Genomic DNA, 144,179 nt, shown 5'->3' on the forward strand with positions numbered 1-144,179 from the left:
CACTATCGAATTTAAATTTAGAAATGTCATTAAAATTTCAATAAGCACCATCCACTAAAACATATAAAGAAGCACTAATACCCGGTCGGGTTTTTTTAATATCCGGTGCAGGTTTTTCCCAACCCGATGCATACCCGAACCCTACCCGATGAATACCCGAACCCGGAAATAGGGTATTATAATACCCGGGTTTTATAAAACCCGACCTGAACCCTACCCGAACCCGGGTATATAGGGTATACATTTTTGGTAGAAAACCCGGACCCGACCCGGTTTTTAAAAAAACCCGATTTTGTAAAACCCGTTCCTACCCGAACCCGGTTCCATACCCGGAACCGGTTTAAAAAAAAAAACCCGATTTGTGCATCACTAGATGGAATGGAATAAGGGTAATAAAAAAAAGTGTTTGGTTGACCATGTGAAAGGAATAACCATTACATGCTTCATTCCATTCCTTCTAAAATCGCGCTGAAATCTATTCCAGGCTTACCCCCTGTTTTTTTTTTTCATTCCGTTCCACAACAAAAGTTCGTTTCTCTATTTTGCCCTCCTCCTACTGATTATCCCTCCCCTTCCTTTAGGGATGAGCAAAATGGACCCGGTACCGGTACCGGTACCGAATTTACCGAACCGGGTATCTTTTCGGTACCGACTTTTGACATTTCGGGTACCGGTCCGTTACGGTACCGGTACCCACTTTTGAGGATTTTCGGTACCGGTACTTTCGGTTCCGGTACCGGTTCGGTATCGAGCTCATCCCTACCTTCCATCCATATATGATTTTCACATCCTCTAAACAAGGAATGGATTTTGATTTTGATTTTGATTATATATACCGCCCCTCAATTCACCCAGTTCGTTCGTTCTGATTTTTGTCATCAAACAAGAATCGGTAGTATCACTGGTTCTTAAGCCCAAGATTTGTCATTTATGGTTATCTATCGTATGCAAGAAACTAAAGTCTCATATTTTTTTTCGTAAAAAATGAATCTTTTGTTTTTATATTAATTTTGCAGATTAAAGTTGTGTTATCACTTGTGGTTGCAGGTGTTGGACCTTTACCATAAAATGTATGTTCTTTGTTGTAATCCTTTGTTTCTTTGGTTGCTCGTTTACACTTTACACCCTTAACGAGAGCATAACCAAGTGTGTAGAAACAATCATAAGTGACTTCATGTAATAGCCTTCTCAGTTCTCATCACAAATCAGCAACAAATTTAAATCAAGGTTATGTACAAGTGAAAGTAATTGAAGTCCATATTCTATTGATATTTTTAACAGAAACAAAATATAGTTAAATCTAATTGTCTATTGACATGAAGTCAGGTTTACCTTAATCTAATTTGGTAAGGGGTAGGCTAAATATACCCCCCTTATTACTTTTTATACCCCTTTCTATAAAATCACACTAAAACTTTTAATATTTACCCCCATACAAATCATCATTTTAAAAACTATTCTTTTTGTTACAAAACAAATTCAAAAGTGTAAAAAAAGATTACTGACATTTTTTTAAATATTTATTTTTTAATTTTTATTTAAATCATAGTTTTTAAAAGTTTTCATATATTGTTTCTAAGACACTTTCTCAAATAGTATTTTGATTATGTTTTTTATTGAACATCTTTACAAATAAATAATAACATTTTTCTTATAAAAATAATAAAAAAGGTTTTGAACTTTCTTTTTGAAAAAAAGTCTATATTATGTTTTTTCCTCGTCTAGTTTGTATTCATTCTAAAGGTCTTACTTTTATATTTTTTAATACTTTTGACGTGTTTATAAATAATTAAAACCCATTTAAGACTTGGATCGAAGTGAACACTTTTCTAAAGGAAAACAAATGGATATGGTTGATTCACAAATATTTTTTTTTTCTTATTCATTTAAAAAATATATCAAACTGGTTAATTTCAAAAATATATGTGGATTTTCTTGTAATCAAAAGTAGGTCATTCGAAACCAAAAGTCACGTAAAAGCATAACCTTAATTACGAATAATCATCGGTTTTCGACCACGCATCAGATACCCACTTCAAGTCATTCCAAAATAAAATAAAAACATTTTAAAATATTAAAAATAATAAATATAAGACATTTAAAATACAAACTAGACGAGGAAAAAATATAATGTAGACTTTTTCAAAAAGAAAATTCAAAACTTTTTTTGTTATTGTTTTTATATGAAAAACGTTATTAGAAATTTCTAAAGATGTTCAATAAAAGAAAACATAATCAAAATACTATTTGAGAAAGTGTAAAAAATATCTGAAAACCTTTTAAAAAAATATGGTTTTTTAAATAAACATAAAAATAAACATTTTTTTTAAAAACGTCTATAATATATTTTTACACTTTTGAATTTGTTTTGTAACAAAAAAGAATACTTTAAAAAAATATGACTTGTTTAGGGGGTAAACATGACAAGTGTAAATGTGATTTTATGGAAAGGAGGTATAAAAAGTAACAAGTGGGGGTACGTTTAGTAGCCCCCTTTGGTAATGTATAGCTTTTATATTAAAACCAATTAAGTGTGGGATGGATGACTTACAGAATCCATTGGTTGAGTTGTTAACTTATTGAACGGTTCCTACTAATTTGGTAATGTATAGCCTTTATATAGCTTCTCGTTCTGCAGCCAATTCCTTCCCCTTTGACCCATAACCAACTAAGTAGTTAGCCACTAAGTCCATCGAATTGAATTGTGTCAACCATTCTTGTATAGCATTTGAATGTTCTATTATTTATATAACATTTGTTTGTTGTGTGAAAATATGGAATCACAACTTGATTCTGAATGGGGTCCAGGAAAAAATAAAAGAAAATGGAATGAAGATGAAGATGAGAAGCTTGTTGCAGCCATGCTTGATGTACTCAATTCAGGTTCTAATTACAAATCTGACAATGGGTTTAAACCTGACTTCTTTAGTGCAGTGGAATAACAACTAGCAATATCTGTGGTGAGGGCATTAAGGGGCTAAGAGCATTCACAATTTGTCCCCAAATTCTGTGAGAGTTTTTTGTGTTATAAAAAATGAATGTAGGTGGTTGGAAGTAATTGTGAGTAGAAGAAAAAGAAAATGTTTATTTGTAAATTTGAGAGAACATTTCCACCCTCTAAAATTTTTTAATATATTTTGAAAGTGGTTGTGAGTGGAGGAGAGAGAAAAGTTAATGATAATAAAAGTATAAAAAATATTATTCATTTGAAAAAAAAGAGAAAATATAGTTGTTTTTAGTAAAACTATAGAGTAAAAATAATAGAAGAGATGTGAATGCTCTAAAATCCAAATGGGAAGATGGAGAGGGCGTTAAAAGAATGGTGATGGGATAGGGGTAATCCACAACATGTGCTTTAATAATAAAAGTGATTTAGTATGTTGCAGTTACTAGCGCATTAATCATCAAATTTTGGATTAAAGCATGCATGCAAAGAAATTGGGAACATCTAGTCAAATTTGGCCTAATACTTGATTTGGGTGATTAGTCAACTAATGGTGTTTTTGTTAATTAAACCATGTTATAATGCATCCATAAATGTTAGAATATGTTTATAGTGTGACTAGGATGATAAAAGTTGGGTTTGGAGATAAAAAATAAAAATAAAAACTGTAATTTAGACATGTCCAAGGTTTTACGTATACCATGTAACATAGGTTTGTATGACACATATATCTTAGCGGCCAATTTACGATTTTTAAGAATCAATCAACAGGGTCATTCATGCATATGGTGAGACTCGTATTGTCACACCCCAACCGATGGCGGAATCATCGGGGCGCAGCACTGAGCGAAACAGATTGTTCAGAAGTTTCCATAACAACTATTTATATAATCCAGTTAAAGATACGTCCCATACCGTATCCCGAATAAACAAACATGTCATTACAGATAATCATCCAAACAAGAAATTCTGTTCCGACAACTCAGATTCAATTATTATTATAGACAATTGTTTATTATTTCTAGACTCCCTAGCCTCGATTTCATCACCACGTACCTAAGCATCCTAGCATCTTAAGCACCTGTCACATACGTTAAAATAAAGTCAATACATAAATGTAAAGGTGAGCATACAAGTTTGATAATAGCATATAGAGTTCAAATAGTTTACGCATAACCAGCACGTACACAGAGGAAAACGAAGCATGTTAATTATCGACATGGACCTATCGATACCAATGACTGCGGGTTAACCGTCCGAGACGGTTCGCAATACATGATTACCACCGTAATCCATGCAAGTAATTGTCCTCAACAACCCCCGTGTGAACGGGTGCTGAGTCCAAACTATAGTACTACGTCGTTAAGGCAGGTAGACAGCATTCCATGTGTAAACACAATCAACAAGCATTCATTAAGTCACGTAATACATGCATATTGGTTAGCGTTCAATAGTTTGAGTAGTGTGATCGTTTGTGTTTGATATAAGCAACGTATGTAACACCCAAAAGTGCTAAAAGCAAAAAGGGATCGAGTATACTCACAGTGATTGTTTGTGGATTGAAGGGAGCGCTGAGAGTAGGATTAGCCTGAATAGTTCGATAGCACAACAATGAGTAACGTGGAAGATAAGGCAAGTGTGAATGGATCGAATAGGCTGGTCGATCGAACGGCAGGTTCGATCGAACGGGCTGTTCGGTCGGCTGGTATGTCCGGTTGGACAGTCCTGTTCGATCGGCCGGTAGGCTCGATCGGCTGGGCCATTCGAGTGGATTGTTTCTTCCTCTGGTGTGTTTGTGTTTGAGGATTTGAACTTTTAAAGTTTTCGTTGTAGTATATGAGAACACAAAAATGTCCTTACCTTTCAGGTCGATCGATCGAACGGTCCGTTCGATCGGCCGGCTTAATCGATCGGCTGGGAACCTTAGAGTGATGCTCAACAGGATGTCGTTCGATCGAACGGATTGTTCGATAGGCTGGCATTCCATACTACGAACGAGTTGTAAAACCGATTAAGTGTTGAAGCATAGTATCTCATGATCCGAAGAGTAATGTTTACCAATCGAGTAGCGTATTCGATCGAACATCACTTCGTCAATAGTATACTTCATAAAAATTGAAAGTGTGGGACCATGTGCTAGCCGATTGGTTGGCCCGGTCGATCGGCTGGCATGACTGATCGGCTGGGCTGTTCGAACAGCCTAGCCGTTCGGCCAACATTTCTGACCTGGTCGGCCTTTCGTCTAACACTTGGCTGTTTGATCACTTGTTGTCATATCGAGGTAGTTTGATAACGAGTTGAACTATGATATCCTTCGTCCCTACTCGCTTCTTTGGCTTGGACAGGAATCACCCAAGTCCGGCCGGTGAACGGTTCGGAACGTCGGTTTAGAGTTTAACCCGAAATCGGTGAACCTTGTTAATAGAACCCGAATCTTGAACCTCTTAACTGTTAGAATGATTAGTTAGCCGGTTCAAGCTCCGTTTCTACCGATTTTAAGGCTTCGAGTGTAAAAGGTTGAAGAAAGTTGGAATTTATTCATATGATGTTAAGATTTGTAAGAATCTTAGTTTGTTTATGTGGAAATCGGTCAGATCTAAGCTATTCATGGTTGATTGAGGCCAAAGTTTGGTGTTCTTCAAGAACACCATGATGACATCACTCAAGAACACTTAGATCTTGGTGATTTCACGGTTAGAAATCAAGTTTTGAAAGATAGAAAGGTGTAGAATCATGCAATTGTCAAAATCGTACAAGAATTAGAGTGAAAACTTACCGGAGTTGAGAGAAATCTGAGAAAAGGTGAAGAAGAAGGCTGGTTCGGTCAGAGCTTTCCAAAAATGGAAAGTGTGACAATGACAGCCCTATTTATAGGCTCCAAAAGGGGAAAGTGGCAGCCGATCGGCCAGGAGCTCCGATCGAATGGGCTGCTCGATCGGCTAGGAAGATGCTAGCCGATCGGCTAGCCTGTTCGATCAGGATGTCTCCTGTTCGATCCGCGACACACTTTGAGTATTTCGTGACGATTTTCGATGTTTCGATTTCGATGGACGATGATACGAATACGATAGTGTTCCTAGTCAAATTACTTTCAGTCCCAACTACTATATCTAACATACAATCTTCTGTAAGTCACGTTTCGATGTCGGTTTCGATTGAGTTCGATTGCTTTTCGAGTTTCAATTTGATTTTCTATTGATTCACTTGAATACCACACCAAACATATAAATAAACACGCACAAGTAACACGTAAGGCACACACACACGTATAATAACACCAGAGTTCGCATAATTCGAGTCTTGAGTTTGATTGATGAATTGATTAGTTTGATTATTGATTGATTAACTTTATCGCATTGTTACTTCCTACTATTCACAGTCGTAAATCGGTCGTATTGATTAAATGTTGATCATTTCATTTATACAACACTTACTCCACATAATACAAAAGTAAAAAGAACATTAACAGTCAAAGAAGTCAAAGTTGACTTGGACTTTGACTTTGACTTTGACATTCGAAAAGACGGGGTGTTACAGCCTCCCCTTGTTTAGGGAATTTCGTCCCGAAATTAGGTCGAAGGCTACACAACGCCGTGATTTACCAATTTGATGCTTCAGATCTATTTATTTAAACAACTGCGGGTACTTGGCCTTCATGTCGCTTTCGAGTTCCCAAGTGAACTCCGCGCCTCGTTTGCCTTCCCACCGGACCTTCACGATCGGGATGCGAGAACGCCTGAGTTGCTTAGTTTGGCGATCCATGATTTCGACAGGCGTTTCCACGAAGTGTAGCGTTTCATTGACCTGAAGATCGTCGAGTGGTACGATTAGATCATGATCAGCAAGGCATTTTCGGAGGTTAGAGACGTGGAAAGTCGGGTTGACGTTACTGAGTTCCTCTGGTAGTTCGAGCCTGTAGGCGACTTTTCCGATTCTTTCCAGAATCCTAAAAGGTCCAACATATCGAGGCGCGAGTTTCCCTTTCTTGCCGAATCGGACTACACCCTTCCAAGGTGATATCTTTAGGAGTACGTAGTCACCAACTTCAAATTCAAGGGGCTTGCGTCTTTTATCGGCGTAACTTTTCTGTCTGTTCCGAGCTTTTACCAAATTGTCTCGAATCTGGTGGATTTTGTCAGTCGTTTCTTGTAGAATCTCGGGACCGGTTAGTTGCGAGTGACCGATCTCGTGCCACACAATAGGCGATCGACATCTCCTACCATACAAAGCCTCGAAAGGTGCCATTTGAATGCTGGCATGATAGCTGTTATTGTACGAGAATTCCACCAATGGCAGGTGTTTGTTCCAACTACCACCAAAATCTATGACACACGCTCGGAGCATGTCCTCAAGAGTATGGATCGTTCTTTCAGTCTGTCCGTCGGTTTGAGGATGGAATGCAGTACTCAGATTAAGCGACGTACCAAGGGCCGCTTGAAACGTTTCCCACAATCGCGAAGTGAACCGAGCGTCATGATCTGAAATGATGTCACGAGGCGTACCATGATTACGAATGATCTCGTCGGTGTAGATTTGGGCTAGTCGTTCCACCTTGTAGTCTTCCCGTATCGGCAAAAAGTGGGCTGATTTCGTTAGACGATCGACTATGACCCAAATACTGTCGTGACCTGATGGCGTGGGCGGGAGCTTTGTTATGAAATCCATAGCTATACTCTCCCACTTCCATATAGGTATCGGCGGTTGTTCGAGTAAGCCAGAAGGTCTTTGATGTTCAGCCTTGACTCTTGCACATGTTAAGCAACTTTCAACGTATAGGGCAATATCTCGTTTCATGCCCGGCCACCAGTACTTATAGCGTAGGTCCTGGTACATCTTGTCGGCGCCGGGATGAATGGAGTATCGGGATTTATGGGCTTTGTTCATGATAATCTTTCGCAAATCGGCCCGTTTAGGGATCCAAATTCGGTCCAGATAATAGAATATCCCATCGGATTTGCTTACCAACTGTGCTCCATCGTGATAGATTCTCTCTTTCTTCAATGTATGCTCGTTAAAGCAAGCATGTTGAGCTTCACGAATAAGGGTCTCGAGGTTGTGCTGGGCTTGGATGTTTCGGGTACTGAGCACGTAACTCTTTCTGCTGAGCGCGTCGGCAACCACATTCGCCTTGCCTGGGTGGTAACGGATCTCACAGTCGTAATCGTTGAGAAGTTCTACCCATCGGCGTTGACGCATATTAAGCTCTCCCTGATTAAAGATGTGTTGTAAACTCCTGTGATCAGTGTAGATTGTACACCTAGTGCCATACAGGTAGTGTCGCCAAATCTTCAATGCAAAGACAACCGCGCCTAGCTCGAGGTCAAGGGTTGTATAGTTCTTCTCGTGGATCTTGAGCTGACGAGATGTGTAGGCTATAACTTTGTCTCGCTGCATGAGGACACAGCCGAGACCAAGGTTAGAAGCATCACAGTAGACAATGAAGTTGTCGCTTCCGTCGGGCAGCGTAAGAATCGGAGCGTTGCACAGCATATGCTTGAGGGTTTGAAAGGCAGTCTCTTGTGCGTTTCCCCACAAAAAGGCTTGTCCTTATGAGTAAGAGCGGTAAGTGGCACAGCGATCTTGGAGAATCCTTCAATGAATCGTTGATAATAGCCCGCTATTCCGAGAAAAAAATGAACTTCTGACGGGTTCTTAGGTGTAATCCAGCTTTTGACAACTTCAATCTTCGCAGGATCGACATGGATACCCTGACTATTCACGATGTGACCCAGAAACTGAACCTCCTCCAACCAGAATTCGCACTTAGAGAACTTGGCATAGAGTTGGTTCCCCTGGAGTAACTCGAGAACCAAACGTAGATGTTGCGCGTGTTCGGCTTTCGATTTAGAATAAATCAAGACATCGTCGATGAACATGATGACGAAACGGTCAAGATAAGGCTTACACACGCGATTCATCAGGTCCATAAAAACCGCGGGTGCATTGGTTAGGCCAAAGGGCATAACAACAAATTCGTAATGGCCATAACGGGTTCGAAAAGCGGTTTTAGGAATGTCTTCCTCTTGAATCCGTAGCTGATGATATCCTGAACGCAGATCGATCTTAGAGAAGCATGCTGCACCTTGTAGCTGATCAAACAAATCGTCGATTCGGGGCAAGGGGTATCGGTTCTTGATGGTTAGCTTATTCAATTCCCGATAGTCGATGCACATCCGGAATGACCCGTCCTTCTTTTTGACGAAAAGGACTGGCGCGCCCCAAGGAGAGGTGCTTGGGCGAATAAAGCCTTTTTCGAGTAATTCCTGGAGTTGGTTCGAGAGTTCACGCATTTCGGATGGAGCGAGTCGATAAGGGGCTTTGGCAACGAAGTTAGCTCCAGGAATGAGATCGATGCGGAAGTCGATATCACGACTTGGTGGTAGTCCGGGAAGATCGTCAGGGAACACCTGAGGAAATTCACGAACCACTGGAACGTCTTTGACTTCAACTTTCTTTTTCTTTCCCTTCTCCGCTACTACAATGTTGGCCAAGAAGGCTCGGTATTCCTTGCGGAGATACTTGCTGGCTTGAATACATGACATAAGCTTGAGACCTTTCGACGTTGTTTCACCGTACACACACAATAGATCACCATTCGCGAGCGAGAATCGAATCATCTTTTCGAAGCACACAACTTCAGCATGGTTTTCACGAAGAAAGTCCATGCCTATTATGACGTCAAAGCTTCCGAGTTGCATTGGGATAAGGTCGATTGGGAAAATATGATGGTTGAGTTAGAGAGTACAATCACGGAGTACTGAATTAACGGCAATAGTTCTTCCCGTAGCGACTTCGACTTCGAATGATGAGGACAGATAAGAGCGCTTACGACTAAGGAGCTTCTCGAATTCAAACGACACAAAGCAGTTATCGGCTCCAGTATCAAACAAACATGATGCATAAATACCATTCACAAGGAACGTACCATTAACCACGTTGTTATCCGCTTGAGCCTGACGGGCGTTGATGTTGAAGGTTCGGGCATGGGCTGCTTGCTGCTGTTGCTGTTGCTGAGGCTGCTGTTGTGGTTGTTGCTGCTGGGGCTCTTGCTTAACCACCCTGTTCGGGCACCTGTTTGCAAAGTGGTTAGGGTCACCACATGCAAAGCAGACTCGAGGATTGACTGCAGGTGCTTGAGCTGCTTGTTGGCCTTGAGGGGCGGGGAGTAGAGCTTGGTTGACAGTAGCTTGAACTGGGCTTGACGGGGACCATAGCGGCAGTTCGCAGTGAAATGACCGTAAAGGTTGCAGTGAGCGCAAAAACGACAGGCTAGACCCACTGGATGATGGTACGAGCATGTCGGGCAGAGTGGGTGAGGGCCTGTGTATGCACGCTTTCCTGGCGGTGCATTGATCACTGGAGCTGAGCGAGGGTGTTGTTGCTGCTGAGCTGGTACAGCTTGTAGAGGAGTGGCGGTTGTCGCGGCAGCACAGTTCTTGTTGCTGGAGCTGTTGTTGTTATGCTTCTTCTTTCTTCTTGATGACTTGGAGGATTGAGCAGATGAGTCGGTGGGTGCTGCAGTGGCTTGGTGCAGAGACTTGGTTTGCTTATCCCAGAAACCAGACTTTACCCGCTTGTCATTAATCTCAGCAGCGAGTAGGTAGGTTTCTTCGATCGTTGCTGGCTTGGCGGCGTGAACGAAGTCGGCTACACAGTCGGGTAGAGCTCGAATGTACTTCTTGATGGCTTGATCTGAGGTCTTGACTTGATCGGGACATATGATGCTAAGCTGCTTGAAGCGAGCGGTGAGAGCAGCGTTGTCTCCATCCTTCTGCTTGATTACCCAGAACTCGTCCTCCAGCTTTTGGCGTTCATGAGGAGGGCAAAATTCGTCGATCATAATTGCCTTCAACTCCTCCCATGTTAGCTCGTAAGCTGCATCATTTCCGCGCTTGTTTCGTTCGGCCGTCCACCAGTCTAGAGCACGGGACTGGAAGACGCCTGTAGCATTGAGAGTGCGGAGATGTTTAGGACATCCACTCTGGCGCAGAGTGACTTCGACTAAGTCGAACCAGTGAAACATGGTTGTAGGACCATCTTCGCCAGTGAACTCTTTTGGTCCGCATGCTTTGAACTGCTTGAAGCTGAAAGCAGCCTTACTTGAATCCTTAGGGTTTTCAGCTCAGGATTCTTCCGACGTTTTGCTGCCATTTTCATACACCTCACTCACGGCTTTCGCCACTTGCTTGGAGATGATAGCAGCGAGGTGTCGGTCTCTCTTTTCTTGGCGAGTAAGTGGGGTTCGGTGTTCGGACGACGACATGGTCTGCATTAGACATCGTCACGAGACTCAACACAACGAAATCGAATCTCACCTCACACGTCTACTATTATCTAAAGCTTAGAATCATGTCGAAACACATATCACGTAAACACTTAAGCACATAACCACAAATGCACGTAAGCACAGAAGCACATAGGCACTGAGTCACATAAACCCAAAAGCACGTAAACAAGTAGAGCACAGAAGCACATAGTCATGAAAGGCACATACGCATTCAATCACAGAGGTAGTCAGAAAACAGAAACCTATTCTTCAGAGCTCGCGTGTCGTTCGAATAGCATGTCGAATAGCATCGTATTAGCCTAACTTAGTCGTATAGCATAACATAGTATGCTATCGTCTAGAGTTGCGACAACTGAATGTCGAATTGAAATAGAACAGCAATTGCGAGTCGTGTGTGTCGATTGAAATGATAGCAAAATCGAATAACATCCCAAATATAAACTCAAACAGAGAAAGCACACATAAACATATAAAAATCAACGAGTCATCAGAGTACACGGTTGCGGTTCTCAGAATCGAAACACATAAAATCGAGAGATAGATTGTCTGCGGCTACTAGACATCGACTACCCAAGGCAACTCGACTATTCACAGTAGACTTGTCATCATTTTCGACTCTAGAGGTCGTGTTTCTGCCTCGATTCTTGGGCATTCCACACGTGTTCCCTAGGTCATACTTGTGAGTTCAGGTCGTTGGAGTCCGTCGAGTACTTTTGGTGAGATATAGTTCGGAACAAATTGTCAAGGTTCGGGTTTCACCCCTGACATAACGACCTTTGTTCCTGAGCTTTTAATAAAATAAAGGGGATTATTCATCAAAATATGGATTTCACTCCTAATTTGGTATAATCTCCCGCGTTTGTTGGTGAAAATAATGAGATAAGCATGAATAAACGAATAAAATCAACATAAGTCAGGCAATTTGGTCAGGAGTTTGCGGGTTTCACACCTATTCCCAACCAAATCGCTGAACTTTAATTGGAAATTCGGGTGCAGTGATAGTGAAGAATGGCAGGATAAAGCACATAAACTGGGTCTGTTGGTTCCTAACTATAGTCTAGGTCTCTAAGACAGCGACCCGGACTAGGTCGTGTCTAACCTAATTCCCTATAGTTATGGCTCTGATACCAATCTGTCACACCCCAACCGATGGCGGAATCATCGGGGCGCGACACTGAGCGAAACAGATTGTTCAGAAGTTTCCATAACAACTATTTATATAATCCAGTTAAAGATACGTCCCATACCGTATCCCGAATAAACAAACATGTCATTACAGAAAATCATCCAAACAAGAAATTCTGTTCTGACAACTCAGATTCAATTATTATTACAGACAATTGTTTATTATTTATAGACTCCCTAGCCTCGATTTCATCACCACGTACCTAAGCATCCTAGCATCTTAAGCACCTGTCACATACGTTAAAATAAAGTCAATACATAAATGTAAAGGTGAGCATACAAGTTTGATAATAGCATATAGAGTTCGAATAGTTTACGCATAACCAGCACGTACACAGAGGAAAACGAAGCATGTTAATTATCGACATGGACCTATCGATACCAATGACTGCGGGTTAACCGTCTGAGACGGTTCGCAATACATGATTACCACCGTAATCCATGCAAGTAATTGTCCTTAACAACCCCCGTGAGAACGGGTGCTGAGTCCAAACTATAGTACTACGTCGTTAAGGCAGGTAGACAGCATTCCATGTGTAAACACAATCAACAAGTATTCATTAAGTCACGTAATACATGCATATTGGTTAGCGTTCAATAGTTTGAGTAGTGTGATCGTTTGTGTTTGATATAAGCAACGTATGTAACACCCAAAAGTGCTAAAAGCAAAAAGGGATCGAGTATACTCACAGTGATTGTTTGTGGATTGAAGGGAGCGCTGAGAGTAGGATTAGCCTGAATAGTTCGATAGCACAACAATGAGTAACGTGGAAGATAAGGCAAGTGTGAATGGATCGAATAGGCTGGTCGATCGAACGGCAGGTTCGATCGAACGGGCTGTTCGGTCGGCTGGTATGTCCGGTTGGACAGTCCTGTTCGATCGGCCGGTAGGCTCGATCGGCTGGGCCATTCGAGTGGATTGTTTCTTCCTCTGGTGTGTTTGTGTTTGAGGATTTGAACTTTTAAAGTTTTCTTTGTAGTATATGAGAACACAAAAATGTCCTTACCTTTCAGGTCGATCGATCGAACGGTCCGTTCGATCGGCCGGATTAATCGATCGGCTGGGAACCTTAGAGTGATGCTCTACAGGATGTCGTTCGATCGAACGGATTGTTCGATCGGCTGGCATTCCATACTACGAACGAGTTGTAAAAACGATTAAGTGTTGAAGCATAGTATCTCATGATCCGAAGAGTAATGTTTACCAATCGAGTAGCGTATTCGATCGAACATCACTTCGTCAATAGTATACTTCATAAAAATTGAAAGTGTGGGACCATGTGCTAGCCGATCGGCTGGCCCGGTCGATCGGCTGGCATGTCCGATCGGCTGGGCTGTTCGAACAGCCTAGCCGTTCGGCCAACATTTCTGACCTGGTCGGCCTTTCGTCTAACACTTGGCTGTTTGATCACTTGTTGTCATATCGAGGTAGTTTGATATCGAGTTGAACTATGATATCCTTCGTCCCTACTCGCTTCTTTGGCTTGGACAGGAATCACCCAAGTCCGGCCGGTGAACGGTTCGGAACGTCGGTTTAGAGTTTAACCCGAAATCGGTGAACCTTGTTAATAGAACCCGAATCTTGAACCTCTTAACTGTTAGAATGATTAGTTAGCCGGTTCAAGCTCCGTTTCTACCGATTTTAAGGCTTCGAGTGTAAAAGGTTGAAGAAAGTTGGAATTTATTCATATGATGTTAAGATTTGTAAGAATCTTAGTTTGTTTATGTGGAAATCGGTCAGATCTAAGCTATTCATGGTTGATTGAGGCCAAAGTTTGGTGTTCTTCAAGAACACCATGATGACATCACTCAAGAACACTTAGATCTTGGTGATTTCACGGTTAGAAATCAAGTTTTGAAAGATAGAAAGGTGTAGAATCATGCAATGATCAAAATCGTACAAGAATTAGAGTGAAAACTTACCGGAGTTGAGAAAAATCTGAGAAAAGGTGAAGAAGAAGGCTGGTTCGGTCAGAGCTTTCCAAAAATGGAAAGTGTGACAATGACAGCCCTATTTATAGGCTCCAAAAGGGGAAAGTGGCAGCCGATCGGCCAGGAGCTCCGATCGAATGGGCTGCTCGATCGGCTAGGAAGATGCTAGCCGATCGGCTGGCCTGTTCGATCGGGATGTCTCCTGTTCGATCCGCGACACACTTTGAGTATTTCGTGACGCATGTTTCGATTTGGATGGACGATGATACGAATACGATAGTGTTCTTAGTCAAATTACTTTCAGTCCCAACTACTATATCTAACATACAATCTTCTATAAGTCACGTTTCGATGTCGGTTTCGATTGAGTTCGATTGCTTTTCGAGTTTCGATTTGATTTTCGATTGATTCACTTGAATACCACACCAAACACATAAATAAACACGCACAAGTAACACGTAAGGCACACACACACGTATAATAACACCAGAGTTCGCATAATTCGAGTCTTGAGTTTGATTGATGAATCGATTAGTTTGATTATTGATTGATTAACTTTATCGCATTGTTACTTCCTACTATTCACAGTCGTAAATCGGTCGTATTGATTAAATATTCGATCATTTCATTTATACAACACTTACTCCACATAATACAAAAGTAAAAAGAACATTAATAGTCAAAGAAGTCAAAGTTGACGTGGACTTTGACTTTGACTTTGACATTCGAAAACACGGGGTGTTACACGTATGACCAAGAATTGTTCATGTATACATTTTTTCAAACGTTAATTGTTCATGTGTACATGAACCAAATTTATATATAAAAAAGGTGACATAAAGATTCGAAACCAAAATGATGATTATTGAATATGTAAACATTTATACATGGATACCTCAAACCTTTATCATCATATCTATTATAACATTTGTTTTTAGTCGTTATTCCAAATAATAAAACGTTTATTTCATCGAGCATAATAACAAACGTGTGTACATGATGTAAGTCCCTAGGGGTCATGATATTCACTAATTTATACATATTATAGTCCCCCATTTTATCCCCATTTTATGCGTTTTCGGCCGTAAAACCGTCATTCGGATACTTAATCATGTATACTTTTGTTTACAGGCCTAAAACAGCATGCCAGACAAGATGATAGTGAAAACGAGAACTTTCCGGGCAAATTGGCTGAACTGCGAACATTCTGTGAAAAATTCTGACCTGGGCAAGTTGCACCCCCGTGCGACTGGTGGCACCCCTGTGCGGATGCGACAACAAGGCTCAGCTCGGCGTTGCACACCTGGTGTGATCAGGAGTGCAACGAAATCCCGGGAACGCACCCCCGTGCGGTTGGTGGCACCCCCGTGCGGATGCGACAACAAGGCTCAGCTCGGCGTTGCACACCCAGTGCGACCAGGAGTGCAACGAAATCCCGGGAACGCACCCCCGTGCGTTTGGTGGCACCCCCGTGCGGATGCGACAACAAGGCTCAGCTCGGCGTTGCACACCCAGTGCGATCAGGAGTGCAACGAAATCTCGGGAACGCACCCCCGTGCGAATGGTGGCACCCCCGTGCGGATGCGATGACCAGCACCAGCCCGGATATGCACTACCAGTGCAGCTGCTCGTTCCACCCCAACCCCGGAGACGCACGCCCGTGCAACGATTGGCACCCCCGTGCGAGATCCAAGACCAGTCAACTCTGCTGATGTCATAAAAGTATGGTGCAACGTAATGAAAAAGTGAACGGTCGTGCACTTTATTGGCACGACCGTGCGATCGTTAAATGATATAAAAAACTTGCAGAAACATTCTGCTCGTAACTCTGGACATTTTGGGAGCGATTCTGGCGATTTTCAGGCTCCGGAGGCGTTAGCTTTCACCCGGATTCAAGCCACATTGTGCCGATTAGCTTCGTTATCGTCCAGATTCTTAATCTAGTGCTTGTTTATGGTTTCGTTTTCTAATCTTTCCAGAATTTTGTTAATCTTTCAAGCATTTAGATTAATATTTATGTATTATTGTAGCCTTTGGGCAAAACACAACAATCCCTTGCTTGATTATAGCCATTAGTATGTTAATCTTTGTTTGTAATGACATTTGGAAGTATTTTCTATGTTAATCTTTGATGATTAGTTTGCAACCTTGTTATTGATATTGATTTCTTGATTATAAGTAATTGTGTTGGATGATTGGTACTTGGTTAGTTGAGATAGTTGAAAAATGAAGCTTAATTAATCATGTATTAGTAAACTTTAAACTTGGTTAACTAGTTTAGCTTGGTTAAAATGTGGGCACCATGATACTAGAAATGGTTAGTGGTTTAATAAAATGTAATTATTGTTAATCAAGAAAGCTTGCCGTCACGTAAGGACCTTAACGGGTTAAATGGTGTTGTTATGAATTCTTGCCATGATTTGTTAGCTTAAGTTAGTAGTTTAGGCCAAAATTGCTATCTTGGTGAATTTATGTGCAAGATTTGTAAAATGAATTCGGTTGTGATTTAATCTAGTTTATGCTTGTCTCGGTGGTTGCATTGTGTTTATCGGTGTCGCTTTCCTTGTTTAAGTGAGGTTAGAAAACTCCTAACGGATGACTAACTTATTTTTAAGAGATTTTCATAGACATTTATCAATTGCACGTTAAAGAACAATTTTAGGTGGTTAAAATGTGTTTATCGTTTTAGCTTTCTGAATGATTGTCATGTTAGGATTCCCGAAAGGGATACTAATTGTCTTAAAAATGGAAAATTGACCGAATGCTTCTCGTGCCAAAACCGACTTAGTTGACATGCTTTGGTTGTGTATTAAGCAAGGCTATTTATCTATTTTAGTATTTGAAATCTACTATGTTTTATAAGTATTTGTTTATGCTTACTTTAGTTTATTAAAAATTAAACAACTTATGCTTTTACCGGTAGTTTAGTGACAAAGGTCTAGTATTATTTCTCCGCCCATTTCCTTGGATCGATACTTGGTTCTTACCAATACTTTACTATATATATGACGGGGTACACTTGCCTCTTTCGTGTGTGTTTTGATGTAAAAGTAATAATCACTTTTATAAATTTAAAACCAAATCGTGTGTAATTTCATTGTAAAAATATGTATAGTCGCGCACACGTCAGGTCAAGTTAGACAAAGCAAGATCAATCTTCAACATTTCATAAAAAAACGAAACCATATGTTCATACGCAACCCGTTACTTAACGTTTTATCGAGAAATATTAATCGGCATAAAGTGTTCTACTAAAAATATAGTTGAATTTAAAAAAAAATGTTAAATAAAACCAGAATTATTACATAAAGTTGAATGAAACATGGATTTAAAACACAATAACAATAAACTAGAATTACAAATTGTGCCAGAAAATAAATCAACTCCAGTACAACACATGGTGTCAATAATTTGAAGATTCTCTATTTCTTGCTGTACCTTGCAATCTTCACATTTTGGCACCCTGAATTAATTTAAACAATAAAGTAACTTTATATTTAATTATAATTATAATACGGGTAAAAACACTTGAAAGTTACTGAATACACTTAAATTGAAGGAAGTTGACCGGCTTGAGATTTATACAGTTTGGTTCACGCAGGTTGGTGGTTTAATGGTTGGGCTGACGGTTTCGAATTTGGAACCAATGGTATCAAACAAACCAACTGTTCAATATGGGGTTATGTACACATATTATATTCATAAACAATCTATATTATTAAAAAAATGTATACAAACTATAGATTTCGAAAATAAAAAAAAAAGTTCCATTCAAAGCGCTAACAGTAACACTAGACTCAAAACGGTTTGGTTATGTCAATTTTTAGGGGGACTCTCTACGTTAGCTAAAAGGGAAACAAGTCAAATTGCTCGAAAGCCTTCAAAGTCTATATCTAATGCATACAACTTTCTAAATCATTTTACTTAAAGATTAGATTATAATTGTACTAATATTGTTTTTGTAATCACACTTAACACATTTAGCGTTTAAAAAACCGATAAAAAGTGTTAGCAAGACAGCCCAAACCCGTTTTGACCGTATAATTCCAACCATATTCATAGATATTTGAGCTTGCTACTGTATGTATACGTATACTATACGTGAGACGATAAGAGAGATACATACCATGGAGATAGATTGTGGTAAATCAAGCATTAATGGCTGCTTGAATCTGTTCCAAAGTTCTTCCTTTTGTTTCAGGAACCATCACGATAATAAACAGAATACCGGCTAAGTTTATAGCCGCATATACGAGGAAAGTGCCTGAAACAGCATGTATGAGACGCGCTAATTCATTTAACGTTAAGAATACCCGAGTTTCGGAAGTTATAATTACCATAAGAACTCCAGCTTAAGAGAAAATTGAAAGTGAATGATATAAGCCATGCACCAAACCAGTTTGTAAGTGTTGCTAGGCTTCCAGCTGCCCCCTTGATGTTGATAGGGAATATCTACATATAGTAATGTCAAAATGGCTCATTTTTGGTCATGATTAATTGTTGAGTGGTCAATTGCTAAAACATTAAGATAAAACAGGAACGGTCCAAACCGAAGCAGGTCGGCCGGTTATGATTCATTAGCTTCGGTTTGCTATCTAAAGCTCTGGTTTAGAATTTGGAACCAACTGTGCATGCCGAATCGGCTGTTTAGCCTTTTTATTTATTTAAATATTCATTTTTGGAATATGTCATTATGTATGTGTTATATACAAGGACCATTTTTATCATTTTAAAAATTTTCGAATGAAGAAAATAAAATCATCTAAAACCTCCTGAACAAAACCATCAGACCCTTAAAACTGGACAGTCCGGTCCACCCCCAACCCGGTCGGTTTGGTTTGTTGTTTCCTAAAACAGTAGTTCGTGGTTGGTTCGGCCTAGAAATTTCATCAAAACTGGCCACACCCAACCGTGAACACCCCTAAAGTCAAGTGTTTCCATAACCATAGCCTTTTGCCCTGAGCCCGTTTTGACCCGTCATTCTACAATCAGGGGCGGTTCTTAGAAGGGCTATGGCAGGGCCACGGCCCAGGCAAGTTTTTCGGCCGTAGTGCATTTCGATCGAAATTTTTTATATATACTATGTTTGGCCCGGGCTTTTTTTAGTGCCCGTGTCTTTCGGCCCTGGCACGTTCAACGGGCAAGATCCGCCACTGCCTACAATATGACAGGTACCTAAATAGAAAATTGTATTGATGATAATGTATGTACCTCGGACATTATAATCCATGGAACTGCTCCCATGCCTGCAGAGAATGAAGCTATATACAACTGCATTCACGAAAATTTAAATGAGTATTATATTAATTCATAGGTCGTTTTTGTAAACGATGTATATTTACCAGTATTCCAGTTACAGCTAGTGCGGGTGCTGCCTCTAGTCCTATTTTATAAGTCTGGTGCACAAAATGACCGTTAGACAACGAACATTATAAGTGATCAAAGCCAACAAAATACTCATCCATCCGAAAACTAATGCAAAATATCAATTAAGATGGGTAACGGGTCAAAACAAGTAATTTTGTATAGTACGAACGGGTCGTGTCAGGTTGTGTTGAACCAAAACACCTTTTATTTATTTTCAAAAACGCAAACTTTTTTTTAATAAATATTTAGTGTGTCAAATAAGATAAAAAAACATTATGCTATTTCAATAATAATCCAATTTTTTTAATAAAACTATTTATAAGGTTTTATGCGTTAAAAATACGCTTTAGGAGACTTTCGACCCACTTTATATCAAATCTAATTTGTCTTGATTTTACTCGTTTGACCCGATAGAGATAAAATATCACCCAAATCGACCAATTTACAACCATTAGTAATCAATACAAAGTTACAAACTACTAGTGGCATTTATATTAGTTCACAAGATTTATTTTTTATCATCATTCCTGTAAACTACGTGTTGAATCAAAAATTAAGTTTGTTTTGGGATGGTTTTCAAGTCTTAAGATTACCTTCAAGTAGAATGAAATTGCTGTTAATAAACAACCGATGACCAATCCGGCTCCTGAAACCTTGAAAATAAATTTGTATTTAAAACGAAGGCCATGAATCAATAAAAAAACCACAAAAAGATTATAATGTATTGTTGGCAATGCTGTTTGTATATATTGTAGCAGTCTATTAGTTTATGGCCCGATGGCCCGCTATAGGCCGTTTTCCTTGGATTTCTTCCTGTATATATTGAGCGTTCCCCTATTTTTGTAATATATTCATATATTTTCGCATTTACTTTTACAGAAAAGAACACTAAACTTTACCAGTAATAATGGCTTTCGACCGGCTTTGTCTACAAAGAGTGCATTTAAGGCAGTAATGATGACCTGCAAAAAATAAAATAAAAATGAAAAGCATAGCTAAACACTTCATAACGCGTAATTTGCGTAGATAGATGGTTCGAGATTGAAAACAATTTTAATAGAACTTCAGTATAACCTGAAGAACAGCGTAGATTATTGTTCCAATATCAGCAGGAAATCCTGAACAGGTCAAATGGTTCAAAACTTATTAGCATTCATAAAAAAGGACATAAACATGTATACACTTATCATTCTAACCCAACCCAACCCAACCCGTTTTGACTTTTGCTAAACCCGTTTGACCCATGACCCAACCTTTCCGACCCGCCCAATTTTGCCACCTCTACTCCATACAGTAAATTTATAATCTAAACCTGCAGACTCAAAGATACTGCTTGTATAGAAACAGATTCCGTTGATTCCTCCAAATTGTTGACAGACCATTAGTCCAACTCCAATCTTCACAATATAAATGCAAAAAAAAAAAAAAAAAAAAAAAAAAATTACACTAGAATCATGAAAATGCCAGAATCATCATCTAAACGACATGATCAACAAGATTTATAAGATAAGCTTACAGTGACCGATCGCAAATATCTTCTTTGAAACAAGTCGAATAGTTTGGCTTTAGGAAGCTTTTGTAGCGTTTCTATATAATCCTATAAACAGTTGCAACACACCATCAATACCCACAAATTTTTATGTAATTTTTTGCAGTGAATATTTTTTTTTTAAAAAAAAATGTGAACCTGGATTTCGTATGCCTCCTCGGATATATCGGCATCCTTTCCTCTAAGTTTTCTCAGGGCAGCTTCAAACTCCTTATGTTTTCCTATCTTAGCCTGCATGCATACCAAAATATAACTTCTAGAAGCTTTTTATAAAAATAACTAACATCATAGTACTTCATTTTTTTTTTTTTTTTACAAAACCTTACCAGCCATCTAGGAGATTCTGGAACAAAAAACAGCCCCACTAGTAGAACCGCACAAGGTATCAAACCTGCAACAAATTCACCGGAATTTGTCACATAACAAGATTTATTCATATTTTCTTTTTGTTAATAATAATGAAATTAGTTGGCAAGAAAATCCCTAGTATGCCCTTGGTTAAAAAAAAGCGTGAGGTACTACGAGGCATTTAGGTCCCAAAAGCTGGGGCGTGAGGCGCATTACATCCACGAGACGTTTCTCTAAACCAACTAAGCTTTATTTACAACATGAAACCGCGTCTATCTCATCTGTCTTACTTATCAACTATTTTTAAGGAAAATTAGATTTAGATAGTCCCAACTATTAACTTTGGCCGGCAACAATCCCATCTAATCAAATGTTTTATGACAGTCCCAACTTTTAACCTATTTTCTACCAACTAACTACGGGTTAACCCAGTTAGTTTGTGTTGATGTGGACTGCCACATCAGCAGTCCACACCAACAAAACCTCACCACATAAGCAGTCTACATCATCAATAGTTTGACTTTTTTCCTCACAAGCAATCCATGTCATAAACCTTTAACTTTTTTGCCACATAAGCATTGGCGAAGCTTGAGATTTCCGACCGGGGGAGGGGGGGGGAGGTCGAAAACGTATATACCCAAAAATTTCTATAGAACTGGGGGGTCGAAACCGTATATACCCAAAAATTTCTATACGAAAGCTACATACATAACACTACTAAGCGACCCCCCCCCCCCCCCCGCCCCGCGACCCCTTCTACCCTACGCCCCTGCACTGCACATAAGACTGTGGGGTATGGGGCGTGGGTTGGCTGAAAACGCCCAAGCCACCACCCCGGGTGGGCTTGGGTTTGGGTGTGGCCCAAGGGGCGGGAGTTTAAGACCGGTCATTGGGCATGCCTAGCGGTCCTACGTGGCCGGTTCCTATTCGCTTGTTGGCTAGGTCATAGCGGGCTACATTTAAAATTCAAATTATAACCGTTTGGCCAAGCCAAGCGGTTCACCCACCCAACTGTCCACATCGCTATATATATAACCCCCAACCCCACCGGCTGTCCACCGCTACCCCAATCCAAACACACTTGATCCAACCCGTTACCCACACACACTTGATCGATGGCCTCTTGGACACACGAGGAAGAGCTAGCTCTTGTCACGAGCGTCGTTGACGCAATGAAGGGCCGCCAACCCGGTGAGACCCGTTACTGGCCGGAAGCTTTTGCTAGCTACCGGCATAACGTGGGAAACGACCGGCACAATTTAAACGCGTGCCAACACAAATGGAGCGAGCTACGACCGAAGCTCGATCATTTTAAAGCCTACTACGACAGCGTCCCAGGCGGTGAGATAAGTCACGAAGACCGGGTGGCGGTGGCCAACATCAAGTTCCGGGGAAAGGAGCGGAAGCCGTTCGACAAGCTCGCCCTTTTCGAAATCTACCTAACACTCTAGGTTTTTTTTTTTTTTTTTTTTTTTTTTTGTAATCCTTTTTTTTTTGTAGAATTTTGTAATTTTTAGGAATTTAATAAAATTTTAGGCTTTTTTTTTTTAAATGTTGTGTGTATTTTTTAATTTTTGTTTTTTTTTTATTTTAATAAACCTGCCAAGCCACGCGGGCTAGCCACGGCCCGCCATACCCCATGGACACGTCACTCACTAGCGGAAGGGCTCGAATTCCACGTGTCAACCCATGCCCCAAACCCCCGCCCCACCATACCCCACGGTCTAAGCAGTCCACATCAACAATAGTTTGACTTTTTGCCACACACACAAGCAATCCACGTCATAAAACCTTTTAACTTTTTTGCCACATAAGCAGTCTACTTTAGCAAATAACTGGGTTAGACCTTAGATAAAAAAAGCTCGTTGGCAGAAATTAGGTTAAAAGTTGGGACAGTTGTCGGCCAATAGGTAAGAGTTGGGATTATTTATATCCGATTTTCCTTTTTTTAATCGAGTAAACCTTTCATAAAAATCCTTTTTTTTTTATCCCTTTTGGTTGATTTTACATATTAGTCTCCTACAAACTCTACATTTAACCAATTTTGACCCCGAGGTACATAAGGTTCCGCTCAAGCCTCTAAGATGCTTTCCAAGTCGCCTCATGTATCATGCACGCCTTTTAAAAGAAGTAGTAAACAAACATGGGTTAGATTATTTGTTTAAACCTGTCAAAGCCAAGATCCGCCACGTCAGCACCGTTCCTATAATAAACGCAACCGACACTCCTGTACATATCATAAGCTGCAAAATAGAGAATAGCTTAGAGACATCTCAAATATTTCTTATACCAACTTCTTAAATGCACAAATTTCATAATATAATGTGACTGAAACCTGATTTGCCGCTGTTAATGCACCTCTTAAACTCTTTGGCGCTATTTCAGCTATGAACACAGGTACCTTACATATCAAAACATTACATATACGTATCAGCAGGGGCGGACCGAGCATAGGGGGACGCGTGTCAGACTAACGTACCACATAGGAAAACACACCCATCCCAAATCCTGTTGCTAGTCTTCCAACGTCCAAAGGCAGAGGCCCCTATATATAACAAAAAAAAAAGTTATTTGATCATATAAATTCAACTTTAAGTACGTTTCCTTGATTAAATATTTTACCAAAAAGTTATGTACCTGAGCAAAGTAGATTGCTAGCCACCCTACGGTACAGAAAGCGGTTGATATTCTCAATGCCTGTTTGCATTGTCAAGTTGTTATTGTGTGACAAAGGTTATGGTGAATTGGTGATGATGTGGAAAATGTTATTAACTAACCCCTTTGCGACCGAAGAAATCGGCCATGGGTCCACTTGCAACCGCGCCAATCATTGCCCCGAATGTTAGTATTGATCCAAACAAGGAGTACTAGTAAGAAAGACAATAGAGGTCCTCAAATCATTGCACAAAATTCTTGTAATGAGCCAAAAAAGACAACAAAGGTTTATATATTACAGTTTTAATTTAATTAGTGGTCCTATATCTAATTGTGATGACTTGAATTCAGATTTTAACTCGCGAAGTTGGGGTGTTTATCAGTTCAGTTTATCCGGTTTGAAGATTCTTTCGGTTGAAACCAAACCGAATTCAGGTAGCTCAAAAGTAAACCAAAAGCAGAATTCGAATTCGGTCTTGTTTTGACTGAATAACCAAATAACTTTTTTCTAGTTTTTTTATTTTTGAGTTAAATGCCATTTTAGTCCCTGTGGTTTGAGTCATTTTGCCAGTTTAGTCCAAATGTTTCATTTTTCGCATGTTGGTCCAAAAAGGTTTCACCGTTGCCATTTTAGTCCACTGAGTTTACTTCATCCATTTTTTTGTCAACGAGAAGGGCAATTCGGTCATTTTATATGCAATTCTGTTAACTAGAAGGGTAATTCGGCCATATAAAATGACCGAACTACCCTTTTCGTTAGCAGAAAAAATGGATGAAGTTAGACCAGTGGACTAAAATTGCAACGGTGAACCTTTTTGGACCCACAGGCGAAAAATGAAACCTTTGGACTAAATTGGCAAAATAGCCCAAACCACAAGGACTAAATGGCATTTAACTCTTTATTTTCTTTTTACCATTATATGTTAGTGGATTGAGTTGGGCTAAATAAGATTGGGACAAAGTGTAATTGGATCAGGCTAAATGCAAAACTTAAATAACCTTTATTTTGATTATTCGGTTTATTTGGATTATTCATTTATTCGAGTTGAACAGAATTCAAATTTTGTGAAACCGAAAACCAAATTACCAATTCGGTTTCGGTTTAAAAAACCAAATTTGTAATTCAGTTTGGTTTTCAGAGTAACTGGATTCAAACCGAATAATGAACACCCCTATTCCGTTTGGTTTTGTTTTGTTATTAGTTCCTATCATCATTAATGATCATAACAACACTAATTTTCATTTACTTGTTTTTTTTCTTAATTCATGTTGTTTGATCTGAAATCTTCAAAATTGTGTTTGTTTTGCGGCTATGCAACCGAAAATCATGTCAAACATATACAAAAACCTGCAGGATTATGTGCCCGTCGCTTAAACTAACCTCTGCAAGCGACAGATTTAAATCTTCTCTGATAGCAGACTGCGTAGGAGACGAGTAACCAGCCTGCAATGTCAAAGTTGCGCAATCATATTATGGTTAGCATCAAGAAACCGTCATGATCCGAACACAGTTCTTCATAATATACTATTTGAAAAAGATGATCTGTAATCATTATTACTTACACATGATCCAAAAGCAAAGGAACCACAAACTGCAACAAATGTACTTAAGTAAACCATGAAATTATCCTCTTTGCTCTTACCATCTTGAGCTATCAGTGGAGCTCCTATCTCATCAACAGTGGTTTCTGTTTGCTCCATATCCTTTTCAGTGGCCATAATAAAAGAAACTACAAACAGAATTATAAATTAAAAAGATGATGATCATAAAGCTACGTAAACGGAAGGGTTTGCCCGAAACATTCAGGATGGGTTAGAGGCGTCTCTGATAATTCACATACCATGTTCGAGCTTGAAAAAAATGTGCCATTCCGTAATGTTTTATTATTATTTAAAAAAAATCAAATTAGTATTGGGCGCAATAAACCTAATGTCAAGTGGGTTAAATTCTAAACCATAAAAAATGATTTGTAAATGGACTTTATAGGAATTGGTATGTGTTTATTATTTAAAATAAATAACATATATATATCGGATTTTTTTAAATCGCGTGCCCCTCGAAATCACGGGCCTTGTGTAGAGGTCCTCCTCGCACACCATCAAAGCTGCCACTGGGATGGGTACTCGGGTATTGTATTAGGTGATACCCAGCTGATTACCAGAAACAAACATACCCGTTTACTTGAACCATACCCTTAAACTTTTTATTTTTTATTGAGTAAACTGCCAAAATGGTCCCTGAGATTTGGTCACTATTGCCATTTTAGTCCAAAACTCAAACATTTTAAATCTTGGTCCATGTTGTTTCAATTTTGTTGCCATTTTCATCCAAAATCAAAATCTGGTCGGATTTTTCAGTTACTATCTAGTTTGTTTTTTTTTTTTTTTTGTCTTTCCCCCCTTTTAATGAAGGGCAAAATGGTCTTTTTACGTTTTATTATAACAAATTAAAAAATTTGATCATTTCGCCCTTCATTAAAAAGGCAATGAAGGAAAAAGACAAAAAAGTTGGATGTTAACTAAAAATCTGACCATATATATTTTGATTTTGGATGAAAATGACAACAAAATTGAAACTACACAGACCCATGTTTAAAAAGTTTGAGCTTTGGATTAAAGTGACAAAAGTGAACAAACCTCAAGGACCATTTTGACAGTTTACTTTTTTTTTTTTTTTTTTTTGTCCTTGGCAACAGCATAGTTTACAAATTCACTAATTTTTAGTGTTTGTATTTCTAAGCTTCTTAGGTAATAATGTTATATATTATATAATAATTAATATAGTAAGAAATGTTTTTGGAAATCCCAACAGATAATTTCTAACAAACTAACAAATATACCCAATACTCAACGGGTATTGAAACATGCATGGGACATGGTTTTACAATCAGACATGGGACTAGGATTAGATGTCCACAAAAAAACCAGTTCGGGAACCAAAACCAGTATTGAAATTTGAAAACAGTTTGACAAGAACCGGTTAGGAACCAAACCGATCCTTTTCCACTTGGATACCGGTTTGGACAAAAACCTGCTTTGACTTCCGTTGACCAAAACTGGGAAACCAACCTCTAACAGGAATTACCAAATATCTTCAACTATCCTTGCTGTTTCCAAGCAATTTCACCAATCAACTCCACTAGTCCTGAATAGTCAACGTTGACCTCAATGATAGTTTCTCATAGTTGTACTGGCTGGCTGATCCATAAAAAAACAGTAAAATTTCACAATTCAGCAGAGATTTCATTCATTCAACAAGCTATAAATCTCAATTTTCAAGTGAAAGAAATGAATTCAAATGCAAAAACAAAACTGCAGATTATGCGTAACGTTGAACGGCCGTTTGAGGTTGATCACACGGCCGTTTTCAGTACTTTACGTTAAATCATAGCCCTCTGAATTTATTTCAAATGGCAGTTTGCGTATAAAACGGCCGTTTGCAGGTTTGTATGTTACCTGAATTTCCCGTGGAGTGGATTGAAACGGGAATCTTTGTGGATTGAAGCCAGTATAGTATAGTATGAACAACGGTGGTATTGAAGTAAATAGCATGTGTAGTCTGTGCATTGCAACTGGCACTAATGGTGATTGATTGATGATGAATTCAAGACGGCTTATTATTGCAACTTGTCCTAGATTTTTTCTTGTACTATTTAAAAAATATTCCAGAGGGAGATGTTTATTTTTTGTCTTATTATTCTATTTTATATATAAGCTAGTCGGATTTCGTGTGTGAGAAGTGGTGGGAATTCGGTTAAATTGTTACGGTATCAGCATTTGTTATAGAAATTGAAAGAATAATAATAAAAAAAAGGTAGTGATATGCACAAAAGGATATTGATATGTATTTTATGTCGACTGCAAATTGTTTATGCCGATATTGGTATCGATGTTGTTTGATCGGAATCGGTTCGGTTCGTCACTGTACAAGTAGGTACCAGCACTCATTATCGTTTACGGTAACATAAAAACACTATGTTATAAATACATGCACAGCTCTGTTTTCAATAAACCTTATAGTGGAATGTCGAGAAAAAAATTTATATGCAGTTGTGTGTTCAGCTTTATTAGAAAAAGGTTAATGAAGACAAGTTATTACTAGAGAAAAATAAAATAAAATAAAAATTAAATTGGTTAACAATTTATATATTTATAGTATAAAAAATAAAGTTAAAATTAAAAAAAGAAAAATCTAACCTTCATCTTTAATTTTTGTTTTATATTTTTTTATATAGTTGTTCATATAAAATTATAACTAAAGCATGCTACGTCTGTTAGGTTTATATCACCATCTCTAAATTGTATTTCATAATAAAAGAAGAAATTTATTTTAGTCTTATCTTGATATTTTTTTCGTCAAATTTTGCAGCTACAACATTATAAAGCTGGCATCATTAATGAACATGTAAAACAAGCTCTTGCATCATTAATGAACATGTACAGATTTACCCTCAGGATTTCTACTATGCCTTCAAGTTCAAGGTCATGTTGTTTAAGCATGTAAATTTATATGTATATTTTTTAAACCAAACCAAAATATTAGGATTAGAATTCGCAAAGATTCAAAGATACTGGTGGATGAAAGTTGTGTGGGTGATTTTGTTGTTTTCAATCTATTTTTCTTTTGGGATATTGGATTTGGATAACCCAAACTTTCACTATTTGGCCGATTACACTCTTAATTACGAATTTACCATGTCATTTCCAACTTTCAACTTATTTTTCTCTGGCATTTTTAAACTAACTGAACCCTAACCCAGTTAGCTAACATCAGATGCCACATCAGATGTCACACAATCAAAAAAAAGGCCACATCATCTGCCACATCAGCAAAAGAAGTGCCATGTCTGCCATGTCAGCAAAAATACCATGTCAGCAAAAGACTAACTGAGTTCAGCGTTCAATTAGTTTGAGAGTGACAGAGGAAAATAAGTAGAAAGTTGGGAGTGATATGGTAAAATTCGTAAGTTAGAAGTGTTATCAGCCAATTGATAAAAGTTTGAGTTATTAAAATCCAATATCTCTTTTATTTTTAATGTAGCTTGATCTGCAAAAAAAAAAATAATAATAATAAAAAAAATAATAATAAAAAAAAAATAATAATAATAATAATAAACTAAATACACGTTAACGCATAATAAGCTTCATAGGTGAATTAGGTAAGGTTTCAACTCAATAACACCTTCTCACACGACTTGTTATGACCTTATGACCTAAAATGATTTAATGTAAGCTAATGTAATATATTAATACTAGGTTAGTAACCTGTGTATTACACGGGTTGAATAATTACAATGATACAAATCATAAATCTAATCATAGTTCTTATGATTAAAATTACATATTATGTATAATAATGAACTGTTATAATTCTAAACTAAGGTAGGTTTTCTATAGCTTTTGTTTATCCAAAAGTAAATTCACCCAAAGTTCATCAATTCATCAACGTCTTCATTCCCGTTTATCAAGTTTCAATCAGGTTTCACTCATTCCCTTTTCAGCCGATTTTACCCGTATAGTAAGAAATATAACCCAAATTGACAAATTTATTTGGGTCGAAACTGCCACATCTAGTTATCGACACAATTATAATCAGGATTAGAGGTGACAAAATGGACGGGTTAGATTGGGTTGGTAGTCAGGTTAGATGGATTTGGGTTAGTATAGGTTAGATAAGGATGAGTAGGTTAAAAAATGATCAGGATGGGGTAAAAATAAAAATTAAATCAATTATTAATAATAAAGAATAAAATGAAAATAAAAGAAAGAAAAAAAATAAAAATAAAAAATAAAATGAAAATAAAAGAAAGAAAAATAAACGATAAATAAAATGAAAATAAAAGAAAGAAAAATAAACAATAAATAAAAATGAAGATGAAGATGAAACATGAAAAATAAAACAAAAATAATAAGTAGCAAAACATAGGCTAAATTAGGAATACAAATGATCCAAACATATGGATTCAAATAATTCACAAATCAATCAAATACTAATCAATCAAACATCCTAACCTTGTATACAATAGAGAAAGTAATTTAAAAGTGTTTAACCTAACACATAATCTTGACCCAAAATCCATATGTCTTAAGCAATATAGGACATTCCATTTTTTATAACTTTATCGGTTCCCAAAGCCATCCAGTAGACAACAAAGAAGTGATGTAACAGCCCATCTAACCAAAGTATTCCAATTTAGTGTTCTGCCATAAATAAAAGTTGCGAATTTTATAAACAAAGAAGGAAAGATATCTAAGAAATACAATACTGTTCGGCTTCGCGATCATAGCATAATCCTTTTTACTTTGAAAGCAATATATAATAAAAAACATCATCGCAATGACAACTAACAGGATGATAGTATCCCTACATTTCTTCCTTCTAATAGAGCCCGCAAACCGAATTTATTCAATAGATTTAGCAAATTTTATTTGCAATGTAAACAAAATAAAAAAGTAAAAGAGTGATACTGATTAGGCCACAAATGATAGAGAACTTGTCACTCAGTCGTTTCCCTTAAACATCACCAAACATGGCCCTATGAGAGCCCAAGGTTGCTATAGTTGTTTTTTGACCTTTCCGTGTGTCGTCCCATATGGCTTTTTTAGACATTATGAAAAAGAAAACAAATGTGGCTATACATAGTACTACAAGCATTTAAAGAATAACTAGTATTAAGTACCCCGCGTTTCGGTGGGTGCGAGCACTAATGTCACACTACTGTCAGCGACCACCGACACTGAAGTTGCGGTGTTAATGCGAAGAAATTAAAACGAAACGTAAAATATAGAATAAAATAACTAAGTTGATCTAGGACTCGCGGGTTACGATGAACCAGCATCTATTTTTTCCTGTTTGACAGGTTCATCGTAATATATATCTATATATAATATATATCATTACCACTATACAAACCATAATGCATACATTACAACAACCATTGTCTCAATATGTTGCAAATTATATTTATACAAGATTTTGGCTAAATTAATTAAATTATTATAAATAATAATAATTTACAAATAAAACAACACAACTTTGAATGAATCAAAACGATTGAATATAATAAGATAATGAAACCATTATTTGATTAGGTTACAACCACTTAAGCACAATTTACAACCATATATGCATACAAAACAAATTCGATTTGGTAAGGTAATGAAACCATTATTATTTGATTAACGTACAACCACTTAAGCACAACTTACAACCTATATTTGATTAATGTACAACCATTTAAGCACAACTTATAACCAAAGATGCACACAAATATTTCAAATTAATAGTATATAAATTAATAGTATACAAATGGCATGACTAAGAACCCATTGTATATAGCATCCCATACTATGCTAAATACCATTGTACAACTTTGAAAGCAAACAATACAACAACTGATGCATAAGATTGTTAAAAATTGATACTATATAAATGTGGAATTTAAATAAAAACTTACATGTGCTATGCTTCCATGGATGGCAACTCGCTCCTTAGCTAAGCAGTTAAAGCGGTCCAAAATCAAATAGCGGTCAAGGTCCGCTATATGATATATAGGTTATAGCGGTGGTATAGCGGTGATTTAGCGGTAATTTTTATACCATTCATAATTTATGTATTTTTATATATATTACTAGGTTATTACCCGGGATTGCTTCCCAGGCTCAGGAAACTTAGTTATATTAATTATTATTTGTTATTAATACGACCTCATTACATCAAGCATCTCATTGGATTCAACAACAATGTCTTCAAATCACCGGATTAGATCATGAACCCATATTAGAGGTCAAACAAAAGCACAACAGGACCACATGAATAACATAATTTCCACTTTTACTTCAATGCACTTACATGATCGGGTGATTTGAGATTTTGTAAAAATGTTTGTTCTTGTACTTCTTTACAAAATTACATAGAATTCAAGAAAACGAAACAACGAATTAAACAGATGTTGAGTTATTTAAAGTTCTGTTGAATACTAAATTAGATGTTGACCAAAATTCAAACAGATGTTGACCAAAAGTCAAACAGATGTTGACCTTAAACAGATGTTTGGTTTAAGGCCAAACATCTGTTTATGGCCAAACATCTGTTTAAGGTCAAACATTTGTTTAAGTCCAAATATCTGATATAGAAGGCCAAACATCTGTTTAAGGCAAAACATCTGTTTAAGGTCAAACATCTGTTTAAGGTTAAACAACTGTTTAAGTCCAAACATCTGATATAGAAGGAAAGTTATTAAAAGTCAGAGACAAAGTGCTATTAAAAGTTTCACATTGGAAAGGAGTTGTCAGATTTGTTAAGAAAGGAAAGTTAAGCCTAAGGTACGTTGGACCTTTTGAAGTTATCAAACGGATAGGACCGGTAGCTTATCAGCTACAGTTACCTGAAGAAATGACAGGAGTACATGATGTATTTTATGTATGTAACCTAAAGAAATGTTTAGCCGGCGAATCATTGATAGTACCACTTCAAGACATAGAGGTAAATGAGAAAATGAAATTTATGGAAAAGCCTATACAAATTGAAGATAGAAAGATTAAAAATCTCAAGCACAAGAGATTAATTCTAGTCAAAGTAAAATGTGATTCAAAAAAAGGACCAGAATACACATGGGAACTAGAATCAGAAATGAAACGAAAGTATCCTTACTTATTCCAGTGAATCTCGAGGACGAGATTTAAAACAAGGTAGGGAGGATGTAACAACTCCCAAAACACCTTATAAGGACTCCTGATCGAAACCACGAAGTTGTACGGCGCGACCCAGTACGAAAAACAAAGAAACTAGTAACTTGACTCCCAGGAGGTACGTGGGGGATACCCCTAAATCTTCCGCGACATGCGGGGGAGTAATAGGACACGTGTTACCCGAACGCGACGTGTGGCAAGGCTATACGTGAAACGAAGCCTGTCTAGGGCTACTAGGTCTACCAGGCGACACACGGGGGTGTCCCCCTAGCCTGTCGCGACGCGCGGGGGGGGGGGGGGGGTCCAAGTGGACCTATAAATGCAGCAACCTGGACTTAAGCTTCTGCACATTTATGTTTGAATTTTCACGTACTTTGCTCTCTCGTTCTACGTTTCTTTGCATTATACCCCTAAACCTGCGAAACTCTGCCCCGTTGTAAATGTTTTAACCCTGATCACTGATTCGATACCCTGTCCAATCGATCTGAAACCCAGCAACGGATGCCAAAGTGCTGCCTGAATAAGGCTATACTTTGTTAACTACATTGGGGTTTTGATCTCGTGATGTATTTTGTAAGTTTGAGTTGGGTTGTTACACTGACACGTGTTGCTTTGTATTTTTATTAGGAACTCGGGATTAGCACCAGGAAGCTTTAATCTAAAACCCTAAATCTACAAAGTGAGTCATTCTTTCTTTTTACCAAATGCTTTGCAAAACCTTAAATGTTTTCAGTTATACTTACAGTGATTAAGTTTTTGTATTCTGAAATTACTGCCGGTATGTGGGGTTTTGTATACATTACTTGATAATTTTCACTATTGGACGAAAGTTAGCCATATTTGAAGACAAATATATACAAATGAAATGAACATACTTATACAAGTGAATGAGGTTCACCATTCTTAAATATATTAGAAGAATATATATCCAACTCATAACGACAAAACACCTGTGCAAGACACAGAGACGCTTATGGGCTAGGCCCACTCACACCGTACGAGACACATAGATGCATATGGGCTAGGCCTATTCCTACTCGTGCGAGGCACGAAGACACATATGGGCTAGGCCAACTTACACTCATGCTAGGCACGAAGACTCATGAAGGGCGAGGCCCATTCATACACGACAAGGATACAAAGATATATATATATATATATATATATATATATATATATATATATATATATAGGATAAGGATCATGTGAGAAGTGATAGGCTAGTTGAGAAACTTGAGAAGCATTCTGGACCACACATTTTTCTAAGCCTTTCGTAATATACACATATGTATAGTTTAAAATTGACTATATACATATATGTATATTGAGTTATACACATATGTTATAGTCAATTTTAAACTATACATATGTGTATATTACGAAAGGCTTAGAAAAATGTGTGGTCCAGAATGCTTCTCAAGTTTCTCATATAGGGTGGACTTCTCTTAGGATCCCTACCCTATATATATATATATATATATATATATATATATATATATATATATATATATAGGGTTCATGCGAGAACCACCCTTATTGCGAGAATCGCGAGAACCAATGTGAACACGGGGCAATTTTGTAAATACCAAACAACTTTAAAAAACCCACTTACCTGCTTCCATTTATTATCGGACTTCAAACAAAACTTAAATTACATTTAATACAATCTTCACGTCCACTATCATCTGAACTATGATTACATCCAAATATCTCAACATTTCTCAACCTGATTCTCTCAACAATTCATCAATTACAATCGATTTCATCATCGTCTGGAATACATCATCACTTCAGCATCATCAGTTCACCATATTGAAGCATCTGGTTTGAGATTGTATCCCAGATTTGAGATTTTACCAGCAGATATTTCATATTTCGTTATATAATCGAGGTTAGTTCCCAAAATTCGTCCAGTGATAGTGTGTCACTAAGACGGTATCGCCGGAATTAATCACCGTCGAAATCGCCGCCGCCAACGAAATCGTTGACGGATTGGTAATATAGATATTGTCATATTAATCGAGACACCGTTTGCAAGTTTATACAATTCGTTTATATTGTTATATGATAGATAATTTATCGTTTGTACTTTTATATGATAGATAATTTGTCGATTCAAGCTTCGTTTTGTATTGTGTGATATATAGCTATGCACATGTGCATATTTTGACATCATAGGTTTAGCAGAATTGGCTATTAAGGTAATTCTTGTGTAATATGTGGTTATGCACATGTGCATAGATTGTAATAATAAGTCAATATGCACATGTGCATAATGTGCAATAACATGTGAATAAGGTAGTTAATGTTGATGCAGATGACATTAAATAAGGTATTTAGTTGTATTTTGGTGTGATGTATAGTTATGCACATTTGTATTTAATGTTAGATTATGTTAATAAGGTAGTGTTATGCGATATATAGATATGCACATGTGCATAGCTTGACAAAATATATTAATATGCACATGTGCATAATTTGTCATAATAGGTTAGTAAGGTATTTAACTTTTATCCACATGTTCATCGTAGATCATCAATGGAAAAAAAATCGAAAAAAGTAACATTTGTATTAAAGTCAAGGGATGAAGGGTCATTAAGAATGCCGAACGCAACGGACGCAAAGGAAGACGAATATGTGAATGTTAAACAAAAAGGTTAGAAGCTGTTGATTATTTAGTATTATTATAATTTTTTTGTAATTAAATCTGAGTTTATGCACATGTGCAACATTGTATTACTTTTTTTTTTGTTAATACTATAAGTTGTGTAAACACATTAAGTTTATAAATGTAGGTGTGCAGTAGTATGTATGAACATTGTATAACATGTTTTATTTTCTTTGCACATGTGCATCATTGTGTGGAATGCAAAAATGCGGTAGGTTTGTAGGTTTGGTAAATTATATGATTTTTTTATTATTGTAGATCAACGATGGAAAAAACGAAAAAGGGTTCCATTTATTATAAAATAAAGGGAGTAAGGATCGAAAAGAATGTGAGATGCTACGGAGGACGAGGACGGATGTAATATTGAAACAAAAAGTTAGAATATGTTGCTTAATATTTAATGTTTCAATTGGGAGAGATGCACATGTGCATTATTTTTTAGTTTTTAAGTTAAATGATCTTGTCATTCATTTAAACACATATATTATACCATATACAGATGTAGATATAGGAAAATACATACAAAGGACAAGTAAATATGCAAATATAAATATAGGAAAATACATACATTGTTACATTAATAACGACACTACTTATTATTTCTGTAAATGCTTAAGTTGTACATAAGTTCTAGTTTTAAAACGCACACAGGAGATTATTCTTTTTCCAATTGGGTGTTAACTGATTAAATGTTGCAGGTGACACCTAACCTGTATGGAAACCTAGTTGCAAACGTTGCTGCTGGTATTGCTCTGGTATTGCTGGCGGTACAGGGGTCATGCCAGGAGGTACACAGTCATAAACCATATATTTAAATCCCTAAACCCTTTTTGTAACGATGATTTTGTAGTAATAAAGTTTTTGCAATCATATTTACAGGTAACATTGGCACGGAGTACGCGATCTTTGAACAAGGTGCATCAGCCGGGAATGTTGGGAAACCATCAATGGTTGAGAAAAAGAGAGCAAACCCAGTGGCTCTGCTTCTTTCATCAGCCATGATGATGAGATATCTTCAGCTTCCTAATTATGCAGATCGTTTATAAACTGCAGTGAAACGCATTATTTACGTTTATAAACTGCAGTGAAACGCATTATTTACGAGGGTAAATAAATACCGAACAAAAGATATTGGTGGAAGTATCACAACACAAGAGGTTACTGATGCAGTCATATCTGCACTTACATGACTTGAATCATAATCTGATATTGTAATTATTCTTTGTTACAACCGACAATTTTGCCAAACATTGTAACTAGGTTTTGGTTACATATGTGGTCCAACAGAAACCCACAAATTATTGTTGAACCTATATCTTGAATAAAGTTTAAATCAATGACATGATATTTCGTAGATGAAATGTGACTCCAATATTATCACACTGAAAAGTAGGTGGAACAAAAAGAGTCAAAGTGTGTAATTTGAAAAGGTATACATATTGGTAATATCTTTATACATTTGGTATGGTAAGGAGGTTTTTGTATGCACATGTGCATAATCTGAAATTGGTAAACATGTTAGTAATATATCCACGGATGGTAATGTAGATGGAAATGAACTCTGTATAGGTTATGTTAAAGTGATATGTCATATGCACATATGCATTATTTAGAATAATAATACATGTCAGGATATGTAGTTTACAATGTTGTATGGTGTATGGTGTATGGTATAATATATGTTGGAAATGCCCAGGCACATATTGATGTGATATAATGTGTGGCATAAATTATGTTGGCAATGCACATGTGCATAACGTAAAGGTAGTAATGTTTAATGTTGTTTGACATAGTATATAGTGGCAATGCACATGTGCATAATGTATACGTTGCAATGTATAATAGGTGGATTGAAAATGGAGTACATGCACTTAAAACACAATGACATTAGAAACAGTGAATCGACAAGTTTAGATGCTACGGTTTCAATGTTGAAAATGCATGCGTTGGGTAATGCACATGTGCATGTGTTGAAACAGTGGACATATTGGTAAATTATGTTAAATGGACATGAATAAAATAATGAATATTACACCGTTAAGTAGATAAACAATAAGTATAAACAATGAATGTAAAAAAACAAGTGATAATCAATATATAAGTAGTTGCGTGTGGAAAATCCAGTTGTTGTATCATAAGTGTTGTACATCATCACAATGTCCTCCTAGTGATTAAACGTTCTATTTAGAGTAGGGAATTCAGCATCAACATCAGTGCCAACCCAACCCATCTTGACCCGTCTTCACTCTGGTGTTTCTCAGCACGCCATAAGATGCATAAACTCCACCATGCCTCCCCGGTTGTCGGCTTGTTCTTCCGTTTCTTTTTGTAGTTGCCCGCCACCCAAGACCCTTTGTTTAATGCCATTATGTACATAATTGGATAGTCATCCATAAGGCACCTGTTCAGAATCCATACATAAATAGAATCCATACATCAACGATATACGAGGAGGTTCATCGGATATACGAGGATCGACACGAAGACGCCATATGCAACTGTAAACATCGTGCCGACTGCAACCGCCATGAAGTACATGAACACGACTATCTATATGCCATGAAAACCACCGTACACGGCTCTCCGCCGCCGTGAACCGCCGTGAATGCCTCTTGGCCGAGTGAGAAGACCATGAACTGGTGCTGGTGAACTACCGAAACCCCAAAGTGGAGATAATATATGTGCATATAATATTGAGTAACCATAATGTACAACATAAAACATGATGCAATTGACACAATGCACATATGCATATAATATTGAGTAACCATAATGTACAACATAAAACATGATGTAATTGACACAATGCACATGTGCATATAATATTGAGTAATCATATTTTACATCATAAAACAATTGTGAACATGCTGCAAAGGAGTATATCATTGAACGAGTCACAATTTACATAAAATGGATATAAAATACCATCTATTGACAAATTAAAGATTTATATATAAACCTTTTACCTGAGAAGATACCACTTGGCTGAAAATTACCATCACTTCTGACCTGCAACTACCACCAAACACCAAACAAGAATGCCTAATTTATTTGGGATTCGAATAGAATAAAACCTGCTGGAGTATGCTATATGTAAAATTGAATTACTTACAGCAGCCATCGTCCTGTCATTGCAACTTGTTTCGATTCCAGAACAACCAAATAATCTTTCAAAACGAGATTCGAATCAAGGGCAAATCATAAATTGAAATCATAGCATAAACATCTGAATTGGATTCGAAAACTAAAACCTGCAGATTATGAAGAAAATCGAACAAATCAGTGAATAATGAAGATAATCGAAGCAGAATCCAAAATCGGATGAAAATTAGGTATTACTACGTTTGAAGGCTATCATATAAATCCAAAACCGATTGTAGAACTGTGTGAGGATTGGAGAAAGATAGAAACAGGAAAACTCAATTGAAGATTATGCTATTATTAGGATATCAGTCGCCGTTGTAAGATCGCCGTAGTTGATGGATGCAAGATCTCTGATGAAACCCTAGATTGTGAAAGACTGTCGTGAACATGGGGTGGAAATAAGGAGAGCGTGTTTTTTTATTAAATGTCACTTAATTACAAATTTGCCATGTGTTCACACTGGTTCTCGCGGTTCTCGCAATAAAGGGTGGTTCCTAACGGATCTTTATCCTATATATATATATATATATAGGATAAAGATCCGTTAGGAACCACCCTTTATTGCGAGAACCGCGAGAACCAGTGTGAACACATGGCAATTTTGTAATTATAATATGTTTTTAATATAAAACACGCTCATTCCTTTTTTTGTCACTGTTCTCCATTTTAGGGTTTCAAGGGGTTTCATCAGTTCACAGTTTTCACAAGTGGCAGAGACGCATTCACGGTGGTTTCACGACGGAGTAGAGACGTTCATGGTGGTTTTCACGGCGGCGTTCACATATTTCACGGTGGTGGCAGTCGGCACAATGTTTACGGTGGCATATAGCGTCTTCTGATTCATCAGGTATCGATCTTCATACATCTATTGATCCTCCTCATACTTTGTTCCTCCTGTAACCCTAATCGTGTCATTCCTCCTACCATTGTTCCTCCTGGAACCCTAATTGTGCCACACTCCTCGATAATTCTGATCGTGTTTCCCTAATTACGAATGGAATACTCGATTACGAATGGATTGGGCTAAAATATTAATACTTAGGTTGGTAGTTCATTGTCTTGGTAAATATAAACGAACCATTTTGACAAAAGCAATGGCCTTGGTGCACCTGTGGTCAACATAGTAATTTGCTAATTCTTGTGATACTAGATTTGGTTAATTAATAAGTACCTTTCGTAAGAACAATGATAAGGGAGATAAACACCCCTGTAGACATCTACTTCTGTAATTAGAAGTCTTAGTTAGGTTGAGTGATTGGATCAACTTGATGCAAGACTATATTACTGGTTAATTGGTGTCAAATTACCAGATTTGAAGCAATGGTAAGTAGTTTTTTGTACCAGCAATGATTAGGGAAATAAATATGTTTGATTCTCCAAGGTAATCGTGTATGAACACTTCTGTAAATGTCTACTGCTGCAATTAAAAGTATTAGTTAGTTTAGGTGATTGGATAATTATGTTGCTCAAAGTTAGACACCCCTATAGACAATTTTTGCCCATGTTACCCTCCATTAATGATGGTATCTCATTTTGTTTTACCTTTAAACTTAGGAGATACTTGTGATATTCTTTATTTTTCTTAAGTATCTTTTTTTTTGATCACCTAGACATATGCACCAAATTATCCAGATCTGATGACCGATGCTGTGTACATTGGCTTAGTAGTTCCATAGGGTATTCTATCAGCTACTCTTCATTAGATAAAAATAACCTTTTAAAGTTTATGTAACACTAATAAATAATAAAATGTTTGTGTTAAGCCACCCGCAAAATTCGCGGGTTCTTAGACTAGTATATGATATATGATTATGTTCTTATTGCAATAATACCAATTATAATACGAATTTTGGAGCACTACCCTCAATTATATGACGAAATTGAAATGTTTGATGGTAAAATCGATATGACGAACGGTTTATGGTGTATCGTTATCGCTACTGATGTAATCGAGACGAAGACGACGAAGACGAAATACAGAGAACTACTAATGCTTGAGAACTGAGAACTACTAATGTAACTCGAGTGTCAGACGTGATTCTTGTATAAATACACCATCCTGCACATGTGCAGCACTTTACCATTACCCTATAACCATCACCAATAATCTACATCCTGCACATGTGCAGCACGTTACCATTATCCTATAATCATCACCAATAATCTGTTTATCATTTATACAACATTCTTACACATAACATTTACCTTATTAAATATCACTTTTTACCATTTCTTTATTCACTTTTTAACATTCTTTCTATATTTTCAGGAACATTCATACACAATGAAGCTGCTACCATTGCTGCTGGAATTCCGTACCCCCCCAACGATGAAACCAATTCTTATTCCGATGATGATAATGATACTAATGAAGATACATATGATGATTCTGAATACCCTTCACATACAAATGTACATGAACAGCTCCTTAGACGTTTATCCAGACGTCATAATGCACCCAACCATCAAAAATTTGATTAAGTTCGTCGTCAAAATATTGATCATTTTGTTTTATTATTCGTTTTACATTTAATCTAAACTGTTTACATTCAAGTTGCTCACCTACGTTGAACTGTTGTTTACACTTAATTTGAAACGTCTGCGTTCATTTTGATTTTACGTTGAACTACTCGGTTAAACATCATTTAAACTATGTATTCCGATATTATGATTACAAATTCCGATGTTAATGATTGCACTTGCACGGGTGATACTTTTTTTTATCACTCACATTGTTATTGTTCCTACCAATGCACATGTGCATACATGAATATTTTACCTACATATAACCCGTTTCCTTTACATATACATCAACATATGTAATGTGGTACCCCATACATAATAGGGTACCACATATGTAATATCATATGAACAAATATACAATATCTTAAAAAATACATATATTCATTACTACCATGTTTATTGTTTTTTTATTAATACACAGGTGCATTACCAACATTAACACACTATCACACAACTTTTGTATAACAACAAGTAAATATAACACCCTTATCATAAGGAATCACATAATCCGAAGAACAATCGTCATTACACATATGCATCACCAGCATATACTATACTAAACAAAATATGACATCCTAAATTAACAAATGTTACCATTCGTAATACATTATACAATACCAATATGTATGTTATATCAAACTTTGCACATGTGCAATACCAACATTACATCTACCAAACAACATAATACATCATATATTAAAGACATGATCATCCGTATTGCATGTCCACAAACTACCTACACATAACATTCGCTTTAGTTCACAACCTCACACCTTCTGCTCTTCTTTCCAATTTCTATGCATCTTCCAACACTCCTCATGTTTCAATGCATCTTCGTCTATCGTTTTCCGATAATTTTTCATCCGTCAACCTATTAATAAAATACATCCTTGTTGTCAATCCATGAGCAGTTTCGAATATTTTTTTTCCTGCATACATTACATCAATTATTTCATGTATGCACATGTGCAGTAATCATATTACATACAATATGTACAATGCTTATGTTTTAAGGTAATAATGCACGTTTGCATATGTCGTAATACATTCATATTAACTTAATCTGACAAAATATGCACATGTGCATAACTATGCACATGTGCATTAACATGACTGACCTTATCAACAGGTTTGTTTAAAAAAATTAACCCTTACCAAATCAAAATTCGTATTACCACCAATCATATTTAACATCAATTAGTAACAAAACTATTATGACAAACTATGCACATGTGCATAACTTTTTTTTAATGCAAATGTTATTCATGGAAGCTAACCTCCAAAATAGAGGCGGTCGAACCAACCACTACAGCAAATCGAAAAACAACAACTCGACACAAGAACCTAAAGACCAAAAAAGAGCAGCTACCTTATATCGAACCTACACCATTTTTCCCAACTCACGGACCTATTTTTGGACCGATTCTTATACCATAAAAACCGACGGACTTAATATTACGGATAATATCTCCAGGAACCTTTTATTGTTCCTGGCTAACCATATACACCAATTTGTCACGAACATAATGCCACATAAAGCTTCTTTCACTTCTCTATCCAGATGGTAAAACTCAGAGGCAATTACGATATCTTTAGCTGAAAACAGAATAAAAGGACTCACCTTGCACCACTGACTGATGTGATACCAGACAGTTTACGCTACCCTGCACGAACAAAGAAGGTGTTCAGCTGTTCCATCGCCATCTTCACACAGACAACATTTCACGTCTCCGCCCCAACAGTTCCTATCCCAGAGTGAAGTCAGCGTGGAATACGATCTAAAACCTCCCTCCAAACAAAAATATTGCATTTTTGGGACCCATTTCGATACAACGTGCCTGCTGCTGAAATCGGAGCCGCTATACAGGAAGTTCTTGACAACACTGACTGAAAAATCAGAGTCATTACCTCCCAACCATTCCCAACCATCTTTGCCATCGGACAAAGTGACATTATCGAGGAGCCCGATCAACTCGTGCCATTACAGTAATTATTCGGCAGAGCTTGGGTCTCTTGACAAATTCCAAACCCCCATAAAGTTTATATTATCCTGATTGTACTGGTCCGCCACCAGTCGTCGTTTCTCTTGTTCCATTCTAAATATATTTGGGAAACGGGTTTTGTGCATAATTATGCACATGTGCATTAACATGACTGGCCTTGTTAGCATATTATGACAAACTATGCACATGTACATCAACATGAATGACCTTATTAACCTATTCTATCAAATTATGCACATGTGCATAACTGTATATCACCCAATGCTACCTTATTATCATATTCAACCATGAGTTACAGGTTCATATAACTTCATAATATTATTGATTACATAATAATATAACTACATAACTGTATGTCATAACAAAAAAACAACACCAAAATAACAATACATACAAATAATATATCATTTATGAATAAATAATTGAGATTAGTATTCAAATTAATGTGCATATTAACAAACAATGACAATTTATGCATACGTGCATAACTATATAAAACACAAAATCACCTTATTATATTGATTTATTAAGTGAATCCTATTCAAATTTTTGTACACGTTAACATACTATTACGTTTTATGCACATGTGCATAACTATGTATCACACACCTCATTGTCTTATTCAGTGTAATCGTAATTTGTCAAACTTTGCACATGTGCATAACTGTATAGAACATAAAATTAGTTTATTCATGTTCCGTATAAACCTATTATGTATAAGCCTGTTATGTCGTGTTAATGCACATGTGCATTAACTGTGTATATCATAAAATTATCTTATTATCATGTTTCATATAAGCCTATTCTGCCTTTTCTGTATAAGCCTATTCTGTCGTGTTAATGCACATGTGCATTAACACCACATAACTTGTCGACAGTCATAATTCATTACTAAAACCCTATCACTTACCAAATCAACTTCCGTGTTGCCAATCATATCCAACATTATGCATATAACATCATTATTTAATAAAAAAATACATAAAACAACACATCAGAATCACATTACACATAGTTCATCACAACATTAGCCCTTCTGTTCACTCAAAAATCTGCATCAACTGTATATATATCATAAAATTATCTTATTATCCTGTTTCGTATAAGCCTATTCTGCCTTTTCTGTATAAGCCTATTCTGTCGTGTTAATGCACATGTGCATTAACACGACATAACTTGTCGACAGTCATAATTCAGTACTAAAACCCTATCAGTTACCAAACCAATTTCCGTGTTGCCAATCATGTCCAACATTACGCATATAACAGCATTCTTTAATAAAAAAAAATACAGAAAACAACACATCAGAATCACATTACACATAGTTCATCACAACATTAGCCCTTCTGTTCACTCAAAAATCATATATATACCACGATTTTCAATAATTCATTTATAAAACAACTGTTTAAATGTAATAACCACATAATAACATGTCTAAATAGACTGTTGATAGTTGTTTTGTCATATATGAGTACAAAACAAGGTGTATGAACTTACAATTTCACGGAACGGTGCAACAGAGGATCGATAGTCCGTTGGATGACTTGTGTTCTTCCGATTATCCCTATCTGTGCATTACGATCGTTTTGCCCTAATTTAGACTGGAATACAAATGTGCAATCGGTGATTATACTAATTTTGATGACGAACATGATGAATTATAAGATCGAGATGATGAATTTTGGGGGATTTGGAGTGTGACGTGAACTGAGCTGATGAATTGTGTAGAGATTGGATCTGAGATGATGAATGGATGTGAACTGAATATAAATGATGGTTTAATCTGATGTTTGAAGTCCAGGAGGAGGAGAGGCAGCTGATTTAATTTTTATTATGTATTTACAATAATGCCATGTGTTCACATTGGTTCTCGCGGTTCTCGCAATAAAGGTGGTTCTCGCATGAACCCTACCCTATATATATATATATAGAGGGTCAGGATTTAGAGAAAACGGTGAAAAGTGTGAGAACAGTGAGAACGGTTATGGATCGCCCGATCAAAACAATCTACGGACTAGATTGGCGCGGTGGCGTTTTCATAAACAACACCAATTGTATTAAGTGGGTGCGCTTCATTAAGGGTAAAAGGGTCTTTAGACTTCTCTACCCAAAACGCCAAATTTATGAATAAAACGCCATTACGCACCAAAAACATCCAATATAAACATCTTAGACCTTCCATTAAACATACCGAACCCAAAACACCATATTTTACTATATACCATTCATCTTAGAAACGCCAAAAAACCCAAACATCAAACACACCAAACCCAAAAACGCCATATTTTACTATATACCAATCATCTTAGAAAATGCCAAAAAACTCAAACATCAAAGATTCCAATCGACGTTTCTTTTAGATACACTATTTTCTACCCTCAAGAGACCACACCGCTACCTAATTCCGATTCAAGTTTATGAGGTTAAAAGATAATTATCTACCCTTTTATATGAAAAACCATTATGTAATTCCGATTAAATTTATAATTGATAAAGGATGATGTTTCGAGCTTCGACATGCTTTTACTTATGTTAACTTAGCGGGCATACCACACACGAGTCACCATTCCAATGGTTAATGCCATAAGTTTCACATATTTATCCTTTTTATCTAACTCCACCTAGAGGGTATGAACTATGCACCACCCGAGTCACCATCCCAATGGCAATACCATAGGCTTCGTTATTACACATCTAGCTCAGATAAATGGATGGATGGAATTTTTTTTTTGGGCGCCACCTAATTTCGGATTTATTTTCATAAAAAGAAACATATGTGTCATTTAACCTGAATACTTATAGGTTTTTTTTTATTATAATAGTACCCTTAGAATGTACCCCGTAGGAAGAGAGAGGTTGCTTCTAGTGAGACCTCCGGCTCAATAGTAGTTTTGCATCAAGCCTTGGACATAAGGCACGTAACACTCAGCAATTGAGACAAAGGCCAATTAATTCATGTACGTCCTTGTCTTTCGGCTATCAACGCCACCACATGATGCATGATTAACCACCACCCTCTTTTAAGGTTATTTTCACGAACTTAGTAAATAACGTTAAAATTAGTGCATTTCACTATTGCCCCCAGAACACCCACACATATATAGATTATATGTGCATACCGTAAGGGCATTCATAATGAAAGAGATGATATTGTTATTTTTAAACAAAAGGTACATTCAGCAGTTATATTTGTATAGAGATGGGAAATTTCCTCCTGTTTGCTTATAACTGAATCAATTTGGATTGTTGTTGTTCAACCTCAAATGGGTCATTCTGAAAGATGTTAGCTAAAAAGGGATAATGGCAAATGAGTTGGAAGTTTCTTATAGCCGAATAATTCATACAACCTCCTAAATTGTTTTGTTCAATGATTTTGATACTGTTTCTAAATCAAAATTGACATATTAATTATTTTCTTTTATAAATGCAAAAAAAATGTTTACTAGTCAACTTAAAGTCTCAAACAGATCCAGACTGGTTCAACCTGTACTGAAAATTGACCCATATTAACCATAACCTGACCCGCCCATAAGCTAAGCTTCCATAAGCACTCCTCGAACCAATATATTTTCTTGTTTGATATGAATTTTTATTTGAGGGAACAAATTCTTTGGAAATGTGAGTTTAATTGGGTCCCAATTTAGGTGTTGCACTCATCACCAAAAGACCACTCAGGCCATCACATTTAGAACAAACGGAAAAAAAGTTCCAAGTTTTATTAACTCCGTCGCAATTCGTGGGTTCTAATTAAATCTAACATATTTTATTTAAAATATAGATTAAAAATTGTATGATTTTCAATGGTTCCACGCCGGACCAGTTATTATTAAAAATTAGTGATGTATTGAAGTTTAATGACTTTATATTAATTGCAGGACAATGTACCATAAAATTTGAAACTTATCGTTTAAAAAGAAACTTATCACATCCTTCTACTTTTTTTTTAAATAAAACTTCATTAGGACAACCTCTGACCCAAACGTGCAAAAGACCAAACAAAACAACACCCCCGACCTAAACGGGCAAAGGGCCAAAACTTACAACATATACATAGAATATTCACACCACTCCTTCTATCAACACATCTCCGTTGAAGACTAGTTATTTCGGTCACTCTCGCCATTACTCCAGTTATTTTACACAGCCCCACACCATCTGTTGATGCGACTTGTGATTCCATTAATTCACATCTTCTTTGTAACTGATGCATAGAGGGTACGCATTGAAGTGGAAGGAGTTAGAAGCCAAAGGGATGCATAGGGGTATATCTGCTAAGTTGGTCTTCTGCAACAACGCATAAATACGCTGAAGCGTGATGCTTCAGTAGGAGGAGCTTTGAGCACTCGTTGTAGTTTTTCAACAACATCGCTCATCTTTGGCCTCTTTTTAGGATCATTGTGCAAACACGAGGATGCACTTTCACCGTCTGTCAGTACGCAAACACTTACTTAGACATAACTAGAGAAAGGCCAGTTATATATTAATACACAAAACTATGGAAGACACACCTTCATAACTGCGGTGAGATGGTATTCTCCTTCTAGTTTAGGGTCAACACACCGTTTGAACTTTCTGCTACGAAGAAATGGTTTCGCCTGAAATTAAAGTAAAACATTCACAAACGTTTAGATTAAAAAGAAACCATATATCTTAAAAGGGCATGATGCTACTAATTAAGGAGCATACCCAAGTGACTAGACTTTGTTCCTCTTCCGGACAATTATAGTCAAAAGGCTTTCGACCAGTCAAGAGTTCCAAGAGAACAACTCCAAAGCTGTAAACATCACTCCTTGAATCCAGCCGTCCAGTCAAGGCATATCTGATATGAATGGAAAGTTTTCAAAAGCAAGTCAGTAACCCATACACATGGCCGGACCTAGCCCCTAGGTGCGGCATGGGGGGGTGCCCGCACCCCATGGATATTTATATTTCTTTTGGTATATATGCGATTTATCCCGCACAAGAATTTTGACACCAACATACATGAAATTTTAAAACTGACCTCCATGAAATTTCGACACCGACCTGAACAAATCTTTGGCTAACCAGAGTACCTAATGAAAACGTGTTTTGTATTTTGGACAACAATTGTATTTGTTATATTGAAAGAAAGGTGCCCGGTAATGTTTCTGTAGATGAGGTAATGGCTAGGTTTTAGAATGTGAAAACTGTAAAGTTTAACCGTTGTATTTGTATTATACATTTCTATTGACAGTTGAGGTACTTATATTATGTACTTGATATTTAATTATGTTTCTAAACTTTTTTTTTATTAGATAGTGTATATATTCAGATTATTGTAATCAATAGAAATCACGGGAATACCAATCTTACATGGTATCAGCCTATTCACGATCCATACCCTAACCCTACCTCCCTTCTGCAACTTCTCCTCTCTCCTACAGCCTCTCATCTTCACTCCGATCACCTGTTTTCACCCTATCCTCTATCATGGACAGCAAACTTCATCCAGCCATGACAGTGTCCAACATCAAAAACGTTGTGCCTATAACCCTCGAAGTTGAAACTGCCCATTACACAACCTGGGCAGAACTTTTTCAGAATTCTTGCAAGGCTTACCAGGTTCACGATCATCTGGAACCCAGAAAAACGGCAACGGCAACTACCTCCTCTGGTTCTTACAAGGACAAGGTCACTGCTCCTCCCTCCAATGATGAAGCTCTTTGGTCTCGTCTAGATGCCATTGTCAAACAATGGATATATGGCACCATCTCGCCAGATCTCCTTCATACCATACTTACTCCGGGTCAGACTGCTTATGACGCCTGGACTACTTTGGCCAACCTCTTCCGGGACAACAAAAACACCATATTTGTCTTTCTTCAGCAAGAGTTCTCCAATATTCGTTTGGAAAACTTTCCAAACATATCAGCCTACTGTCAATAGGTTAAACTCCTGTTCGACCAACTTGCTAGTGTGGGGTCCCCCGTTGACAATCAAAGACTGGTACTTCAGCTTTTAACCGGTCTTACCGAACAATACGATGGGATTTCAACGATCCTACAGCATCGGGACCCTTTGCCTGATTTTCATGAGGCCCGATCAAGTCTCACAATGGAGGAAAGCAAAAAGAAACACCATGTTGCTCAGGCTGCCCATTCCTCTGCCACTGCACTTGCGGCTGTCTCAGCCAGCCCCTCTAAGTCTGACAGCACCAACACACCGCATTCTGAAAGTAACCGTGGACGAGGAAGGAACCGCGGACGTGGCAGAGGGCGCGGAAACAATGGTCGCGAGGGCCGGTCTTACAATGCTCAGAATACCCGGCACCCATACATTGTTTTTCCACAATCTTGGACAAACAATCAGTGGGCTGGTCTCATGAATCAGCAGGCCCAACAATGGCCAGCAGCAACCACGAGCCCACCCTGCCCGTACCCATCAGTGCCCAGACCCAATACAGGTGCGGGTTTACTTGGGCATGCCCTCGCTCAGGCCTACACTGCTGGTCCAGTTCCAACCGACATCGCTCAGGCCCTCTACACCTTATCTCTAAATCAGCAAGACCCGCTCGGCTACATGGATACCGGAGCGACAGACCACATGAATAACCAACAAGGTAACTTTTCCCCGTCTGTTTTTAATGCTTGCACTTCCAAAAATATTATAGTCGGAAATGGCATGTCCATTCCCGTCCTTGGACAGGGCAACCATACCTTACCACCCCCGTTCCCTCCACTTAAACTTAATAATGTCCTTTACGCTCCTCAATTAATTAAGAACCTTATATCTGTTCGTCGTCTTACCACTGATAATTTAATATCTATTGAATTTGACCCTTTCGGTTTTCTCGTGAAGGACCTCAAGACCAAGGCCCCTATCCTTCCGGCTACTGTGTTTATCTAGGGGACAATCTTATTTCCTGGTCTTCCAAACGTCAGTCTACCATCTCCCGCTCAAGTGAAGAAGCTGAATACCGAGGTGTCGCTAATGTCGTAGCTTAAATTTGTTGGCTTCGAAACCTGCTCCTTGAGTTGCACCGTCCGCTCTCACGTGCAACCTTAATCTATTGCGACAATGTTAGTGCAATTTACTTATCTGGAAATCCGGTTCATCATCAGCGTACAAAACATATTGAACTGGATATTCACTTTGTTCGGGAACAGGTTCAGCGCGGTAATGTTCGTATCCTCCATGTGCCATCTCGTTACCAGATCGCTGATATCTTCACCAAAGGACTCCGGCGGATCTTACTTGAAGACTTTCGGTCCAGTCTCAGCATCCGCTCTCCTCCCGCTTCGACTGCGGGGGTGTATTAGATAGTGTATATATTCAGATTATTGTAATCTATAAATGATATGAAAGTGAAATCTGAATTTGTATTTATGAAAGTGTAATTAAAACATGAGAAGGAACCCTCTATATATAGGGAGAAAGAGGGACCAAAAAGAAATAACTATTTACATAAGGGTATACCTATAATTGCATGCAAGGACACCTACAATTGCATGCAAGGACACCTAGAATTGTATGTAGGGACCTCTAGAATTGTATTTAGGTCCTTCAACTATTTACAACTAACACTCCTCCTCAAGTTGGAGCATAGATGTTAATCATGCCCAACTTGTTACATATGAAATCTATTTGTGTCTTTCGGAGTGGTTTTGTGAAGATATCTGCTAGTTGGAATTCCGTCTTAACATGGATTGGCTGAATTGATGGAGGATCCTTTTGAGTACCGACTATCCGATCTCTGATTAGGTGACAATCAACCTCAATGTGTTTAGTTCTCTCATGGAATACTTGATTTTTGGCTATATGTATAGCTGATTGATTATCACAGTATAATCGCATCAAGTCTTCAGAGATAACCCCAAGTTCTCTGAGAAGACGACGAACCCATATCATCTCTGATGTAACATCTGCCATAGCTCTGTACTCTGATTCGGCACTTGATCTAGATACGGTGTGTTGTTTCTTACTCTTCCAGGAAACAAGATTTCCTCCAACGAAAACACAGTACCCAGTGGTGGATCGACGGGAAATAGGACAGTCTGCCCAATCTGCGTCTGATATACGTCCATCTCCATCTTCTGTGAAAGCACCCACACGACAATGACCCTGATCGGAATATAAGATCCCTAGGCCTGGTGTGCTCTTGAGATATCTTAAGACACGGAGAGCAGCATCCCAGTGTCCTGTGTATGGAGTGGCCATGAATTGACTTAGGACACTGACGGCAAAGGATATATCTGGTCGGGTGACAGTTAAGTAGTTAAGTTTTCCGACCAATCGTCTGTATCGCTTAGGATCTTTCATTGGACTTCCATCCTCTGGAAGGAGCTTCCTTGTAGGAAGCATAGGACTGTCAACCGGTTTGCAACCTAGTAAGCCATACTCAGTTAGCATATCAAGGACATACTTTCGTTGACAGAGAAGTATTCCTTGTGGAGAACGAGATACTTCTATGCCAAGGAAGTATCGACGTCGACCCAAGTCGCTAATCTGAAACTGAGATTGAAGGAACTGTTTGAGCTTGATAATCCCTTCTTCATCATCCCCTGTAACTATGATATCATCCACATAAACAACTAAGATGATCCTTCGTCCTTGATAATGTCTGAAGAATACAGAGTGATCATATGTACTACGAAACATTCCAAATTCTCCCATAACACTAGAAAACCGACCAAACCATGCTCTGGGAGATTGTTTAAGGCCATACAGAGAACGACGTAGTTTACATATTTTGGATGCCTCCTCCTTAACAATGAACCCTGGTGGCTGCTCCATATAAACCTCCTCCTCAAGAACACCATTAAGAAAGGCGTTCTTGGCATCAAGCTGGTGGAGCGGCCAATGATGAATGGCAGCAAGAGTAATACAAATACGCACAGAGGGCATCTTGGCAACTGGGGAGAAAGTATCATCATAATCAATACCATAAGCCTGGGAGTAACCCTTGGCGACCAAACGAGCTTTCAGACGATGCAGAGAACCATCAGGGTTAAGTTTAACTGTGAAAACCCAACGACAAACAACCACACGCTTACCAGGAGGAAGTGGTTCAAGATCCCATGTATGATTACTCCGTAAAGCCCCAATTTCTTCTTCCATAGCTTGACGTCATCCTGGGTGAGCAAGAGCTGTCATCACATTTTTGGGGATCGGATAGGAATCAAGGGAAGTGGTGAAGGCATGAGATTCTGTAGAGAGGTGAGCGTAAGCGACATAGTCCTAGATGGGATAACAGGTGGCGTGTCTAGGTTCTTTTCAGAGGGCAATAGGTATATCAGGATATGGTGCACCTGGAGGATCATAGGTAGCGGTTTCTGGTAATGGAGAGATGGGTTCAGTGTCAGGTGGTGGAACTGTGGACGTATCAGATGTAGAGGCAGGTTCTGAATCAAGATTCTCTGACGTCGAATGCTTACGTCGCCGAGCATATGTGAAGAGTAATGATGGAGGATCTGTCGGTAAGCCCGAAGCTGCAGGAGTTGGAACCATGGCGTCTGAGACCGGAGGGGTAGACGAAGCAGTAGACGCAGGAATGATAGGGATGATGGGGGATTCAGATAGATCGGGTTCTGGAAACGGATCAGACACAGGTGTAGAGGATGTAGAAAAGAAGGGACATTACTCATGGAAAGTAACGTCGGAACTGGTAAAGTAACGATGAAGAGAAGGACTATAACACCGATAACCTTTCTGGACACGTGAGTAACCCACAAAGATACAACGAATGGCTCTGGCATCAAGTTTAGGGGTCCCGGGACGATGATCATGAACATATGCAACACATCCAAATATTTTGGATGGAAGTGGAAACATAGTTCCTTTGGGAAAAAGGATGGAAAACGGGGTTTGACCATGAATGACGGGTGACGGCATACGGTTAATAAGGTAAGCGGCAGTAAGGACCGCGTCTCCCCAGAAATGATGAGGAACGCGAGAATGAATCATGAGAGTGCGAGTGATGTCTAATAAATGTCGGTTCTTGCGTTCAGCAACACCATTTTGTTGTGGTGTATAAACGCAAGATGACTCGTGAATGATGCCATTAGATTTTAAGTAAGAAGAAAAATCAGTCGACAGATATTCTTTTGCATTGTCTGTATGCAAGGTTTTAATTGAGGTTTGCAATTGAGTTTTGACGTAAGCATGGAATTCACGAAATATTGAATATACTTCAGCACGAGATTTCAATAGATAAACCCAAGTAGAACGAGAATAATCATCAATAAAGGTAATAAAATATTCAAAACCCAAAGTTGATTTCGTAGGACATGGGCCCCAGATATCAGAATGTAAAAGTTCAAACAATGTACTGACTCGATTAGACACTTTAGGGGGATAGGGACGCCTGGTATGTTTACCAAGTTGACATGACTCGCAATGGAAATCAAAAGAAGATGGAAAATCCGGTCTCATTTGCCTTATAACCGCTGCAAAAGGGTGGCCTAGCCGGCAGTGAGCCTCCCTAATACTGGAATCACATATGTTGGCTTGAGGGTGTGACGAATCACATATGTTGGCTTGAGGGTATGACGGTAAAGACATACGGTAGAGGCCTCCTGATTCAAAACTTGTGCCAATCAGCCGGTTCGTCCCTAGTTCCTGAATTGACCAAGCTGGCTTGTGGGCTAGGGACAGGCGAATGTGAGGCCAACAGTTGTTGAAGTCTACTGAGATCCTCCTTGCTCAATGTGTAAGAAGGAGCAGTATCAGTAGTTGGGTCAGAAGACTCACCAGTAGAAGCTAGTCGGGCTTTTGGCTGAGATCCAGGAGCACGGTTTGGGCAATTGTGCTTTGTATGCCCTGGCAGCTTGCAATAATGGCAGTTGTTTGGGCAGTTGTACCTTGCATGTCCAGGTTCATGACATAAGTGCCATACAAGATTACTACCATGTCCCCCAGTGCCTCGTCCAGTGCCTTTCTTCATATAAGAACTTTGACTTGTACCCTTACTGACCAAGGCAGACATATCAGTTGGAGATGCGTCCGGACCATACATTTCTCGCAAGAGATGATATGTAGACGCCACAGATGAAATAGCGGTAGAGTTACTTAGCAATAATGGACGTGCACTTGCATACTTAGGTGATAAACCCGCAATAAACATCATGACATCCATTTTGGTGTTACGCTCCTCCTGAACTTTTAAATCAGCAGTAGGTGGAAAAAGAGCTCGTAACTCATCTTGAAGCTTTGAGAAACGAGTAAAGTAATCAGTGAAGGTGGAGTCACCTTGTTCAGCCCGAGTGAAGGCCTGAACAACAGAATAGGCATGGGACAAAGATTCCTTAGCTGAGAAGGATGAAGACAGGTGGTCCCACATTGCCTTTACCGTAGGGAAATTTTGAGCGATTATGAGAATTTGTGGCTCCATGGAATTCCATAGAGCCATTTGTATCCCACTATCGTCAATACGCCATTCCCAGGGAGTCGGATCAGGGGGTGGTTTTGTTAGATGGTCTTCTTTGTCCACACTTGCAAGACCTTTTTGGACAAAGAGGCTCCATGAACTCCAGTTGCTCGAGTCCAGTTTAACGGGGATGCGTAAAACCGAGGCATAGTTGATAATGCCGGGGGCAATTTGGTTTTCTACAGTATTTTTCTTGTCTTCCTTATCTCCCATTGAAACAAGATATTCAAACAGAAATTGAAAAACTAAACTGGAATACGAACTCGCTTACCGAGGCAGAAAACAAAAAAATGTTCAGATCGAAAAACCGATTGCACGGAAATGATCGGAAACAAATTCCGAAGAGGCTGGAAAAAGGGCGACGACCGGAGGTGGCGGGTTGTGATGGTTTTGGGTGTTTGTGTTCCAAGAAAACCTGTTTCTGATGTGGACGATCAGACTAAGCTGCAACCACAGAGCATACTACGAACTTTCTAAACCGGGTTTCAGGAGTGGAAGGTGAAGGTTATACGGGACAGGTGGTGACCGGAAATTTAGCTGGGAATGGTCACCCGGAAAGATGCTCGTGAGCTAAGAAACCTTTAGCTCTGATACCATGTAAATGATATGAAAGTGAAATCTGAATTTGTATTTATGAAAGTGTAATTAAAACATGAGAAGGAACCCTCTATATATAGGGAGAAAGACCAAAAAGAAATAACTATTTACATAAGGGTATACCTATAATTGCATGCAAGGACACCTACACTTGCATGCAAGGACACCTAGAATTGTATGTAGGGACCTCTAGAATTGTATTTAGGTCCTTCAACTATTTACAACTAACATAATCAATAGAAATCACGGGAATACCAATCTTACATTTTTTTAACTTAACCTGACACTGGATAGATTGAAAGCTTTAATATGTAACTATAGACTGGCCTCAAAAAATTCCGACACAATGGAAAAAATTACTGGGTGTGCCACTACCCACACATATGAAGATCAAAACAACACCTTGGGCATCGTAGGATATAACAAATCAAAACAACACCTTGGGCATCGTAGGATGTAACAAATCCTGGTGACAATAGCTTTGAAAGAGAGAGAAGCTTGCTTACTCTGGTGCATTAGAACCAAAGTTAAAACCTTGGGTAGAATGAGAACGTTCTGACGGTGACATGTCGGTTTGGTGTGATAAATCAAAATCCCCAATCTTAGCAACATAGTCGTCGAAAACCAGAACATTACTAGACTTTATATCACGATGGATAATCTCCATTCCATGCAAGTATTCAAGCCCTTTTGCAGCCCCAATAGCAATTTTAACTCTTTCGGACCATGCTAATATAACATGTGTTCCACGTGCTGCATCCACAAACAATGTCGCACAGACAATCAAGATCAATCGCAGGAAACCTTTTGGACACCTACCATTCATGCTAAATGAGTCTCTTCGAATGTTACTACATACAGTTAAAGATTTGTCCTCTTATTACTACCTTTTCTTTTTGTTTTTTTTTATATCGATTTAGTATGGTTAAGTATTTAAGTAAACTACTGATATGGTCAAGTATTTAAATAAACTACCAAGAAAAGTGCTTGAATCGTCCCTGTTGTTTGTCCAGATTTCACCTATAGTCCCTAAACTTCTAAAATTACAGCTATAGACCCCAAATTGTGTACATTCGTTCTCGAGTAGTCCCTAGTGTGGATGTGGGTTAGTTTTTAGTGTTAAGTGGGTGTGAAATTACAAAAATACCCTTACTATAAAAATATAACAATTGAAACATTTAAAGCATACATGTGGGCCCACCTACTCACCCCACCTCTTCTCCCCTTTTCACCCTTTCTTCTTCTCTGCAAGCTCACCACCACAAGAACTCCACACCTGATAAACTCAACCATTCAAACCCCTCACCGGTGACACTCCTATTTAACCCCGTCAATTCCCTTTATCAACCTCAACCCTAATCAACACCCCTTCATCTCCCAATTCAATTCACACAATTGTCGTCGTGTTAGGGATGAAACCCAGGATCAACAAGTTGCAGACATCTCGTTATTATATATTTTGTAATTATATTTTGTAAAAAGTGAACCTAGTTCCTACAAACTTAAAACAGATTTCCGTGAGATTGTTGCTACAATCTTAAAACCTTATTTATAAGGATTTTGGGTTCATAAAAGGATTTATAATAAAAAATATATATTTTTAAAGATTATGATCTTACAAATATTTTCTTTTGGGAAATATGTATGTAGTACAACTTGTTTTGTTTGGATTTCTTGAGACTGAGATACAATCTTAAATCTTATACCCTGGTACAAAACGAATAGTTTTGGTTCAACCGTTTGGTTTTTTAAACGATTTCGAGAATCGTTAATTTTTCTAACTTTTGTGTTAGATCGCGTTTATTAGTGTGAACCATACGTTTTTTGTAAACGTTAAATTCTCTAACATATGTGTTAGACTAGAATTATTGGTGTAAACCATACATTTTTTGTAAACGTTAAACTTTCTTAAGTAGAGTTTTTTATGTCTTTAAATAAGAGTTTTATATTACTTGATTAGAGTTTTATGTCTCTAATTAAGTCTTTATTTAAAGTAGACTTTTCATCCACCCATGGATTGATATGAACAAATAAGTCTTATAATGATTTTCGTAATCATTTGTCTTCTAACATGTGTGTTAGAAACGTTCATGAAAAGAGTTAGTTTGGAAGCATTTTTTTAATTGTTTAGTTTCTAACGTGTGTATTAGAAATGACTTATTTATTTGAACCATATATGTGCTTTTAGCAAGTCGAATTAACATTTTGTGAAAATGTTAATATTTATGACGTGCGCGTTAGAATTTCTTTCATTTTAACATGATTGTTAAACATGGTTAAAATACAAATGCTTTGAAATGTTTCATGTAAACATTTTATATAAGTAACTTGTTGTAGCATTGATTTTAATGCTTTGTATGATTTAGAAATAAAAGGTCATACATTGAAGTTGATGTTTGATTGGCTTCAAGAATTAAATCACCAAAAAGTGATGGTGTAATTGTGTGGGATTTATCACCAACTTTAATTTGTGATTTCTAAATCCATTTGAGTGAAATTTTATGTGGTGAAACTCTTGAGTAGAGTTTTAATGATAACATTTGATGAGTTTTATTAGAGTTTAAGTCTATAATTATTGACACTCTTAGGGTGGGCGGGGTACCCACCGAAACCCACGCGGGGACCCCTTTTGCCGAGCGGGACAAGCACCGCCAACATAGCGGTGAGGTAGAGAGAGGGAGTGAAACCGGTGAGGCTTCACCGAAGAGAGGGGGAGGAGAGAGGGAGGAGAGAGGATGAGTGGACCAATCAAAACTTTTCTTTTTTTTTTTTTTTAATAAAAACCAAGTCACCTAAGAGGGGAGTGCCGCCATCAATTTAGGGTGTTAGGGGAGTTTAAGAGGGGAGTTGACGTGGCACACGAGGATTGGTTGGGCGTAAGAGAGGGGACTCACCTCTTAGGTGAGCACCCCTTACACCCTTAACTCTTCATATGGTGAAACTCTTGAGTAAAGTTTTAATGATGACATTTGATGAGTTTTATTGATGACATTAATGCTTTAATTTGGTCATGTTTTGTATATATAAAATGACTTAAATTTTCTAACACGTGTGTTAGAAAATGTGTATCACGAATACGAGGTTAGAGATTGTTCATAATGAACAGAAATGTTTTATGTAAACATTTAATTGCCTCTGTGTGCATTAAAAATGATGAGAAATGGTTTATTTTATAAACTATATCTTTGGAAAACGTTTTATGTAAACGTTTGATTCTATAATGTGCTTGTTATAACATTTTTTTTTCTAACATGCGTGTTAGAAAATGTTTAGTACATGTGTAGTAAGACTAAACAATATAAAACCATTTGGTATTTTGGGTTTGATCTATGTTTTCATAACCCTAATTGATATTAATATTGTATATTGCAAAACTAAGAAACTGTTTTGAATTATTTTTAAAACAAAGTTTTGCATGACATTGATAATTCAAATGGTTCGCTGCTCTTGCTAGAAGTAGCATATGGTGAACAAAGTAACAGTCTGGTGGATGTTATTTGGTGAAAAACAACTTGGTGTTGTTGTGAACAAATTTAATTGTTCAAGTTTACTACTTAAATATAGTATTTGTAACAACTTGGTGTTGTTTTGAGCATAATTGTTCAAGTTTAAAGTTTCAAGATGAAATGATAAACATGTACTTACAAGTGCATGGAATCTTATTGAGGGAGTACCTCAAGACATGCCATGGGACAATATTGTTGAGAAGATTTCGGTCAGATTATAAAGTGTTGAAGATAAAAGCACTTTGCTATTTGATGTCTACATATTGTCTATGCTTCCGTTTAAATTTCAAAAGTGATTGGCACTTATGATTTAGTTTCTAGTGTATTTTATTGTTTTGTGTTCAATATCTTCGGATAACACATTCAATTTTTTACTAAGAAATAAATCACTAATGGCTGTGACCTATAAATTATTTTTGTGGAAAAAAATTATAACGTCGGTTATACATTGTTTAAAAGAATATGGTTTTAAACGGATAGTACATGAAAATACTTGGACATAAACAACTTGAGAGTTGTTACATTGACTAAAAGTTAAAGACGAAACATCAAATGTATAACCAAATCATGAGTGAGTAAGGAAAGAACGTAGTGAGTGTATTGAGATGAAATACACTAACGATATTCATGTTGACATACTTCATTAGAAGTCATTGGAAAATTCACAAGTGTGATTTCTAACATATGAAAGTAAAAGTACTATATGTTATTGTATACCTTTAATAAATCTTGCGAGATTTATAAGTAGATGCATCTACCACTTGATTATTGTTGGATCTATATGGAGATTTTACCTTCATTTGGGAGAGCATCCTGAATATACATATCTCCGAATGAATAACAATAGATGTGTGCAAATCACTTATGGCAACATTATGAATGCCATGTTGTTGAGTGTCGATCTAGTTGACTCTATCTCACACATAATAGTGATTGTAGATGAGAAACATTCATCTTGTTGGTGATAAATGTGTTCACCAAGTGACTTGGATTAAGACTTATGTTTAAGCTTGGTTTTAAAAAGCGGAAAGCGCACTAAAGCGACAAGGTCTAAAACCGAAGCGCAAAAGCGCAGGGCTTTTCGTACGTAAAGCGCAAAGTATTAATATAATATTTTTTTATAAATTACATATAATATTAGCTATAATGTTAGGTTTTTTACCCCTAAAATTTAGATAAATAAAAGATATATATAGTTTAAATTTATTTATGACTTTTTTATACAACATAAAAAGCTAAATGTCAACTATTATGATACACTTAGAAAACAAATAAACATATTAGGAGAAGTTTTAAGATTAAATCTGATAAAGACTTAAACATTAAGGGTGAAAAGTGTAACTTAGTAAAAAGAAAAAGATACAAATACGTATGTTGTAAGTTTGTAACCCTACTTCTATCTCCATCACATTCTTTCTTTCTACCCTAAAACCCTGCCGCCATCCAAAATTATTTCCATCTGCTCATCTTTTATCTATCGCCACTATCTGCTCATCTATATGGCACATCTTCATCACAGGTAAGTTTATTTTATTCTATTCCAACATATATGAGCAGATTCTTAAGCAAAAAGACTCGATTTCATCTCCCTGTACATAAAGCGCTCGCTTCTCGCTTCAACATCTTACCAGAAAAGCGCCATAGGCGCTCGCTTTATGTACAACCCTCGCCTTGTGTATCACAAGGCGCAGCAGCTTGCGCCTAGGGTCGCTTTGCGCCTAGGCACGCCTAAGGCACGCTTTTTAAAACCAAGTGTTTAAGTACTTATGAGTCAATGGTAGATTGTTGGAGATCAAAGGTAAATAAGTTATGTTCCTTAAATGAATGATGAAATTTAGCTATGTTCTATATACAATAATTTGTGAGACCTTCCTAAATATTGATGTTTTAGGATTATGAATAAGTCTCATTATTTTGTCTTAACAAGGGATGAATGTTGCAAATTGATATTATGATATCCTTAGGGCTATGAAGAATCAGAATGATGCATCTTCTGTTCACATGCTAAAGTATTGTAGTCTAAAGCATGCTAGACTAGTACTTGGTTAATTATGGGTCTTGACGGAGACTAATTAACTCTAAACATTCAAATGTGTATGAACACAAAAAGAATTTGTGTATGGACAAAGTTGAGGTTGGATTTTCATTCATTATAAGGAAAAGACATGTAACTTTTGAAGAGTTTGTTCGAAAAGCTAATGAGGAGAACTCATTGTCTAGGCTTATTCTAGGTGTTAAATTAGAATTATTCTAAGTTGGTGACAAACTTATGACAATGGCATGTGTTGCTTTGGTTAGTTCGGAAACTTATGTAAGCTAATGCAATATGAGTTGAATTCACTGATACAATGAGGTTGATCTTGTTCAATCATATGTGTATAAATGTCGTCATAAGTGAAGTTACAGAAATGTTGATCAAATGGCAAGAAATGTGGGGGGGATCCATTTAGAAACGACCCTATAAGGGTATGTAGAAATGGTTTTCATTACCCCATCTGGATGATATCCTATAACACTTAAATGTAGGGGTGTCTTGCATTTGTATCATCAAAGTTTGGCAATAAAGATTTTGTAATCAAATCTAACATTGCAAACAGACGACTATGTGGAGGACACAAAGGTCGTAGTGCATAATGGAGATGTGTCTGCCTTAAATGATAAGCGTATCTTACAAAGACATATATTATAACCAGATTCAGATGACCACTGAGGTTATAGTCTTAGAAGTTGACAATAGGCAAAATTAACTTACGAGTTAAGAACACATCATGACAACTGATCTCAAATACGCAAGTTATTAGTTAATGCTATGGATCCAACAACCTGAGGGTTTATTAGAGATCAAGCTGTGGAATGAGACTGAAGCCCATGGAAAAGGGTATGTGAAGGACACCTAACTTAGTTGACTGGAGATCTCAAGATCTAAGTTTAATAGGACAACTAACTCATATGCCTAAAGGTGGTCACTGTGGGGGCAAAAATGATATGTATATATGGTTATATATACCCCCAAAGTATAAAAGGGTGTTTAAATACATCCTAGTCTATTCCTATGATATTCAGTGACAGAGTGAGGTTAAGCATAATATGTGGTAAATGATTAGGATAAATCATGATAACCACAATGCTTTTAATGATCTAAGGAGAATCACCTACGTTAGAGAGAAGTGGGGTCGCTTCGAATGGAATTGGGGGCACAATTCCTAGAGCTCTCGCAGAACCAGGAAAGTGTTCCACGACCATTATTGGACACAACTATGAGGAGATGACCCAGCTAAGGAGAGTCTTGTGTGAAGTGTATTGTCGTCTACACAAACGGCAGACGAGTTCAAAGACATCGAGATCTACTCAGAGCTAGTGGGCTAAGTGCATTTCATAAGCGAAGGTTCAAAGGGTAACACCTATCTATCGTATGCAAAATTCAACTCTCGAGGTTCCATTGGAAGATTTATGTGTTTAGAACGATCTCCATTCATGTGGGGGATTGTTGGAAATTTAGATGGTGTGAATGGATATTAATTTAGTAAAATTATAATTTAGTAAAATTATAATTATTTACTAGACTCTTCATATGGGTGATAAACTCTTAAGTGGAGTTTTTATGTCAATTTATTAGTTTTTATTAGAGTTTATGTCTCTAATAAAATCTCTAATAAAGTGAGACTTTTAGTAGAGTTTTTATGTCAATTTATTAGTTTTTATTAGAGTTTATTTCTCTAATAAAATCTCTAATAAAGTGAGACTTTTAGTAGAGTTTTTATGTCAATTTATTAGTTTTTATTAGAGTTTATTTCTCTAATAAAGTGAGACTTTTCTCTACCCCATATCTCTTGTATGTAAAGTAGGTTATGTACCTAACTTGATGAAGCTAATTACAAGTAGAGATTTGAAAGTGGAATTTTAGAAGAAAAAATTAGAAGAGTTTTTGGGGATACTTGAAGACCCATGTGTTGGGTACTTAGAGAGATATGTTGTCTCTATTCGATTTCATCATCTTCATATCATTATTTTCCACAAGTTCTAACACTATAATTTTATCCGGTGTAACCTCGGGCGCGTGGCCATCTCCGGCAGTACATACTGCTTCGGTTGTTGTACCCTGGGAGACAGACGCGTCGTCTTTAGTAGAGGCGTGAAATTTGTTTTAAGGGAAGCGTGTTGAACACGTGCCTCAACCAAAATCGTCAACGTTTCAGTGTGCTCTTTATTGCAGTCAAGGAGTATTTTTCAAGACTCAAAATGATGAATACTAGAGTCTAGGATGCTATCAAATGCGCTTGAAGGACCCACCAGAGATGCGGCTTGAATCAAGATTGGTATATAAAATTATATTTATATTCTTTTTATTTAGTTATTGCAACTGGTATTGTACTATGATATTTCCTACGAAGAACTAGAGTCTCGTTATTATATATTTTGTAATTATATTTTATAAAAAGTGAACCTAGTTCCTACAGGTTGCGTGTTGTAACCATCAAAAGTAGCCCTCATACGCACGGCGTACGTGGAGCTTTTCCTTCTAAAGGCGGTTGTCCTTCTGATCTATTTTATCTATGGTGGTGGGTTTTGGTTTGTTTCGGTTGTAGGGTAGGTAAGTGATTTAGTTTTGTGGTTTTTATGTATATACGTGTGTGCGAAATTGGTGTTTTTGGAAGTAAGTGGTAGAAGATGATGTTGAGGATCAAAAGGGTTCCTACTGTTGTGTCTAATTACTAAAAGGATGAGGTTGAGGAAGCTGGTGCTGGTGTTGCTGGGTATGGGCGTAATTGCATGAGAGATTGTTGTCTACTAGGTGTTTGTTAAAATGCTTTATCTTACAAGTTGTGGAGGCGGTGGTAGGATGGTTGTTTTGTTGTATCGGCGTATCGCAGACGATGGAGTTGCAGGTGGAATGAGAAGATAGAGAGAGGAAGGTAGGGGTGGGGTTGTTAGACTGTGGGGGGGGAGGGGAGTGGGGCGTTTTATGGGTCCGGGATGCCAGGCAACGCTAGCTAACCAACACCATGCCAGCGTTAGCCATGACGTTGCCCCGCTAGCGCAGCTTTGAAGCCCGGCGTTGGGCGGGGAGGTGGTGTGAGCTGGCTACCTTGGATTGGTTGTTGAAAATGGACCGTTTGGAGTGTCAATGTAAAAAATCAAATTTTTAAAAAGACATACAAATTTTTACCTATAAATACCGATCTCAAACTTTATTTTTTTTCCACAATTATTTACAAATCTTCTTCAACCAATCGCATTAGACGGAGGAGGAGATCACACTTGTCACATCGATCGTCGATGCACAACGTACGTTACAACTATGCAGTTATAGCGGTCCAAAATCGAATAGCACCACTATAGTACCGCTATAGCACCGCTATAGCGGTATTTAGCGCCGCTAATAGCGGAACCACTATAGGCCACCGCTATTTGGACCGCTACACATCCTGAGGTCCGCTAACCGCTATAGCACAGTTATAGCACCGATATAGCACCGCTATTGACTGCTTAGCGTTACAACGCGGTCAAACCGCGTATTGGGGACAAGCATCCCAGCAATACCAACAACACGTTGAAAACACTCGTCACAATTTAAATGCCTGCCAACACAAGTGGCGTGAACTAAAACCGAAGCTGGAATGGTTTAAAGTTTGTTTTGACCGAGTCTCTGTGGGAGACCTGAGCCACGACGAACGAATGGAGATCGCGAAGATCGAGTGGAGGCACGACGGAAATCCGGAATTTAAGTGGGTTCCCCACTTTAATATTTATCGGAGTCTGTATTTTTTTAGGAATTATTAACTACTTTTTTCTAATCTTTTAGGGTTTAATAAGTAGTTTTTTTTTTAATTTTTAGGATGTTATGTAACTTTTTTTCAATTAATATAAATGTGTTTTATTTTATAAATCTCAAGTATATAAAAAAAATATAAAAAACCAACATGGAACACCAACGTCGCTAACTCACGCCGCTTCCACACTCCACTTTTTTGGGGTGGTCTGGTGGAGCCCACAATCGCTACGTGTCGAGCAATGCTCCCAACCCAAGCCCCCACACCCCATAGTCTAATCTTGTTTTTTTTAGGAAGTGGGCCCCACAAATAAATATAGATAGAGTAAATTACGATTTTGGCCCCTTTGATTATATCACTTTTAACCTTTAAGCTCAAAAAATATTTTTTTAACATCATCTCTTTTTGTAACCCTTTTAACCCTTAATAAAGATATAAAATAACATTTCATTCATACCAAAAATTAAAACAAAAACCGTTTCTTTTAAAACAACAAATTTTGAGTATATTATTCAACTAAATAAAAAGTACTAACTTTGTTTATAGGTGTTTTTAGGGGTGTGCACGGTTTTGTTTGATTCGGTTTTTGGGCAAAATCAAAACCGATATCGAAATGTCGGTTTCGGTTTTTAAAAACTGTTTGGTTTCGATTTTTTCAGTTTTTACACTAGTTAGGTTTTCGGTTTTTGAAACAAAATTATGTAACGTTAAAAGAATATAAAGTATAATCTAAAATTTAAGATTTTTTCTTGTAAGTTTACATTTAAGTTATTATATTTAACATTTTTAATTAAATTTGTTCACATAAACCGAACTTTCTAATCTATTTTTATATTTCTTCAAAGTTTTTATTAAGACAATTTGTTTTATAATACTTTGAACATTATTTAATTTTTATATTAAGTTTTTTTATTTCTTGTAGGCAATAAATCATTTCAATTACAAATAAACATGTTAATGTTTTTATTATAAATACTTAACATTCAAGAATTGAATTAATAATTTCTACTAACATGGATTGAACACTTATAAACAACTTAAACTTAAACGTAAAAATATATGGACTAGGCCTACTATTGTAACTTATTGGTTCAGTTCGGTTTTTTAGGGTGATTTTGTTGTTTTAGTAATAGTTTTGTTTGTTTAAATGTTTAGTTACAAGTAATCAACAATTAAAATATAGCTTGAAAATTATGAAGCATGGTTGATGATTGTTTAAGACTTTAAGTGTTTAGTGTTGTTTTAAATAGTTTTGTTGTTTTATATCTGATAGGAAGTTAAGAACCATGAGTAGGGAAGCTATGGCGCGATCTCTATATGATTTTTTGGATAAATTTCAAAAAATGAAAACTTGTATGGCACAATTTTAATTATATTTGTAATGACGTTTGACATGTTTTTTATGATTATATAAACTTTAGTTTGATGTTCTTTTGTTTTATATGACCTGAGCCAATCCAACCTGCTATGAATTGGATTTTTTTATATAGCTAAGGACGATTAAATAAAATCTATAAAAATATTCCACACCCACATAAAAAAAATTTAGATTCGCCACTAACTACACGTCCGGTGTAGATCTCCATTCTGTGCACCCTAAAGCACTAAGCTCACTAGGGACTTGCATTTAAAAGACAATGAGCTAGTGCACCCTAAGCACCAAGCTCACTAGGGACACAAATTAAAAAGACAATAAGCTAGGAAACTTGCCATGAAGAATATCCTGAAGAGATCCTTTTGGAGCGTATTCGTAAGCAAGTATTCTCAGATCATCAAATCCTAGCATTTGAATCACATTATCATGTTTAAGCCTCGATACCTTAGAAACCTGCAATGATACACCAGATATTATATAGAGTAAATTACGTTTTTGGCCCCTGTGCTTATATCACTTTTACTATATTAGCCCAAAATAATAATTTTTAACATATCTGCCCCCATGGTCCCTATAACTAACCATTTTGGCCCCTAAGTCTAACCAAACCCTAACTCTGGTTAATTAATTGGCACATGACTTGCACATGATGGGCATATTAGTAATTTCCCATCCCCCTTTACTTTTACTGACTTTATAAAAAATAAAACAATAATTAAATCAACAGATCTTCAAAACACATCATCATGAACACTTCAAACCCAGCTCTTCAAAACACATCATCATCTTCAAGAACACTTCAAACCCAGATCTTTAAGTATAGAATACTTCAAACCCAGATCTTCAAGTATATAAAAAATAAGATTTTTTAAAGATCCCTAACAAACTCACTCTCTGTTTTTGACCGATCAAATCCCCTATTAAACATCCTAATAAAGTACCCACTCGAATTAAAAAAAAAAACAATTAGATTAACTTGGCAAAACAAACAAAACCCCCCATCAAATGTAAGGGCTGTTGAGTATTGGGGAGAAATCGGAGATCATGGGCTGCCCCAAACCCTCATTTCTCTATTTGAGCTCTGCTTGTGATCAAGACCCAAACCCTCCATCAACACCCACCAACAGCAACGACCACTACCCAGTCGCCATCACCTCCGCCATCACTGCTACACCCACAACCTTCACAGTTCATAATAACCGTCACTAGATCTAGATCTCTGCCCAAATCTCCACCCAAACCTTGACATCACATCCCAAATATTTGATATAACACATTCAGATCTGCTACAATGGAGGGGGGATGACTAATCGAGTTCTGACCGTCATTTCTTTACGGATCTACTGCAATGGAGGGGGATGAGTAGTGGTTCGAATTCCGGCCATAGCCATCACTACCCAGCCCTTAAACCACACCATCGCCACCGGTCTGAGTTCCGGTCGTCGGTTCTTCACCGACCACCACCTTCGTCGTGATCCTAGACCCTCAAATGCCACTCGTCTGCTACAATGGAGGGAGGATGAGTGGTTGTGGTGATGGTGTTGTTCAAGAGAAGAAAGCGTAGTAGGAGAGAGAGCAGATATGAATTTGTGTTAAATTAGTTTATTTATTTAGAGTAAATTACAATTTGGGTCCCTGTGGTTATATCAATTTTAAAGAGGGGAGGGGAAATTAATAATATGTCCATCATGTGCAAGTCATGTGCCAATTAATTAACCAGAGTTAGGGTTTGGTTAGACTTAGGGGCTAAAATGGTTAGTTATAAGGACCATAGGGGCAGATATGTTAAAAATTCTTATTTTGGACTAATATAGTAAAACTGATATAACCACAGGGGCCAAAAACGTAATTTACTCTATTATATATATCAATTATTTTACCTGGTCGACAAATATAGTAAACCTGTCAAATCAGTCAAAAGTGCCTTTTTTAGTTTGAGATTAATCAGGATGGTTGGCTTTTTTTTTAATATTTAATAAATCTTAAATATTTATAATGAATTTTTCATATACCTTACTTTTTTCTGATTATAACTTTAAAATTTTTTTTACAAGTATATTAATATACGTTGGGACATTTTTATTTTTATTTACGTGTTGATACAAAATTTCATTCAAAGCCAATTTTTTGTGATAATGTACAAGTTATCAAAACACGATTGTACAAGTCATCGAAGTTGCTTCCAGTTGCGGTACAATAGAGTTTTATTTTTTGTGAAAGAAACACAGGGGTTATTTGTATTCCTTGGAAGCCCCCGCCCACATCACAATTCAATATTTCTTGGCCCGCTTAGCCATGCTTCATAATTGAAAAATCGTGGAAATACATGGCACTCAGCCAAAGGAAAATGATGGAGAGTTGACCAAGTTTTTTTCCTCTTATAGTCTTTAAAATATAATGTTTTATAAAATTCGAGATTTTATGTGTCAATGTGAATTTTTGTATCAACGTTCACCATGAGTTTTTCTTTTTTGTGTTGTCATTACTAGAGTACAGGTCATTGAAACCGAACCTTACACATTTTAACACTACAGCCCCAACACGCGTGTTGAATAACATTCTCAACCGAGTCTCTATCTCCATCTTTTTAACATAACTAAAAAATAATGTTTTCTCTAAATTTTGTTTATTTTTTAAAAGCACTCATACTAAACCCTCTGTAACCGCTTTCTCTATAAATATAGATTAAGAAAACAACTAAACCCCTCCATTGGAATCTATGTGATATGGAAAAAAATTGATAGCAACAATAGTTACCCCTATATTTAGAGTGTGACAAACAATGAAAAAACAATAAGATAAGTGTTCGAGGGTAACATAGAGACAGAGATAGAGATGAAGAATTGGATGTGAGGATTTTTTTTTTTAAAATAAACAAAGTTTAGAGAAAAATATGTTTTTAATTTAATTATATAGATGGAGTTAAAGAACTCCGGTATAAATGTTCTTAACATCTCACTCACAAGCACTTATTTTTTTCTTAGTCATAATAATACATATATTAATGAATAGTAAACCTCTAAATATAGATGGTTACTTTAATTTTCTCTATTTTTCCTCTCTAAATATATAGAAAGTAGAATTTAGAGGCACGAGTGTAAGTGATTTAATACAACTAGTAAGAGCATTCACATTGTAAACTCCATCTCCATCTATATATTTAAATTAAAAAGTATATTTTTCTCTAAATTTTGTTAATTTCTAAAAACCTTCTCACATCCAACCTTCTATCTATACCGCTATCTTACTCACATTAACTTATTTTATTATTATTTTCTCTTTCCTACACACTCATAAAAAATATAGAGAGTTGAATGTAACCCTTTAAGAGCTTTCACATTGGAGCCTCTATTCTATATAGCATAAAAAAATAGAGGAAACAACAAAAATACCACCACAATGGAATCTCTGTAATAGAGAAAAATATAAAGAAAGTAAAGTCTCTTAATATGGAGGTGTAGTTTAGTCTTTTAAAAATTTTCTCAACTACAGAGGTTCCAATGTAGTGGTTTTTTTGTTGTTTCTTCTATTTTTTCCTCTATATTACATAGGATGTCCACATATAAAGACTCAAATGTGAATGCTCTAACATTAATTTAAGTTGACACTACTAGGAATACAGATATTAGCAACCATATAACTCAAACCTGAGCTAAAAATTCTTTGTCTGTTTGTCCATTTTGCTTTAACCTTTTAATAGCTGCAGCCTGGCCACTGCTTAAGTGACCAAAGTACACAGTTCCAAAAGTACCTTCCCCGATTTCTGACCTAAAACCAAAGTTAGCAGTAATCTTCCTCAACTCGTTATATTGAAGAGCAGGGACACCAATAGGCTGTGTGTCTGTTGGTGCTGCCGCAATGGCGTTAGTTTTCTCAGACTCGCTCGTTTGAAGAGCAGGGACAACAATAGGCTGGATTACAGGTTGTGTGTTTGTTGACTCTGCCTCAAGGTGACGTACAAACTTGACTTGCCACAAGAACTAAACAATGTGCACCCGGTGTTCCACGTGTCTAATCTACGTAAATGCCTAGCCGACGAGGAACTACAGGTTCCCTTGGAAGACTTGCAAATAAATGAAGCTATCCAATTTGTGGAGAAACCGGTCGAAATCATGGATCAAGCTGTCAAGCGTCTGAGGCGCAGCAAAATTCCCATTGTTAAGGTCCGACGGGAGGGTAAGCGTGGTGCCGAATTCACTTGGGAGTTGAAAAGTGATATGAAGGCCAAGTATCCGCAGCTCTTCGAGCAGTCTTCACCGGTCACAATGTCGAAAACAAACTTTTGATCATCACCTGCTACTGGCCTGGTTATGAATTGTAAAGGACATGATTTTTGTCATCAAATTTATTGAAAAAAGCTGCCCTAATCAAGTGAATTGACGAGTTTCCATTCTATTTGCCACATACTCAAATAAAAATAAGTGAATTGACTAGTGAATGGTGGTCGGAGTGGTGGTGGTGATGAGATTTGAGGTGGTGGCGGCAGAATGTGGTGGTTAAGGTTTTAGGGGTTAGGAAATTAGGGAGGATAAGTGTATATGAATTTTTTTTTTGTTTTATTTATTAAACATTTAAATAAAGGCATAAATTGACCAGAATACCCTTAAGTGAATAAATTTTAATGCTAAAGGACGTAGAGTGTAACAGGTTATGCAAATAAAGGATTGTAATTGTAATTATGAAATTAAAGGTTATCCGTTGCAATATAGTACAAACGTAAAGGCCGTAAAGTGTAATTTACCTGCTCTTTTAAGATAGGATAATCAGCAAAACGTATCACAAAACAATAAAGCCACACCAAAGGAACATAAAACCACACACTTCTGCAATAAAACTCAACCGACGGCATAAACTGCTTCTCGTGTATGGGATCACTTTTCGATTTCACATAAAACTTACACAGACATTTCATCAAACACCTTGCATGTGGTTTTAATAACACATAAAACATGAGGTTTACAAACATAACCACCATTTTTGAGCACCACGTGTGCAATTTTCGAAGGTAACACGTGTTTGCGATAAATGGCTTAGGCAACCATCGCTGCCTTTGAGGCTCAAGTACGCATCACAGCCTCAATATCTTCCAAATTACAAATTTTAAGGTTAATCAGTTTGGTTTATGTTTCAAAGGTTAATCTCCTTAATCTTTCCTGAGCTCCGATGTGATCCGATCTTCCTGTAAAACAACGACACCGTTAGCTCGTTAAGAGGGGAATATAGGGGTTTCCCTCTTAACCAGACTCCGGCGTGAGAATAAGTAACCGCTTTGAGGAAATAAGTGTGTGTTAAGAGCGAGAGTAGAGAGAGTGGAATGTTTAACCTGTGTATGGAGGTCTCTATTTATAGCCGGAGAGGTGTAAGAGGAGATGGGCTGATGGGCCTTGGGCCAGAAGGCGACAACCAGGAATATCCTTCTTGTCTTATTGGTATCGATCATTAGTGGTTTCTAGAAGATCTCCGGTGCTAGCGCACCTTGATTGGAGCCACGTGTCCCAGTTGTCGACCTTGTTGTCCCTCTGCCATTAGCAGGTGAGTGGAGATCATGGGGCAGTTGTCGCCGCCCCCTGATTGGTGCCACGTAGGCGTCCTTGTGTACTCTTTGTCTCCTGCAAGTCAGTCGATCGTGGAGCACGATAGAGCACAGCCTGGTGGACGCTGATTGGCTCGTTCTTCTGCCACTCGTACCTTTGGTACTTTCTGAAGTGGCCCTGCGCGACTCTTGTTGTGCATGTAACTAACCCGCGCAGGGTTGTAGGAGTTGAAGGCTCTTATTCTGAATACTAAGTGTGAAACTGATGTTATCTCTTGCTTGGGTCTCGCGCAAGGTCAGGTTTTATTTAAGCAGCCCGCACGAGGTCTGTAGATTGAACAACTTACTGAGTAAGGAGTGTGGTCCAGCGCGCGATCTGAATGGTCTGCGCGGTTTTTTGGGACCATACCCCTTCATGGCGGCAGGATGTGGTGGGGGCGGCAGGATGAGGCGGTGGCAGCAAGATGTGGTGGTTAAGGCTTTAAGGTTAGGAAATTAGGGAGGATGAAGTGTATATGAATTTTTTTTGTTTTATTTATTAAACATTTAAATAAAAGCATAAATTGACCAGAATACCCTTAAGTGAATAAGTTTTAATCTGGTGTGGTTAGTGCTAAAGGACGTAGAGTGTAACAGGTTAAGCAAATAAAAAATTGTAATTGTAATTATTAAAATTAAATACTATCCGTTGCAATCTGATACAAACATAAAGACCGTAAAGTGTAATTTACCCGTTCTTTGAAGATAGGATAATCAACAGAACTTATTACAAAACAATACGCCACACCAAATGAACATAAAACCACACACTTCTGCAATAAAACTCAGCCGACGGCATAAACTGCTTCTCGTGTATGGGATCACTTTTCGATTTCACATAAAACTTACACAGACATCTCATCAAACACCTTTCATGTGGTTTTAATAACACACAAAACATGAGGTTTACAAACATAACCACCATTTTTGAGCATCCCATGTGCAAGTTTCGAAGGTAACACGTGTTTGCGATAAATGGCTTAGGCAACCATCGCTGCCTTTGAGGCTCAAGTACGCATCACAGCCTCAATATCTTCCAAGTTACAAATAACACCCAGAATAAAGATATCATTATTCAAAAGCAACGACAAAACCCCAACAAACTGAGGTTTACAAACATAATAGAACAAACCATTGAAGCATTTAATAGAACAAACCATGTACATGGCCTCAATATATTCAAATCAAACCTTTGAAAATCAAATTACATGTAAACACATCACCTTTTTTGCTCAAAAGAAAGACTTTAAAAAACCATATATAAAAGCTAAAACGTGGATAGAAAAAACAAAATCTGACCATGAAAAAACATCCAAATCATGTTTTCACACCGACAAAATGTTAAATCATGATCGATTCATGAATCGCAAACTGATAAACATTCGCGCCGTCGATTCATAACTCGGTAAAGGATAAGCCGAAAACAGCGAGAAGACAATGCAAACCGATAACAATCTCTCAGCGACCGGCGGAGAAGAATCCATCGTAAAGGCCACAAAGCAACATCTGTTGATGCGACTTCTAATTCCATTAATTCATCTTCTTTGTAACTAACTGATGCATAGAGGGTGCGAGGACAGAGTGCAGGCAGGTGTTTTGAGGAAGCTCCTAGGAGAAGAGGGTACGCATTGAAGTGGAAGGAGTTAGAAGCCAAAGGGATGCATAGGGGTATATCTGCTAAGTTGGTCTTCTGCAACAACACATAAATAGGCTCAAGCGTGACGCTTCAGCAGGTGGAGGTGGAGGTGGAGGTGGAGATGGAGGAGGAGGTGGAGATGGAGGTGGAGGCGGAGCGGGACGAGCTTTGAGCATTCGTTGCAGTTGTTCAACAACATCGCTCATCTTTGGCCTCGTTTTAGGCTCAAGTTTCAAACACAAGGATGCAACTAGCGCCATCTGCCAGTACCAAATTACGCAAATACATAACATAACTAGAAAAAGGCCAGTTATATATTAATACACAAAACTATGAAAGACACACCTTCATAACTGTTTTTAGACGGTATTCTCCTTCTAGTTTAGGGTCAACAATCCGTTTGAACTTTCTTCTGTTACAAAGATATGGTTTCGCCTGAAATTAAAGTAAAACATTCAAAACGTTTAGATAAACAAGAAACCATATATCTTAAAAGGGCATGATGCAACTAATTAAGGAGCATACCCAAGTGACTAGACTTCGTTCTCTTTCCGGACGATTATTGTCCACAGGCTTTCGGCCAGTCAAGAGTTCCAAGAGAACAACTCCAAAGCTGTAAACATCACTCCTTGAATCCAGCTGTCCAGTCAAGGCATATCTGATATGAACGGAAAGTTTTCAGAAGCAAGTCAGCAACCCATACACATGGGCGGACCTAAGTGCGGCATCGGGGCCGCCCGCACCCCATGGATATTATATTTCTTTTGGTGTATATGCGATTTATCCCGCACGAGAATTTTGACACCAACCAACATGAAATTTAAAACTGACCCCATGAAATTTCGACACCGACCCGAACAAATCTTTGGCTAACCGAAGTACCTTGGACAACAATTGTATTTGTTATAAGAAAGGTGCCCGGTAATGTTTCTGTAGATGACGTAATGGCTAGGTTTTAGAATGTGAAAACTGTAAAGTTTAACCGTTGTATTTGTTTGTATTATACATTTCTAATGACAGATGAGGTACTTATATTATGTACTTGATATTTAATTATTTTTTTAACTTGACCTAACCTGACACGACACAGATTGGAAACTTTAATATGTAACGATAGATTGGCCTCAAAAAATTCCGACCCAATGGAAAAAATTACTTGGTCGGTCTGCCACTACCCACACATATGAAGATCAAAACAACACCTTGGGCATCGTAGGATATAACAAATCAAAACAACACCTTAGGCATCGTAGGATGCAACAAATCCTGGTGACAATAGCTTTGAAAGAGAGAGAAGCTTGCTTACTCAGGTGCATTACAACCAAAGTTAAAACCTTGGGTAGAATGAGAACGTTCTGACAGTGACATGTCGGTTTGGTCTGATAAATCAAAATCCCCAATCTTAGCAACATGGTCGTCGAAAACCAGAACATTACTAGACTTTATATCACGATGGATAATCTCCATTCCATGCAAGTATTCAAGCCCTTTTGCAGCCCCAGTAGCAATTTTAACTCTTTCGGACCATGTTAATATAGCATGTCGTCCACGTGCTGCATCCACAAACAATGTCGCACAGATACAGTTAAAGATTTGCCTCTTATTTCTACCTATTCTTTTTGTATTTTATTTTTTATATCGATTTGGTATGGCTAAGTATTTAAATAAACTACTGAAAAAAGTGTTCGGATAGTCCCTGTGGTTTGTCCAGATTTCACCTATAGTCCCTAAACTTATTACAGCTATAGACAACATTTACACATTCGTTCTCGAATAGCCTCTAGTGTGGATGGGAGTTAGTTTTTAAGACATGTTTGGCTAAGTTTTTTCAAACAACTTATTGACTTTTTAGTTTTTTGAAAAGTCATAAGCTTAAAATGATGTTTGGCAATGAGGGTGTATGTGAAGAGAAAAGTGACTTTTCCAAAAAGTTAATAAGGAGTTTTATAAGCACTTCCAAACATCCCCTTAGTGTTAAGTAGGTGTGAAATTATAAAAATACCCTCACTATTAAAATATAACAATTGAAACATTTAAAGCATACATGTGGGCCCACCTACCCACCCCACCTCTTCTCCCCTTTTCACCCTTTCTTCTCTGCAAGTTCACCACCACCACAAGAACTCCACTCCTGATAAACTCAGCCATTCAAACCCCTCACCGGTGACACTCCTGTTTAACCCCATCAATTCCCTTTATCAACCTCAACCCTAATCAACACCCCTTCATCTCCCAATTCAATTCACACAATTGTCGTCGTGTTAGGGATGAAACCCAGGATCAACAAGTTGCAGACATCACGCCTATATTCGGAGCCCCGCGGTCATCTGTATATGTCCGATCGGAACGTGGGTTGCGTGTTGTAACCATCAAAAGCAGCCCTCATACGCACGGCGTACGTGGAGCTTTTCCTGCTAAAGGCGGTTGTCCTTCTGATCTATTTTATCTATGGTGGTGGGTTGTTTTGGTTTGTTTCGGTTGTAGGGTAGGTGTGTGATTTAGTTTTGTGGTTTTTATGGATATACGTGTGTGCGAAATTGGTGTTTTTGGAAGTAAGTGGTTGAAGATGATGCTGAGGATCAAAAGGGTTTCTACTGTTGTGTCTAATTACTAGAAGGATGAGGTTGAGGAAGCTGGTGGTGGTGTTGCTGGGTATGGGTGTAATTGCATGAGAGATTGTTGTCTACCAGGTGTATAGCTAGGGCTGTTCAAATTGCTCGGCGCTCGACGCTCGTTTGATGCTCGCTCGGAATTTGCTCGTTAGATTCAGCTCGATTAGAAAAATGCTCGGTTCGGATCGGTTCGGTTTGTAAACGAACCGAGCACGAGCAAAGGTCCGCTCGGTTGGCTCGATTTATCTTTTAATATATATATATATACACACATATATATTTGTGTCTGTGTGTTTATCATTTTTAATGAAATGACTAGAGACCAACATTAACAATGTTTGGTCCAAGATCCAAATAGAGCTCATTTAAGTAATTAGAATTGAAATACAATACCAATAGTCCATCATCCAATACTTAAATGTCCATTTGAGTAATCGAGTCAAAATTTCAAATACTAAAATGTGAAGCGTCGAACAATACTCAAGTCTCAACCCGCCATTTGATTCAGAAGTGCAAGACCCTAATCAAAACCCCCCATTGGCCATCGTTATTCGATTTCTCCATCGCCACTCGCCAAGACGCCAACTCGTCAGGGTTTTGCTTCAATCGATTCATTCAATTTCAAACTTTCGATAGAACAAGAGTATGTTTCAATTGGTCGACCATTTATCTTCCCGCTTAGTTAATCTCGATAGAACTAGTTAAGTGTTTTTATATTCCTTGTAATTAAATTTGTTAAATTTTACTTGTGTTCTATTGGACGAAACATCAGAGACGAAAATTGCACTTTATTCTAATAACTAGCACTCCCATTGTCACTTTCCTTGTTTATTCTATGACGCTCGATACTTGCTCGACGTTCGTTCGAAAAATGCTCGGATCGAAAGACGCTCGCTCGACTTTGGCTTGGTTGAAAAAACACTCGGTTCGGTTCGGATCGGTTTGTAAATGAACCAAGCACGAGCAAAGGTCTGATCGGTTCAGTTCGGCTCGTGTACAGCCCTATGTATCGCAGACGATGGTGGAGTTGCAGGTGGAATGAAAAGATAGAGAGAGGAATGGGGTTGTTAGACTGCGGGGAGTGGGGCGTTTATGGGTCGGGGATGCCAGGCAACGCTGGCTAACCCACACCATGCCAGCGTTGGCCACGGCGTTGCCCCGCTAGCGCGGCTTTGAAGCCCGGCGTTGGGCGGGGAGGTGGTGTGAGCTGGCTACCTTGGATTGGTTGTTGAAATAGGACCGTTTGGGGTAGCCGTTACTAGCCATAGCCATTGGGCATGGCGGTGTCAATGTAAAAAATCAAATTAAAAAAAAAAAAAACTTACAAATTTTTACTTATAAATACCCATCTCAAACTTTATTTTTTCCACAATTATTTAAAAATCTTCTTCAACCAATCGCATTGGACGGAGGAGGAGATCGCACTTGTCACATCGATCGTCGATGCACAACGTACGTTACAACGCGGTCAAACCGCGTATTGGGGACAAGCCATAGTCACAGGAAACGCAGATCCCCCCTCGAATCCCGAATCGATTCGGCCGTACCAGAATCGGGTACAGAATCGAACCATTCGGCCTGGGTTCGCGAACCAGATCGGAAAAAAGGTCGTACCCGATTATCACAATACTCGTTCCGAATCCCTGAAAAACGTGTTTCCGATTGAAAAATTCGCCGTTTCGGAATGATTCGATTCGCATACCAGTCAATAGATGCACGAATTGCAAACGTGTTTAGACACTTTTCCTGCCTTTTTAATGGATTATGCTTGTGAACTGCTTTTGTTTTATGAATTTTCTGTTATGAACTTATGAATTATGATTATGGTTATGAAATGCTTTTGAATTTTGGATATGATTATCAAATTTGTTTTTCAGGTTGGATTTAATTTATAAACTATATTGTAATAATTGTTTTATATACGATACGACGTACCAAACTATATGGTACGCCGTACCGCGTACCGAATTGGCGTTCCGAATGAACCTACCCCCTCGTACCGAATTTTAAAATTTCACGAACTACGTACCCGTTTTCGTTCCGCGAACCGGAGCGAACCGCGATCCATGTGACTATGGGACAAGCATCCCAGCAATACCAACAACACGTTTGGAACGCTCGTCACAATTTAAATGCCTGCCAACCATGGTTGCAAAAGTCTCTAGGCGCTTCCTAGTCGGTCGACCGGGGAGTTGAGAGTACTCGGCATAGGCGGAGAGTACTCGGGGAGTACTCGGACATGTTAAATTATAAAGAAATTAGTTTTCGGTAATTAAATATATGTCTAATAACATAAATTTACTAATATTTATAACAAAATACGTGAAAATGATATTCATTATTTAATATAATACTCATATAAATTATGTTTTATTATTTTTTAAGTCAAACTCGGCCCAAATTGACCTACTAGATCCGATTTTGGCCAAGTTTAACCGCGTTTGATCGATTCCGAGTAATTAGGCGGAGTTAGAGAAAGTCGCCTCGGCAGCTTACCTTGTAGCGACTACTCGGGGAGTACTCGGCCTTGGAAACCTTGTTTTACAACCATGCTGCCAACACAACTGGCATGAACTAAAACCGAAGCTCGATCAGTTTAAAGTTTGTTTCGACCGTGTCTCTGTGGGGGACCTGAGCCACGACAATCGAATGGAGATCGCGAAGATCGAGTGGAGGCACGACAGAAATCCGGAATTTAAGTGGGTTCCCCACTTTAACATTTGTCTAACTCTGTATTTTTTTAGGAATTATTAACTACTTTTTATTTAATTTTTTAGGATTTAATAAGTAGTTTTTTTTAGGATGTTATGTAACTTTTTTTTAATTAATATAATTGTGTTTTATTTTATAAATCTCAAATATATAAAAAAATATAAAAACCAACATGCACCACCAACGTCGCTAAGTCACGCCGCTTCCACACTCCACTTTTTTGGGGTGGTCTGGTGCAGTCGCCACGTGTCGAGCAATGCTCCCAACCCAAGCCCCCACACCCCATAGTCTTATCTTGTTTTTTTTAAGAAGTAGGCCCCACAAATAAATATATAGAGAGTAAATTACGATTTTGGCCCCTGTGATTATATCACTTTTACACTTTTAGCTCAAAAAAGAATTTTTTAACATCTGAGCTCCCAATGTCTCTTTTTCTAACCCTTTTGACCCCTAACACTAACCTCATCCACTAAATGTTAGGGGCCAAAAGGGTTAGAAAAAAAAAACGTTAGGGGCCAAAAAGGTTAGAAAAAAAAACGTTGGGGCTCAGATTTTAAAAAATTCTTTTTTGGGCTAAAAGGGTAAAAGTGATATAACCACATGGCTAAAATTGTAATTTACTCATATAAATATTTAATAGTTTACGTTATTTTGTTTTGTAGTAAGCGTATTTTTGTCATTTCACACCCACTTAATTGAAAAAACTAACTGATGTTAGGCCCAGGGACAATCCGAGAACGAATGTGCAAATGTTAAGGACTACAGTTGTAATGTTAGAAGTACAGGGACTATAGGTGAAATCTAGACAAACCACAGAGATTATCGGGGCATTTTTCTCTAAACTACCATTGACTCTTATTTCTACCTTTTCTTTTAATTCTTTTGAACAAGTTTTTTACTCCTTTCAGCCTCTCTCATACACTAGCCCCCCCCCCCACCCCCCCCACAACCTTTTTCCAGAATTCCGAACCTAGGTGACACCACCTCTCTCCTCCATGAATTATCTCTCGCTTGTCCACCTATGCTCCATGCCAGTTCCGGACAAGAAAAAGCACCACCGATGTGGGTGCTTTAAGGGATTGCTTATCAAAAACTCTTTTCTCCCTTTCCTCCTCCTTTTTGGAAAAAAAAAATCACCCCCCCCCCTTCTAACTTCTCCTTTTCATCTTTTCAAAGCATCAAAACCTCATTTTCAACCCATTACCCAAACATTATTTTATAAAAATCTCCTTTTTGTAAAAGTTTATAAGTCAATAAGTTGGTTGATAAGCAATCCCAAACACTCCCTAAATACCGCCTAACCAACCCACACCTTGGGCTTAAAAACTTAAATTTTTATAAACAAAATACTTAAAATATTAGAACTTAAATTTTTAAAATGTTTAGAAACATGAATTTTAAAATATCTAAAACTTCAAATTCTTAATTTTATAACTTTTAAAACTTAAAATTTAAATATAAACTTAACTTAAAATTTAAATATATTTAAAAACTTAACTTGAGAACTTAATATATACATATTTTAAAAAAAAAATATTCTTTTTAATTAATGGGTTATTGGATTTTAATAATCCTAAGTTTCACCTGTTGGCCGATAATAATCCAAACTTTAAAATTTCCCTCCAATAATCCCAACTTGTAAAAGTCTGGCCGCCATTGATCCTTTTCTAACATAGGTGCACTTAAATCAATTAAGGAGTCTCTAGGTGTAATTGAATCTATTGAGGATACCAAATTCTTATATGTTTGAAAAGGATCAATGGTGGCCAAACTTTTACAAGTTGGGATTATTGGAGGGAAATTTTAAAGTTGGGATTATTGGAGGCCAACAGGTGAAACTTAGGATTATTAAAATCCAATAACCCTTAATTAAAAACCAACTTTTTTTAAAATAATACTTTAAAACGTATCATAAATTTTATAAAATTTAAATGGTTAAATTTAATGATTAAGGATGTGTGTTAGGAAGTTCAAGAAATGAACAAACAGCTTTAAAACTCCCTCTACACCCAAGTTTAGAATAATAAAGGGTGGCATGCTTATTCCTATAGGATGTGAAATGAGAGTAGATCTTTTTCCCTTTCATTCTTTCTCACAAACAATCAATAGAGCTTGGCAGCTTAGGCTTTACGGTAGGAGGCATGGAGAGGGGAGGACAAGCCCCTCCGACAAGCCCCTTTACGTCACCCACATCACCACGCCATAAACGCCGGGAGGGCGTCGCCCCTCTCCAAGGCAAGAAACCAACAGGCGTTGGGGCTCTTTGATCACCCCGTTGACAAATAAATGATTTAATTTAAAAAATAGCATGCTCCTTTTCCCTTGCCCACCACCCCATGCTTTTGTGTTTTGGAGGGCAAAACCCCTTTACCCTAATCCACCACAGCATATAGTTTTTTCTAGATTTCTCTATACGGACAAGAGAGGGTGGAGTTCGCTAAATTTTTCCTTATCTTTTTTTAACATATAATATAATACCAATCATAGTTATCAAAAGCGATCGCTTTTCCCGCCTAGGCGATATTTCTGGACGAGTCGACCTGTATGCGCTTTTCCCTCCTAGGTAAAAAAGCCACGTGAATTTTTTTTTGAAATCCTATCTCTTATACATATACCAGATGATATTTATAGGTATTTATCTATTTTTTGGAAATCATATCTCAATCAAATCAAATCTTATACATCTTTAAAAAATATATTTGAAATTTAAAAAAGATATCATATCTTGTTATTCAAATAAGAACCTAATATGATAAAACAACTTTCATAATCTTCTGCCTTTTTCTGCCAGAAAAACATACAATACTACAGTCTACAGGTATATTTTGACCTCATGAGGATTATGCGTATATTCAACCATTCTCATTTCTTCATATAAATTATTTATGATTTAATTTACTTCTTGAACTTTATTTGTTTTCAAGTTTGAACAATTTGGTTTTGGGATATTTTGATGATTCATAATGATTTTGGTTTTATTATAAGGATTATGGTATTGGAATACTTTAGGAATTTTAAGAAAGTGTTTTTTTCAATACATAAATTATTTTATTATGTTTTTATTTGCTTGCGCTTTATTTCTCAGGCCCGCGCTTTTTTTGCGCTTCTTGCCTAGGCGACAGGCGAGGCCTATGCACCTAGAGTGCGCCTAGCGCATTTGATAGCTATGATACCAATAATTTACCATATTATCTTAATAAAGATATAAAATAACATTTCATTCATACCAAAAATTAAAACAATAACCCTTTCTTTTAAAACAACAAATTTTGAGTATATTATTCAACTAAATAAAAAGTACAACTTTGTTTATAGGTGTTTTCTGGGGCGTGCACGGTTTTGTTTGGTTCAGTTTTTGGGCAAAACCAAAACCGACACCGAAATGTCGGTTTCGGTTTTTAAAAACTGTTTGGTTTCGGTTTTTTCAGTTTTTACACCGGTTAGGTTTTCGGTTTTTGAAACAAAATTATGTAAGGTTAAAAGAATAAAAAGTATAATTTAAAATTTAAGAATTTTTCATGTAAGTTTACATTTAAGTTATTATATTTAACCTTTTTAATTAAGTTGTTCACAGAAACCTAACTTTCTAATCTATTTTTATATTTCTTCAAAGTTTTTATTAAGACAATTTGTTTTTTAATACTTTGGACATTATTTAATTTTTATATTAAGTTTTGTTATTTCTTGTAGGCAATAAATCATTTCAATTACAAATAAACATGTTAATATTTTTATTATAAATACTTAACATTCAAGAATTGAATTAATAATTTCTACTAACATGGATTGAACACTTATAAACAACTTAAACTTAAACATAAAAATATATGGACTAGGCCTACTATTATAACTTATTAGTTCAGTTTGGTTTTTTAGAGTGATTTTGTTGTTTTAGTAATAGTTTTGTATGTTTAAAAGTTTAGTTACAAGTAATCAACAATTAAAATATAGCTTGAAAATTATGAAGCATGGTTGATGATTGTTTAAGACTTTAAGTGTTTAGTGTTGTTTTAAATGGTTTTGTTGTTTTATATTTGACAGGAAGTTAAGAACCATGAGTACGGAAGCTATGACGCCATCTCTATATGATGTTTTGGATAAATTTCAAGTATAAAAACCTGTATGGCACAATTTTAAATATATTTGTAATGACGTTTGACATGTTTTTTAATGTTTATGATTATATAAAGAGTTAATTGCCCGGATAGTCCCTGTGGTTTCACGTTTTTTCATGTTTAGTCCCCAACTTTTCAAAATAGCATGTTTGCTCCCTATGTTTTGCTCACTTGTTACTCGGATAGTCCCCGGATTGGATGACGGTTAGTTTGTTCAGTTAAGTTTGTGTGAAATGTCTAAACAACCCTTTATACATATATTAAAAAATACAAAAAAATAATTAATATATAGTGTGGGGCCCACACCACCACTACCCAACACCTCTCTTCTCTGCTCAAACTCAAACCTGCAAACCCACTTATTCTCTCATCACCACCTCTCGTTATTAGGTCTAGCACTGCAACAGCAGTGAGGAAAGGATGAACTGGTGACAGAAGTTCGGTTTTTGTGAGTGAAGATGACCGGAAAAACGGTGATCGGAGATGAGGTTCCGGTGAACGGTGACGGTTTTGGTGATGAGTTCTATCAACTGATGTCAAAAACACATTATCAGAAACTACATAGCAATTCAACAAAACTTAAGGCATTAACCTAGCAATTACACCGATTCAATCAGTCTATTAACTAATATCCATCGCAATACTGTTAAACAATCGAAATCAAGAATGAAATTCAGATCTACCGTAAACTAGAGTAATAACATTCAGCAACAGAATACTCTGAACTTTCGCCGACGCAAAAAAATCCGTTGCCACAACGTCGTCTTCCAAACAAAGATTTGTAGCTCAGATTCGATTTCTTCTTCAGCAATTTCTCTTCTCTACTTACAATAACATCATCAGTAACTGAAACTTTTCCGATCGGAGATGAGGTTCCGGTGAACAAAGTTCGGTGTTTGTGGGTGAAGATGACCGGAAAAACGATGATCGGAGATGAGGTTCCAGTGAACGGTTCCGGTGATCGGAGTGGAAGGTGGTGATGAGAGGAAGAAGTGGGTTTGCAGGTTTGAGTGGAGAAGAAGAGGGGTTGGGTAGTGGTGGGGTGGGCCCCATATTATTTATTAATTTTTTTTATTTTTTAATATATGTTTAAAGGGTTGTTTAGATATTTTAGACAAACTTAACTGAGCAAACTAACTGTCATCTAATACGGGGACTATCCGAGTAACAAGTGAGCAAACCACAGGGAGCAAATATGCTATTTTGAAAAGTTGGGGACTAAACGTGAAAAAACATGAAACCACAGGGACTATCCGGGCAATTAACTCTTATATAAACTTTAGTTTGATGTTCTTTTGTTTTATATGACCCGGCCCGATCCATCCTGCTATGAACTGGATTTTTTTATATAGCTAAGGGCTTAAAATCTTTAAAAATATTACACACCCACATAAAAAAAAAAAATTGGGTTCGCCACTAACAGCACGTCCTATGTAGATCTCCATTCTGTGCACCCTAAGCACTTGCATTTAAAAGACAACTAGATTTTTTATATCGCGCGTTGTGGCGAAACCGAGCAAATGATAATGTAAAACAAACGTGATTTGAAAATAAAGCATGTTGTTTAGAAAGTCAAACCATTAGAACGATTTAGTTTACCATCGTACCGTTTTATGATACCAAATAAATACTTTATTTTGAGTATAACCTCGCTTTAACAAAACTTATAACGGAATGTCGGGGAAAGAATCAATCACGACTATGTACTTAAGTTTTTAGAAAAAAATTATAAAGGTAACTTATTAAAGAAGTATCGATAAATTAATATATGTTAAAAAAAAAGAAAAAAGAATAATTATTCCATATATAAATTAGCAACTTATATGTGCATCATGAGTTGTACATTGTGCTTTAGGTATTTTCAAAAAAAAAAAAGTTGATTTTTTACTTTTAACCCAAAGGTTTTTACCTTTTGCAATTTAAACCCTACATAATTTTTTTTTTAACATTAACCCAAAACTTTTCATTATTTGCAATTTAACTTCACAACTTTTGTCACTTATACTTTTCGTCTTTCGCAAATTTTCGTTTTACGTATAGTTCTAACTTTTTCGAGTTAATACGACGCAACGTGCATGTATGGTTCAACGTTTTTACCTCTATTTTTTCATGTTTGACAGGTTCGTCGCAACACGCATATCCTAGGTCGAGTCAGTGTTGGTGGTCGATGATGGTTGTGTGACATTAGAACTATTTGACATCGTTTTACGCCCCGCCGCAACGCGGGGTGTGCTTTGGGTGGTTTTCAAAGAAAAAATGGTTATGTATATGGTTGTCGTAACCTAAAACTATTTGTTTTTTTACTTTTAACCCAAAACTTTTTATCTTTTGCAATCTATTCTCATAACTTTTTTTATTTTCAACTTTTGTCCTTTATAGTTTTCATTTTCCGCAAATTTTTCGCTTTATGCTTGGTTCTAAATTTTGTGACTTAACACATTGCAACGTGCGTCTTTGATTTAACGTTTTTACGTTTCGCTGTAAATTTTGCGAGTTAACACGACGCAACGTGCGTGCGTGTGTGAGTGAACGTTTTTACATCGTCTATTTTTTCCCCGTTTGACAGGTTTATCATAACGTGCGGGTCCTAGATCGACTTAGTTATAACTAAATAATCCCCGCCGCATTGCGGCGGGTCACAATCCTAGTTATTAAAAAAGGTAAAGGAAATATATGTTTTAAAAAAAAAAGAAAAATATGTTATTAAAAGTATATATAATAATAAACTATTATAATATATTAAATAATAAAATAATAAAAAAACTATATATTATTATAAAAATAAAGTTACTATTGATCATCCCTCGAAATCAATATATATATATATATATATATATATATATATAATGAGCTAGTGGACCCTAAGCACCAAACTTACTAGGGACACAAATTAAAAAGACAATAAGCTAGGAAACCTGCCATGGAGAATATCCTGAAGAGATCCTTTTGGAGCGTATTCGTAAGCAAGTATTCTCCATTCATAATCCATATAAAATCCTAGCATTTGAATCACATTATCATGTTTAAGCCTCGATGCCTTAGAAACCTGCAATGATACACCAGATATTGTATATATATCAATTATTTTACCTGGTCGACAAATATAGTGAACATGTCAAAGCAGTCAACAGTGCCTTTTTTAGTTTGAGATTAATCAGGATGGTTGGCTAGCTGGGAAGGTTCAAAGGTTTTTTTTTTTTTAACATTTAATTAATCTTTAAATATTTATAATGAATTTTTCATATACCTTACCTTTTTCTAATTATAACTTTAAAATTTTTTTACAAGTATCTTAATATACCGTTGGGACATTTTTATTTTTATTTTTATTTTCGTTTTGGTACAAAATTTCATTCAAAGCCAAATTTTTGTGATAATGTACAAGTTATCAAAACACGATTGTACATGTCATCGAAGTTGCTTCCAGTTGCAGTACAATAGAGTTTTATTTGTTGTGAAAAAAACCTAGGGGTTATTTGTAATCCTTGGAAGCCCCCGCCCACATCACCATTCAATATTTCTTGGCCCACTATCGGCCAGATCACCTGGGCACTAAGCCTAATGTGAGTTGGATCGCTTAGCCATGCTTCATAATTGAAAAAAACGATCATCGTGGAAATACATGGCACTCAGCCAAAGGAAGATGATGGAGAGTTGACCGAGTTTCTTTCCTCTTAAAGTCTTTAAAATATAATGTTTTATAAAATTTGAGATTTTATGTGTCAATGTGAATTTTTGTATCAACGTTCACCATGAGTTTTTCTTTTGTGTGTTGTCATTACTAGTGTATTGGTCATTGAAACCGAACCTTACAAATTTTAACACTACAGCCCCAACACGCGTGTTGAATAACATTCTCAACCGAGTCTCTATCTCCATCTATTTAACATAACTAAAAAAATAATGTTTTCTCTAAATTTTGTTTATTAAAAGCACTCATACTTAGGGCTGGCAATTTTACACGAATACACGACACGAACCTATACGAAGTTAACAAGTATCGTGTATGGCCTTAACAGGTATCGTGTACCAAACAGGTAGACATGAGATTACCTGTTATTTCGTGTATAAACAGGTTAAATACCTGTTTACCTGTTAATACCCGTTAGTACACGATAAGAAATTAAATTAAATAAAACTCATCAGCCATATGCGTGTGGGTTCCTTAATTCCTTTCTATTTTCATTCCTCATTCAATTAAAAAAAATAAAACCCTAAACTCCCTCTATAACTCCCAGATAGCATGTCGTGTTCGTGTTTTTGTTCATGTTAACAGGTAGACATGAGATTACCTGTTATTTCGTGTATAAACAGGTTAAATACATGTTTACCTGTTAATACCCGTTAGTACACGATAAGAAATTAAATTAAATAAAACTCATCAGCCATGTGCGTGTGGGTTCCTTAATTCCTTTCTATTTTCATTCCTCATTCAATTAAAAAAAAAACCCTAAACTCCCTCTGTAACTCCCAGATAGCATGTCGTGTTCGTGTTTTTGTTCATGTTAACATGTATAAACAGGTAATTTTCGTGTATAACAGCCGAACAGTCGTGTTAACAGGTATTAACAGGTAATTTTCATGTATATCATGCCGTGTTCGTGTTTGAAAAAAAAGGACACAATAAGTTATCGTGTCGTGTTCGTGTATGGGATTTCGTGTATCGTGTCTTATCATGTCACTGTCGTGTCTTATCGTGTACGGGTATACACGATATGCCAGCCCTACTCATACTAGAGCCTCTGTAACCGCTTTCTCTATAAATATAGATTAAAAAATAGAGAAAACAACTAAACCCCTCCATTGGAATCTATGTGATATGGAAAAAAATTTGATAGCAACAATAGTCACCCTCTATATTTAGAGTGTGACTATTCATCAGTCTGAAACCATGAAAAAACAATAAGATAAGTGTTCGAGGGTAACATAGAGACAGAGATGGAGATGAAGAATCGGATGTGAGGATTTTTTTTTTTTAAAATAAACAAAGCTTAGAGAAAAATGTGTTTTTAGTTTAATTATATAGATGGAGTTAAAGACTCCGATATAAATGTTCTTAACATCTCACTCAGAAGCACTTATTTTTTTCTTAGTCATAATAATACATATATTAATGAATAGTAAACCTCTATATGTAGATGGTCACGTTAATTTTCTCTATTTTTTCCTCTCTAAATATATAGAATGTAGAATTTAGAGGCACCAATGTAAATGATTTAATACAAATAGTAAGAGCATTCACATTGGAAACTCCATTTCCATCTATATATTTAAATTAAAAAGTATATTTTTCTCTAAATTTTGTTAATTCTAAAAACCATCTCACATCCAACCTTCTATCTATACCTCTTATCTTATTCACATTAACTTATTTTATTATTACTTTCTCTTTCCTACACACTCATAAAAAATATAGAGAGTTGAATGTAACCCTTTAAGAACATTCACATTGGAGCCTCTAATTTATATAGTATAAAAAAAATAGAGGAAACAACAAAAACACCACCACAATGGAATCTCTGTAATAGAGAAAAATATAAAGAAAGTAAAGTCTCTTAATATGGAGGTGTAGTTTAGTCTTTTTAAATTTTTCTCAACTATAGAGGTTCCAATGTAGTGGTTTTTTTTTTGTTTCTTCTATTTTTTCCTCTATATTATATAGGATGTCCACATATAAAGGCTCAAATGTGAATGCTCTAACATTAATTTTTTCCTCTAGGAATACAGATATTAGCAACCATAACTCAAACCTGAGCTAAAAAATTTCCGCCTGTTTGTCCATTTTCCTTGAATAGGGATGGCAATCAAACCCGAACCCGATGGGAGAACCCGAAACCCGACACATTTGGGACGGGTTTGGGGTCGGTTAATCGGGTTTGGGACGGGTTTGGGAATAGTTTTTATTTTTTTCGCGGGTTTGGGACGGGTTTGGGATTTAGTTATATACCCGTTTACCCGACCCAATTACCCGATAAAGTGTACCCGTTTACCCGATTGTATACCCGATATAATTTCTTTTTATATTATTAATATGTATATATATGATACATCCATTTTTTACACATATAAGTATTATATTCCGTATACATTGTAGTTATTTGATATATATTTTTATAATTATACTCTAATACAATTAGTAACTTAGGGTGTGATCCCATACACATGCCTTTTCAAACCATTTCCAATTTATGACATCACACCGTTTCGCATAGGCATAATTAATGGCACCGACCCACCATATTTTATTCAATATATACACAATCTTTCTGAAACTTAAGGGCACCATCACATTAATCACTGACCCACCATTTCCCATAACCATATTTTATTCAATAGCAAGTTAACGGTTCCCCACTAAACATTAATCACCACGGTTACCGTAACCGCTCGCGCCATCGGTTTCGTCACACCACGCTAAACAACTGGAGATCATACACACGCTAAACAAACGGAGAATATACACATACAATCTTCAAACACATATACAAGTATCAAAACGCTAAACAACCGAAGATTAAAATTAAACTATATCGGTGGTAGACACACCGTAACGGAACCGATAAAACCATTCAAAAGCAAACGTCCGACAACTTTTCAAGAACCGTCATGACACTTGAGAATCAAATAGACGCGTCTCCTCTCCAACCACTATTCTTCCCCGTCTTCCACCGTTTCACACACCATATAACCCTCACCGATCTGAATACTTACAATTATTTCTTGGTTGCCGCAAACAAGTTTAGACGGCTAGAAAAAGGAGGCGCCACAAAACACCAACGTTTTTTGCATGGTGGCGGTAGAGACGGTTACAGAGAAGAAGGAGAGAGATGGACGGGATCGACGGTGGTGGCCGTGATGGATGATGAAGAGTTGAGATGGCGGTTTTGTGGTGGTGTTGTTATGGCGGTGGTTGATGGTGGTTCAGTGGCGATGCTGTGGGGGCGGTGGTTCGGTGGTGCTGTTGTGGTTGCGATGGCTTGATGGTTGTGGCGGCCAAGGTTAATCCTCTTTTCTGATGCGCCATTTTTGTGGTATGTATGTTGAGGGGGTATTAGAAATAAGAAATATGAGGATACGAAGAGTCATGCTTTATTTTAGAAAAGTTATATTTGGATGGTATTGTGTGGTGGTATTTGATGGCACAATTTTGCTTTATACTAGAATTAAGATTAAGATATTTGCATAAAACTAATCGATATCCCGCTACAACGCGTGGGTTAACGAAATCGAAAATAATGGTTCAGTCACAATCCCTTCACGTTGAACGTTTATTCTGATTTGAAACAACATCAAAACTTTGATTTCAAATCAAGCGAAGTTTTAAAGTATAAAATTCGGTTCAAAGAATTTCGAATAATAGAACGAAAACAAAATCAAGTTTCATTTTTTAAACACGTATTAGATTAAGGAACTAGACTCATAAGTGAATCTGATCATCAAAGGATTCAAAAACGAAAGAATTGAAAAAAAATCGTTGGAAGATCAAAAGGGACGATCTAGAGTAGTTTTATTTTTGGTTAGTTTGACATTTTGAAAGTCAACTTAAAGGACGATCTTTCTCATTCTTTGAAGATATTATCTCTTAACTATTTTTGTTATCAAAGTATAAGTTAGCAATTTGAATATTGTTTGTTTATATTCTTTTGGTCCTTGAATAAACAATCTTCGTATGAAATTAAAATGGGTAGTCATAGAAACATGTTTTTGAAGTAGAGATGTTCTTAAAACTAAACTGGTCAATAAACAATCGTCCACGAGTGATCAAGAAGCCGCAAGTCAGTATCATCGTTGATCTACCATGGTTGGCGTCTCTCATGTAAGTTACTTTATTGTTCCCTACTTTTAGTCCATGTACATTACTGAACCGCCATGGTCATGTATCAAGACGAACCTTCTAACGAATATTACGATTCGATGAGGGTGGGTTTAGGAAACGCATGCCCCCGACGTTAGCAAGTTGTTTGGGTTCTCTATGACCGACAATCGTCCGATCACTCATCGAATTTTTTAGTTGGATGCATTGTGGATATGGCTGCCATGGAGTACAATGACCGATTCCGTGTGGTCAATGGTGCGGCGACCGCAGAAGGGTGTGGTTGTAGCATGTAGCGGCAACGAGAGGGGTGTCGATGGCAATGGTATAGATGCGGTACCCAGAGACGGGTGGTTTTGGTGGAGTTCCGGTGGTGGTGGTGACGGTCATGGTGTGTGTTTTGATGGTGGAGAAGAGAGTGAGAGATATGCAGATGGACAACATTGAGGCGTTTCACTCAATCGACCATGATTTCTCTCTACCATAAGGGAATAATGGATAGACAAAGTTTAGAAATATTAGAAATAAATGCAAAATATTAGAACCATGTAATATATATATTATGTAATATAATCTATGTTAGTGAACTATTTTATTTTTCACATATAAAAAGTTACATACTAACGTAAAAAAGACAACTAAATAACTAATATATTAAATGTAATCCACATAATATTAAAGGTAGTTTATTTTTAATATTTTACTTAAGTTTAAATTGCTTTTTATTTTTAATATTTTTACTTAAATTTAAATATTAATTTTAGTAATTTTTCATGACATTCTCACATAATAAACCAACAATTTACGTTTTAAATATTGTGTAATTGTGTAATCAATTATTTAATATATATTTATTATTAGGATTGATGTTTGTCGTGTGAATCGTAAGTTTCTAGAGTTTGGTTTGTTTTTCTGGGTGATCTTTTTTTATTTTTATTCATGTTTCGATTACAACTATTTCAAATCATGCAAAAGAGTATAACGCAGAATAAATAAAGCCAAGACCTACAAATAACATAATTACGCGTCCGCCGCAAAGCGCAAGGAGGGACACATATCATGTATTGACACCAAAGATATTTTCATTCAACATCCCGCCGCAACGCGCGGGTTAGCGTTAACTCGTAACAATACAAAATGTAACCGGTTAGTAGTTACCCGATAGATACCCAATGGGTTTTGAGATGAGTATACCCAACGAGTGATCTTTTTAAATTAACGGTTTTACCCGAAACCCGCGGGTATACCCGATACCCGATGGGTATTTACCCGCTAGAAACCCGACGGGTTTTGGGACGGGTTTGGGACAAGCTTATCTAATCGGGTTTGGGTTTGGGATTACCTAAACCCGTCCCAAACCCGACCCATTGCCATCCCTATCCTTGAACCTTTTAATAGCTGCAGCCTGGCCACTGCTTAAGTGACCAGCGTACACAGTTCCAAAAGTACCTTCCCCGATTATTGACTTAACACCAAAGTTAGCAGTAATCTTCCTCAACTCGTTCAATTGAAGAGCAGGGACACCAATAGGCTGTGTGTCTGTTGGTGATGCCACAATGGAGTTACTTTTCTCAGACTCGCTCGTTTGAAGAGCAGGGACAACAATAGGCTGGATTACAGGTTGTGTGTCTGTTGACTCTGCCTCAATGGAGAGAGAACCTGATCGGGACAACTAAAAACCAAAGCAACTTTTTCATATCATGTACAAAATAAAGAATGCAAAACAAGTACATATCTTTCTCTAGTCCGCTTTATCTTGATCGAGTTTAATTTTTTTTTTTTTTTCTGAAAAATTTGGAGAATGGTAATTTTAGAAAACAATAACTACCCCGTATTGGAATTATAGGTGGCAGCCATGACTCATTCTTTGAACAATGATTTGAGCAAAACTATCTATAATTCTATATATGGGTTCATATGTGTCATCTCAAATTCGACAAAAAGGACCTCTAAGGTGTATTCAAATTAGACAACGGATCAAAAAGAGTAACTATTATAAACTTGTTAACTTAAAAATGGTCTAATTATTATTTGTAGGTCTAGCTTTTATCTTTTGGTTTACATTTATTATTTGTTTGAAATAACCTATTAATATTAACAAACACACACACACACAATTTTTACACAACATTTTTTCTGTACATTAGTTGTTTGGATTAAAGAGTCATCTATAATCTATAATCTCTATAAACAACGTACCTCGATTTTCAACATTTCTTCAAGCTCTTTCTTGACAACATGCATAGGAGGCCGGCGTTCTCGACCATCTTGCAAGCATCTATATGCGATTCGTGAAAATTTGTACATGCAATCTGTGCTTATTTGTTTCCTTAATATAGGATGAACAATCTCGTCCAGTTTCCTTCCTTTGTAGTATTCTTTAATCATTGGGGCTGATAAATATAAGCCATCATCCTCTTTAACCGTACACGACCTTCCACAAAGAACTTCAAATAGTACCATACCAAAAGAATAAACATCTGATTTTTTTGTCACGATGCCGCTTGTAATGTATTCTGGTTCAACATATCCAGGTGTGCCACAAGCATGAGAAATAACCGCACTTCTATCTAAACCCGCTAAACTTAACTTGGACAATCCAAGGTCGGAAATTTTTGCAACCCACTTGTCATCCAACAAAATATTGGCGCTTTTTATATCCCTGTGGATTATGCTTTGATGCTTTCCGACGTGACTATGCAGGTGATCTAATCCACAAGCAGCCCCTACACATATTTTGAGTCTTTCCAGCCACGTAAGACAATAGGCGGTATCACTAGGCCTTATATACCGATTCAAACTTCCACGCTCTGCATATTCGTAGACAATGATCTTCTCTGTCCCCTCGTCACAATAACCTAGAAGAGAAACGACGTTCGGATGCTCTTGACCAGTGAGCAGCTGAATTTCTGTTAAAAATTCCTTTAACCCTTGTCCGAGACGATCATTTAACCTTTTTACAGCAACCGCGGTGAGTTTTCCGGCTATCAAGAGTTCTCCTTTGTACACATGACCATATCCACCTTTTCCAATACATGTTCGGAAATTTTCGGTTGCCGTTTCTATTTCTTTGAATGACAGTGCTAGATGTTGTGATTCTATCAGTCCTGCCATTAGAGCATCTTCGATGCAAAAGCCTAAAAACACCACAAATGAGCACAATAAGCGAACACATTGAATTTCCATGAATCCTTGGAAAGTTCTCATTTTCAACCAAACATATAAACATCCTTACATTCTTATATCATCACTACTCTTCACATTTATTTTTCATAATCAAATTGTTTTTTTGTACAAATCCAAATTACTTAGAAAATGTTATACAAATTGTTATAAAATTAAGGGTAACTTACACTTTTCGTCCTTTATGTTTGTAGCGAGTTGCAATGGACAGCCATTAACTTCAATAATTACAGTCACAATGCCACTAACATCACTAACCTATTGTCACACCCCCAAAATCCACATGCGGAACACCACCGCTTGGAGGCGTGACCGACCAGGATCCAGCCACTAATCATACTGAGCATTGATTTAATAATAGACACTATTCAAAGTAGTTAGCAACATCGCAGTTTAAGTTCGATGATTAGTTTAACAAAACAACGGAAGCAAAAACCAAATAGTTTTAAAGATAGTTCTTAGTTCAAGATAATTAAACCCAACACACGGGTTTTGACGAACACTACACATCCCCAAGCAGCAGCTCCACAGTCACTGATTACCTGCAAAGCATGCAGTAAGGGGTCAACAATAATGCTGAGTGAGTTCACTAGTTGTCCAGTTTTAGTTTGCCAAAAACTTAAGTTATTTAGATAAAGCATTTAAAACCACGTTGTGGGGAGCTACCCCAACTGTAAGCTCACTAAACTGTAGATACCGAAACTGTTGACGGAATGTTATTGTGCCCCGAGTCAATGTCTATCGTCATTGACCATGTTGCAAGGTCTACTAGTTCACGCCCGATCTCCCCCGGTCACGGTGTGAGGTTGTCAAACCTAATAGCGCTATCAACTAATAACCCGTTCGCCCCCGGCGATTAATCGGTACTGTAAGCAGGGACTTAAAGTGATAGAGTTTCGTTTAGCATGGCTAGTCGTGATTTATAAATAATATCCAAACGTATCTCCCCCGGAGATAGTAATTACCCATTCTGTTTTCCCCCGGAGTAATGGGTCAAAAGTGTTTTTCCCAAAGTTGGTAGTTTGTTCGTGTCCCTCCGCGGGATGCATGCTTTTAGTGTGTGAACTCACCTTGGGTTGCTCGGCAGATTAGGTTACTTGTCAAACATGTTGGTCACCACGTCCTAACATGGTTACCGGTATAGGTCAGGTTTGGTGTACAAGTAATCACGTAAAAATTCTACACTTAACTAACACGTAGCACGCATGAAATCAGACAGTGGGTTATTGGGCCGGCCTTAACATTTACACAATCAAACAGTAACACGTAGATCAGTCAACAGGTAGCCCATATTAAACACATTATGGCCCAATAACCAAAGTGGACAGCCCAGTCGCAACCAGGTGGTCTCGAGTCGCAACCAGGAGGTCTCGGCTTGTCATGCTGTGGTTGCGAGTCGCAACTGTGTGGTCTCGAGTTGTCACGCTGTGGTTGCGAGTCGCAACCGTCGTAGTCTCGAGTCGCAACCGTTGCGGTTTCGAGTTGTCATGCTGTGGTTACGAGTCGCAACCGTGTGATCTCGAGTCGCAATGCTGTCCTTTTCTTGTTCACGTGTTGATGCTGATTTTTTTAACAGTCAAATGATGTAATGCACAGACCCATATCAGGAAACAACCAATAGGGTCTAACTAACAACTTACCCAAACTATCTATTAATAAAAAATGGATCAAATCCTAAGGGTTTTCCCATCTTCAACTATTATTCAATCATGTTCATCCCAAGTTCATCTTTTTAGGGTTTTCTCATTCACACAAAGTAATTATAAACATGCATTTTATGAGTCCCAACACATGTTTTAACAAGATCATTATGCAAGAAAGCAAAAGAAACATACTTTTGTAACATCAAGCATGAATTTGGTTGATTTATCATTCCTAAAATATCATTCTTTAGCCATTTTGAATCATGTTATCAAATGTTATCACATAATGATTTACACACATCATTAAACCCACAAATCACTTCAAAGATCATGCATAACATTTCTAACCCTCATCTTTCTAGCATTCAAAGTAGGAAGAAACCTAGAGTTGAAGTATCCGAGTAATGATGATGAACTTGGCCGAGTTTCCTTGTGAGATCCGAGCTTGAACCGAAAGTTGGAAGAGATGGGATGTTGTTGAAGGTTTTCTAGTGAGAGAGAATAGAAGGAGTGTGGATATGTTTGTGTAACAAATGAGGGAAGTGGGGAAATGTTGGAGATTATATACCAAGTATCAAATAGGCTAAGGGGGTTTCGGCCCAAACCGGTTACGGCCCACTCGAGACCGAGTGGCCCACTCGCAACCGAGCGGTTGCGAGTCATGGTCTCGACTCACATACACACACACACACACATATATATATATATATATATATATATATATATATATATATATATATATATATATATATATATAACACATATCATACAAAAGTCACGTTTCCATTTAATAACATATATATGCACAAAGATATTACAAGGTGTTCGTTCGGAAAAACCTAGAGTGTCACATTATCCCCAAGTTTTAAGAACTTTCGTCCCGAAAGTTAAAGCAGCCACTGTCAAGCTAGAGTGTTTCAGCGGGGTGTCACATCATCCCCCTGTTAGTTTGGAATTTCGTCCCGAAATTCGGTTGTAGCTACAGTGCTGGGGTTTTCGTTTGGGAACAACTGGGGATACTTGGACTTCATCTGGTCTTCCCGCTCCCAGGTAAACTCTGGGCCACGTCGTGAGTTCCAACGAACTCGCACGAGAGGTATTTGGCTACGTTTGAGGGTTTTGATCTCTCGATCCGTGATCTCAATCGGTTCCTCAGTAAAGTGTAGCTGTTCATCGATAGTGAGTTCCTTGAAGGGAATTATGAGTGTTTCATCTGACAGACACTTCTTCAGATTAGACACGTGAAAGACATTGTGCACTGCACTCAGCTCTGCAGGCAGGTTCAATCTATAAGCAACCTTACCGATTTTCTCGGTAATTCCGAATGGTCCAACATATCGCGGGTTCAGCTTGCCCCGTTTACCGAAACGAACCACACCCTTCCAGGGTGAGACTTTAAGTAGAACCCGGTCCCCGACCTGGAATTCTAGCGGTTTCCTACGCTTATCAGCGTAGCTTTTCTGACGGTCACGAGCTGCCGCCATGCGTTGTCTGATCTGGGTAATCTTTTCTGTCGTATCAACCACCAGTTCTGGGCCTGTGACTTGACTGTCACCGACTTCCGCCCAGCAAAGAGGTGATCGGCATTTACGACCGTACAATGCCTCAAAAGGTGCTGCCTGAATGCTAGTGTGGTAGCTGTTGTTGTAGGAGAATTCCACCAGCGGTAGATGCTTCTCCCAGTTCTTGCCAAAATCGATCACACATGCCCTAAGCATGTCTTCCAGGGTTTGGATGGTGCGTTCAGACTGCCCATCCATTTGTGGGTGGTAAGCGGTGCTCATGTCCAAACGTGAGCCAAAGGATTTGTGCATAGCTTGCCACAACTCGGAAGTAAAACGAGCGTCTCGGTCGGAAATAATAGAAGTTGGCACCCCGTGTCTCGAGACTACTTCCTTTAAATAGATTTCTGCCAAGGTAGAAAACTTGTCTGTTTCCTTAATGGCCAGAAAGTGTGCAGACTTAGTCAATCGATCTACTATCACCCAAATAGTGTCATTCCCGCGTTGGGATCTAGGTAGCCCCGTAACAAAATCCATGGAAATTTGTTCCCATTTCCACTTCGGGATTTCTGGTTGCTGGAGTAGGCCTGCTGGTTTCTGATACTCAGTCTTGACTCTTGCGCAGGTCAAACATTTGCTAACGTATGCTGCTATGTGGGCCTTCATGCCAGGCCACCAGTAAGTGGTCCTTAAGTCGTGGTACATCTTATCTGAACCAGGATGTACTGAATAACGGGACTTATGGGCTTCGTCCATCACAAGCTCTCGTAGATCTCCGTAAAGTGGGACCCAAATGCGCCCTGCCACATAGTAGGCGCCGTCTTCTTTTTGCTCTAGTCGTTGTCTCGATCCTCGCAGGGACTCAGCCCTGATGTTTTCCGGTTTCAGAGCTTCAGCCTGAGCATTTCGAATCTGGGTAGGGAGATTAGACTGGATAGTAAGTTGTAACGCTCGCACGCGCTTGGGCGTAGTGTCTTTTCGGCTGAGGACGTCTGCGACGACATTGGCCTTGCCCGGATGGTACTTGATGGCGCATTCATAATCATTCAGGAGTTCGACCCATCGACGTTGTCGCATGTTTAATTCCTTTTGCTTGAAGATATGCTCGAGACTCCTGTGATCGGTGTAAATGGTGCACTTGGTACCGTACAGGTAATGTCTCCATATCTTAAGCGCAAAGATCACTGCTCCTAGTTCCAAGTCGTGCGTAGTATAGTTCCTTTCGTGCGTCTTAAGTTGTCGAGAGGCGTAAGCAATAACTTTGTCGCGTTGCATTAACACACAACCGAGCCCATGGATGGATGCATCGCAGTAAACCACAAAGTCGTCCGTGCCTTCAGGCAACGAGAGAATGGGAGCACTACAGAGGTTATCCTTTAGTTTCTGAAATGCGGTTTCCTGAGCTTCATCCCATTTGTAAACCATACCCTTCTGAGTAAGAGCCGTGAGAGGCTGAGCAAGCTTTGAGAATCCCATGATAAATCTTCGATAGTACCCTGCTAGTCCCAAGAATTGGCGGACTTCGGTCGGAGTCTTAGGGGTAGGCCAATTCTTTATAGAGTCGATCTTTGCAGGGTCGACGTGAATTCCATCCTTGTTAACCACGTGCCCAAGGAAATGGACTTCTCGAAGCCAGAAGTCGCATTTCGAGAACTTGGCATACAGTTGCTCATTGCGAAGGAGTTCGAGGATAAGGCGTAGGTGCTGTTCATGCTCTTCTTGACTTTTCGAGTAGATCAGGATGTCGTCTATAAACACGATCACAAATTTATCGAGGTAAGGTTTGCACACTCGGTTCATGAGATCCATGAATACCGCGGGCGCGTTGGTCATTCCAAAGGGCATAACAAGGAATTCATAATGGCCATAACGAGTTCTGAATGCAGTTTTGGAGATGTCTTCATTACGGACTCTTAGCTGATGATAGCCCGATCGTAAGTCGATCTTAGAGTAGTAGCTCGATCCTTGCAACTGATCGAATAGGCCGTCGATTCGCGGGAGAGGGTAACGATTCTTGATGGTAACCTTGTTCAGCTCACGATAGTCAATGCACATTCGGAACGTGCCATCCTTCTTCTTAACAAAGAGTACCGGTGCTCCCCAGGGTGATGAACTAGGGCGGATAAACCCTTTATCCAATAGTTCCTGTAGTGGAGTGGAGAGTTCCTTCAATTCTGCGGGGGCTAGTCGATAAGGCGCACGAGCTATAGGCGCTGCTCCGGGAGCTAGCTCGATTTGGAATTCGACCTGACGGTGGGGAGGGAGTCCAGGTAATTCTTCAGGAAATACCTCGGGGTAATCACGCACTACTGGAAAATCTTCAATCCTCTTTTCCTTTTCCTGCGTGTTGGTGACAAGTGCTAAGATAGCGGTGTGCCCTTTTCGTAAACACTTCTGGGCCTTCAAGAACGAGATAACGCCGGAGATTTCTCTGCCCTTGCCACCTTGTACAATGAGGGGTTTGCCAGAACGGCGGGGAATACGAACTGCTTTCTCTTGACAGAGGATCTCCGCGCGATGCTTGGATAACCAATCCATGCCGACAACGACGTCGAAGCTTCCAAGTGTAACAGGGAAAAGATCGATACTAAATGTCTGACCGGACAATTCTAGCTTGCAGCCTTTGATAACATGTGAGGCCTCGATGTTTCTACCATTAGCTAACTCGACGATATGGTGTGAACTTAGTAACGAAAGCGGACGCTTAAGCTTCTTACTAATACGTAGGGACACATAACTAGCATCGGCTCCAGAATCAAATAATACAGAAACATAACGATCATCGAGTAGGAACTTACCCGCCACGACATCGGGGTCATTCCTTGCTTCTCCAGCTCCAATCACAAAAGCCCTTCCTCTAGCACCATTCCCAGCGTTGTTGTTCTGATCGTTGTTTCCAGCTCCCTGATTGTTATTGCGGTTCTGGTTCAGTTCAGGGCAATTCTTCTTAAAGTGCCCCTCAGCTCCGCACTGGAAACATCCCTTAGCATTCCCGTGATGTTGTGGCTGCTGGTTCTGCCCCACGGGGCGTGGACTCCTACAGTCCTTGGCCTCATGCCCCATCTTGTTACATCGCTGACACTGACTTTTCCCACAAGGCCCACTGTGATGCCGATTGCACTTGTTGCACTTGGGGTGGTTACCGCGATAGCCACCCTGTTGTTGAGTGCCCTTGTTGTTTTCAGTTTTCCTTTGCTGTGCTGGGGCCTGAGTGGGGTTAGCATCCTTGCTTTGATTCCCTTCCCACTTACGCTTGTTGTCACTAGAAGACCCGACAGTAGCACTGATCCTTTTGGGCAACCTGCCCTCTTCTACGGCCTGATCAGTGAGTTTGTGAGCAAGTCGAATGATCGGCTGAATGGTAGTGAGGTTGGCTGAAGTTACATGGCTTCGAATTTCTGGAGCCAAACCCTTGACGTACAATTCGATTCTTCGATACATAGGTCGGGACATGTTTGGGCAAAGAGCAGCATAGTCATTGGACAGCTTGGTGTAGGTTTCAATCTCTGACCCAACCATCTTAAGCGCATAGTACTCGTTTTCAAGTTTGTGGATGTCATCTCGGTGACAGTACTCCTCCTTAATCATGTCCTTGAAATCCTCCCACGCAGTAGCATTAGCAGTTTCCAAACCAAACATCTGAATTTGCGCCTTCCACCAGGAAAGCGCGTTTCCTTCAAGCGTAGCAGTAGCAAACTTCACCCAATTCGCAGGGGGACACTCACAGACAGCAAAGACAGCTTCAACTTTCTCAATCCAATGCAGAAGACCTATGGCACCCTCAGTGCCGTTGAAAGGGAGAGGCTTGCAATCCATGAAAGTTTTGAAAGTACACACGGGTGGTTGCGCAGGTGCATGCTGACCTCCAGGGTTAGCTGCGAAAGCTGCAGCCACCGTGTTAAGCAGGTTAGTGAATTGAGCCTGAGTCATGTTGATGTTTCCTCTTCCACGTCCACTCATTGTCTTCATAATCAGAAAACATAGTATGAGTGTGATGTTGTAATGTAGCGAGAATGGGATAGAAGAGAGAGGCGTATCTATCTAATTAGGCACACTAGTACGTATAGCAAAATAGGAAACATACGGTAAGCAATCAAGTAAACACTAGTCCGAGCTATGAGGTCTAATGTGTTGAGCCTTGCACTTGGAGTGTAGTGTCGTCGCGAGTCACAGGTTATAGTCTGGTTTTTCCCAAAAAGATTTTCCCCTTTTTAAAACCAAGTTCACTATAACCAATGGCTCTGATACCAATCTGTCACACCCCCAAAATCCACATTCGGAACACCACCGCTTGGAGGCGTGACCGACCAGGATCCAGCCACTAATCATACTGAGCATTGATTTAATAATAGACACTATTCAAAGTAGTTAGCAACATCGCAGTTTAAGTTCGATGATTAGTTTAACAAAACAGCGGAAGCAAAAACCAAATAGTTTTAAAGATAGTTCTTAGTTCAAGATAATTAAACCCAACACACGGGTTTTGACGAACACTACACATCCCCAAGCAGCAGCTCCACAGTCACTGATTACCTGCAAAGCATGCAGTAAGGGGTCAACAATAATGCTGAGTGAGTTCACTAGTTGTCCAGTTTTAGTTTGCCAAAAACTTAAGTTATTTAGATAAAGCATTTAAAACCACGTTGTGGGGAGCTACCCCAACTGTAAGCTCACTAAACTGTAGATACCGAAACTGTTGACGGAATGTTATTGTGCCCCGAGTCAATGTCTATCGTCATTGACCATGTTGCAAGGTCTACTAGTTCACGCCCGATCTCCCCCGGTCACGGTGTGAGGTTGTCAAACCTAATAGCGCTATCAACTAATAACCCGTTCGCCCCCAGCGATTAATCGGTACTGTAAGCAGGGACTTAAAGTGATAGAGTTTCGTTTAGCATGGCTAGTCGTGATTTATAAATAATATCCAAACGTATCTCCCCCGGAGATAGTAATTACCCATTCTGTTTTCCCCCGGAGTAATGGGTCAAAAGTGTTTTTCCCAAAGTTGGTAGTTTGTTCGTGTCCCTCCGCGGGACGCATGCTTTTAGTGTGTGAACTCACCTTGGGTTGCTCGGCAGATTAGGTTACTTGTCAAACACGTTGGTCACCACGTCCTAACATGGTTACCGGTATAGGTCAGGTTTGGTGTACAAGTAATCACGTAAAAATTCTACACTTAACTAACACGTAGCACGCATGAAATCAGACAGTGGGTTATTGGGCCGGCCTTAACATTTACACAATCAAACAGTAACACGTAGATCAGTCAACAGGTAGCCCATATTAAACACATTATGGCCCAATAACCAAAGTTGACAGCCCAGTCGCAACCAGGTGGTCTCGAGTCGCAACCAGGAGGTCTCGGCTTGTCATGCTGTGGTTGCGAGTCGCAACTGTGTGGTCTCGAGTTGTCACGCTGTGGTTGCGAGTCGCAACCGTCGTAGTCTCGAGTCTCAACCGTTGCGGTTTCGAGTTGTCATGCTGTGGTTACGAGTCGCAACCGTGTGATCTCGAGTCGCAATGCTGTCCTTTTCTTGATCACGTGTTGATGCTGATTTTTTTAACAGTCAAATGATGTAATGCACAGACCCATATCAGGAAACAACCAATAGGGTCTAACTAACAACTTACCCAAACTATCTATTAATAAAAAATGGATCAAATCCTAAGGGTTTTCCCATCTTCAACTATTATTCAATCATGTTCATCCCAAGTTCATCTTTTTAGGGTTTTCTCATTCACACAAAGTAATTATAAACATGCATTTTATGAGTCCCAACACATGTTTTAACAAGATCATTATGCAAGAAAGCAAAAGAAACATACTTTTGTAACATCAAGCATGAATTTGGTTGATTTATCATTCCTAAAATATCATTCTTTAGCCATTTTGAATCATGTTATCAAATGTTATCACATAATGATTTACACACATCATTAAACCCACAAATCACTTCAAAGATCATGCATAACATTTCTAACCCTCATCTTTCTAGCATTCAAAGTAGGAAGAAACCTAGAGTTGAAGTATCCGAGTAATGATGATGAACTTGGCCGAGTTTCCTTGTGAGATCCGAGCTTGAACCGAAAGTTGGAAGAGATGGGATGTTGTTGAAGGTTTTCTAGTGAGAGAGAATAGAAGGAGTGTGGATATGTTTGTGTAACAAATGAGGGAAGTGGGGAAATGTTGGAGATTATATACCAAGTATCAAATAGGCTAAGGGGGTTTCGGCCCAAACCGGTTACGGCCCACTCGAGACCGAGTGGCCCACTCGCAACCGAGCGGTTGCGAGTCATGGTCTCGACTCACATACACACACACACACACACACACATATATATATATATATATAACACATATCATACAAAAGTCACGTTTCCATTTAATAACATATATATGCACAAAGATATTACAAGGTGTTCGTTCGGAAAAACCTAGAGTGTCACATTATCCCCAAGTTTTAAGAACTTTCGTCCCGAAAGTTAAAGCAGCCACTGTCAAGCTAGAGTGTTTCAGCGGGGTGTCACATCATCCCCCTGTTAGTTTGGAATTTCGTCCCGAAATTCGGTTGTAGCTACAGTGCTGGGGTTTTCGTTTGGGAACAACTGGGGATACTTGGACTTCATCTGGTCTTCCCGCTCCCAGGTAAACTCTGGGCCACGTCGTGAGTTCCAACGAACTCGCACGAGAGGTATTTGGCTACGTTTGAGGGTTTTGATCTCTCGATCCGTGATCTCAATCGGTTCCTCAGTAAAGTGTAGCTGTTCATCGATAGTGAGTTCCTTGAAGGGAATTATGAGTGTTTCATCTGACAGACACTTCTTCAGATTAGACACGTGAAAGACATTGTGCACTGCACTCAGCTCTGCAGGCAGGTTCAATCTATAAGCAACCTTACCGATTTTCTCGGTAATTCCGAATGGTCCAACATATCGCGGGTTCAGCTTGCCCCGTTTACCGAAACGAACCACACCCTTCCAGGGTGAGACTTTAAGTAGAACCCGGTCCCCGACCTGGAATTCTAGCGGTTTCCTACGCTTATCAGCGTAGCTTTTCTGACGGTCACGAGCTGCCGCCATGCGTTGTCTGATCTGGGTAATCTTTTCTGTCGTATATAACACATATCATACAAAAGTCACGTTTCCATTTAATAACATATATATGCACAAAGATATTACAAGGTGTTCGTTCGGAAAAACCTAGAGTGTCACACCTATCTCTGCAAACTCGTGATATGAACCTATAATAACTTCCACTGATGAATATCTCTTTTAGGCAAATGCACAAACACCTTGCGTGCAAGTGTAAAACAAAACAATAAGTAATCAATAGGTAAACAGGTGAATCGATCAAGTTGGACTTTCATTTGCAGGTTTTAATTGACCGAAACATTAATTAAAACTGCAGCAATTGAATTGGTCTAACAGCGATTAAGAACAGTATGAAAATGAAACCCTAGATGAACTGAAAACTATAAGTTACCTGAAGGATTATGTACGGATATCGGTGGAGATTTGGTGGATTGTTGTGTGGAGGTCTGAATTTGAATATTATTCCGTCAATTTGTGAGCAGTTGGATATACTATATAGGTGTTGAATTTTTGTTTCATTTTCCAGATGATACTGTTGTCCCTCGTCACCATTCGACTACTATTCTTCAACCCTTTTGGACTATTTAATTATTTTTTTAATAATATCATCAACTCAATAATTGGTGGCGTCCGGCCGGCGATAATGAGGGTGTTTGGCTTAGCGCTTTTTTTTGTTTTTTTTAACGGCCAACAGAATCAATCTTAAGCACTTTCGGGACATTCACCAGACAATTGGAGTACTCCGGAGGTACCTGAGTCCATCACCAATTCCAAGGAAAACCCAGTAACCCACCCGCCTGTAGGCACGAGGTGAAATTACCGGTTAAATTTGTTTGACTCAAGGATCCAACCCAGTTTTCTCTGGATCTCCTATCATTGCCTACTAATGCCTCACTCTACACCAAATAAGAATTGACTTATAAAAGTGAATAAGTTTTTTATAGTGTTTGGGTTAGCTTATTTAAGTTGTTATTGTGTGTCTGAGAAGTTATTTTTGAGAAGTTAATATTTGTAACTTATAACTTATGACTTATATAAATTAATAAGTTGTTTTTGAGAAGGAATCTCAAACACCCCAAATGAGTGGTGGCAGTGTGGGAGTGGTGGTGATAGAGGTTGGTTGGAGAGAGATGAAGAGAAGAGATTCTAGGTAGGGTTGAGGAATGGGGGAAAATGATGTTTATTTATTAATGAACATTTTAAATAAAAACATGAAATGACCAAAATACCCTTAAGTAGATAGATGTGACACCTGGGTCACAGAGACCATCAAACAAATACCAAGCCAATGAAATATTGTATTTCATACTTGGGATCTGTATAAACATGTGTATCTTTTGCACATATCAACTCTTGTTCGATTTCAAGCTCTAAATCGCTTTCTAGAAGGTTATACGCGCGCTGATGCGTAAATATAACCCGTTTAATGCAACAAACACTCCGGAATAGTGAAATAGGCTTAACATACCTTAAATAACATTTACATAACTTAGAAATAAGTTTTGAAGGCTTTGGTATGACAAAATCAAGTTAATTCGCTTATAGGGACTAAATTTGACAAACTACGAAAGTATGCCAATTTGAACTGTAACAGACATTCCGAAATATGACCGTAAGTTAAACACACCTTAAAAATCCTTTACATAGCTTAGAAATAGGCTTTGAGGTGTTCGGTGTGCTAAAATAAACTTTTGGATCATTCAGGGACTAAAAGTGTCAAAAAGTGCATAAGTTTGCACTTTCGCGCATAACTTACGTTCTGAATACATCCGGACATCCAAAAATTTATGTAAGCATTATAATATTATGCCTTAGTATTTGGCATAAGAAAAATCCATTCGTCGCGCAATTTGGATCGTTTTTCGCGCTTATGCGCATTCCGTCGTAATTAACCGAACATCGCGATCGTACGGCCAAACGAACCAACATCCGACATATTTTTGAGCATGTTTCATGTCCTCAATGTTTAGGCATCATTTTAGGGCCTTAAGGATGGCTTAACGGGCCTTGAACGTGTCGGAAATAGCCTTAAACCATAACAGGGACCTAAACTATCATTTTTGAAACTTGGCTTCTGATCAGAACCTCCAGGCGACCCGCGTAAGCCTAGAGGCAACCTTTACGCGGGCCGCGTCAGCCCTGCAGATGCAGAAACTCGTTTTTCTTGCAAAAATTGGCCTTTCAAGCATCCAAGGGGCAATGCCTCTTCACAATCTCTGGGGTTATGGTCACATTTTGATACCACAACATTTTGACAAGTATACGAATGAGATCAAGGCACGATATTCAAGAAACGATCCTAACGGTCTTGCTTTTCCTATAAATACCCCCCCCCCATTTTGGTTAAAACCCACAAAATCTGATCTAAAGCTCTAAGTTGAGGCCTTTGCTTCATACCTGAGCTCCTGGATCAAGATTAGCTTTCGGGGACCCTTCGTAAGTGTTCTTTCGTTCTTTTATCGCTTTTCAAGTGCTAAAGTCAAACTTTGTTTGACTTTCTGCGTTGACCAGCTTATGGTCAACACGAAGTTCGTTGGAACTTCATAACGTGAGCGTGATCACGATGGTTATAGTCCATAGTGACTATACCTACTGATTACCACGTTATCTAGGCTCAGTGACGAGTCGTAGTTTCGGCCAAAATGCGCATTCTTGCGTATTTTGTAACCAAACTACTCGTAGGTATCAAAACTGTTTGTTTTGATACCAAACCTGTTTTCTAAACTTAGTTAAGCATGTTCTAACATGCTTAGCTCGTCACTTTTAGTATAGTGCTTATATAGGGTCGTAAGGTAAGCGATCTAAACAATCGCTTATACTTTCGAACCCGACCCATTTGGTCGATCTTTAGGATCCGACCAAACACATTAAGTGACCATAGTTGTATAGGGAATAACCTTCCGAGGTTATACCTTATGGTCACGACGTTAGGCGTTCCAAGCGCGTTTTACGCGAACGACGCGTTAAGGTAGCATAAGCTACCAAAACGGGTCGTAATGGGTCGTAAGCACTTAGGTTAAGTTTCACTTTAGTATGTGGGCTTTGTTAAACCATATTACACGAGTCTCCATACTCGTTTGGTTTACGAACCCGCATCCTATCCAATCCTCCGATTTAGGTCCGATATATTAACATAGTTACCTATATTAGGTGCCGTTTGATATCCGTGATCTCTAGCATTGTTTGGTTGTTATACAAGGACTGCAAAGCAATCTCAGGTGAGTACATAGACCCCTCTTTTACTGTTTTCCAAACTGTTTTGGGGTGAAACACATGTGCCTACTTGTTACTTTCATGCTTTCCTGTTTTCACATCATATACTTGCTATGTTTATTAGTACATACTCAGTACATCACTTTACAATACATTTTATGCTATGTATGCCCATGGTGTGCATACTTAGTACATCACTTTACAATACATTTCATGCTATGTACGCCCATTGTGTGCATACTTAGTACATTGTTTTACATTACACTTATGCTATGTACGCCCATTGTGTGCATACTTAGTACATTGTTTTACATTGCATTTCTGTTGCATATGCTCATCCAGCATATGAACACATTATACTACATTTTGAACCGTTGTAACCATTTGACTATGTGAACCGTCTTAACCCTTTGATTATATGAACCGTTTGTAACTATTGAACCGTGTGAACCAGTTGTATCTGTTGACATGATTTACATTTGACAATAGACATTTGAATATACATAAACATTTCTACAATTGTTAAACATTTCATCTTGATGGTTTGGTTTGAGTAAGTGATCTAAGTAACGAGGCGTGTGTAATATGATACAAGCATGGTGGATACGCCGCTGGTACTTCCTATATATAAGTGTTTGTATGGTATTACATATCGTAGCGTTATTTGAATCATTTCAATTTGAGACATATAACATTTTATACAAATATCACACTTTTCACAAGACATTGATTTACAAACAACTTATCTTATACAAACTCATTTTACATGGTTATTCATTTAACCATACATTATTCTCTTATTTATACATATCATCTGATCTTATCGTTTTTCAAATGATTTACAAGACAAAGCAAATTACAAGGTTCATGACTAAACATTTTCTCAAACATAAGTCATGAATTCTGTTTTCACAAAACCTATGTATCTCACAGGCATTTTTATGCTGACGTACCTATTTTCACATGTGTTTTCAGGAGATGATGCATAGGACTTATCAAGACATACTTAGGCGGACCTGTGCCTTAGTGACTTAAAACGAGACAAGAACTAGTTAATTTATGTTATGTACTCTTTGGTTCTTGTTTAAAACAATGTAAACTTTCATGTTTGATTAATAAAACGAAACTTCAATTGCCATGGATTTGAAACAATAAATTCTGTTACAACACTCCACGACGTTTCCGCCACGTTTTGTATGTTCTTCGTGGTCGGGGTGTGACAGAAAAGTTGGTATCAGAGCCAATGGTTATAGGGAATTAGGTTATTAGTAATGCTTTGACCTAGTCTATAACCTTCCTAGGACCCTAACGCGAGTTTACTTGCGTTTAGTCATAAAACAATACCGTCACCTATCCTTAGGCGACGACCACAACAAGAACATAAATTTCAAAACTGCTTTGAAAACTAATCATCTGTTCTAGGATGATTGATTACTAGGTTTTGAACCCTCTGTTATAAGGTTTTGAACCCCTTTGAATTTTCAAAACTCTCGTCAAAGTTTTGGGTCCTAAATAGTGTGAACACGTGCAAACTGGAAAAGTGAATGCCTGTACCCTGGGTTTTCTGTCTAAGGCTAGAGTGTTCGTACAAATCCACATAATCGGACCAGTCACTCTTACCTGGGAACTCTTGGGGTGAGTGTCCACTTATAGGCGAGCATGTCTTCGCGATACACTATGAGGATCTATTTGCCTTGATTCAGCCTATGTGTTGTTTGTTTGCTTCGTGGTTCAAACGAATGACCATCAACCATGATTATGGTCGGTAATTGTAACATCCCATTCTTACCCAATGCCATTTCATTTGTTTTCTTTCTTGTCTCTCTTTTAGAATGCCTCCTCGACGCGAAAACCAGATAGCGACTGCCGAACTGGCAGAAATCATTGCGCAACAAATGGCTGCTCAATTCCCAAACCTCTTTGCTCAATGGAACCAAGCCAACAACAACAATAATGCCCCCTGCAACTTCAAGACGTTCAACTCGGCTAAGCCATCAAAGTTTTCTGGGTCTCAAGGAGCGACTGCACTTCTGCAATGGTTCGAGAGTTTAGAGAGCACCTTCAGACATGTTCAATGTCCAAACGAGCGAAAGGTAGAATTCGCATCTAGCGTCTTTGAGAAACGAGCTTTGACATGGTGGAATGGTGTAATGAGAGATAGGGATGCCGATGTGGCACTGGCTCAAACATGGCAAGAGCTTCGAGCTCTGATGATGAAGGAATTCTGTCCTCGTCACGAGATCAGGGCCTTGGAAACAGAGTTCGATGATCTTAAGCAAGTTAGCGGTGAGCATCGAGCCTACACGGATTGTTATGATGAGTTAAGTTTGTTATGCCCGAATATGGTTACGCCTTTGGATAAGGCAATCGAAAAGTACATTGATGGCCTCCCTGACTCAATACAAGACATTGTGACTGGTAGCAACCCTACTACAGTTAGACAGGCCATTGAGCTATCTGCAACCTTGACTGAATCAAAGATCAGGAAAGGTAAACTTTTCCGAAAAGGTGACAAGAAACCGGTCGAGGAATCGAACCCAACCGAGGAATCAAAGATCATGGATGAACAGACTGGATCCCCTAAGAAGTCAAAGAAGCGAAAGACTTCTCAGAACTTCGCCATGGTTACTCACAATAGTCAAGCCGTCCCCAACCAACCAGCTCAACCCCCTGCTAGGAAACCATACAATGGAACTGCACCCTTGTGCAACCAATGTAGCCTCCATCATCATGCCAATGTAATGTGCTGCAAATGCCAGACTTGTGGACTTATAGGCCATACAGCAAGAGTCTGCCCAGCTGCAGCTGCACCAAACCAAGCTGGCAACAATCCTGCTCAAGGTCGTTTTCTACCAGGTTCTTGTTTCAACTGTGGCGAGATGGATCATTTCCGAAGAAATTGCCCAAAGCTTGCTAATGCAAATCCGGCACAGGGATGAGCATCTGATTGACTAGAAGACCACATCGTCTAGAAATAATCACGTCTTATGTATTATTTTCTTTTGTTGTCAAGGTCCAAGAAACAATTGTTATCGTTGTTTATAAATAAATCTTTTATTTACATTGCAATGTATTTATGTGGTTGCATATATAAACGACATATCCTTACAATACCGACAATCAAGGAACCGTATTCCTTGAAGAACAAACTACCCCCAAAATTCTCCCATTCTATGATCTCTTGCGTTTTCCACGAAATTCCTAAGTACCCGTTTCTTTTAAGGAAACGAAGTACAAGGCGCAAGTTACAACACGAGACGAATACCCAAAGTACCACTGTAAATCCTTAATAGGGTACCCAGGGGTATTTCCGTAAATCCTAAAATTGATGTGTTCCTTAATTCGAATATTACGTTTCTTTGAAAGCAAAATCGAATTTTAGGAGATCTTCCTATCTTTTCAGATAGATCCCAGAGGACATTGTAGCCCATCGACTGGTTTCCATATCCATTCTCAATCGATAACAAATTAATAACAAATTAATAACCAAGTTAAACAACTATGTGATTATGTGCTTATGTGTTCCTTTTTATGTTTTTGGTGTAACCAAAGTTTTTGTTATCCAAATCCTCATAGAATCTTCCATATCTACGAATAATGGGATTATAATAGAATACCCAAAGTTACTACATAAAATCCTTAATGGACTTCTACGTTGTAGTTAAGTCCCTTGGATTATAAAGTACTACTCCATAATTAGACCCCTTGAGTGGTCTAGTTAAACAGATTGATCCGAAAATCTGGTTAGGAATATCATGTGATAATATAGCTGGAAAGACTCCTTGGTGGTCTAATTAAAGAGATCATCTGTCGATCTAATTAAAGGGACCCTATGGTAGTCTAGTCACCCTCATCACAGGTTTGATTTTCCTCCCCTAAACATTACAAGACAAACTGTGCGGACTATGCAAGGAATTACGTAATTATCGATGCATACATAATTATGGAATTTAGTGCACAGAAACCACAACGAGCTTTGTCATGTGCCTAGAAGTTAACTCTATTCATTTCCATTTCTGAGGAAGCACCCGTTGAAAATGACTCCGTTTGTTCATTTTCGTTTCTGAAGATTGTCCGTTGAGGAAATGAATATCCGTTCGATCATCCTTTTCATTTCCATTTCTGAGGAAGCACCCGTTGAAAATGACTCCGTTTGTTCATTTTCATTTCTGAAGATTGTCCGTTGAGGAAATGAATATCCGTTTGATCATCCTTTTCATTTCCATTTCCGAGGAAGCACCCGTTGAAAATGACTCCGTTTGTTGATTTTCGTTTCTGAAGATTGTCCGTTGAGGAAATGAATATCCGTTTGATTATCCTTTTCATTTCCATTTCTGAGGAAGCACCCGTTGAAAATGACCCCGTTTGTTGATTTTCGTTTCTGAAGATTGTCCGTTGAGGAAATGAATCCCCGTTTGTTTATTCCTTCATGTCCGTTTCTGAAGAATACTCGTCAAGGAAATGACAAGATTATGCCTTGTATATCTGGTGGTTACTTGACACAAAGTCACTGATGGACTCCTAAGAATAAAATTTCGGGACGAAATTTCCTAAAGTAGGGGAGACTGTGACACCTGGGTCACAGAGACCATCAAACAAATACCAAGCCAATGAAATATTGTATTTCATACTTGGGATCTGTATAAACATGTGTATCTTTTGCACATATCAACTCTTGTTCGATTTCAAGCTCTAAATCGCTTTCTAGAAGGTTATACGCGCGCTGATGCATAAATATAACCCGTTTAATGCAACAAACACTCCGGAATAGTGAAATAGGCTTAACATACCTTAAATAACATTTACATAACTTCGAAATAAGTTTTGAAGGCTTTGGTATGGCAAAATCAAGTTAATTCGCTTACAGGGACTAAATTTGACAAACTACGAAAGTATGCCAATTTGAACTGTAACAGACATTCCGGAACATGACCATAAGTTAAACACACCTTAAAAATCCTTTACATAGCTTAGAAATAGGCTTTGAGGTGTTCGGTGTGCTAAAATAAACTTTTGGATCATTCAGGGACTAAAAGTGTTAAAAAGTGCATAAGTTTGCACTTTCGCGCATTACTTACGTTCTGAATACATCCGGACATCCAAAAATAGGTTTTATTATAATTAGGATTCATGACTTATAAGTTAAAGAAAATGTTTAACAAAAGTAGTCATGATCCTTGTAAAAGGTTTTCTTTTATAAATCATACTAAAATTTATAAGAAATCAGATGATATAAAAAAATATAATACATAGGTAATTAAATAACTTAATAAAATGAATTTGTATAAAGTATATTGTTTATAAAACAATATTTCGATAAAAAGGTTTATAGTATATATAAAAATATACTTTGGTTTTAAGAAAGTCGAATAAGTAATATATTAAAATATATTTCAGTTCCAAAATCGTTAACCCAAGTGTACTAAATAACGCCATGGTATGTAATGTGATGAAAACACTTATATATAAGAAGTACCAGCGGCGTATCTACCATGTTTTCATCACATTACACCCGTCCTGTTATCTAAACACTAACCAAAACCCAATTGTTAAACAAACAGTATATTAAATATACTTTAGTTGTTAAAATAATAATTTTCAGTAGTATATCAAAAGTATATTTTGGATTTATAAATAACATATTAAACTATGTTTTGCTTTTATAAATAACATATTAAACTATGTTTTGGTTTTATAAATAACATATTAAAATATGTTTTGGTTTTATAAATAACATATTAAACTATGCTTTGGTTTTATAAATAACATATCAAACTATGTTTTAATGATTAACAAAATATATGTTGGTTTTGTATATTATCACATATCAGAGCATATCAAACTATACTTTTGGGAGTATAACTAAATATACAAAAAAATAATGTGATTTAAGAATTCATTCAAACCTAGTGCATCAAACTACACCTTTGAGACTATAGGAATACCACAAAGGCAATCCCTATTTGGATAAAAATAAATTGGTTTCAGACATTCCATGACAACAGGAATGGGGTGTCAAATCCTATAGCGCTATATCATACTACCAACCGGTCTGGTGAACAAAAATAAGTACTATCCAACAATTTAATTTTATAATCTTTGAAAAATCAGTGTTTAAACCATAAATAATCATTCAGTTTGTCAAAAGATAAGTATTAACATGTATAATCAATTATACTTTGAAATCATGAAAATAACAGATAGGTACACATGCTTCACCCCAAAACATTTGAAAACAGTAAAAGAGGGGACTATGTACTCACTTGAGGGTGCTTAGAGGTCTTGAACAACCACCAAGCAAGCTATAGGGAGCACGGAATCAAACGGCACCTAATATAGGAACCGGACCTAAATCGGAAGATCGGATAGTATGAGGTTTCGTAAACCGAATGAGTATTGGAACTCATATGATATGGTCTAACAAAGCCTACATACTAAAATGAAACCTAACCTAAGTGCTTACGACCCATTACGACCGGTTTAGGTAGCTTACGCTACTTTAACGCGTCGTTCGCGTAAAACGCGTTCGGATCGCCTAACTAGTCCTATGATAAGTAATATATGCCTTAATATGTCTAATAATGTTGCCTAATTAGTTTAGATGTCAAAATTTATGTTACATATGCTTAAAATGAATTTATGCGTGAAAAGGGCATTTTGGTAATTTTCCTAAGGCATATAAACTACCTATCATACAACTACTTAAACGAAGTGACCATAAGGTATAACCTCGGAAGGTTATTCCCTATACAACTATGGTCACCTAATGTGTTTGGTCGGATCCTAATGATCGACCAAGCGGGTCTAGTTCGAAAGTCTAAGCGGTTGTTTAGACCGCTTGACTTACGACTCTGCATAAGCACTAAACCTAAAGTGACGAGCTAAACATGCTAAAACATGTTTAGTTTAAGTTCGAAAACAGGTTTGGTATCAAAACAAACGGTTTTGATACCTAAAAGTAGTTTGGTTACAAAATACGCGAGAATACGCATTTTGGCCGAAACTACGACTCGTCACTAAACCTAGATAACGTGGTAATCAGTAGGTATAGTCACTAGGGACTATAACCATCGTGATTACGCTCACGTTATGAAGTTCAAACGAACTTCGCGTTGACCATAAACTGGTCAATGCAGAAAGTCAAACAAAGTTTGACTTTTAAGCTAAAAACGTAAAAGAACGAAAGAATACTTACAACGGGTCCAAGAACGGAAGTTTTGATCCGATTACTCTCAGGTATGAAGTAAACACTTCAACTTAGAGAGATGAAATCAGATCAATGTGGGTTGCAACAAATGAATGGGGGGGGGTATTTATAGATTTCTTAGGACCGTTAAGATCGTTCCTCGTAAAACGAGCTTTGATCTCATCCGTACACATGTGCCCATGGTTTTGTGAAACCATGGGAGCCCATAGTTTCATTAAAACCATGTGCAAATGAGGGGAACAGCTGGAACAAGCTGGAATTTAGATTTTTCATTTTGGTCCCTTCCTAAGATAACTATGGCGGAATGTCAATTTTGGTCCCTGAATGTGCAAAACATGGTTTTTAATGCATTTTTGACACGTTTAAGCCCCGCTAATCTCATTTTAAGGCTCTAAAATGAAGTTAAAGTTTAGGGAACATGAAACATGCTCAAAAATATCTCAGATGTCGGTTCGTTTGGTCGTACGGTTGCGTTGTTTGGTTAATTACGACGAAACACGAACGAATGCGAAAAACGATCCTAATTACGCGATGAATGGAATTTTATCATGCCAATCACTAAAATAAAATATTCTAATGATTACATAAAGTTTTGGATGTCCGGATGTATTCAGAAGGTAAGATATGCACGAAAATGCAAACTTATGCACTTTTTGACGCTTTTAGTCCCTGAATGACCAAAAAGTTTATTTTAGTACACCGAACCCCTCAAAGCCTATTTATAAGCTATGTAAAGGATATTTAGGGTATGTTTAACTTATGGTCATGTTCCGGAATGTTCGTTACAGTACAAATCGGCATACTTTCGCAGTTTGTCGAAATTAGTCCCTGTAAGCGAATAAACTTGATTTCGCCACACCAAACCCTCCAAAAATTATTTATACGTTATGTAAAGGTTATTTAAGGTATGTTAAGCCTATTTCACTATTCCGGAGTTTCGTTGCATTAAACTGGTTATATTTGCGCATTAGTGCGCGTATAACCTTCCAAAAATCGATTTAAAGCTTGAAATCGAACAAGAATTGATATGTGCAAAAGATTCACATATTTATACAAATACCAAGTATGAAATACAATATTTCATTGGTTTGGTATTTGTTTGATGACTGAAGTGACACAGGTGTCACAGTGACTATAATTATTGACGTTAAAAACTATCTATTGCAACCCGCTACAGACATAAAGGGCGAAAAATATAATTTACCCTAAAATTAGAAACAGATATTTTTCTTAAACAATATTAGAATAGTATGCGTATTTACGCAACATAAATATCTCCAAAATTAATAAATTACATTGTTTTACCCAATTACTCAATTTAAAACGGTTTAAAAATAAAAATAATCGTGATGCTCAATGCAAGTCACTAAAACAATATAAAAAAACTGATTTTGTATAAGCATAATAACAAGAGATATTAACATTTCATTTTTCAAATCAAAATAAAAATGTTTGAAAAAAGAAGGGTGTAAAGTATTTTTGGAATAGCATCAGAATGAAAATACAGGAAAAAAGATTGGTGTAAAAAAGACAAGTGTAAGGGGTTGTTTGGTAACTTCTGAATATTTAAGTGCTGAATAAGTAAAAGGTAAAGGTCTGAACCATTAAGTGCTGAACCAGTAAGCGGTCTAAACCATTAAGAATGAGGTCTTATCTACGAATGATAAGAACTGTTTTAGACCACTAGATCTAGATTTTAATGGCTGAGATCAACAACGACAAAATTGTAAATTGTTTTATTTTTTTTGGTTTGATTTGACTTAACTAGGGATAATATTGTCTTTTCCATCGACTTAAATAAAGAAACTCTATCGCTTTTGTCACACCCCCAAAATCCACAAGCGGAGTATCACCGCATGGAGGCGTGACCGACCAGGATCAAGCCACCAATCATATTGAACAATGCAATTAAGTAAATAAAACCAAACCTAATATAATTGGTGTTCAAAAGAAACCAAACATGCTTAAGTAATCAGCGGAAGCATAGTAATGTTTAAGTATCCAAAATATAGTTTAAAGTTCATATATTAAGCACGGGACATCACAGGCCACATCCCACAACGACCTCTCCTCCTCGTGCAAGCTCCATAAGCATCTAATGACCTGCAAGGCATGTAACAACGAGTCAACAACAAAGTTGAGCGAGTTCACAGTTGGTGTTTATTTATATGTTGTTTCAAAAACCATGAGTTCGTTTGTAAACCATGAGTTAACCAGTTTCCCTGTTTCCCAAACATATCTATAACCAGTGGGGACTTCCCCATGTGAACCACCAGACCCGTTTACCATATCGACTACTGACTAAAGTAAGTTGGTGCCCTGACGTCAATGTCTATCATCATTGACTAGTGCCCAGATCCATTAGTTCACTCTCGTCCTCTGCGGCACGGTGTGAGGTTTGTCAAACCTAAATAGTGCTATCTAACTAATGACCCGCTCGCCATTGGCCTGGCGATTAAGACGATATAAAAGGAGGGACTTCATGATAGAGAGTTTTGGTCTAGTATCCGTGTTGTCACCCTTCAATGAAGAGGGTGTGTACGAAATCCCCAAACCAGGAGATTACGTAGGTTCCAGATTAATTCCTTATCACATGTTGTCACCCTTCAATAAGAGGGTGTGTACGTGTTCCAAACCAGGAGGTCACGCAGTCTTAATTTAAATCCTTTACCCATTCCCAACCCTTGGGAATCCCATGCCTTGTGGAAAGTGTGAACTCACCTCGGTTTGCTCGGTATGCTAAAATACTTGTGTACAGACAATTCAGTCAAAGCCTATAGTATGCACGTATACACAATCAGTTTATGTTTGTAAGGTTTCACATGCAATCTAACATCACAAGATGTGCTTAGGCAATTATTATCAAGTAACACATAACATTTATTTCAAGTTCCTACAATTCATGCTTCACATAATTGATCTCTCAGTCTATTCTAGCATAGTTATCCTTTAACAGACTTAACTGAGTTACTGTGATGGATTCCTAACTTGACGAACATCCCTGATTTCGTCGCGAACTCCCTTCGTCGAAAACCCCCAAGCGACGAAATCCCTTGGGCAACGAAATCCCAAAGGGTTTTCGTCGAGATTGTATCTTCGTTGGCCCTGGGTCTTTGTCGAGTAGAGCATGATCATCAATACAGTTACGTAACCCAGAAACCCTAATGAACATCTAGCAGTTACACCGGCTTCATCAATCAATCGTTCAGTCATAACAGTTCACCCAATCACTTAAATTACTCAATTAACAGTTTGCATCATCTACAACACAGGAAAATCAATCCTAAACAAATTCTTGGATCCACACTGTCATTCAATCAGTTCCATTTATGACAAACAGTTCATCATTACCACCACTGTAGATTATCAAATATCATGCATACAACATCCCTAAAAGCCATTCCTCACATGTTTCTAAAATAGATCAGAAACAACTTTCTTAGTGTACAGTTTTGTAACAACCTTCACTAAAATTAATATTTAGTATGATAATTATGCAATAAGGAAACCCTAATTAAGTTTAGTATGATTAATTAATCAGTTAATCAATATTAATTAAGCTAACAAGATTAATTAAGCTAAGTAAGGTCTATTAAAAATAGATATATATGAGGTCGTATAAGAACGTTTAATAATAATAATAAAATATATTATTTTTTTTCCTTACTCCGTTTTTAATGAAACTTAGGTTAAAACGTAGATAAAAATATGCTCGTTCTATTGAAATATTCATCGTTTTATAAAACGTCATATTTTAAAAGTTATACAAGAAAAACGAGTTAAGCAGCTGAAATAATATAACTAAGCTAGCTAGCTAGCACGTCAAGCTAGCTAGCAAGCACGTCACTTGAATCCCACATCGAACAGAAAAGGAATTGAGCTGCCTGCTTGCTTGCTATAAATAAGAAGCTTAGGATTCATTTTTCTTTGCTCATTTCTCTTCTTCTTCTTCTCTCTATACGTTGGTGTTCTAACCAATAATCACTCAATCGCTATTACGATTCATTTTCCGAGTGATCAATATATCCAAGGAATGCCTAAGTGCCGCCCACATTGGGTTATGCTTTGTCGTTTGTCGGTAATCCGATAACTGAGTTGAAGCATTGTACTTTGTCGTTGTCGATAATTCGATAATGAGTTGAAGTACTATACTTTGTCGTTTGTCATTTTGATAAATGAGTTGAAGTATTGCACTTGGTCATTCATTGTGAGAATTTGATCTCGGGAAATTATCGTAACTGCTGTATTGATCATTAACCCGGTTTTTGTGAAATTCGTTAAGGTTCGAATCTCATGACTACCGTTAAGGTTTGATTTGGGTTTTACACCAATACGTATTCTATTCTGTTAAACCACCAAAAACACTCCCAACTACACCCTTACAATCAAACAAACTATTAAATCATCAGAGGATCTAGAATAATAAAATGCATGGTTAATTATCAGAAGAAATAGAATCAAGAAGTTTGTTAACTCAATCCTGCATACTGATTTGTGAGTCATTCTCTTTTTATCAATTGTTTTACAATACTCCAAATCATTTTTCAAAGTTATAATTACAGTGATTAAGTTTATGTAATCACCAAATTACAGCCGGTATGTGGGGTATTGTGCACAGTATTATTATTATTGTTTCCTTCACATTAGGTGGGCGAGCCTAAATGTGACATACGTCACTCATTGGGACAGCCAATGGTGATATGACCACAGTCACAGAGCTGGTCTGTGACAAATACCTATTCTTGAAATGTTGGTTGATGATAAACATATGTAAAAACTCTTAATACTGTAAATTATAACAAATGTGTCGTTTTCAGTAAAATGAATGAACTCACTCAGTATTTCCCGCTGACAAAACCTTTTTAAAACGCATTTCAGGTAATTACAGTAGATTGGAGTAAGGATTGGATCCGACACTGAAGGACTTCAAGAAGTGGCTTATTTTCAAATTAAGAAATATTGTTTTTATTTAAAAGCTACCTTTGTAAAACATGGAATTTATTACATCTTTTTAAATAAAATCCGGTGTTTCTAAACTCTGATATTTTTCCTAACTCACGGTCCTGATGAAATTTCCGCTGCAATGTTTTTTTAAATAATCACCGGTACCACTGGACTGCTCACGGCACCGATTCCGGCTAGATGGGGTCGGGGGTCGTGACAGAAGGTGGTATCAGAGCTAAGCCACTGCTTTAAGCCTATAAGTGTTGTGATAACAATACTTAAATAAAAGAGTTAGGAGATTACTATTAAATGGTAGCACAGCTGATAACAATTAGACTTGAACATAAGAAAAGATACCTTAGTATAAGCTAAGCCACTAGTTTATGCAATTAGGTGTTATAATAATACCTAAGTGAAACGGAGAATTAGAAACTTAATGTTATCAGATAGCACTTCGGATGATATTTAGACTTGAACTTAAGAATTTTGCCTTAAAATAAACTTTAAGGTAAATTACTTATATAAGTATAATGTAATGGATACTGGTATGTCATAAGAATGACGGTTAGCAGGCAATAGCACTTAATTACTATTTATTCTTGCTTATTGATATTATTTGGTCTAGAATAAGATATGTTATGGGAATACAAATTTCTTTGATTCTGGATAAAAGTCCTAATAAAAGAGACACTTTTAAAATTTTGAAAAGATACTATTTATGGGAAATAGAAAATTTTCTCCGGCAAAACTGGGTATAGAGTAGCAGACTCTCCAGCTTGTCCGGATATACTGAGGTTACCTCTCCGGCGCGAACCGGGTAAGATGGGGTATATATAAAATGTCAAACAAGTGACAAGATTTCCCTAAATAAGTATCATGGCCTGATATCAGACTTGTTTTTTGGAAATAAGAATCTGTTAAATACATTAACCTTATAAAGGGTATGTATATTACAGCATGTGAAATATATGATTATATAGATATGTATATCTATAAGAAATTTCAAAAGCCATAACAATTGATAATTAGGGATAAAGCACAAGTATATGTGTCAATAATAAATTTAGATTCCTTTATCAAGAATCTCTTACCTATATCGATATCAAACATTATTTTGTTTGATCATCTACCTCGTAACTCGAGCAACAATAATAAATGGAAACCCATTAAGTTGGGACACCATCAAAAATATAAGAATTACCAATACGTTACCATAAATTATTAACGCCATAAATTATGAACGCAAGTAAGAACCATCTAAAGTTGTGCTAATGCACCAGAAAACACATGAAACCTAAAATTTCACGTCCACAAGATATCAAACTGTATTACCTACAATTTCCAAGGCAAGACCTTTGAAAAATATAAATTTGGGCTCGATGATACCAACACTAATTCCATCAGTAAAAGAACTCCTACTTAAAAATCGGCACTTTGCCACATGATCTTACAAACGATCAAAATATCGCTGAGGTACGTTGGAACAATATTTCACAACCATCGATGCACAGTCTAATTATAGTCATAATTATTGGCACTACAAAAGATATCATCTACCTTTGCAAAACCCCTATTTCATTTCATTTCATTCGACATTCCTTGGTAATGTCACTTAACAAAGGTTATCACACGAGATTTCAGATAAAGTTCTTATATTTCTTTCGTTGCAATTCTGACTTCTGCCTATAAATAAGTTGACTTTCATGTTTCTACTTCTTTTAATAACCATCATACCATAAAGATTTCTTTCATAGTAGCAAATATCAATTCATTTCATTTCTTGGAAAATCCACACGGTACACATGCACTGTTTGTTGTGCATGTGGTTCCTTTGAGTTACGAAGACCATAGGAAGGCTCCATTCCAATTTGTTGTTTTATCAAAAGTTCAAATCTCGTTTTGCTATACTTGAGCTTTGCATCGTAAACCGCATTTTACAAAGCGATAACTCTTTAATATCGAATCAATGCATTTCTTGAAAAACTCGATTTTCTTTTTGAAGGGTATACATGGTTTCTGTTGTGATCATGTCCGAACTTCCTTATTAAAACTCGTTTTATCCAAACCTAGTTAACTTGCTCGCAATACGTACTAAATTCGAAGTCCCATATGATAGATTGAAACCATCATATTCAAAATAGTCCTAACAAGCACTTCAAATCTCTTGAACCATAATATGCTTGTTTAGTCTTCGAATTCATCAAATCATCTCTTTGATCACGATCACTTTGTGATGACATTTTCACAAAATTGAAGATTTCGCTAATCTAAGATTTAATTATTTATTTATATTAAATCCGCTTTATTAAAAGCAATCTTAACACAATTATGTGCTAAGATAATGATCCACCATTTCATGTCCTAAATTCCGTAGTCCTTACAACCAATCAAGCCTTTCGTGATATTTCTTACCTTATCATCATTAATCGAAAACCATTGTATAAACTTAATTGATTATATATAGAAACTTACAATATAGTATTTCTGTAATTAAAATTTTTGCTAAACCCATTAAGGTAAAGAAATTATATTTTTACGTATAAAATTTTGTTTAAAATATATTCTCATTTAAGTTTATGCATTTATTATTGGTAATTAATATTAGTTTTATTATTAGTAATAATATATTGATAGTAATAGTGTTAATATTATTTTTAGATACTAGAGTTATTATTATGGGCATGTATTGAATAGCCTAGCCTTAATTAGGCATGGACTGGCCACCTATGCTTAAACAAGGCAGCACTAATCAATATCTGACCATGATAATGACTAGTTAATAAACTAAGTCAGCATACTTAATTAATAAATTTCAATTATATGTAAAAACATTTTTATATTATATATAGAAATATATATACTTCGTACTGTAAAGAGAAAACATATTTTCATAAAACAATTAAAAGGGACGAATAGAATTATCTAAATAATCATAAAACAAGACATATTTATCTTGATTAATATTTCACAACCATTAAATACTTATAGAAATATTCCTTTATAATATGTACATATTAAAATATCAAATGTCATTTACGCAAGCCAATATTTAAGTATGCTTGATATTAAAATAAACATTTATTATTCTACTTTTATGATTTAAAATACCCTAATCTTATAGTAAACATATTTGATTTTATAAATAATAACCATGAGTTCTACGATATTGGGTAAACCTATTTATAAAACATATATCATTACGGGTTTTGATATTTTAAACCTATCTATATTTATTTATTATTCTACTTTATGATAACATAAAAGGAAAAGGTATTTAGTAAACCAAAATATCACCTATCTTTAAATCAAACATTTTTAAAATCATCTGAATACAATTTTGTATTAAGACAAAAATACTCTAACTTTATTGTCTTTTCATGTATTCTTACAAATCACCCATCGCAACACATTGATTTTCTCATATTTGCCGAATCATTTTCATGGTTTCATTTCATTTTAACTGGTCAATCTTAAGTCTTCCTTAGATACCAATCAAGGTAAGTTTTCTTCTGACAAAGAACTTTACTAATTCCAAAAAGTTCTTCACATTCATTTTAAGAATCTATAGATCATATATCTTTTGGCTTAAACCCAATCACCTTGAAAAAAAAAAAAAACTATACCATTTCATCTCATTCGTTCGAACATTTCATCTTTTGAAATATCTAGATTCGCTTCCTTGAAACTCACAATTTCGAAAACGGTGAATTTATTCGGTCATCATTATTGAATCCTTTCAAATCATTACAAACGCTTTGTAGCATCCGAATAGAGTTGTAGCCTGTGTTAAACCCTATTCATGAGTCATTCGTTTGATTCGTCATTTTCTTGGTACAATTATGTACTCAGATTACAATACACTAAATCCGGTTGTCCATTACCATTTAAGTAAACAATACTGATTTTCGGATAATCATTAACAAATCATTTTCCATACTCCCATTCACAAATAGATATTTATCGAATCGGAATCTCCCTCAATTGATTAAAGTAAGTTCATTTTGAATATTAAATCCAATTGTTTCTATAAATCATTTTTATTTTTAAAAATGCTCATACCCCTCAAAATATCTTTTGATTCCATTCCACGCTACATTATTCCTCTTAATTAAAAGAAGAAACATAACCCCAAGAAAATATCATAGTTTAAATCTCGAGGACGAGATTTTTATTAAGGCGGGGAGGATGTAACAACCCTCACTAAAATTAATATTTAGTATGATAATTATGCAATAAGGAAACCCTAATTAAGTTTAGTATGATTAATTAATCAGTTAATCAATATTAATTAAGCTAACAAGATTAATTAAGCTAAGTAAGGTCTATTAAAAATAGATATATATGAGGTCGTTTAAGAACGTTTAATAATAATAATAAAATATATTATTTTTTTTCCTTACTCCGTTTTTAATGAAACTTAGGTTAAAACGTAGATAAAAATATGCTCGTTCTATTGAAATATTCATCGTTTTATAAAACGTCATATTTTAAAAGTTATACAAGAAAAACGAGTTAAGCAGCTGAAATAATATAACTAAGCTAGCTAGCTAGCACGTCAAGCTAGCTAGCAAGCACGTCACTTGAATCCCACATCGAACAGAAAAGGAATTGAGCTGCCTGCTTGCTTGCTATAAATAAGAAGCTTAGGATTCATTTTTCTTTGCTCATTTCTCTTCTTCTTCTTCTCTCTATACGTTGGTGTTCTAACCAATAATCACTCAATCGCTATTACGATTCATTTTCCGAGTGATCAATATATCCAAGGAATGCCTAAGTGCCGCCCACATTAGGTTATGCTTTGTCGTTTGTCGGTAATCCGATAAATGAGTTGAAGCATTGTACTTTGTCGTTGTCGATAATTCGATAATGAGTTGAAGTACTATACTTTGTCGTTTGTCATTTTGATAAATGAGTTGAAGTATTGCACTTGGTCATTCATTGTGAGAATTTGATCTCGGGAAATTATCGTAACTGCTGTATTGATCATTAACCCGGTTTTTGTGAAATTCGTTAAGGTTCGAATCTCATGACTACCGTTAAGGTTTGATTTGGGTTTTACACCAATACGTATTCTATTCTGTTAAACCACCAAAAACACTCCCAACTACACCCTTACAATCAAACAAACTATTAAATCATCAGAGGATCTAGAATAATAAAATGCATGGTTAATTATCAGAAGAAATAGAATCAAGAAGTTTGTTAACTCAATCCTGCATACTGATTTGTGAGTCATTCTCTTTTTATCAATTGTTTTACAATACTCCAAATCATTTTTCAAAGTTATAATTACAGTGATTAAGTTTATGTAATCACCAAATTACAGCCGGTATGTGGGGTATTGTGCACAATATTATTATTATTGTTTCCTTCACATTAGGTGGGCGAGCCTAAATGTGACATACGTCACTCATTGGGACAGCCAATGGTGATATGACCACAGTCACAGAGCTGGTCTGTGACAAATACCTATTCTTGAAATGTTGGTTGATGATAAACATATGTAAAAACTCTTAATACTGTAAATTATAACAAATGTGTCGTTTTCAGTAAAATGAATGAACTCACTCAGTATTTCCCGCTGACAAAACCTTTTTAAAACGCATTTCAGGTAATTACAGTAGATTGGAGTAAGGATTGGATCCGACACTGAAGGACTTCAAGAAGTGGCTTATTTTCAAATTAAGAAATATTGTTTTTATTTAAAAGCTACCTTTGTAAAACATGGAATTTATTCCATCTTTTTAAATAAAATCCGGTGTTTCTAAACTCTGATATTTTTCCTAACTCACGGTCCTGATGAAATTTCCGCTGCAATGTTTTTTTAAATAATCACCGGTACCACTGGACTGCTCACGGCACCGATTTCGGCTAGATGGGGTCGGGGGTCGTGACAAGTTTTATAGCACAAACATTATTGCAAACAAACCCTACTTCATGTGGATCTAACACTATCAATCTATAACAGAAGGATCAAACATCAGCACGTATCGACCGATAACATACGGGTATTAACAAGACACCAACCGAATCGAATGTTTTGAGCGAAGGAGATCTCGGGTGCTGACAAATCTGTCGTCGGGTTTGCAAGGAGCGAGAGAGAGAAGGTGAGAGGTGATTAGGGTTTGCTGAATAAAACTTTCACGTAAAGGTTGGGAACAAAACATATAACTGATCGCTACTGGGCCAAAGGCCCATTCAATGTTCGCCGACCTGCTAGTTGACGAAAACACTCCCATGTTTTCGCCATTGAGTGTTTTCATTAGGGGGGGTGTTGTTTTCGTGAGGGGGGTTAAGTGGTACAAACATGCATGCATTTAGTTTAACACATAGACACTTAGATAAATTTACAACTTCCCAAAATAAACAAATCATACCATTCACTAGTCATTAATCAAGCACGAACAAATTACGACACAACGAATCCCAAAACACAGTATGAAACAAGTAATGTATAGAGGAGGAACCTTGGAAACTCGAGTTGTCACATTATCCCCAACTTGAAAGAAATTTCGTCCCGAAATTTAGCACGTGGTTACTGAGGAAGCTAGTTGTGTTGCGTTGTTTCCTGGTTTTTCTGGGGTGTCACATCATCCCCCCGTTGGTTTGGAATTTCGTCCCGAAATTCCACAGTAGCTTCAGCCTCAGTAGTGGTTGCACTGTTCTCGAACAACTGGGGATACTTGTGTTTCATTTTATCTTCTCGTTCCCAGGTGAACTCTGTGCCACGACGGGAGTTCCAACGAACTCAAATAAGAGGTATTCTGGTGCGCTTGAGAACCTTAACATCTCGGTCTATGATTTCTACTGGTTCCTCGACGAATCGCAGCTGATCTTCGATTGTGAGCTCCTTCAAAGGAACTATGAGGGTCTCATCTGACAGACACTTCTTCAGATTTGACACGTGAAATACGTTGTAAACTCCACTGAGTTCTTCGGGTAGATTCAACCTGTAAGTGACCTTGCCAATTCGTTCAGTGATCTCGAAAGGTCCGACATACCATGGGTTTAGCTTGCCTCGTTTACCAAAACGAACCACACCCTTCCAGGGTGAGACTTTAAGTAGAACCCGGTCCCCGACCTGGAATTCCAGAGGTTTCCTACGCTTATCTTCGTAACTTTTCTGACGGTCACGAGCTGCTGCCATTCGTTGTCGTATCCGAGCAATCCTTTCTGTCGTGTCGACGACGAGTTCTGGACCTGTGATCTGGCTGTCGCCAACCTCTACCCAACAAAGAGGTGATTGGCATTTACGCCCGTACAATGCCTCAAACAGAGTAGCCTGGATACTGTTGTGGTAACTGTTGTTATACGAAAACCCCACCAAAGGGAGGTGTCTTTCCCAACTATTGCCAAAATCGATTACACATGCCCGAAGAATGTCTTCAAGGGTTTGGATGGTGCCCATCCGTCTGTGGATGATAAGCGGTGCTCATGTCTAAACGTGAGCCAAAGGACTTGTGCATAGCTTGCCACAGCTCAGAAGTAAAACGTGCATCACGATCAGAAATAATGGAGGTTGGCACCCCGTGCCTCGAAACTACTTCTTTTAAGTAAACATCTGATAAAGTAGAAAACTTGTCTGTTTCTTTGATAGCCAAAAAATGTGCAGACTTAGTCAATCGATCCACTATCACCCAAATAGTGTCATTTCCGCGTTGAGATCTAGGCAGGCCAGTAACGAAATCCATGGAAATTTGCTCCCATTTCCATGTCGGGATCTCTGGTTGTTAGAGTAGGCCTGATGGTTTCTGATATTCAGTCTTGACTCTCGCACAAGTCAAACATTTGCTGACGTAAGCTGCTATTTTGGCTTTCATGCTAGGCCACCAGTATGTAGTCTTTAGGTCGTGGTACATCTTATCTGAACCAGGATGTACTGAGTAACGAGACTTATGTGCTTCATCCATCACCAGTTCGCGTAAATTTCCATAAAGTGGAACCCAGATGCGTCCATTTACATAGTAGGCGCCGTCTTCCTTCTGCTTTAACCGTTTCCTCGATCCTCATAGGGACTCCGCCCTGATGTTCTTTGCTTTCAATGCTTCAACCTGAGCATCTCGTATCTGAGCAGGAAGACTAGATTGGATGGTTAGTTGTAACGCGCGCACTCGCTTAGGGGTAGTATCCTTTCGACTGAGGGCGTCGGCCACAACATTGGCCTTGCCCGGATGGTATTTGATAGCGCATTCATAATCATTCAGAAGTTCGAGCCACCGATGTTGTCGCATGTTTAGCTCCTTCTGCTTGAAGATATGCTCGAGACTCCTGTGATCGGTGTAAATGGTGCACTTGGTACCGTACAAGTAATGTCTCCATATCTTAAGTGCGAAAACAACAGCTCCCAGCTCCAGATCGTGCGTAGTGTAATTTCTTTCGTGGACCTTAAGCTGGCGTGATGCATAAGCAATGACCTTGTCACATTGCATCAACACGCAACCAAGTCCTTGGATGGACGCGTTGCAATAAACCACAAAATCATCTGTGTCTTCAGGCAATGAGAGAATTGGTGCGCTACAAAGTCTATCTTTCAAGTGCTGAAATGCAGCTTCCTGTGCATCACCCCAAAGATAGGTGACACCCTTCTGAGTTAGTGAGGTGAGAGGTTGCGCAATCTTGGAAAAATCCTTGATGAACCTTCTGTAGTAGCCCGCCAAACCCAAGAAATGGCGGATTTCTGTTGGTGTACGGGGTGTAGGCCAGTTTCTTGATCGAATCAACCTTGTATGGATCAACATGAATCCCATCCTTGTTTACCATGTGGCCTAGGAAGTGGACTTCGCGAAGCCAAAAGTCACATTTCGAGAATTTGGCGTACAACTGCTATGTTCAAAGAAGTTCCAAAATAAGTCTCAGGTGATGCACGTGCTCTTCCCGACTCTTAGAATAGATCAGGATGTCGTTGACGAAAACAATGACAAACTTATCCAGGTAAGGCTTGCACACGCTGTTCATAAGATCTATGAAGACCGCAGGTGCGTTTGTCAATCCAAAAGGCATAACCAGAAACTCGTAATGCCCATAACGAGTCCTGAATGCTGTCTTAGTGATATCCTCGTCTTGGATTCTTAGTTGATGGTAACTTGACCTCAGGTCAATCTTTCAGTAGAATCTCGACCCTTGCAACTGGTCGAATAAGTCATCAATGCGCGGAAGAGGATAGTGATTCTTCACGGTCACCTTGTTGAGTTCGCGGTAATCGATACACATTCTGAAGGTACCGTCTTTCTTTTTCACAAAAAGTACTGGGGCTCCCCAAGGCGAAGAGCTAGGACGAATAAAACCCTTGTCCAAGAGCTCTTGTAGTTGCGTGGACAGTTCTTCAAGTTCTGATGGAGCTAAACGATAAGGTGCTCGAGCTATGGGCGCTGCTCCAGGAGCTAGCTCGATTTGAAATTCAACTTGAGGATAAGGCGGAAGACCGGGTAATTCCTCAGGGAATACCTCCGGAAAGTCGCGTACAATAGGAATATCCTCTATCTTCTTCTCTTTCGTTGAGCTGTCAGTAACGAGGGCTAGGATAGCAGTGTGGCCCTTTCGTAAACACTTCTGGGCCTTAAGGAAAGAAATGATGCCCACCACTGCACCGCTCTTATCACCCTGAATCACGAGTGGTTCTTCACCAGAATGAGGAATGCGGACGATCTTCTCTTTGCAAAGGATCTCTGCTCGATGTTGAGATAACCAATCCATCCCAACAACAATGTCGAAACTACCAAGAACAATAGGGATAAGATCGATAGAGAAAGCCTGACCAGCTAGGACGAGATTACAACCCTTAACTATGTGTGTGGCCTTAAGACTTTTACCATTTGCTAGTTCTACCATGTGCTTGGTGTTCAAAAGTGTTGGAGCATGCTTAAGCATTTGACGAACCTTTAGGGACACATAACTAGTATCGGCACCTGAATCAAATAAAACAGTAACAAAGAAGTCATCCAGAAGAAACTTACCCATCACCACGTTGGGGTCGTTCCTTGCATCACCATGACCAATCACAAAAGCTCGACCCCTGGCACCATTACCACCATTGTTTCCCCCATTATTGTTTTGATGTGTGTAAAATGCAACATATAAATCACATCAATTAAGGCATAAAACTAACCCTTTTTGAGTACTAATGTTGGAAAAATAGTGTTTTTGTCTTCCTTTTGCATTTTCAGGATTAAATGAGCTCAAAATCACAAAAGAAGCAAAAAGACAACTAATTCTAGCATAAATACAAGAAAAGGAACAAAAGTAGACTGCCCGGACCCTCAACGGCACCTCCCAAGGCAAAGGAGAAGAAACAGAGTCTGAACACGCCCCGTGTCCAGCGAACACGGGGGCGTGCCCAGGAAGCAGCAGAAAAGACAAACCAGTAGAAGCTTCCATTGCCCACCATGGAGCCGTGTCCAGCGGGCACGGGGGCGTGGTGAAAGTACAGCAGGCGCATTAATTGTAATTCGCAATTACAATTAATGAAGAGAGAGAATGTCAGACGGGCACGGGGCCGTGTCCAGCGGACACGGGGCCGTGTCCAGCCTTCTGTTCAGCCTATAAATAGAGGAGCTTGGCTTCATTCTCTCTCATCCCTTGGCACACCACCTCTCTCACACTTCATCCACCACCCACCACCACCATAACACCATCATCCACCACCATCATCCATTGTCCATCGTAGAGTGTGTGAGTCGTCTCGGGATCCAAGATTGATCGTAAGAGTTCTTGACAATCAAGGCCATGTTTGCCTAAGTCTCTTACATCACTTGGTGAAGACAAGTGTTTAGTATAATACTTTTTATTTTTAATCTTTTGCACTTTTTATTTGGTTTTGTATTAATGACTTTAATAACTAGTTACTTATGTTGAAGGTGATCTTTCCTTATCGTTTGTCCGTGGTGTCTTGGCATTATTTTACTGTCTATATAAAATAAAAGATTTTCACCATTCATATCTCCACGGTCTATATGGAGGTATGTTGGCTACCTGGTCGGGGGTTAAGGGAACGGTTTGGTAAGGGTCTTGCCCTTGTTCAGCGTTTAGAGGTCCTGCTTGGGACCTGGGTCAATTTTAGTAGGATCTCCTTCAATGCCCATAGGTATTGGATGGCGGGGATCCAAACTCTTTGACCCCCTCATAAGTTAACTACTATTAATACTATAACCCGGCTATTTAGGACTGTATCCCTGCTGACTCAGACTACTTAGCCGAGGGTAACGTCACCGCCAAAAGCGGGGCCTACCACAATTTGCATTAATAACTTAATTCATTATCTTTCAATAATCCGACCCTTTAGGATTGTATCCTTGCTGACTCAAACTACTGGGTTGAGGGTAACGTCGCCTTCAAAAGAGGGGCCTACTACAATAACTAAGATAATCTCTTAAACAAGTGCAAAAGTGCGAAAATAATCAAAGGTTATACTAATACACGTGTCGGATCCAAGTGATTCATCTTGTCTATCTGTTTTTATTTTATTTTTACTTTCAGCATTTAGTTAGTTTTTATTTTTCTTAGTTTAAAACATTTTTCTAACCTTTTGATTTGATTAGACGTTGAGGATAAACCGGTACTAAAAGCTCTTGTGTCCTTGGACGACCTCGGTATCTTACCAACACTATACTACGTCCACGATGGGTGCACTTGCCCATATGTGTGTTTAGTGTTAGTAAATATCGTGTTTTATAAATTTAAAACTTGGCTAAAAGTGTAAAAAGGGGCTAAAATATACATCTAAATTATATTACACCTAACGCACATCAAGTTTTTGGCGCCGTTGCCGGGGACACAAGGATTTTAAGAAAGTTAGGAATCAACGGCCTAATCATATTTTTTTTAATTTTTTTAGGATTTTTTTTTTAGATTTTCAGCTTCTGCAGAGCTCAACACGGGGCCGTGCCCGCTGAACACGCCCCGTGCTCAATCATTGGAACTGGCAATCCTGTTTTAAGTCAGACAGTAGGCTGAACACGGGGCCGTGTCCACTCAACACGCCCCCGTGCCCAAGATTCAGTTGCTGAAAACAGAACCGTTAGATCCCGGCGGTTGGTAATTTCTGACACAAACATGAGTGATAGTAATTCTTTTTACTTTCGGCACTCTTATGGTTTGTGGTGTCGATTATGTGGAGGCGAACATGAGGAATTAAAATGTTATTTTCTCAACTATAGGCCCCACTATATAGACCCACCGATTCTTGTAACCTTAAGAGGGGCGAAAGTAAAAATAAGCACTATTTCTCCCTCGAATGCGCCCAGCTAGATATTCTAGGAGAAATGCTCCTTGACGAGTTATTTCAACTAGAAGAACTACTTCTCAATTGGTCAAAAGAACTTAGGAAGGATTTTATAGATCCATCCCAAGATGATGACCATGAGGAAATGTTGGAACCGCATTCCGACAACCTCGTTGCTCCCGAAAATACCTTCATACCTAGAAAAGACGTGGACGATAGTCGTCCCTGTGCCGATTGTGCCGTGAAGGACTCCCCATCGACTTCGTTCGGTGCATACATAGACCTGAGCAATTCGGCATACACCTTCTTTAACGAGAGCCCGGAAAAGGGTTGGACTTGTCCACCTAGAATGAAAATAGGAATCACCCTCACCGATAACCTCTTGCGTTCTCGCCTTAGTATAGGACAATTAAGGTATCTTAGGCACTTTGGGGTTGTTCCAACAAGTCAAGAGCCACCCGATATAAATTAACTCCTTAGTAAGAGACAAAACTTCATAAAACAGCTTTCCGACACGGGGCCGTGCCCGGCCAACACGCCCCCGTGTCCACCAAAAGATTCCCTTCTGATCAGAACGTCAGAATACGGACAAACTGTGTCAGAATTTCATCTGCACACGGGGCCGTGTCCAGCGGACACGGGGCCGTGTCCAGAAGGCTGTCGTTTTCTATAAATGTAGCCAAAAATCCTGCACATTTGGACCATCTTGGGACAGAGATTTGAAGGAATCTTCTCTCAAACAATCCTAGGTAAGTCTAAAAGAAGTTTCCAACAACCCATCTTGTCCTTTCCTCTTCTAGACATTTCCTTCTTTTTCATCTTTCTTCAAGAACTACCATGAAAAGTTTGAATTTTTCAACCTTTGTGGTAGGAAACAATGAGTTTTGATCATGGAATCTTGGTAAAAACATGTTGTGTAACATTGTTTAAAGTTATTTACTGCCAAAAAGTCTACATAAATTCAGGAAATAACTTAAAAACCCAAGATTCCTTGCTCCAAAAACTCTGCAGAAAGATGAACACGGGGCCGTGCTCAGTGAGCACGGGGCCGTGTCCAGAAACTGTTTCGTCGTATAAACTGCTTTTGGTTTATTTTTCGTAGAATGGCGAGTGAGAACAGCGAAACATCATCCGTTCATTCCTCAAACAGCCGAAGGGGAAGAAGGCCCTCCGTTGAAGCTACACTTGTGCACTATGTGATAGCACTAAGAGAAGCTCTCGACGAAATGACGTCAGTAGAGGAGGTCCTCATTGACCGTATTAACGATCTTACAATGGGACTTGAAAGCTGCTTCCAAGAGATTAACCTTTTGCACCAAAGGTTAAACATTCTGGTGGCACCTCCTATGGAACCAGTCCTTCCGCAACAAGACTGGAACCTAGCACTCGGGGTTCACAACCCTACCGGGTGGGAAGACTTTCCCGCAGAACCTCCCATGGAAAACCCGCAAGAGATTCTAGCGGAAGTTACCACTCCTCAAACTAATGCAAATGAGCCCTCTTTTCTCCTTCCAAGGGAGATAGAGGAATGGCTCGCCGACATATGAGGAGAACCACACCCGGAAGAAGGAGTTCTAAAATGCCTTATCTAACCAAGATCAGTAGCTTCTTGGAAATTTTGCTAAATTAAAATAAAACATAGGGCTAGAACTCCATAGTTTAATATCTATGTACTTTTATCTTTAGCTTTATGTAATGTCTCTCTATGTTTGCAATGCTATGATGATTTTTAAGATTGATGGTTGTTTTAACAAATAAAACACACTCATGGTGGTAATGGGTGAAAAAGGGAACGAGAAAAATGGAACCATGCACGAAGAACAGAACAACCCGACAAAAATCTCCATCACAGAAGGCTCAACACGGGCCGTGCCCAACCAACACGGCCCCGTGCTGAGCCCCCTGCAGAAAATCACCCAGTTCAGGTAACTGGACACGGGCCGTGTTCGGCGGACACGCCCCCGTGTCCAGGATTCTGTTTCAATTCTCTAATTTTTGTTACTGGCACTTGACCACGGGGCCGTGCCCGGTCAACACGGGGCCGTGTCCAGGATGCCAGTAACATAAATCTTTGCTTTTAAACCCACTTTTACACATTCTAATCAACCAAAAACTTTATTTTTGGACACATTGAGGACAATGTGTAATTTAAGTGTGGGGGGATGCTAAAACCTTGAATTTTGCAAATCCTAAACACAAGCCTTACACAAAACTCTATTGGAACCGCTAAACACCCCAATTTTTTTTCAAAAACTTTTTCATTTTTTTATTTATTTACTTGTCTTAAGTTTAAGTTGGGAATAACAAGTTCTAAAAAGGTTATATTTTTACAAGTTTACAACCGATAGCGTCGTGAGAAAAAGAACCAACATAAGAAAATTATGAAACGGCATAACAAGTCTAGTTAAAAATTCGATTATATATACTTGATCACATTAAAAACCCATTCCCACAAAAGTGAGTTTTGAACCTTTATTGAGCATAAAAATATACATATTTAGATTAAATGCTCATTTTTCGTTTCTTGTGTGAATAGCCGCTTGGTTCTTACAAATCTAGAACTTGCCATGACGATACATTCCCGGTCCTTACCAACTTAAACCCAAGTAAGTAAATGATGGAGGCATTAGGACTAACCATTTTTCTTTCAACACCATTATTTTTAATTTTTTTTACCTACCCAAAATCCCCCTAGATAGCCCCTTTGAGCCTAAACCTTTCATTTCATTACCCCAAAAACCCTTTTTACCCACCAAAAACCTTTTTATTTTTCACCCTTTATTTTAGTAACAAGCTCGGTTTTTCGTAAACTCGCCTTTTTATAAAAAAAAAATTGATGAAGTCAAAAAAAAAACAAACAAAAGCTATATAAAAGCTTGTTTGGAGAAATACTTCAAAATAAAAAGTCGCTAAAGACAAGGCATTTTACGAAAACCGACGCTTTTTACGATTTTCGCCCTTTTTACTAACCACTAACCAACCACCCACCTTTAACCCAAGCCTAACCCTTTACCCCCAAAAGTCCTCTTAATATTTACAAAGGTAAAAAGTTAAAAAGGAGGAGGATTGATTGCTTGGCAAGCCTATGGAAGGCGTAAGTTCCATGCCGCTCTCGAGTGATTCACTAAAATATACACCTTCGGCCGAGTGTTGAGTGATCTCCCGTGAGGTATGTGAACTTGTATATAAATGGAATTTTAATAAGGCATGCTATGCCCAAATAAGTAATTTATCTTATGAGACGTTCAAAATAAATCATAACGAATAGGATTGTAAATAAATAAAAATAAAACTTATAAAGACCTTGGATTCCCGGCACTCTAGGACAAGCTAAAAAAAAAAAAAAAAAAAAAAACTTCTCTTCTTCCTATTCCATTTGGGAGTGTAAGCCACATTTAAAGAGTTTTGCTTGAGGACAAGCAAAAGTTCAAGTGTGGGGGTATTTGATGTGTGTAAAATGCAACATATAAATCACATCAATTAAGGCATAAAACTAACCCTTTTTGAGTACTAATGTTGGAAAAATAGTGTTTTTGTCTTCCTTTTGCATTTTCAGGATTAAATGAGCTCAAAATCACAAAAGAAGCAAAAAGACAACTAATTCTAGCATAAATACAAGAAAAGGAACAAAAGTAGACTGCCCGGACCCTCAACGGCACCTCCCAAGGCAAAAGAGAAGAAACAGAGTCTGAACACGCCCCGTGTCCAGCGAACACGGGGGCGTGCCCAGGAAGCAGCAGAAAAGACAAACCAGTAGAAGCTTCCATTGCCCACCACGGGGCCGTGTCCAGCGGGCACGGGGGCGTGGTGAAAGTACAGCAGGCGCATTAATTGTAATTCGCAATTACAATTAATGAAGAGAGAGAATGTCAGACGGGCACGTGGCCGTGTCTAGCGGACACGGGGCCGTGTCCAGCCTTCTGTTCAGCCTATAAATAGAGGAGCTTGGCTTCATTCTCTCTCATCCCTTGGCACACCACCTCTCTCACACTTCATCCACCACCCACCACCACCATAACACCATCATCCACCACCATCATCCATTGTCCATCGTAGAGTGTGTGAGTCGTCTCGGGATCCAAGATTGATCGTAAGAGTTCTTGACAATCAAGGCCATGTTTGCCTAAGTCTCTTACATCACTTGGTGAAGACAAGTGTTTAGTATAATACTTTTTATTTTTAATCTTTTGCACTTTTTATTTGGTTTTGTATTAATGACTTTAATAACTAGTTACTTATGTTGAAGGTGATCTTTCCTTATCGTTTGTTCGTGGTGTCTTGGCATTATTTTACTGTCTATATAAAATAAAAGATTTTCACCATTCATATCTCCACGGTCTATATGGAGGTATGTTGGCTACCTGGTCGGGGGTTAAGGGAACGGTTTGGTAAGGGTCTTGCCCTTGTTCAGCGTTTAGAGGTCCTGCTTGGGACCTGGGTCAATTTTAGTAGGATCTCCTTCAATGCCCATAGGTATTGGATGGCGAGGATCCAAACTCTTTGACCCCCTCATAAGTTAACTACTATTAATACTATAACCCGGCTATTTAGGACTGTATCCCTGCTGACTCAGACTACTTAGCCGAGGGTAACGTCACCGCCAAAAGCGGGGCCTACCACAATTTGCATTAATAACTTAATTCATTATCTTTCAATAATCCGACCCTTTAGGATTGTATCCTTGCTGACTCAAACTACTGGGTTGAGGGTAACGTCGCCTTCAAAAGAGGGGCCTACTACAATAACTAAGATAATCTCTTAAACAAGTGCAAAAGTGCGAAAATAATCAAAGGTTATACTAATACACGTGTCGGATCCAAGTGATTCATCTTGTCTATCTGTTTTTATTTTATTTTTATTTTCAGCATTTAGTTAGTTTTTATTTTTCTTAGTTTAAAACATTTTTCTAACCTTTTGATTTGATTAGACGTTGAGGATAAACCGGTACTAAAAGCTCTTGTGTCCTTGGACGACCTCGGTATCTTACCAACACTATACTACGTCCACGATGGGTGCACTTGCCCATATGTGTGTTTAGTGTTAGTAAATATCGTGTTTTATAAATTTAAAACTTGGCTAAAAGTGTAAAAAGGGGCTAAAATATACATCTAAATTATATTACACCTAACGCACATCAGTTTCCGTTCCCCTGATTGTTGTTGTTGTTATGTCTCTGATTCAGCTGGGGCAGTCTCTTTTGAAGTGACCTTCAGCACCACACTGAAAGCATCCTTTGTTGTTACCCTGCTGCTGCTGTTGCCGTTGACGCTGATTCTGTGGAGCTTGTTGCTGGTTCTGTCGTCGCTGATTTGCAGGGTAAAGGCTCCTGAAATCCTTGGCCGCATGGCCAGGTTTGTTACACCTCTAACAAGTGCCCTTAGTACACGGTCCGCTATGATGGAAACCACATTGATTGCATTTGGGATGGTTCCCCTTGTACCCACTCTGCCCTTGACTACCAGAAGAATGTTAACCAGGGCTCTTATAGTCATCAGTCTTTCGCTGCTGAGACTGAGACTGAGCTGATGTTGAACCCTTGCTTGAGACTCCATCCCATTTGCGCTTGTTGCCGTTGGGGGCATCAGAAGTAGTAGTAGTAGTAGTAGTAGTAGTAGCACCAATACGTTTAGGTAACCTGTTCTGTTCGACTGCCTGATCAGTGAGTCGATGAGCCAAACGAATAACTTGCTGGATAGTGGCGAGGTTCGCTGCAGTCACATGGCTCTGGATCTCTGGAACTAAACCCTTGAGGTACAGCTCGATACGCTTGATAGGAGGATCTACCATAGTAGGACACAGGATAGCCAGCTCATTTGATCTCTTCGTATATGCCTCTATTTCAGACCCCGTCATCTTTAAGTTGTAGAATTCCACTTCCAGCTTGTGGATGTCATCACGATTGCAGTATTCCTCTTTGATCAAATCCTTGAAGTCATTCCATGGGGTGGCATTAGCAGTAGCCAACCCTAGCATTTGAACCTGAGTGTTCCACCACGTGAGTGCTACTCCTTCAAGAGTACCAGTAGCATACTTCACCCTACGAGCCTCAGGGCATTCACACATCTTGAAGATAGATTCGAGCTTCTCGAACCAGTGGAGGAGACCTACAGCTCCTTCAGTGCCACTAAAAGTAGTAGGTCGGCAGTCCATAAAAGTTTTGAAAGTACACGCAGGAGGCTGAGCATGTTGACCTGTCGTGCGAGTAAGAAGAGACAAAAATTAAGCACAAGTGTTGGTTCACGAGAGTAGGATCTAAAGATCCTAGAGTAAGTTGCAATGGCAGGTTATACCTCCTGCCTGAGCGGCTGCGAGTGCTGCAGCAACTTGTTCATTGATTAAAGCCGTCAGCTGGGCTTGAGTTAGGTTGATACATCCACTCATGATCTTCACAATAAAGAGAGCATAGGTGAGAAAAGTGTCGTGACAATGTGTAAGTGTGGAGTGACAGAAGAGAGTAAGCACACAATGAGTGTCTAACAACAGTTGCTACGTTAACCAAAGCATACCATGAACAATGTACTATGTAACTAACAAGTAGGCAATATAACATAAATCATATCACCTATAGTGTTGAGCCTTGCACGTGGAGCGAAGCGTCGTTGTGGATCGTTGAGCACTATACAGGTTATAGTCTGGTTTTGTAAAAAAGCTTTTCCCATTTTAAAACCAAGTTCACTATAACCAATGGCTCTGATACCAATCTGTCACACCCCCAAAATCCACAAGCGGAGTATCACCGCATAGAGGCGTGACCGACCAGGATCAAGCCACCAATCATATTGAACAATGCAATTAAGTAAATAAAACCAAACCCAATATAATTGGTGTTCAAAAGAAACCAAACATGTTTAAGTAATCAGCGGAAGCATAGTAATGTTTAAGTATCCAAAACATAGTTTAAAGTTCATATGTTAAGCACGAGACATCACAGTCCATATCCCACAACGACCTCTCCCCCTCGTGCAAGCTCCATAAGCATCTAATGACCTGCAAGGCATGTAACAACGAGTCAACAACAAAGTTGAGCGAGTTCACAGTTGGTGTTTATTTATAAGTTGTTTCAAAAACCATGAGTTCGTTTGTAAACCACGAGTTAACCAGTTTCCCTGTTTCCCAAACATATCTATAACCAGTGGGGGCTTCCCCATGTGAACCACTAGACCCGTTTACCATATCGACCACTGACTAAAGTAAGTTGGTGCCCTGACGTCAATGTCTATCATCATTGACTAGTGCCCAGATCCATTAGTTCACGCCCGTCCTCTGCGGCACGGTGTGAGGCTTGTCAAACCTAAATAGCGCTATCTAACTAATGACCCGCTCGCCATTGGCCCGGCGATTAAGTCGATATAAAAGGAGGGACTTCATGATAGAGAGTTTTGGTCTAGTATCCGTGTTATCACCCTTCAATGAAGAGGGTGTGTACGAAATCCCCAAACCAGGAGATTACGTAGGTTCCAGATTAATTCCTTATCACATGTTGTCACCCTTCAATAAGAGGGTGTATACGTATTCCAAACCAGGAGGTCACGCAGTCTTAGTTTAAATCCTTTACCCATTCCAAACCCTTGGGAATCCCATGCCTTGTGGAAAGTGTGAACTCACCTCGGTTTGTTCGGTATGCTAAAATACTTGTGTACAAGCAATTCAGTCAAAGCCTATAGTATGCACGTATACACAATCAATTTATGTTTGTAAGGTTTCACATGCAATCTAACATCACAAGATGTGCTTAGGCAATTATTATCAAGTAACACATAACAGTTATTTCAAGTTCCTACAATTCATGCTTCACATAATTGATCTCTCAGTCTATTCTAGCATAGTTATCCTATAACAGACTTAACAGACTTAACTGAGTTACTGTGATGGATTCCTAACTTGACGAACATCCCTGATTTCGTCGCGAACTCCCTTCGGCGAAAACACCCAAGCGACAAAATCCCTTGGGCGACGAGATCCCAAAGGGTTTTTGTCGAGATTGTATCTTCGTCGGTCCTGGGTCTTTGTCGAGTAGAGCATGATCATCAATACAGTTACGTAACCCAGAAACCCTAATGATCATCTAGCAGTTACACCGGCTTCATCAATCAATCGTTCAGTCATATCAGTTCACCCAATCACTTAAATTACTCAATTAACACTTTGCATCATCTACAACACAGGAAAATCAATCCTAAATAAATTCTTGGATCCACACTGTCATTCAATCAGTTCCATTTATGACAAACAGTTCATCATTACCACCACTATAGATTATCAAATATCATGCATACAAAATCCCTAAAAGCCATTCCTCATATGTTTCTAAATTAGATCAGTAACAACTTTCTTAGTGTACAGTTTTATAGCACAAACATTATTGCAAACAAACCCTACTTCATGTGGATCTAACACTATCAATCTATGACAGAAGGATCAAACATCAGCACGTATCGACCGATAACATACGGGTATTAACAAGACACTAACTGTGACAACCCTCCAAATTACATGTATCCGTATGATTAATTAATGTTAATTAAAGCGCTTGATGACTGTGTTGAACTACTTAACTGCCTTCTGATTACTGTGTCATACTTACATGTGCTTGTTAACATACTAGTCTTGTGTAGAAAAAGTTACTAAATAGTCCTGTATGCTTCCCTAAGTGTTGGCAATTAAAAGTGTTACAAAAAGTTATATAAAAGACACTTTATGGATTAATTAAGCACTTTAACGGAACAGTATCAAACGGAACAACCGGACACTACCCAAACACCCTAACACACAATATATTACATAACACGCTTATAACATTAACTAGATACTTAAAACCTAACTAGTTAACTAACTATCCATTGCAAACCAACTAAACCAACCCCCCCCCCCCCCCTCCCCAAAACCGGTTCTAGAAGTGGGATCCCCACTTTGATTTTCTTGTTTTGTTTATTGTAATTGTTATGTACTTGAGGAGAATTAAGTCTAATGGTTAAAAGGATGTTGGGAGGTTTAGCTATAAACCCACAAGTCCTTTATTCTCATTTCATCATTCACTCATCAACACCATCACACCCTTTCCCTCTCTTCTTGGTCTCGGCAGAGAGCACCACCACCCTTACCATCATCTTCAAATCTTCATCATTCAATCTCTAGTGATCCTAAGGTGCTACAAGGTGTACAACGAAGCTTGGTGTCTTCGGAAGTTGAAGGACCTTCTCTAATTACTATTAACCACCACATTTCTTCACTTGAACTTCCCTAGCCTTGAGCTAGTGGTAAGAACTTAGATCCTTTCATTTTTCATCTTGTTTAAGTGGTTAAAGTAGGTTACATGATGATAAACTTAAAGAACACTAAGAAACTTGAACTTGAAACATGAACATAAGCTAAAGTTATGAAGAAATCATGTTGTTTAGTGTTGATATACTTGTTGATTGTTGATTGTTTGTAGAAATGATGTCGATCATCATGTAGTCTTGCTAGATCATGATTAAAAACATAATCTAGCAAGATGAGAGGATGAACATGTTAAAGGTTATGGATCATCCTCACTAAAGTCATGAACTTGAATAAATATGATGTTTTCTTGTAAAATGATGAACAAGTAGGTTTAAAGTCTTGTGAATCTAAATGTTTCAAGTATGATTTGCCAAGAAACCAAGTTAAAAATACAAGTATACTAAATCTTGGATCTTACATAAATTAATCTCATTTGTGGTGGATAAACAAGTGTAGAAACACTTGTGCAACAAGGAAATTTCATAAGGAAATATTTTTAGAAAATGGGATTGGAAGTTGTCAACACTTTAAATCTTTAAGAATGGAATTTTTAAAGAACTAATCACATTTTAAAGGGTAACGAGATCTACTAAGAACACTGGTAAGTTACTACAAAGTTATAAAAACTTTCAAGTTCATGATGTAGGAAATTAATGCTCGTTTTTAACAAAATTGTTAAGTGAAGATTGTATATTGTTGATTGATGATTGTTGAGTGAATTTAAAAAAAAAAGAAGAAAATGATATGCTTACTAGCATTGACACCTCCATTTACAAAGGAAACTCTGGCGAAATTTTCTAAAAATCCAATACTTAGAAACTATTTTTCTAAACAAGCGTTACAAGTATATTTTATAACTTGGGTTTCGAATATAAACTTCGCCATAATTTTTGTAACGAAATACAAAGTGTCGGAGGTTGGTTTTGTAAATAAAAATGGGTAAATATATATTTAGAATATATATCTTATACTAGAACACTTGTGTGGATACTTGTTTATTTTGTGAGATAGTTATATTATTTTTGGATAAAATAATCTAACTTAACAAAGTACCTTGATGTTAGAATTGTGTGGTATGTGATAGAAGTAATGAGTAGATAAACCGTACGTAGGATACGTGTTATGCATGCACGAAAAACTGATTGTTATCTGTACCTTATTAGGACGTGCTTGATTTCCTGATTATTTGAGTAATTAATCTAACCGAGCAAACCGAGGTGAGTTCACACACTTTCTAAGGCATGGGATTCCCGGTGGTTGGGAATGGGTTAAAGAATTAAAATGAAACCTACATATCCTCCTTGGGTAGGATATGTACCGCCATCCTCCATAGGTAGGATGCCAATATTAATCCTGCGTATTCTCCTTGGGTAGAATACGTACGTTCGTCCTCCTTGGGTAGGACAACACCCTTAAAACTTACTAGACAAAACTCTATCATGAAGTCCCTCATTATATATCGACTTAATTGCCGAGGCCAATGGCGAGCGGGTCATTAGTTAATAGCGCTATTAGGTTTAACAAACCTCACACCGTACCAGTCGGACGGGCATGTACTGATGGACTATGGTAAACTGTCAGTGATGATAGACACTGATGTAGGGCACAACTTATTTTCATTAGTAGTCGATATGGTACGGTCTAGTAGTTCACATGGGGAAGCCCCCACTGATTACGGATATGGTTTGGGTAATAAAGAAGGAACTGGTTAATCATACTTTCAACTATGGGGTAACCCCCACGACAATTAAGCCAACGAAAGACAAACCATGTTTTTGGAAACAACTTAAAACTAAACAACCAACCGTAAACTCACTCAACTTTGTTGTTGACTCGTTGTTACATGCCTTACAGGTCGTTAAATGCTTATGGAGCTTGCACGAGGAGGCGGTCGTTGTGGAATATGGGTAGTTGTGTCCCGTGTTAAACATTTAATCCTTATGAACTTATTAAACCTTCGTTTTGGACTTTAAACTTATGAACTATGAACTTATGCTTTGGGTTTTACCTTTAATGCTTCCGCTGTTTAATTTTGAACTTGGTTAACTAGCTTTTGGTCACCAATTGTATTGTGGTTGGTTTTATTTACTTAATTACGTTGTTCAATATGATTGGTTGCTCGATCTTGGTCATGACACGCCTCCAAGCGGTGGTACTCCGCATGGTGGATTTTGGGGGTGTGACACTAACCGAATCGAATGTTTTGAGCGAAGGAGATCTCGGGTGCTGACAAATCTGCCGTCGGGTTTGCAAGGAGAGAGAGAGAGAGAGAGAGAGAGAGAGAGAGAAGGTGAGAGGTGATTAGGGTTTGCCGAATAAAACTTTCACGTAAAGGTTGTGAACAAAACATATAACTGATCGCTACTGGGCCAAAGGCCCATTTAATGTTCGCCGGCCTGCTAGTTGACGAAAACACTCCCATGTTTTCGCCATGGAGTGTTTTCGTTAGGAGGGGGGGTGTTTTCGTGAGGGGGGTTAAGTGGTACAAACATGTGTGCATTTAGTTTAACACATAGACACTTAGATAAATTTACAAATTCCCAAAATAAACAAATCATACCATTCACTAGTCATTAATCAAGCACGAACAAATTACGACACAACAAATCCCAAAACACAGTAAGAAACAAGTAATATATAGAGGAGGAACCTTGGAAACTCGAGTTGTCACAGCTGTTGTCCTATACCTCATGCTCATCACGCACAAAGTCAGGTATTCTCTCCTCCTCCACCCCTAATCCATCGCTAACTATCGCCGCCGGCCATCGCCAAAAAAACCTCTAAACCTTTTTCTAACAACATCTACGACTTCTTTCTTCGACGGTTTCCTCATCTCCTAATCGTTTCTTGCTTGATTGTGCTTGGGTTTTTTGATGTTTTTTTCATGAAGACGCCAAAAAAGAAAGAACAATTGGAGATCATGGGTAAAAACAACGAGCTGACACTATGATAATGCAGGTGCAAAACACTATGTGTTAACGCAAATGTTTTAAGTCATGTTGTTTTTAAACATCTATAATCATTGTATTGTGATTCAAGTCATTTTGTTTTAACATCTGGAATTACTGTATTACTATTCAAGTTATGGTGTTTTACATCTGGAAGGACTCTATTCGATTCAAGTCATGGTTTGTTAATATCTAGAAGGACTATATTACGATTCAAGTCGTTAGCTTTAACATCTTGAAAAGATTGTATTATTATTCAAGTCATAGATTTAGTAACAAAAAAGGTGTCTTCACCATACTAAAACATATTTTGGAAATGCAGGTTTATATCACCATGTGTTAACACATTTATAAAACACTATACTAAGAAACATCTTCTTTTTTGTATAAAACACTATACTAAGAACATCTTCTAGAAATGCAGGTTGTAAAACACAATGAATTGAACTAAGACTTTATTAAAACATCATGTTATGTAAACATGTAGCAACAGTATACTTGATTAACTATAACACTCAACTTATTTATTCCATTATTTAATCATAAAATACGGGCTTTTTAAAATCAAAATGCAT

The 144,179-nt window shown here is 37.9% G+C and overlaps 3 protein-coding genes across 7 annotated transcripts; all 3 read right to left on the minus strand.

The window, feature by feature from the left end:
- Positions 1-17,594: 17,594 nt before the first annotated feature.
- LOC110890382 (sugar transporter ERD6-like 7) lies at positions 17,595-27,883 on the minus strand. 4 transcript variants are annotated; one of them, XR_004873122.1, is made up of 21 exons: positions 27,724-27,883; positions 27,337-27,465; positions 25,831-25,997; positions 25,649-25,711; positions 24,390-24,479; positions 24,250-24,309; positions 24,092-24,157; positions 23,948-24,013; positions 23,780-23,855; positions 21,591-21,655; positions 21,403-21,495; positions 21,232-21,312; positions 21,028-21,112; positions 20,790-20,833; positions 20,615-20,677; positions 20,309-20,361; positions 19,691-19,744; positions 19,560-19,619; positions 18,686-18,800; positions 18,475-18,612; positions 17,595-17,811 (listed from the first exon to the last, which is right to left on the minus strand). XR_004873122.1 is itself a non-coding variant. In XM_022137982.2 (21 exons), exons 3-20 carry the CDS (start codon positions 25,984-25,986, stop codon positions 18,497-18,499), a joined length of 1,413 nt encoding a protein of 470 aa, XP_021993674.1. In that variant the 5' UTR covers positions 25,987-25,997; positions 27,353-27,465; positions 27,724-27,883; the 3' UTR covers positions 17,595-17,811; positions 18,475-18,496. The 4 variants fall into 4 exon arrangements, 3 of the variants coding, with proteins under 3 accessions (XP_021993674.1, XP_021993673.1, XP_021993675.1); XM_022137982.2 differs by having other exon boundaries at positions 20,309-20,368; positions 27,353-27,465; XM_022137981.2 differs by having other exon boundaries at positions 20,309-20,368.
- A 19,785-nt stretch (positions 27,884-47,668) lies between these two features.
- On the minus strand, positions 47,669-70,909 carry LOC110888330 (pto-interacting protein 1-like). Its single transcript, XM_035979954.1, has 8 exons — positions 70,676-70,909; positions 69,582-69,914; positions 66,266-66,387; positions 56,488-56,519; positions 55,789-56,035; positions 47,986-48,118; positions 47,808-47,894; positions 47,669-47,725 (listed from the first exon to the last, which is right to left on the minus strand). Exons 1-8 carry the CDS (start codon positions 70,907-70,909, stop codon positions 47,669-47,671), a joined length of 1,245 nt encoding a protein of 414 aa, XP_035835847.1.
- A 1,719-nt stretch (positions 70,910-72,628) lies between these two features.
- On the minus strand, positions 72,629-104,376 carry LOC110890383 (probable serine/threonine-protein kinase PBL7). Of its 2 annotated transcripts, XM_022137984.2 has the most exons (11): positions 104,206-104,376; positions 103,937-104,014; positions 93,748-93,835; positions 92,594-93,531; positions 91,776-92,066; positions 88,332-88,367; positions 85,501-85,627; positions 74,449-74,695; positions 73,668-73,800; positions 73,488-73,577; positions 72,629-73,402 (listed from the first exon to the last, which is right to left on the minus strand). In XM_022137984.2, the coding sequence occupies exons 4-11, from the start codon at positions 93,506-93,508 to the stop codon at positions 73,184-73,186; spliced, it is 2,058 nt and encodes a 685-aa protein (XP_021993676.2). In that variant the 5' UTR covers positions 93,509-93,531; positions 93,748-93,835; positions 103,937-104,014; positions 104,206-104,376; the 3' UTR covers positions 72,629-73,183. The 2 variants fall into 2 exon arrangements, with proteins under 2 accessions (XP_021993676.2, XP_035836170.1); XM_035980277.1 differs by lacking the exons at positions 93,748-93,835; positions 103,937-104,014.
- Between the last annotated feature and the right edge of the window lie 39,803 nt (positions 104,377-144,179).

Source organism: Helianthus annuus, chromosome 11, assembly GCF_002127325.2.
Source record: "Helianthus annuus cultivar XRQ/B chromosome 11, HanXRQr2.0-SUNRISE, whole genome shotgun sequence".
Taxonomy (NCBI): Eukaryota; Viridiplantae; Streptophyta; class Magnoliopsida; order Asterales; family Asteraceae; genus Helianthus; species Helianthus annuus.

Bases quoted from the DNA above. Each gene is read 5' to 3' on its own strand.
- LOC110890382 (XM_022137982.2), bottom strand. From the start codon at position 25,986: ATGGCCACTGAAAAGGATATGGAGCAAACAGAAACCACTGTTGATGAG. The intron at 20,678-20,789 runs GTTATACTGAAG...TATTTTTTGCAG, and splicing joins TAATCTACGCTGTTCTTCAG to GTCATCATTACTGCCTTAAA. The intron at 18,801-19,559 runs GTACATACATTA...TACTATATGTAG, and splicing joins CATGGATTATAATGTCCGAG to ATATTCCCTATCAACATCAA.
- LOC110888330 (XM_035979954.1), bottom strand. From the start codon at position 70,909: ATGGTGGTTATGTTTGTAAACCTCATGTTTTATGTGTTATTAAAACCA. The intron at 56,036-56,487 runs GTAGGTGGGCCC...TTGTGGATGCAG, and splicing joins GGGGAGAAGAGGTGGGGTGA to CACGTGGAACACATGTTATA. The intron at 47,895-47,985 runs GTATGCTCCTTA...CTTTAATTTCAG, and splicing joins AACAAAGTCTAGTCACTTGG to GCGAAACCATTTCTTCGTAG.
- LOC110890383 (XM_035980277.1), bottom strand. From the start codon at position 93,508: ATGGCAGGACTGATAGAATCACAACATCTAGCACTGTCATTCAAAGAA. The intron at 74,696-85,500 runs GCAGGTTTCCTA...TTGTGGATGCAG, and splicing joins TCTTCAGGATATTCTCCATG to CACGTGGACGACATGCTATA. The intron at 73,403-73,487 runs GTGTGTCTTTCA...TGGTACTGGCAG, and splicing joins GTCTAAAAACAGTTATGAAG to ATGGCGCTAGTTGCATCCTT.